This window comes from Gorilla gorilla, chromosome 1 (genome assembly GCF_029281585.2).
Source record: "Gorilla gorilla gorilla isolate KB3781 chromosome 1, NHGRI_mGorGor1-v2.1_pri, whole genome shotgun sequence".
Lineage (NCBI taxonomy): Eukaryota > Metazoa > Chordata > Mammalia > Primates > Hominidae > Gorilla > Gorilla gorilla.
Window position 1 is genome coordinate 155,258,733 of NC_073224.2, and position 144,179 is coordinate 155,402,911.

At 39.7% G+C, this 144,179-nt stretch overlaps 1 protein-coding gene across 9 annotated transcripts; it reads left to right on the top strand.

Annotated features, from left to right (window-relative positions):
• The first annotated feature begins 44,326 nt into the window (after positions 1-44,326).
• SSX2IP (SSX family member 2 interacting protein) lies at positions 44,327-90,660 on the top strand. 9 transcript variants are annotated; one of them, XM_055351501.2, is made up of 15 exons: positions 44,339-44,469; positions 54,481-54,530; positions 63,564-63,695; positions 64,064-64,233; positions 64,987-65,199; positions 68,647-68,757; positions 70,324-70,459; positions 72,343-72,418; positions 72,498-72,675; positions 76,422-76,572; positions 78,406-78,542; positions 78,888-79,058; positions 82,905-83,019; positions 84,378-84,543; positions 87,521-90,660. In XM_055351501.2, exons 3-15 carry the CDS (start codon positions 63,653-63,655, stop codon positions 87,693-87,695), a joined length of 1,842 nt encoding a protein of 613 aa, XP_055207476.1. In that variant the 5' UTR covers positions 44,339-44,469; positions 54,481-54,530; positions 63,564-63,652; the 3' UTR covers positions 87,696-90,660. The 9 variants fall into 9 exon arrangements, with proteins under 9 accessions (XP_030856937.1, XP_055207463.1, XP_055207476.1 ...); XM_055351472.2 differs by having other exon boundaries at positions 44,340-44,469; positions 78,885-79,058; XM_031001072.3 differs by having other exon boundaries at positions 44,341-44,686; positions 78,885-79,058.
• The last annotated feature ends 53,519 nt before the right edge of the window (positions 90,661-144,179 follow it).

Sequence of the window (144,179 nt, forward strand, 5' to 3'; positions counted from 1 at the left end):
AAAATTCACCCATTTAAAGTGTACGATGCAGTGGTTTTCAGTATACTTACAAAGTTGTGCAGCCATCACCATTATCTAATTCCAAAATACTTTATCACCCCAAAAAGAAACCCTATACCCCCTACCCTCTATACCTCATTCTCTCCTTCCTCCAGCCCCTGACCACACTAAGCTATTTTCTGTCTTCATGAATTTGCCTATTCTGGACATTTCATATAAATGAAATCATTCTATACGTGACCTTTTATGTCTGGCTTCTTTCACTTAGTTTAATGTTTTCAAGGTTCACTCATGTTATTGTATGAATCAGTACTTTGTTATTTCCTATGGCTGATAATATTCCATTTTATCATAGGACAATTTTTATGTGTCAATGTGACTAGATTAGAGGATGGCCAGATATTTCTGGGTATGTCTGTGGGGATATTTCCAGATGAGTTTAGCATTTGGGTCTGTGGACTCAGTAAAGGAGATGGCCCTCCCTAATGTGAGTGGGCATCATGTAATCCATTGAGGCCTGAATAGAACAAAAAGGTGGAGGAAGGAGGAATTTCCTCCTTTTTTCTGCCTTATTGCTTGAGCTGGAACATCTCATCTCATCTTCTCCTGCCCTTGGACTAAAATATACATTATTGGCTCCCCTAGTTTTCAGGCCTTTGGACTTGGACTGAATTGTATGCCCAGCTTTCCTGGGCTCCAGCTTGTAGATGGCAGATCATGGGATCGCTCAGCCTCCTTAATTGCATGAGTCAATTATTCTTCATAATAAGTCTGCATATGCATATACATTTTATGTCTATTGATTCTGTTTCTCTGGAAAACCCTGACTAATACATATGGGTAGAACACATTTTGTTTATCCATTCCTCAGTTGACAGACATTTGGATTGTTTCCACCTTTTGGCTATTATGAATAACACTACTATGAACACTCATGTACAAGTTTTTGTGTGAACACGTGCTTTTTATTCTTGTGGGTAAGTTAAATTTTAATTTCAGATAAACAATGAATAATATTTCATTCATAATATTAATAACAAGATGTACTTATTAGCATAAGTACATCTAAACTACTGCATAGGACAACTATATTTTAAACTATTTGTTGCTTATCTAAAATTCAATTTTAACTGGAAATTCTTTATTTTATCTGGCAACCCTACCCAGGTGAGACTTGGATATAAAGGGGAGAAATATGAGGCATTCTATCAAATATTTAAGGAAGAAATAATAGTCACTTCACAAAATCTTGTCCAGAAAATGCAAGAGGAAGGAACATTTCCCAACTCATTGTATAAAGTCAGCATCATCCAGGCAAAGACATTCCAAGCAAAGACATTTATGGACCAATATCCCTGATAAGGCCAGGTGTGGTGGCTCCCAACTGTAATCCCAGCACTTTGGGAGGCTGAGGTTGGCAGATCACTTGAGTCCACCAGTTTGAGACTAGCCTGGCCAACATGGCAAAACCCTATCTTTACTAAAAATACAAAAATTAGCTGGGTGTAGTGGTACATGCCTGTACTCCCAGCTCCTTGGGGGGCTGAGGTGGGAGAATCCCTTGAACCCAGGAGGTGGAGGTTGCAGTGAGCTGAGATTGTGCCACTGCACTCCAGCCTGGGCAACAGAGTGAGACTCCATTAAAAAAAAAATCCCTGATAAGTATAGATGAAAAAATCCTCAACAAAAAATATTAGCAAATTGAATCTAGAAATGTATTAATGGGATAACAGATGATAACAACAGCCTAGATTCCTCAGGCTCAGCCCTGCTCCCAAAACCAGGGCAGCCCTAGAAGCATCTTCTGAAATTCAAGAGTTTCCAAGATGTACAATTGAAAAAAACCACAATTCTAGGGTCAAATTTTGCCCCTAGATTAAGCTTTAGAGAGTGACATACATTTTGCTCCCTTGTAGAATATTTTTCTACAGAATTGGCCCACTTTAAGATACCCTATCATAAGCAGTGGTGTGAAAATCATAAATGTGCATATTTCAGTAGGAACATTATGAAGTATATTATCCATAACATTTCATATCTTTAGGAAACTCAAAATCAAGTAAAACTGTTCTTCTGTAGAACATTTCTGTTCCCTTTTACTTAATCTTATGGAAAATTCTGAATCCTGTAACTGATTGGGTTTCTCACTTTCCTTTGACCACTAGAAGTATTGGAACCAAAGCCAAAACAAAAAACAAACAGAAATATTGGAGCCAAAATTGTGGTCACCTCTAGCAAATATATAAAAATATGTGAGTTTCATTTTGTTTGCTAATCTTCCCTCTGATTTTATGTTCCCCCTACCCTTAAGAGTGTCCTATTTTTTAGTAGGGAACCCCTGTGAAAAAAGACCATCCCCAAGACACAGTTATCAGATTCTCCAAGGTTCAAATCAAAGAAAAATGTTAAAGGCAGCTAGAGAGGAGGAATAAGTTACCTACAAAGGGAACCCCACTAGGCTATCAGAAGGTCTTTCAGCAGAAACCTTATAAGCCAGAAGAGATTGGGGAAAAACATTCAGCATTCTTAAAAAAAAGAATTTCCAGCTGGGCACAGCAGCTCACACCTGTAATCCCAGCACTTTAGGAGGCCGAGGTGAGCGGATCACAAGGTCAGGAGATCGAGACCATTCTGGCTAACATGGTAAAACCCTGTCTCTACTAAAAATACAAAAAAAAAAAATTAGCCAGGTGTGGTGTTGGGCGCCTGTAGTCCCAGCTACTCGGGAGGCTGAGGCAGGAGAATAGTGTGAACCCGGGAGGTGGAGCTTGCAGTGAGCCAAGATCGTGCCACTGCACTCCAGCCTGGGTGACAGAGTGAGACTCTGTCTCATTAAAAAAAAAAAAAGAAAAAGAAAAAAAAAAATAAATTTCCAGCAAAGATTTCATATCTAGCTAAACTAAGCTTCATAAATAAAAGAGAAATAAGATCATTTTCAGATAAGCAAATGATGGAAGATTGTGTTACCACTAGACCTGCCTTACAAGAGGTCCTGAAGGGAATGCTAAATACCAGCCACTACAAAAACATATTTAAGTACATAGACCAGTGATACTATAAAGCAACCACACAAACATGTCTCCATAATAACCAGCTAACAACATATGACAGGAACAAATCCACACATATCAATACCAACCTTGCATGTAAATGGGCTAAATATCCCCAAATAAAAGGCATAGAGAGGCGAGTTGGATAAAGAAGCAAGACCCAATGTTATGCTGTCTTTAAGAGACCCATCTCACTTGCAGTGAGATAGGCTTGAAGTAAAGGGATGGAGAAAGATTTACCAAGCAAATGAAAAACAGAAAAAAGTAGGGGTTGTTATTCTAATTTTAGACAGAGCATACTTTAAACCAACAAAGATAAAAAAAGACAAAGAAGAGCATTACATAATGCTAAAAGGCTCAATTCAACAGGAAGAACTAACTGTCCTAAATATACATGCACCCAATACAGGAGCACCCAGATTCATAAAGCAAGTTCTTAGAGACCTACAAAGAGACTTAGATATCCACACAGTAATAGTGGGAGACTCCAATACCCCACTGACAGATCATCAAGACAGAAAACTAACAAAGATATTCAGGATCTGAACTTAACACGTGACCAAATGGATCTAATACATATCCACAGAACACTCCACCTAAAGACAACAGAATATACATTGTTCTTATCTGTACACGGCACATGCTCTAAAATTGACCACACAATCAGACATAAAACACTCCTCAGCAAATTAAAAAAACAAACAAAAAAATCACACCAACCACACCCTCAGACCACCGTGCAATAAAAATGGAAATGGATACTAAGAAAATAACTCAAAACCATATTCCATGGAAATTAAACAACCTGCTCCTGAATGGCTTTTGGGTAAATAATGAAATTAAGGCAGGAATCAAGAAATTCTTTGAAACTAATGAGTACAAAGATACAACATACCAGAATCTCTGGGACACAGCTAAGGCAGTGTTAAGAGGGAAGTTTGTAGCACAAATGCCCACATCAAAAAGTTAGAAAGATCTCAAATTAACAGCCTAACATCACTAGATGAACTAGAGAGGACTAGAGGAACTAGAGAAACAAGAACAAACCAACCCCAAAGCTAGAAGAAGAAAAGAAATAACCAAAATCAAAGCTGAACTAAAGGAAATTGAGATGTGAAAAACCATTCAGAACATCAACAAATCTAGGAGGTTTTTTTTGAAAAATTTAATAAAATATATAGACTACCAGCTAGACTAACAAAGAAAAAAAGGAGAGAAGATTCAAATAAAAACAATCAGAAATGACAAAGGGGATGTTACCACTGACCCAACAGAAATACAAAAAACCTTCAGAGACTACTATGAACACTTCTGCACACAAGCTAGAAAACCTAGAAGAAATGAATAAATTCCTGGACACATAAAACCTCCCAAGACTGAACCAGGAAGAAATTGAATCCCTGAAGAGACCAATAATGGGTTCCAAAATGGAATCAGTAATAAAAAGCCTGCCAACCAAAGAAAGCACAGGACCAGACAGATTCACAGCCATACACTACCAGATGTATAAAGAGGAGCTGGTACCAATCCTACTGAAACTATTTCAAAAAATTGAAAAAGAAGGACTCCTCCCTAACTAATTATATGAGGCCAGCATCATCCTGATACCAAAACCTGGCAGAGACACAATAAGACAAAATACTAGAAAACCAAATCCAGGCTGGAAGCAGGTTGCTCATGCCTGTAATGCTAGCACTTCGGGAGGCTGAGGCAGGTGGATCACCTGAGGTCAGGAGTTTGAGACCAGCCTGGCCAACATGGCGAACCCTGTCTCTACTAAAAGTTCAAAAATTAGCTGGACATGGTGGCAGGTGCCTATAATCCCAGCTACTTGGGAGGCTGAGGCAGGAGAATTGCTTGAACCTAGGGGACAGACGTTGCGAAAACTGAATCCAGCAGCACACTAAAAAGCTAATCCACTACAATCAAGTAGGCTTTATCCCTGCAATGCAAGGTTGGTTCAACATATACAAATCAATAAATGTGAAGCATCACATAAACAGAACTAAAAACAAAAATTACATGATTATCTCAATACATGCAGAAAAGACTTTTGAGAAAATTCAACATCCCTTCATGTTAAAAACGCTCAACAAACTAGGCATTGAAAGAACATACCTCAAAATAATAACTACATATGACAAACCCATAGTCAACATAATATTGAATGGGCAAAAGCTGGAAGCATTCCCCTTGAAATCCAGAACAAGACAAGGATGCCCTCTCTCACCAGTCCTATTCAATATAGTACTGGAAGTCCTGGCCAGAGAAATCAGGCAAGAAAAAGAAATAAAAGCCATTTGAATGGGAAGAGAGTAAATCAAACTATTCCTGTTTGCAGATGATACGATTCTATACCTAGAAAACCCCAAAGTCTCTGCCCCAAAGCTCCTTGATCTGATAAACAACTTCAGCAAAATTTCAGGATACAAAATCAACGTACAAAAATCAGTAGCACTCCTATACACCAACATCCAAGCTGAGAGCCAAATAAAAAATGCAATCTCATTCATGATAGCCGCAAAAAGAATAAAATACCTAGGAATACAGCTAACCAGGGAGGTGAAAGACCTCTACAATGAGAATTACAAAATACTGCTCAAAGAAACAAGAGATACAAAACAAATGAAAAAACATTCCATGCTCCTGAATAAGAATAACATTGTTAAAATGGCAATACTGCCCAAAGCAACTTATAGATTCAATGCTATTCCTATCAAACTACCAATGACATTCTTCACATAATTAGAAAGAAACTATTCTAAACTCCGTGTGGAACCAAAAAAAGAGCCTGAATAGACAGGTCAATCCTAAGCAAAAAGAACAGAGCTGGAGGCATCACATTACCTGACTTAAAACTATACTGCAAGGCTAGTAACCAAAACAGTGTGGTACTGGTACAAAAACAGATGCATAGGCCAATTGAACATGAGAGCACAGAAATAACACTGCACACCTCCAACCATCTAATCTTCAGCAAAGCTGATAAAAACAAACAATAAGGAAAGGACTTCCTGTTCAATAAATGGTTCTGGGATAACTGGCTAGCCATATGCAAAAGATTGAAACTGGACCCCTTCCTTACACAATATACAAAAATTAACTCAAGATGGAGTAAAGACTTAAATATAAAACCCCAAACTGTAAAAACCCTGGAAAGCAACCCAGGCAATATCATTCTGGTCATAGGAACAGGCAAAGATTTCATGACAAAGATGCCAAAAGCAAATGCAACAAAAGCAAAAATTGACAAATGGGATCTAATTAAACATAAGAGCTTCTGCACAGTAAAAGAAACTATCAGCGAAGTAAACAGACAACCTACAGAATGGGAGAAAATGTTTACAAACTATCTATCTGACAAAGGTCTAATATCCAGCATCTATAAGGAATTTAAATTTACAAGAAAAACAAGACCCCATTAAAAGTGGGCAAAGGACATGAACAAACACTTTTCAAAAGAAACCATACATGCAGCCAGCAAGCATATGAAAAAAATGCTCACCATCACTAATCATTAGAGAAATGCAAATCAAAACCACAATGAGATGCCATCTCACACCAATCAGAATGGCTACTATTAAAAAGCCAAAAAATAACGGATGCTGGCAAGGCTGTGGAGAAAAGGGGAAGCTTATACACTTCTAGTGGGAATGTAAATTTGTTCAGCCATTGTGAAAAGCAGTTTGGTGATTTCTGACAGAACTTAAAACAGAGTTACCATTTGACCCAGCAATCCCATTATGGAATATATACACAAAGGAATATAAATAATTCTACCATAAAGACACTTGCAAGCATGTGTTCATAGCAGCACTATTCACAATAGCAAAGACATGGAATCAATCTAAATGCCCATCAACAGTAGACTGGATAAAGAAAATGTGGTCCAAATACACCATGGAATACTTCATTGCCAAAAAAAAGAATGAGATCATGTTGTTTGTAGCAACATGGATGAAGCTGGAGGCTATTATCCTAAGCAAACTAACACAGGAACAGAAAACCAAATACCACATGTTCTTACTTGTAAGTGGGAGCTAAACATCAAGTATATACGTACACAAAGAAGGGAACAATAGACATTGGGGCTTACTTACGGATGGAGAGTGGAAGGAGGATGAGGATTGGAAAATTACCTATTGGGTACCATGCTTATTACCTGGTTGACGAAATAGTCTATACACCAAACCCCTGCAACACGCAATTTACCTATATAACAGATCTGCATGTGTACTCCTGAACCAAAACAGAAGTTTAAAAAAAGTGTCCTATTTAAAATTTTTTTTCATATCATAAATATTTTTGTAAGATGTCCCAAATCCTTTGTAGAATAGGTGGGATTTGAAAGATGTTTGAATACATGATTATGCTTCTTTGGGTAGACTAGCCAGATCATATACTAATGACAAAAACCCCCAGGATACTTGAGAGCTCAGAGGCAGAAAACTGTATGGTAATTTAAGGTATTATTTTGAGAAGGAAAATGGAGGTGTGTTACTGAATTCCACAGAATGTCAGGCCTCTGGCACAGAATTAAATCTTGGAGCACCCTGCTGTATTTCATAGTGAATATTCTTACTGTTAGTTTGTAACAATTTAAAACTCTGGTCTTTCTGGAATTTAGGGAAATTTTGGCAAGGTTTGAGGTGAGTGGGGAATTTCAATAAATGCAGTTTTTACTGGCACTTTCAGAAATCTCTGTTAACTTTCTTTAAAGCGAAGAGTGATATAATTATTATTAAGAGGTAGCTATGAGTTTTAGATATTGTTTTCATTCTTAAAGAGAAAAAATAAATAATTCCAGGGATTTGGCAAGGCTGCAAATGTACATTCCATTTATCCCTGAGTCAGTCTGCCCTAAAAAATAAACAAAGATAGTTAATTTTATGTATCAACTCAGAAGGTGTTTTTGGATAAGATTAACATTTAAATCAGTGAACTTTGAATAAGCAGAGCACCCTCCATAACGTGGGTGGGCCTCATCCAGTCAGATGAGGGCCTGAGTAGAATTAAAAGACCAGCCACCTCAACCAAGAGGAAATTCTCTAGGCTCCTGGAACTGCAACATTGGCTTTTCCGGGTCTCCACCCTGCTGGCCCACAGTGTAGAGTTTAGACTTGCCAGCCTCCATAATTGCAAGAGCCAATTCTTTATAATAAATCTCCTATATAAATCCACATTATATTTGTTCTGTTTCTCTGGAGAGTCCTGACTAATCCAAACCCATAAACAAAAACAAAGCAGTATGATCCACTTTAGATATATTAGACTATCAATTCTACTTTATGTCAACAAAACTGTAAGATACAGGAAATATGGATCCGTTTTTCATTTTGATAGAGAAGAAAAATAACAAATTTGCCCCAAATACTTGTAAGTCTCAAAGGAGGGAAAACTCAACATGCTTCAGAATCATCTCACAGAAATATTACTTGAAATACCACTGTGAGGATAACATGCAAGTTTTGCTGAAATAGCTTATTTCAATTGGGGCCAGTACAAAGGATCCATATAGTACCAAGGACTCGGGCTCAGTGCCCTACCACCCTCAGCATGTGGCTTTCAGGCTCACAGCCACACCGTGGTAAGTGACAGCAGTTCCACTGCTACTATAGTGTATTAGGCAGTTTTTGCATTGCCATAAAGAACTACCTGAGACTGGGCAATTTATAAAGAAAAGAAGTTTAATTGGCTCACAGTTATGCAGACTGTACAGGAAGCATGGCTGAGGAGGCCTCAGGAAACTTACAATCATGGCAGAAGGTGAAGGGGAAGCAGGCACATCCTACATGGCTGGAGAAGGAGGAAGAGAGACAGAAGGGAAAGGTGAAGGTGCTACACACTTTTAAACAACCAGATCTCATGAGAACTCTCTCACAGTAACAAGAACAGCAAGGGGGAAGTCCATCCCCATGATCCAATCACCTGCCACCAGGCCCCTCCTCCAACACTGGGGATTACAATTCAATGAGATTTGGGCGGGACACAAATCCAAACCATATCATATGGCCTCCACATGCCAAAGAAGGAGTAGGGTGAAGGGCAAAAACTTCCTAAACCTAAGCCCTTTAAAGAGCTTTCCAGAAGCCCTGATCAGCAGCACTGCTTGTAACCCTAGACTAAGGCTAAAACCCTGTACCATAGTCAGCCTTAGCTACAAGGGAAATGTAGTTGAGTACATTGTTACCTTGAACAAAATGGAGAATCTCTTAGTAATGAATAATAGATACTACTAGGTATCTATAGAGCCTACTAGGTAGGCTGCTAGCAGTGTCTGCCACTCATAAGCTGGAGAACGATGAGACAGTTTCTCGGACTTGATTTGTCTGGTGTCCTTGTGCCCTCTGAGGATGGGGGAAGAGAATTAGCAAAAAAGAAAAGCTCCACTTTTGCCAATTCTCTGGTTACCTACCTTTGCACACATCAGTCCTGAGAGGACTCTTTTGGGGCATGAAAGTTCACTCTAAACCAGAGGTGTCCGGTTTCTCGGCTTCCCTGTTCTACATTTGTAGAACACATAAAATAACACTAACAATAGCCGATTAGCTTTAAAAAAGTCACAAAAAAGTCTCATAATGTTTTAAGAAAGTTTACGAATTTGTGTTGGGCCACATTCAAAGCCATCCTGGGCCTCCTGTGGCTCACGGGCAATGAGTTGGACAAGCTTGCTCTAAGCCATCGTTGCATGAGTTCTCCACCTTTTGCTTCAGGAGTGCCCAGCAGGAGATTGCTAGGAGTGAAATGCTGTAGAGTGGAGTGAGTTTCACCTCCTCGAATATAGGGTCAATATAGGGTCATTCTGGGTGACCCTTGAACTCTCCACATTTTTTTCTATCTTCATTTTAATAGTAATGTAAAAGGAAATTATTTTATGTACTGTATATAAATAAAACTTCTCTTTTCCCATAATAGCCACTTGATGCATACTTTAATCGATTTAGGGGTTACTTAAAGTATCTCTCGCTTGGATTTTGCAGGCACGCTCCTGGGGGTTGCAGGGGATGTAAAAGCGTCTGCACAGTACTGAAGTTGAGCAACCGGTTCCAGTGTCTTTAAGCAAGGACGTTTGGAAAGGATCTGATGTGCATTGCTGTTGCCTTTTGGCAGCACATACTGTGAGCAGTGTCCTAGGAGGTGATGCGGAAACGCCCAGCCCTGACGCTAAAGAGGAATTGATTTCTCAAAGTGCAGAGTCAACAGGTGCCTTAAGAGAACTGCTGACAGGAACAGGCCCTGGGACCGGGAATTTGGGAACCTGCTGCCATTAACAGAGCTCTGCTGGGAGCGTCATCTGCTCCCAACGTCCGCTGTTGCAAAAGGGAACAGCCAGGGGGCGCAATTCTGCGATTCTGAGCTAAACACCCCAAGCGCAGTAGGTGCAGCCAGGGTGGGTGGCAGGGAACCCACAGGGAGGTTAATGAGGGCTTGGACTGTGCTTTCAATTTATTCCTGAATTCTCAATACCTAGGCCACTGCCTTGGAACACGACAGCATCTTAATTTTTTTTTTCAAGAAAGCAAAAAGAATGAACAAATGAATGAATTGAGACCAGACAAAAATGCTTACTATTTGAATTTTCGCACCATCTACCAGCCCATACCCCAGGTTTTTGCATGCTTAACTTCTTTTCTTCCTGCTACAGTGAATTTGATTTCTGCCTTTTCTTTCTCCACTCCTCCACCCACTGAGGGGATTTCTGTTGTTGATGAAATTGTTCTTTGGACTTTTTTGGTGGAAAATAGTAAGAGAGGGATGAAATTGAGAGATTAGCTAGTAGGTGAGAAGGGGAGGCAGCTTGATTTATTGGTGCTTCGCTCGTACTTGTCTTAAGTTCAATTCCCTCCACTCTTCATGGACTGTTCCCACCTCCCTATCGGAATCTTCTGGGAACTCAATGCTGATTCCTTGGCCAAGCCTAGATCTCTCTGGGAGTTGCCCCACCTCTTGTCATATATTTGCATAGTAATAAATGATGAGTGCTGGAGTAAGAGCTTAAAAGCATAGAGATAATGTTGTGCTACAGGATAGAAGCCTTTTGAGGGTCAGTTTGAGGAGAGAGCCACTGGAGCCATGGTGGGGTGGGAGTAGTGGGAAGTGGCTCGAAGAAGTGTTAATGTATGTTAGGGTCCATTTAAGGTTCTTTGAGAAATTCTAAAAACAGTAGAATTCCCCCTGGCTGTGCTTCTCGAACACGCGGCTGTTAGGATACTGAGCCGTACTAACCTCTGGGTTTACAAGCCTTACACTTCTTACATTTCTTCTTTACATTTCTTGCACAGTAAGAAATGAAGGAACAAAAGGAATAAATGAATGATAATGTATCTGGTCGTCTCTTACATTCTAGTGAGTCATCCTCGACATAAGGAGAAAAGTGGAGACTGTTAGATTTATTTCCTTAGAGACAGAATAATTTTCTAGTAGGTCACTGAACCCCGAGGAAGCCTAGAGCCCAAGAAACTTTGGGAGAGATTCAAGCCAGTGGCTACAATCTTGAATTACAACCCAGCCCTTCTTTCCAACAAAGGGTATGCATGGGGAAAGAGATATATCAAACTTTTTAGCCAAACTTTTAAAGAAAAGCTGAACAATAGAATGGCTACAGTGAAAAAATACAAAAGGACACTTAAAAATATATATTTTTAAATTATGTCTTGAAACTTCCCTGCCAGGAACTTATTAATATCTCCTTCAACCTCCCTTCTCCCTTGTATTAGCGTTCTCCAGAGAAACAGAATCAATGAGCTGAAAAGAGAGAGACATTTATTTTAAGGAATTGCCTCACACAATCATGGATGTTGGCCAGATTTCATCCTGTAGGCCAGCAGGATGAAGACCCAGGGAAGAGTTGATGTTGCAATCTTGAGTCTGAAGGCAATCTGGAAGCAGAATTTCTTTTTCCTCGAGGGACTTCTGTCATTTCTCTTCAAAGACTTCAAGTGATTAGATGAGGCTCACCACATTATGGAGCAAGCTGCTTTACTCAAAATCTACTGGTTTAAATGTTAACCACATCTAAAAAAAATACTTTCATAACAACATCTAGATTGGTATTTGACCAGAAAATTAGCCACCATATCCTATCCAAGCTGACAAAATTAACCGTCACACCCCATCCCTGCCAAAGCTTAATATAGTAACAATCAAAACAATAAATAACCACTGTTTCAATGAGGAATTATCAACCCCACAAAAACAGAAAGCCATGTGGTTATTTAATGGTGGCAAGAGAAGAGGGAATAATGGAGTATGAATTGGGGGAAGTAGTTGTGATCAAATCCTGACTCTTGCTAGGAAAAGGGTATGACATGAAGAAGAGGAGCACGTTCTTGGCTCTTAAAATGAAGAGTTGGGAAATGCTGGTATAGAAGGAGAGCTGAACATTACCTTTGAACAGTCAAGGGGTAGACTAAAGTCAGCATTATTCAGGTTTGTGATCACCTAGCATCCTTTCACTCACTGTTTGTAGAATTTCCACACTGATTTCCTCTTCCTCAAATTATTCTTCCTTGCAGCTAGCATACAGGCATGTGACCCTGATTCAGCCCTATCTGCTATGAAAGGAAAATAAATCTTGGGACCCCAAAATCACTAAGCCAAAGGGAAGAGTCAAGCTGGAACTGCTTAGGGCAAACCTGCCTCCCATTCTATCCCTAATAAAGATAGCTACTAAGATAAAAAAGCTACAGACCTCCCTCACAATTAGTTCACAAGGAACTTCCTTGTTGACAAAAGACAGACAGAACTCAAAAGTCATACCTTCTGCTCACTGAGATAAATACATATCTGATTGCTTCCTTTGAAGAGGCTAATCAGAAACTCAAAAGAATGCAACCATTTGTCTCTTATCTACCTATGACCTGGAAGCCCCCTCCCCACTTCGATTTTCCCACCTTTCTGGTCTGAACCAATGTATATCTTACATATATTGATTGATGTCTCATGTCTCCCTAAAATGTGTAAAACCAAGCTGTGCCCCGACCTTGGGCACATGTCAGGATCTTCTGAGGCTGTGTAATGGGCGCATTCTGAACCTTGGTAAATAAACTTCCTAAGATTGACTGAGACCTACCTCAGATATTTGGGGTTCACACTGTGCACACCTCTTATTTAGAAGTGAGTAAAATGAAATGTAGGTACAGTGAAGAAAGGATCTATTGGTGAAGGTGGGGTTGGAAACATCCCATGTCTAAAGAGCAGTCATGGCAGAGTTCTTGGCATCTAGTCCTATCCCTATCAGTATGAGTTATGGGGTCTTCTCCAGAGTAGCCCCTATCATGTGGTTTGAGCTTTGCTTCTGACTCTACAAAGATAGCCTCCACTACTGACCCTCTGCGCTACCTACTATCCTTCAATATCCTTTGTCAAATAACGTGCATTGGATTTGAGGCTATAATTAGCTCACCCTTTATTACTAAGCCTTTGTACAGTGTTACCTCAGAATTACCAGTTTGATCTGTAGATGAAGCCCTGGGACTTTGAGGCAGAGGGCCTAATTTGAGGGAGACAAGAAGACTCTGAGTCAGCAAACCTCTCTTCTATCAGAAAGTCTGGTTTCTATTGGTGCAGACTGAGTCATGGTTCCTGATAACTTACAAATACCATAGTGAGGTATTTTATGGCTCTTAGTTGAAGACACTGTTTCTGTCTTCATTTTTACCACTTCCCATGTAGATTTGCACAGACATGCCTTTTATCACAAAATGTGATTTAAACAGAAGTGTTCATCCTTATACTGTAACTGCTGGTTAAGTATTTGAGAAAGGATATTTCTTCTTATTCCTCTTTTATATATTGCGTTTTCAAAGTCACTAATCTCCAGACGGGATCTCATCTGAACACTTTATTTAGATTTCATATGGAAATAGCTTTGACCCCTTAACTATTCTATAAATAATAAAACAACCCAGCAACTTCTATAAGGGAACCTTTCTTTTTAGCCAATGATCTGATTCAGCTGGCAGTAGGCCCCATAATTATTACTAATTAATAGAAATTTAACAAAGAGTTTCAGCTTTTGATTTTGGAGGAAAAAATACAGGATATGTAAGGAAAAAAATGTAACATCGAATAGTTAACTTTCAGTGAACTATGCATGACACTGTGAACTAAGGCGAACACCTGGCCTTTTGGTCCCTGAACTGTTAGATTACAATTAGTGCTTTTTTTCTTAGTCTTTAACTTGGGTTAAGAACTGCAAGTTCAAAGAGATGTTTGTTTTGAGGAGGGAGTTTCCAATGGGTGCAAAGTGTAATCCATTCTGAGCATATGCTGGTTTAGAAAGTGCCTTGGTGGTGGCAATGTTTTCAGCTGTGGCAGCAGAATTTCCTTATCTTTGTTGCTCACTAGATTTGCTTTAGAATGATACTTTTAAAATTCATTAGACCAGTAATAATGCAGTGGCATTTAACCTGATACTCAGATGGCACAAAGCACTCTCACCACCGTGCTTCATTCGCACAGTTACACATTAATAAAAGGCCTTTTCATTCCACTCTCTGCCTGTTCGGCTGAAAGCCACTATTAATGCTTTTTTTTCTTAATCACATGTTTTCTGATGACACATTTCTTAGCCCGTAATAATTAATGTTTCTGGCCAGAGCATTTAATAGTTTAATGGTTTTTCAAATTCGTTTCCATAGACTGGTCAAGTTGGATTGGGAAACAAGCCCAAAATATATTTAAGAAGAAGCAAACTGCCACATGCTTAGTTGTGACTGTGAGTTCTCAGCACAGCCCTAACACATACTCACTAAATATTTAGTGAATGCATGAATGGAAAAATGAATGCAACTCCTAGCATGACATGAGATCCAAATGTGCGGCAGGATGGGACAATCCAGAACTAAACGCATTAAAATTTACTTTCACTAGCTTCTATTTCGTCTTTTAAAAAGGCACGAATGGAGGGAGGGGGGACTTTACTGAAAACTTGAACGCTTCAACTAAAACTCAAAGCGCAGCAGCTGGTGAATGTTATCTGGCCACATTTTTCTTGGTCTAAGCTTGCTAGCTTTTATGAGTTCTACTGGAATCGAATTTATGTGTTTTTGGAAAATTTTGAAGTGGAAATCTTTGTAGCTGTAAACCTACAATGGAGATTTTATCTGTTCTTTCAGGGGCTGAGTGAGGGGAGACATTCAATATGATCTTCATTCCGGACGTTCTGAAACATAGCCAGGCTGTCTAAACTAATTATGGGAATTTGAATAAGGTTAAGTAACTCAGCTGTGTACTTTTTTCCACTCATGCATTGTTGGAATGGAAGAAGGAATAATTGAAATATTTTAAGGACATATTCCCCCATCAGTTCCTTTCCCCTGGTAGTCGGCTACTCTTTTTCTAATCATTGCCTTGAAGACGGGATATAATAAGAGAAAGCAGAGAAAAAGGCACCTTTTTCCTGGTGTTTGGGTTTTTAAAGGGCTCAGAAAAATAGGTGAGGGAAAACAGCTGAATAAGAACAAGGGCTTCCCAGGTTGGAAGAGAACGTAGTGTTGAAGAGAAATGGAAGGTACGTGAGAAATCATTGTTGTTGGGTCTGAAAGAAAGGGGGCCCTGCTCCAGTTCTCTGGGCTCAGCCTGGACTGGAAGCAGTGGAGGGAAACGAAAGGGCAAAATCTAGCCTATGTTTGTGAGGTTCAAAAGAAGTAGAAATCAGTGTCTTGTTTCCCAGATGGAGCCTCAGAGAGTGGGGAAAATGCAGAGAAGAAATGACCCTGGAGTATCTCATGGAAGCATCACTGTGACAGGAGCAGAAGACTCCCCAGGGCCCGAGATTGGCCTAGAAGTAGATTAGAGACCCATCCAACCCAAAGATGGGGGAAAGGGAGAACACGCAGGTGAGTGGGTCATATGGGACAATGGATGTCTCAGCAGACGGCAAATGCGAACAGAAGACTTTGAGGATCAGACAGACTTCCCCGCATACCTCCAAGTCCAACACTTGGAGCTTTAGGAGCCTCTTGCAATTTAGATACAATTACAGGTAAAAGTTCAGGAGAATCCTGGAATTGACTGAGGTTTTTTTCTACCACACTAGGAGAAAGTGGGATTGAAAAAGGGATTATGTCCAATTGCAGAAAAATAAAGCTCTGTTTCTTATATACTTGTGTTTGTAGATGAAGATTTAGATGCATTACATTAAAGAAAATAATAACAATGGTTAACCTTCCTGAGCACTCAGCATGTAGTGGACCCAGCATCTTAAGTGCTCTATGTGTATTAACTTATTTAGAAAAGAGCTTCTCTGTTCATAAACTTTGATTTGACATTCGTAGTATCCTTATACAAAAATACTTAAAAATACTATAAAGTATTTCTAATTTCTGTTTTATTATTCAAAGCCTGATCATTTAAAAAATTTTTATTATGTAAAATTTTAACCATATACAGAAGTAAGGAGGGTAGCATAAAGAATCCCCACATATCCATCTCCCAGCCTTAATAATGATCAACTATGGACAATCATGTTTCATATTTTAAACCAAATCCTGAACATTATATCATTGTATCTATAAATGTTCAATATATGTCTCTAAGAAATATGGCTTAATTTTGTCAAATATCCAGTGTTCAAATCTTCCCAAAGTTCTCATGAATTTATTTCCCCAGCTTTACTGAGGTATAATTTACAAACATTGTATATATTTAAGGTGTATAATGTGATGATTTGATATATGTATGTATCATGAAGTGATTAATACAGTTGATTTAATTAACACATCCATCATCTCACATAGTTACCATTTTGGGGGGAATAGTAAGAACACTGCAGATCTATTTTCTTAGCAAATTTCTAGTATAAAATACACTATTATTAACTATATTCACCATGCTGTACATTATATTCTCAGAACTTACTCATCTTATAACTGAAAGTTTTTACCCTTTAACCAACATCTTCCTATTTTCCCCAACTTCCAGTCCCTGGCAACCACCATTCAACTCTCTGCTTCTGTGGGCTTGACTATAGATTCCACATATAAGCAAGATCATACAGTATTAGTCTTTTTGTGTCCAACATATTTTACTTAGTATAATGTCCTCCAAGTTTATCCGTGTTGTCACAGATGGCAAAATTTTCTTTTCCTTCTGGCTGAATAATATTCCACTGATCATGTGTACTGTATTTTCTTTATTGCTTCATCTGTAGATGGACACTTAGGATTTTCCATATTTTGGCTATTGTGAATTATGCTGCAATGAACTTGTGGGTGCAGATGTCTCTTCGAGATACTGATTTCATATCCTTTGGATATACACCTGGTAGTGGAATTGCTGGATCATACGGTAGTTCTATTTTTAATTTTTCGTGGAACTTTCATACTGTTTTCCATAACTACCATAGCCTTACATTCCCACAAATGATGTAAATGGGTTTTATTTTCTGTACACCATTGTCAAAGCGTGTTATCTTTTGTCTTTTTTTTATAATAACCATCCTAACAGATGTGAGGTGATATGTCATTGCGGTTATGATTTGCATTTCCCTGATGATTAGTAATGTTGGGAACCTTTTCATACACATGCTGGTCATTAGTATGTCTTCTTTAGAAAAATGTCTATTACGATCTTTTGCCTTTTTTTTTTTTTTTTTTTTGAGACGGAGTCTCTCTCTGTCGCCCAGGCTGGAGTGCAGTGGCGCAATCTCGGCTCACTGCAAGCTCTGCCTCTCAGGTTCATGCCATTCTCCTGCCTCAACCTCCCGAGTAGCTGGGACTACAGGCACCCGCCACCAAGTCTGGCGAATTTTTTGTATTTCTTAGTAGAGACGGGGTTTCACCGTGTTAGCCAGGATGGTCTTGATCTCCTGACATCGTGATCTGCCCATCTTGGCCTCCCAAAGTGCTGGGATTACAGGCGTGAGCTACCGCACCTAGCCATCTTTTGCCCATTTTTTTATTGGTCTATTTGTTTTTTTGCTATTGAGTTGTATACATTCCTTATGTTTTCAATATTTACCACTTGTCAGAAATAGAGTTTACAAATATTTTATCCCATTCTGTAGGTTGCTTTTTCATTTTGTTTATTGTTTCTTTTGCTGTGCAGAAGCTTTTTAGTTTGATGTAGTTACCCTTGTTTATTTGTTTTTATTGCCTGTACTTTTGGTATCATATCCAAAAAATCATTGCTCAGACTAATATCAAGTAGTTTTTCCCTATTTTTTTTTTTTGGAGTTTTATAGTTTCAGGCCTTACATTTCTAAATCTTTAATCCATTTTGAGTTGTCTCATGGATTTTTTAACACTTATTTTTTCAAGTCAAGATCCAGACTTGGTCCACATATTGCATTCGATTGATATGTCTCTTGTGTCTCTTTTATTCTATAGGTTTCCTTTCCCCTTTTAATTTTTTTCTTGCATTTTATTTATTGAAAAATCTAGGTCATCTGTCCTGCAAAATTTTCTACATTCTGAGTTTTGTTGATCTTCATATATCATTTAGCATCCTCCCCTGGCCACTGTTGATTCCTGTAGTTACTGCTAATCTTTAGTCTCATTTTTTTTTTGTCTGTTTTCTTCATCCTTTCAGCTATACATATGCCTGCAATATAATGGAGCCCTGCCTAAAATCAAGACCAGTTGTATAACACAGGTTTGGTGGTAGGAGGAAGTCTGTTTTATTTTTAATGATTCTAGAGCTTTCACCTACGAAATCTAAATCTCACAGGTTCTGTTGAACAAGCATTCTCCCTTTCCATCCCACACTGTAGTCTAACCAGACATTTATTCCCAGGGACTCACCACTTGTCTCAAAAACCTTTATTTAAACAAAGATAAACATTAGCATACATAAAGCATTTATCTGTCTTGGCTTTTGTGTCCTACCCCTGTGTTTCTAATTTCTTTTTGTTTACCAGACAATGCCTGGTGCCCTGGGATCCATGATATGCTGATCCCTTCTTCATTCACTGTGGGATTGAGGTCATCCCTCAGGGAATAGACTTTCATCTGATTAGATGTATTGAATGGCTGACTTAGCTCCATTCAGGCCTCCATAGAGAAGACAGACCAGTGGGCCCTCCCCTGGGAGAAACAAGGTGGGCCTAATGCTAGACAGCATTTGATATACTCACAGCTGTGAACTCTTGAAAACAAACAGGTGGAGGAGGGGGAGTGCCATGTTGTATTCAGAGCAGGTAGTTGTGGTTTACTAATCAGATCAGCCATCCACAAGCTGGCAGCACTGTAGCTCACGTGTGTGAACAGTGAAAGGCAATATTACTATTTTAGCTTTGGCCTTTTGGGTGACAGCAGCACTGGCTTATATCCATTTATTTGGCCTGAAAACTCTGTCATCTCTAATGCTCTCTAAGACCTCTCCAAACTCTATTGTGTAAGACATAGATATGCTAGTTAGCTAAATACATCCTTAAACTGACTTTGCTATAAATAATTCCCAGTTGCATATAGCTTCAAATCTATTCTTTTTGAAGAGTACAGTTATTTTTATTGCCTCTGAGTTCCATTATAATAAATGAATTTGCAAGCAAAAAAAAAAAAAACTTGGAGAAATGAAAACCCAGAACCATATTACTGGAGAAAGCATATTTTGCATTTGGATGTCAACTTTTGAAGGGAAATAATGATGTACTCAGAAGCAGAAACTGGTGAACACAGCTGGAACCATTATCTAGACAGGAGCATCAGAAGGCTGTCACTCAGGAAAAAATCCTGTGAAAAGAGGAGATTTGCTACACAACTGAAAAAAGAAGCATGTCCCCATGGCTTTAAAGGTTTGAGGGAATGGAAAGTAGGCTACTGGGAGGAGAGGCATAATAATAATTAACTTCATAGCCTTGGCAGTTTACAAAATGCTCTATCTTATATTTTCTCATTTTAACTTCATGACAACCTGGGAAGTGTGCTGTAGTGCCCATTTTTAAGAGAAATTAATGAGGTAAAGGGCGATTAAATGACTTGCTCCAAATCACATATCCAATAAGTAATAGGATTTAAAACTAGGTCTTTGGGTGCCATCTGTACATCCCTTCCTACCACAAGTCTTTTGCTTAATGGCTACATGGTATCAGCCTCCCTGAGTCCCTTCCCGCTGAGCTCTGAATTTCCTTTCCTGGTTACTGTAAGGACAGAAAGTGGCCCTTTCTCCTTACTCGTCTGTGATGCTCTGTTTGATCGCTGTCTGCTAACTACGAGGTATCCTTAGGCAAGTTGCTTTTCCTATCTGGGTTTCATTTTCTTATTTCTGAAGATTTCTTCTACTTCTTAAATGCTCAAATTCTTTATTAGAACTTAACTTTTAAAGCATAATAAAAATAATAGCTACATTTCTTAAGGACTATTTGGAATTAAGTACTACACTGAATCTTTTACATGGATTGTTGCTAACTCAATACTGCCCTGCAATATTAACTTTATTTTATGATAAGTCTTCTGAGCCACAGAGAAGCCAAGCAGCTCTCCCAAAGGGTAGGCCCCCATCATCTCTCCCTTGAACCCGCAGCAAAAGCCTCCTAATTGGTCTCCTTGCTCCCTCATTGGCATCACTACTTCCATTATCCACACTACGTTCAGAGTGGTTGTGTTAAAAATGTATAGCAGATCAAGTCTCTACCCTGATGGCTTCCCCTCTCACTTAGCTGACTAAAGCTCAAACTCCCCACCACTTTTCTCCTTCATACTCTGTGGTAGTTAGAATAATAGCCTCCCCAAAATGTCCACATTCTAATCCCTGGAACCTGTTACTTTACATGGCAAAAGGGGCAGATTTGTTTAAATTAAGGAACTTGCGGTGGGGAGATTATCCTGGATTATCTGGATGGGCCCAGTGTAGCCACAGGGGTCTTTCTGAGGAAAAGAAGAGGGCAGAGAGGGGGCAGTCACAGAAATTTGAAGCTGCAACACTGCTGGTTTTGATGATGGAGGAATGGGCCAAAGCCAAGGAATGCAGGTGGCTTGTAGATGCTAGGAAAGGCAAGAAAGAGGATTCTCCCTAGAGCCTCTGGAGGGAGCATGGCCCTGCTGACACCTTGAATTCAGCCCAGGGAAACCCATTTTGGACTTCTGATTTCCAGAACTGTAAGATAATAAATGTGTGTTATTTTTAAATTTTTATTTATTTATTTATTTTGAGATACAGTCTTGCTCTGTCACCCAGGCGGGAGTGCAGTGTCACGATCTCAGCTCATTGCAACCTCTACCTACCGGGTTCAAGCAATTCTCTGCCTCAGTCTCCCGAGTAGCTGGAATTACAGGCACACTCCACCACGCCCAGCTAATTTTTTTTTTTTTTTTTTTTTTGAGACGGAGTCTTGCTCTGTCGCCCAGGCTGGAGTGCAGTGGCGCAATCTCGGCTCACTGCAAGCTCCACCTCCCAGGTTCACGCCATTCGCCTGCCTCAGCCTCCCGAGTAGCTGGGACTACGGGCGCCCACCACCACACCTGGCTACTTTTTTGTATTTTTTAGTAGAGACAGGGTTTCACTGTGTTAGCCAGGATGGTCTTGATCTCCTGACCTCGTGATCCACCCGCCTCAGCCTCCCAAAGTGCTGGGATTACAGGCGTGAACCACCGAGCCTGGCCACGCCCAGCTAATTTTTGTATTTGTAGTAGAAACAGGGTTTCACCATATTGGCGAGGCTGGTCTTGAACTCCTGACCTCATGATCCACCCGCCTCGGCCTCCCAAAGGAGGAATAGATGCTGGGATTACAGGCGTGAGCCACCACGCCCTGCCCAAATGTGTGTTATCTTAAGCTACTAAGTTTCTGATGATTTGAGCAGCAATGGGAAACCACTACGTACTCCCTCACTGATCTTCTCCCATGCCCTGAACACGCCAAGTTTGTTCTGGCTTCTGGGCCTTTGCCCTTGCTGTACCCTCTACCTGGAGTGCTCTGCCCTGAAATTTTATAATGACCACCCTACCTGAAGTATCCCACATGGTCGTCATTCTTTATTCACACACCTTATTTTACTTTCTTCATACTATGATCACCACCTGAAGTTGCCTTGTTGGTTGATTTGTTTGTTTTCTCCCTGTAGCATTCAACAGAAAGTATAAGTTCCACCAGATAAGAATTTTATCTGTCTTTTTTGTTGCTGTATCCATGAGGCCTAGGGCACTATCTGTCACACAGTATCCTCTGTCTCAATGGAGGTGTACAGTAAGCGATTTGGGGAAAGGTAGGAACGGAAGTAGCAAAACATATGCACAAACTTGTGTCATTCTACTCCTAAACATTTATAAGATGGGCCCACTGTTAAGCCACCTCCCCTCGCACTGTAGATGGTTTCTTCTAGAACCTTGCCAGATTTGGAAATGAGGGAGAAGAGACATAAACTCAGAGAAATAATCTTACCATGCCTTTCTTCCCACTGTTGGCTTTGTGAGTCACTATGGAAGACTTCCAAGATGGAACAAAATGGATTTGTTTCAAAGGTCCTTGTTGATTACAATACTCTGAGACCTTTCCAATATACAGAACTTCTTTACTGTATATACAGTAAATTCAGTATTTATATTCTACTTTTGTAATGGAAAATATGAATGTCCATTTAGCTTCTTTCCAAGAGGACTGATACAAATAAGGAAATTCCAGTGATTCCTTACAAATGGATATCTCTTTTTCCCTCTTGTGTGAGGATTAGCAGCAATATTAATACCACACATTTACATAGGGTAACACGGTTCTCCTGAAACATGTATTTTAGGATTTGTTTGGAAAACATGGAAGTTAGTGCTTTACAGATGTCAATGAATCATCCTTAGTTATCTAAGAGGGCTAGAAAATGTCATTGGGGTGCCATGTTGGTTGACTCTAAGGCCTAGGCAGAAGCCTGCAAAGGCGTTCCCCAATCCCATCACCACAGTGGTTCGTCTAAGTGAGTGGGTGGGGAGAAGGGGGAACAGCTCTGGCAAACCAAGCTTATATCACTCTTGCTGCTAGCTTTCCCAGGGAAGGAGTACTGTCTCTTTCTCAGTCCCTCCATCCATAATCCCACAACAGGAGCTCATCAGGTTATATGTCTGTCCATTAACCATTTGCTGAGGCCGGAAAGATGCAGTTCTCTGATTGGTCAAGACTACCTCTCATGATGCCCACTTCCAAATTTAGCATCAGAATTAACTACACTTAATTGCTTCAAGAAAAGCTAGAAAGGCCAAATGCAGTGACTTAGGCCTGTAATCCCAGCACTTCAGGAGGCCAAAGTGAGAGAATGGTTTGAGGCCAGGAGGTCAAGACCAGCCTCGGCAACATAGTTTCTTTAAAAAAAAAAAAAGAGAGAGAGAAAAGAAAAAAGAAAAGAGAAGAAGAGCTGGAGAAAGGAGCTTTCCTAAGGAAAAACAAAACTGGATTTGTTACCAGTAGGAGGAATAGATGCTGGGCAGGCAAAAAGCAACATATGTCCTTTGCCTTCCCCATTTGCTAAAGGTGGAGTTTCAGGCACCAAAACTCTTGAATAAGAGAGATATTTTTGAAGTGTGTGGTTTTTTTTTTCCCCAATCCTTAGATAACACTTCATTACCACCAGCCTACTTCACTTGCATTAAAGAGCCATCTGGTCGGCGTTTGACTATTCTATCCATGTTGCTTGCAGTTCTAGCTTAAATCCCTTGGCTTGTAAAGTCAGTTAGCAGCATTTAAATATGCTGAATTCTGGAAATGTTGGGATTATAAATAGTTCATCATATTTTAGAAATGCAAACAGCAGTTCTGAAAACTTAGCCTCTCAAAACCTTCAGCAGGGTTTACAGAGTTTCCTGTGTTATTTATTTTGTTTGTTTTGTTTTCTGCATAGTTTTTTTAAAAAGACATTTTATTATCAACAATTAGTCTTACACTAAATAAATGATATAGCAAAACTTTCTGTATAGATAAAAACTTCAAATGCTTATTTTTGCTTCTTAAGGCCATGCTTGTTTGAATAACTTTGAACGCATTTGTGTGTTTGATTTTCTAAACTAGGTTTTCAGGAAAGTGTGAAGGTGAATTTAAAGGTTTATTTCTTATAAAAATGAAAAGCAAAGATTATTAATCATATTGTTCTGATTTGGGTAGGTGTCTCATGTGTTGCCAATTTGGAACATAAAACTTAGACTCCTTTTATCATTTCCTGAGTTTTACTTTATAGAGCCTTTGCTTAATATTATTTTATGAACATTATAGATGATTGGACAGGGCATTTTAGTTTATTTCACCAACTCCACTTTAGTTATGAAATACATTGTAATCTAAATATACTACAATCATGTCTTCCGGGATTCGTCTGCCACCCACTTTTCCAGGTTCCTATTCCATGTTAGGAACTTTAGTAGGTGCATCTGTTGTTTTCCTTTGTCCTGCCTCCCTTTTACTTTGGAAACAGCACTAGTCCCTCAACTGCTCCTCCTTTACTCCATGTGGTTCTGGTGGGACTATCAAGTATGTTAATGCTGCCTCTGGCAGAGGATTTTAGTAGGTGATCCAAGCTAGGTTAGTTGTTGATTACATTCCTCCGGACACAATAATTGATTCAAGGAGTGGGCACACCCCCCTGCCACTGAAACAATCAATGTCTTCCAGAATTTTCTGGAATAGATATCATTCTCATCTCTCATTAAGATATAACCCAAGAGCCACACTTGCATCCACACTCCCTGCCTTATGGAGAAATCTTGTCTGCAGGACAGAATGAGGCCAAATGTACCGAAGGAGGCACATGTAAGAGATAGAGACAGAGAGTTCAGGCAAAGAATTTTTGCAGGACCCGTTTATATAAATAACTGGATCCAAACACGTTTTACAAAATTCTTGGGCCCATGTAATGTATAGAGGTTTATTGCTGAAGATTTAGAATACTGGGTAGAGAAGAGGTACTTTTGTATTTGTTTATGGTCCAATCTGTTTACATAAAGAGTCTTTGTAGTGTCCAGATACCATCTTTTCTGCTTAGGTTCAGGAATCATGGCTTCATCTTTGTTATTTCTGAATGCACTGTTCCTCACTAACAGTACATCTTCTACCATGAGAAAAAGGTGACCGTGCTCTCATTACTCACGCTGTCATGGCTCTTTAGAACCTCATTCGTACTGGAAGGATATAGATGTTCTGGCCACTGCGAATTTCCCAATACAATTTACTTAATGCTAATTGCATTATTGCTCATTAAGCTGCATCATCCATGGTGCCACACATGAAGAGTGACTTCCAATGACTCTCTCAGAGGTGGTTACTGTGCTTCATGCATGATGGCCACGAACACAAGTCTTATCCAGTGTATGCAGGAAAATATGAATGATCACTTGTTTTTCTTCTCATGTTATACTTACCATTTGTAACTTTAAAGCATAAACATAACAGCACATATTTCAACTACATTTTCTCTTGAGTTCTTTTGGACATAATCACTCCATTTGTAGAATGTGACCTCTTTCTATCTTGACCACATCCATGTCCTCCATATACTTCTGACAACAGGGGATAGGCAATGAACTCGTGGAGTAGAAGATAAGTGTGGTCTCATTTTCACAAGGAATGCGTGTCCTTAGTCTAGCACAGCTTAAGACTGACTTAGAAGAGCACAGCCCTTATCAAGTTGGGGCAAGTGTGGACGTTGATCCGAATGATCCAATGGCTTTGCACAGTAATTATCTCAAAAGTACACAGAGAAGAGGCATGGCCACCCTGGAGGATTGCCTGACCCAAAGTATGGAGTCAGCAGAGAGGGTGGGATGACTGCCCTGGGTGCCAGTGGTGGGGGCACAAGGTAAAGGATGTCTGCCATCACCAAGCCACCCTCAAGTACTATAACCTGAAAGCAGCACTGTGGCTGAAACTTGGATGGACAACAGGTCACCCAAGGGCCCACATGTGCAGCTCAAACTAAGGGTTAACTTGAGTTGTTAGTACCCCAAAGACCTGAATTCATCTTGTCTGAAGTGACTGAGCGTCATCCAAAATCAGTGTGTCAGCATCATTCTGGCATCCCAATCTCACACAATCCCACAAAAGAATTAACACTCTGGCCAATGGGAATGATTCTCATCAGGCTGCCTTCCCAGAACTGGGGCCCAGCCTCAGAACCTGAGGATGACCCTAGGAGTATGAGTCCTGGAGCTAGTTGGGGCATCTGTTTGACTCCACACACAGGATAGCAGGTTTGAGACCACCCCAAAAGCACAAAACAGGGGAAGGGGCCCACTTGGGTCCTGATCCAGGTTCAGGTAACTCTACTGGCCCTGGTCAATCCCAGTCACAGACAGGACTTAAAACATTTTGATGAAGATATTTCAGCAGCTGGGATGCATATGGTATCTGGTCTTAGCCCAGGGTACTCTGCCCCATTGGCACTGCTAATTCAAAGGAAGACTTGAAAATGTGTCCAAGGATGTCCAAGTGACAGGACTCCCTGAGGCTCAGGGCTCAGCAGAGGGGCCTTGCTTGCCAGAGTGTAAGGGCAGTCCTACTGCAGGGGGTCCCAGTGACACTGTTTGAAATGCTAGATCCAATCATGCCTAAGACCAGATCCATCTCTACTATTCCCAGTTTTGAAATCCAATTTCAGTTTTTGCTTAAGTTGGTTTAAGTTGAATTCCTGACACCTACAACAGAAGGAATTCTGACTAATGCAAGCAGAGCCATCGCTACCAGCCTTTATTCATGCTCCTCTCACTGCTCCGAGTTCCTTTTTCCTCTGCCTTCAATATCGAAGCCTTGTTTGCCTTCAAGTCCAAGCTTGAAGGATAGGTAATTTGGATACCATCAGGGCTGGAAGGATCACAGTGAAAAATACACTGCAATAGAAAGGTTTATGTTATAAAAATAAATTGTATATAAGGGTTTAGTTTATTTGCCAAGTTAAAGGACATAACCTACAACCTTTAAAATGGTTCAAGATGAGGAATTTGATAACATGTATTTAATTAAGCCACCATTTATTACTTTCTTTACTGTATATCCTTTATTCAGTAAAAGCCTAGGAATTTTAACTACTTAGAGGATGCCAGATATTCCATGTAGACCACTGCTATAAGCACTTGGCATTCTTGTGAAACTCATTCTTTACAACAGCTATTCTAAACTCTTATCACTTCTCCAAACTCTCTATCCCAGCTTACCCTCACCCATCTCCCATCCCACCATAAAAATAACCCCTGAGCTTATGCCTAAAAAGAATTTAGGCTACCATTCTTAGAAAAGAATTACGGTCAGGCCCCACTCAGGATAATCTCCTTTTAGTCAACTCCAATTCAACTGATTTGGGACCTTAATTATATCTGCAAAGTCCCTCCCCTGTTGCCATATTTTATTGGCTAGAAGCAAGACCCAAGTTCTACTTACACTTAAGGGGTGTGTATTATACAAGGCATGATTCATTGAGCCTCACCTTAGAGTGTGTCTACTGTATACTCCAAACTTTAGTGGTCAAAGAATAAGAATGAGCAAGAGAAACAGAAGAATGGCCAATGAGAAAAGAGGAAAACAGGAGATTTCTGGGGTATGTAAATCAAGTGAAAAAAATTGTTTCAACTGTGTCACTCACTGAGTAAGATGAGAAGATGAGGACCTATGACTGACCATTTGATTTGGTAACATGAACTTGACAAAAGAGGTTTCCATGGTGGAATGTAAGCCTAGTTAGTAAAGAAGTGGAGTCACTGAGCATTGACAATCTTTTAAGGAGTTTTTCTATAAAGAGAAGCAGAAAAATGATGTGGTAGTTGGAGGAGCTATGGAGTTAAGGTAGTCTTTTTTTAAATGATGTTCATTTGCTAGTGGGAATGATTCAACTGAGAGATAAAAATTTGAACATATAATATAGGAAAGCAATGGGTAACAATGGGAGTGGGATAAAGAGGTGGCATCCTGTGCACAAGTGAAGCTGATGGTTTTAGGCAGAAAGGTGAGCAGCTCATCCATTGCAACAGAAGGAAAAGCAGAGTGTGGATAGAGGAAGAGAGGAAAGAAGGGGGTAAATGTGATGCTAAGAGCCTCTTCTGTTGCTTATATATTTCTGAGAGAAATAAGATTCATAATTGATGAGGAGGGTGATGGAGTTTGGAGAAGGAATGAAATAGTCTGGGAGAGTCAAAGAATAAATTGACTAGGAAAATGCTGAAGGATCACCAAGCAGCATTGAGGGCCGACTTAATGTTTGAGGTCAGGGTAACCATGTTTCTCCTGAGACACATTTAGATTCTCAGGAGAAGGAGCACAGAAGGTAGAGATGGAACTATTACCAGAGTTGGGACTTTGTTCAGAATAACATAATGGGATATTACAGGGCCAAGAAAGCTAAGAGCATATTTAAAGGAGTGATTGTATAAAGGACCACGGAATCTAAGCCAGGCAAGGAGAGAATGGGTTTTGAGGGAGGGAGATAAACAGTGAAAATCATTTTTGGATCAACTGGATTCCAATGAATTTAATTCCTGTCCTCTCCTTACCTTAGAATTGCCTAAGAATCAAGTGCCAAGAATAATCAGATTAATTGCCCCCTTCCCTTTAAGCAGCCACCAGGGCACCCGGTCTTGTCTTAAATATTTATCTCAGTGACCTTATTTCATTACTTAAACCCCTATCCCCTTCAGGGTCAGGAGTCACATGAACAAGGTACCTAGTGGAGTAAAAGAATTTTTTGAGCTGGGGTACAAGCATGAGCTGAAAATATACAAATGAGATGCTTGAAACTAATATAAGTGAGAGAATGCAATTGTTGTAAATGACAAGGTCTGCAGCTAACCATGGAGGATGGTGGCTGAAGGGGAATGGTGGAAGACCAGATGCACTGGAATAAAGAGATAGAGGAATGGAGAAGCCATGGGCTTGGATGGGCCATCTGTGTAGATACTGAAATCACCAGGAATAATGACAAAAGAATGCAAGAGAGAAAGACAATAAACTTGGTGTTGACATTTCCAAGAAATGTGTGGTAGTGATCAGGAGGACAGGGGAGGGCTACAGCCAGGAGGTCTGTAGGGAGGAGCAGGTTGATGGCATGAGTGGCAAAGGACCCGATGGGGGAGGGCAAGGAAGGGACAGCAGTTTGGAAGTGACAGTGAGGAGTAGGGAAGACATCTGCATCACCTCTGGAACAGTGGGAAGTGACAGGTGAGAGAAAATTGGCCACCACTGCAGGGAATTCTGAGTGCTCAGGGGAAAGTTTCCTTTCGAGCTGCAAGGTGAAGGGACTGTTTAGAGAGGAGTGTGGTTGGAGGGGTTTTTCTGATGACAGAGGGGAATAGAGATTTGAGTGATGAAATTTGACCTGGGAGGCTTAGATATCTTAAGGTCACTGAGATAGATATTTAAGACAAGACTGGGTGCCTTGGTGACTGCTTAAAGGGAGAGGGCAATTAATTCTGATTATTCTTGGCATGTGACTCTTAGGCAATTCTTAGATAAGGAGAGAACAGGAATTAAATTCATTGGAATCCAATTGATCCAAAAATGCTGTTCATCCTTCTTCCTTAACAACCAGAGTTGGCCCCCCTTCCAATCCACACCGATTCTGTCTTGATTTAAGTCCTCATTAGTTCTTCCTTGGACAATTACAATTGCCTCCTAACTGGTCGCTGTCACTGATCTCGCCTCTCTCCAATCCATTCTTCACATTTCTGCCAGGGTGTTCCTTGTAAATCATTAATTTCATCAGGCAGATCCTCTGCTCTAAATCTACTAATGGCTTTCCTAATGCTTCAGGATCAGATCCAAATTCCTTAGCGTGGTAAGGCCCCTCCTGGAGAGGACCCTCTCACTGCCTTCAGCCTCATGGGTCCTACTCCCCAACAGTCTCATGCTGTTCTCTTTGTCTGCAACGCTCAGCTTCCTCTTTTTCACTTGAGTACCTTGCATACATCTTTTAAGAAATAATTCAAGTCCCTGAAAGAATAAACAAGAAACAGACACTCCTGGTTGTTCCTGAGAAGAGAAACTGGGTCGCTTGGTGAGGAGTAGAAGAGAAGCTTCTCACAGCATGTCCTTTTGTACATTTTGAATTTTATACTCTATGAATATATTACTTCATTTTTTTAAGCAATGGAATTGAAAAAAAATTTAAGCATTAAATAGACCCCTAGAAAGAAAGAGTCAAGTGTTTCCTCCTCTGTAAGTCTTCTCTACCTTGATGCTCATCTCCACTGAGCTACCATCATGCCCTCCACACAGTTCGGTGGCAGCGTTTATCACTTTATATTGTTAAGTATCTGCAAACAAGCAAGCAGTCCTACCATCCTCACAGCCCAGAGGCTCCTTGAGGGAAGAGACTTTGTCTAACTCAATTTGGAATCTCCAGCCCCTTGCACGGTGCCAGTACAGAGGAAGGGCTCATAGAGATTTGTTGAATTCGTGAACAAATAGAGTTTCTGTGCAGAAGGGAAGCAAAATAAATGTAAGTATTCACATTTATTTCACAGAAAAAGAAAATGAAGCCCAGAGTTATTTACTAATGATTTCACAACTAGTTAGCAGCATTAAATGAGAACCCAAACTTTCCAGAGTCCAATTTTTGTACTAGGGTAAGTTATAAAATGGTCACTCTAAGATAGCAGACATGATGCCTATTATATCTACTTATTTTGTTCCAGGGCTCTGGATTGTCAGGAAATTTCCAATTCCAGTAAACTGCCAGTTTAACCTCCAAGGAACAATTTCATGTATCAGGTCTTGGGTCCTAAACTGGAGTTAGGAAAACATACATCTCCGATAGCTTACAGGCCAGGCTTATACTGACAGGGAATTCACATGGAAATCTTGTGGCACTTTTCTTTATCTTAAAGGCTATGTTTGTGTTATTGTGTTCCTGAAACTCACAATGTGGCAGACATAGCTATACACAGTGACTGAAGAGATAAAAGGATAGCACAGGAAAAAGTGATTGCCACAGCTCAAAGCCCAGTTCTCATTTGTAAGCATTTGGCTGAATTCCTTGGGCATTCAAAGCAGAAACCAATAGCATTTTATTTCACATAGGATCTATGTTTTTCTATGTAAAATGTTTGTGTTAATAATTATCTGGACTAGATTTTAAGCACCCTGTGGAGATCTTCTGTGGTCTTCAAGATCAGTGGTCTTCAAACATTTTTGCCCACATGCTGCTCTGAGAAACCTTGGAAAACCTTGCATCCCTTCCACATTTTTTATTGCCACCTACAGTATAATTTTTCATCACAAGTTTGCAAAGGGTGTTATTTCCAGCATATTGCAATTCATGATATTTTAAAATAAAGCTGTTAGCTCACTCTTTTAAATTTATCCTGAAGAATCTAAATCCCACGGTGATTTGTTACTCAACATTATTCATTTTAAATATACATGAACCAGTTCTTCTTTCACAGTCAGAAAATTTGCATTGTTCCCTTTTCTTCTTGAACTCATATTTTCACTGCATTTTCCCCACAGAATGTTATCATGTTGATATTTTCATGCTTGAAAAATTTTTATTGATCAGTATGTCATTCTTTACAACAGACATTATAACTACATATTTATATAATTTTACTTTCTTGTGACTCTAAAGATTGAGGTTTTAAAAGTATCTCTGGGTGGAGTTATAATTATTAGTAATATACAATTGATCAAACAGTAACTACATTATAAATTAACAAGTATATTTAACAAAAAATAAAAGTGTATGCATTGATTATATGGAAGGAACTTTTTCTTTTCCAAGGTAGTGATGGATGAATATTATTTATAGCTAGAAGGAAACAAAGCTCCTCCCTAATTGTATTCATGTGTTTGACTCTGTCTTTGTAGATATAACTGCTAAGGTACTTTGTTCACAGAAATTGAGTAGATGAGAATGGGAGAAACTTGTTGTAGCAGTGTTACTCAATTCTGTGAATTCCTTTCAATTATATGCCAAATGTCATGCAATGATAGATTATTTACATTATTTCTAATGCTCTATCAGGTGGCAATTTTGCTCCCCAGTCATCACAGGCGTTCTCTTTCTCAATGCCCGCACAGGCTTCTACTTTGCCATATTGTGTGCACCTGGGACAATACACTATAGTAAGATGTGGGATCTGTGAGAAGAATGACTTTTTGCCAAGTGGGAAATGGCCATTGTGAAAGGGGAATGGAATGGAGACCACATGCACATTCTCAGGCAGATCGGTTTTAGGAAAGCGTAGAAAAAGATCAAGGACATGGAACTGATTCTCTTGAAACTATCCTGCTCTGCACCACTGGAGGAGAGTCTTCATGTATCTTGTGGGAGGGGCTAGGGGTTGGGAGCTGCGGGGAAGTGCAGGTTTATCCCAGTTTGAAGATGTCCGTTTCTTAATCATCATCTTTTGAATAAAAATGACAGAGAGCAAAAGAGATTAAGCAGTCCTAAACAGATTGGTAATGACATGGTGGCTAAAAGGAGAACTCGGTAAATCCTAGCTCTGAAATTAACTAACTATATATATAATCTTGTGCAAATTATTTAACCTCTCCCTGTTAAATTCCTCATCTGGAAATCAAAGCAATAATGATACCTAAGAAGGTTGTTGAGAGGACTAAATGAGCTAATATGTAAAGTACTTAGAGCAGTGCTTGACAATTAGTAATCATGCAATAAATCATCACATTAGTACAAGGAAATGATTATATATGACATAAAAATTAGGACAATAACCCCCATATAAGTTTGATATGTACTTTGCTATTACCTAAGCTAACTGCTTTAATTTGTAAACTAAACAAAAAGGTGTAAGTTTCCACCATAAGTATGTGGCAGAGCCAATATTCTTACCCAGAGTTTCCACTGTTAAGGACTATGTTATCCTGCCTCTTGAAAAATAAATGAAACAAAAATAAATTGATATACGAGGTGTATAAGTTGTAAAATTATTCTTTCTAGATCAAAGTAGCATATGTTAAGCAAAATTTATAGTATGCTTATTTCCAAAGTAGCAAAAGTGTTCACTGTGTTCTTTCCTTACCTTTTATAACCACAGAAATTTCCATTATTTCATTTCAGATACTTCTCCCCAACCCCCACTCCCCCCCACACACACTTACTACTAAATATATCATCCAACTTTTGGTGCTTAGAGGTTCAGGGGTTTTGCCTTGCAGCTTTTACTGGGGCTCCAAGCAGATCATGTTCAACAGTTTTATTAAATGAAAATTAGAGGTCCTTTTCCCAATATTATTTTATTTTTTCCAGCATTTCTAGCTGTCCCCCTCCCCACCTCATTCTAAATCTGGGTTTTATGTTTGATAGCATATACAGTAAGCTGAAAAACACAACAAAGAGCTTAAAAACCCGCATCTGAATAACATCGACTTCAGGAACAGCTGCTAAGATAAAATAAATCCAAGAGAGCCCAGCAAGCAGGACGTGATTTCGTTTCTTAAAGGGACAGGCAGACTTATATAAGATTTAAGTCTTAAACTTTTATTTAAAAACATAGTATATTTTAATTGACATCAAAGATTTTCAAATCTAAAATTTTATGTGGGTGTTTTACTCAGTACATAGAGGATTCTATTCCACTATATTTCAATTTGAGCAATTACTTGATGACATTATTGATAAAGGTTTACAAAGCAGAAAGTGTAATCCATCAGGAATCAAGCCTTCAGATTTCTTCTTCACTGAGAATGAAGAAAAAGAAACTTTGCCTAGTGAAATACAAATAATGAAAGCAAATGGAAATTTATAAACAAGATAAAAATTAAATTGAGAATTACAGATTAAAAACATATGAACTGTTTGCAACATCTTAGCCTTCTGTAGTGTGATTCGCATAACAGAAAACTCTATATTAAAATAATTGCACAAAAGTCTGATTTTAAATAATAGGTAAGGAAAGAAAGGAAATCCAGCATATTAAAATATGATCTTATAGAATAGATAAATGATAAAGAGACTATGTGTTCTACAAAGGTGTTATTCATCATGCAAAAAGACTTACCATAGTTTTCTTTTAAACATCTAGCTTCGCTAGTACATTTAGAATATGATTTGATTTATAAGTGCATTATTTACACATGACTTTTCCTGGAAAATATGTATTACATAAAGCAAGTACTATCAAGAAAACATAGTGCTGTGGCCTGAAAAGTTCAGAAAGGAAAAAATCATTTTGTGAAAAGTTGTATTTATCAATATATTTTAATTTGTCTGGCCTAATTAGCAAAGAAAGAAGATATGATTCAGAAAAATGTTCGTATCTTAGATATATGCTGATAATATAAAGCATAAAGAGCCCCACATATTTCCTGTTTCTTATTTAATTTTTCCATTCATGCAGTGCTCTGTAACAACTTGTATACTTCATTTCTCACCGACTTTTTTTGCTCACTTGACTGTTTCCATCTGTGACACTTAAGCATATTTGTACCAATGAAATGAAATATCACAGCCTCAGGTCCCTTCATGAATGTCCTTTTTTCAGTGTACTATCAGGGATGCTTTTGGCTGCAAGTAACAGACAACCTAGTAGCGTTTTAGAACTCAAAGCATTTATTGTTTACTAAACAGAATGCCCAGAGGAAGGTGGCCCCATGTTGGTTCGGGAGCTCAGTGCTATCAACATGGACCCAGGTGGCTGAGCTGATTTGTCTAGGCAGTCTGACTTACGTGCACATGGCACACTCTACTTCTTCTCTGCAATACTTACAGTTTCACTACTCTGTCTTAGGAGACTGAGTTCCTGTTTTGGGCAGAGATCTTTTCTTTCCTTATATTTCCCAGTGCTTGACACATAGTTAATCAATAAATATTTATTAAACCAGTGAGATCAATTTTAAACAGGAAGAGGGAAACTAGAACTATGTGAAATAAAAAGGTGCTTAGGTACAGAAGTAAATCAATTAAGATTATTCAAATTAATGCTGGATCTTTGTGTTCTGTAGTTTTTAAAGAGACTTTAGTATAACTGGAAGACATTTTGGGTCAATTATAGTCCCCCATTTTTTTTTAGAGCAAACTTTGTTGGCTGAATAAGACTCTGGGTTTAAATTTGCAACTTTAGAAGAGTAGACTGAGCTAAATTGCTCTGTGTGAGAAAGGTTTAGAGGCTGACTCTGGAGTCAGCAAGGTTAGCTCTCTCTGTGTGTGTGTGTGTGTGTGTGTGTGTGTATGCTGGAAAGGAAGAGGAATTGATCAAACACAAAATAGTTGGAGGAGAGACCCGAGAAGTGGTATGTTTGCTGGTGATTTTTTAAAAAGTGAAATGTTATAGGCTGTGTGATGAGACCCACAAGTTTTCAGTAAATCTATGAAAGTTATATGATACTTGGTATTGTTGGATACTGATGAAGATGAGTTTATGTCAAGAACTTGGGTTAACATGGTTGAAATGTTATATCAGAATTTTGGACAGTCCACCTAAATCGTTAAAACAATTACCTATCATGTGTGCGTGCATATGTGTCTGTGTGTGCACCCATGCTTTGCATATGTGCACACTGCATTTACTAAAGGTGATATATTTCTCTCTTGGAAATACAGTTTGAAAACTACTCTCTTTGGTACCTGACCACCTTTCTATGATAATACCTTACCAACTGTTTAATTTATGCGTCATCAAATTTCACATGTCATATTTAAAACTAATAAATCACTTTTGGGACATTTGGAGAGTTGGGAACTAATGTGTTAGCTCTTGATAAAATTCATCAGGTGTTCTTACTCAAAAAGAGTCCTTTTAGAAGAAATCATGGGGCAAAACACTCAGCAGATCAGTCAAAAATCTCAAGTACTAAGAATGTAACACCCAGGAGAATGGAACACCCAGGCATTTGTCTGCTGATCTGTGTGTTTGTGTATGACAGAGTTGGGTGGTAGTATGGTGGGGAAATGGCAGGATGGAGGAGGGACAGTTTCCTTTTCTGGAGATTTTCACCTGGCTGGAGGTGGGAGGAAGAGTGAACAGCAGTGGTCTGTTTTTCCTGCAAACTCAGTCAGCACTTTGTAAGTGGCACATACTGTCATTTCAACTACTACTACTACTGGCCCAAATCCAAAGGGATTAGCTAGAAATGAATCATCTTTAGAAATGCAGCATGATGCAGAAATTCACTAAGATAGTCAGAGGAGTCAATCCCAGCTAAGTTTAAGGCCATGATTTAGAAGTCAGAAAGCAGAGCTGGCAGTCTGGTCTCGAAGCTTTTTTAACTCACAGAACTATTGTGAAGCTTGCAGAGTCAAGATTGCCCCAAGGCCCTTGTCTAGATTTTTCTCTTCCATGGAGTACTCCCTGATAATTCTAGCCCACTGAGAAGACTCTGAAGTCTATTGGCCCTTGGACTCTGCCCCATACTGTTTTGCAGTAAATTATAAACAGCCTAAAGTTGGTCTTGCTAATAAAATGAAGCCATGGATATGAAAGTGCCTAGCACAGTATTCAGAAAGACTTTGTTTATCCATTCTGTTATTTCTGGAAAAGTAGTCCTGGCCAGAACACAGAATTAATAAAAGTGGGGCCGTTAAGCAGAGGTGACTCAGCCCATATTCTCATCTGTTACAGCATAAGTCCCTAACAGGAAATGTTCTCTACCAGATCCAGAAATTGTTGCTCCTATTGAAATAACCCAGATGGTATGCATTACAGAAGAAAGCCTTTATAAGTTGGCCCATTATTATCTGCATATGCAGATAACATGCAAATCTGAATATGCATGTTAGTAGAAGCACTGTGGCCTGAATGCTGGCTGGGGTACTTGAAACACTTGTTCCTGAGGAAAACATATGAGTAGAATAAAGGGTGGGTCATTAGCTTAATGCATATTAAAATCAGAGCCTATTTATTACAGCAAAATTAAAATATTTTAAGATCACTATAATACATGCTTATAAAAATTCATATAAAAAGTTAATAAAATGTAAGACAAATGTTCCTTTGCTCCTTTCTGCCTTCCTCCCAATCTCATTATTATTATTACTGTTGTTATTATTTTGATACAGGGCCTTGCTCTGTTGCCCAGGCTGAATGCAGTGCACAATCATAGCTCACTATAGCCTCAAACTCCTGGGCTCAAGCAATCCTCCTGCCTCAGCCTTTCAAAGTGCTTGGATTACAGGCATCAGCTGTCATGCCCAGCCTTTTTAATATTTACCTGTGTAGTTATCTTTACCTGTGTTCTTTAGTTCTTTGCATGGGTTCAAGTTACTGCTTAGAGTCCTTTCATTTCAGCCTGATTGACTCCCATTAGAAGCTCTTGTAGGGCAGGTCTGTTACCAACAAATTCTGTTTTTGTTTATCTGGGGATGTGTTAATATCTCCTTTGTTCTTGAGGTATGGTTTTGCTAGAAGGTCTTGGTTAACTTTTCTTTTTTTTCAGCATTTTGAATATGTCATTCCACAGGCTCTGGCCTCCGTGGTTTCTGATGAGGTGTCAGCTCTTCATCTTTTTGGCCCTCAATCTCATCATTATCTCAGGCACTGAAGAGCTGGGGCTACAGAGGCAAACATGACCAACAAGGACCCTCCCTTCAGAGGGCTTATGTTTTAGTTGAAGGGGAAAGATCACAGCAAGGAAACAAATAAAACATAAATAAAACCAAGCCTCAGAAGGTTTCTTCTGAGAAAGTGGGATCTGAATGATTAAAAAAAAGAATCAGTCTTGAATCTTTATGGGAAGAGCCTTCTAGGCAGACTGAATGGCAAGTACAAAGAGCCAAGGGAACTGAAAAGGCTGCCTCTATGGTTGGCACTTTGTGGCCAAAGTGAGAGTTCTGAAAGGAGGATGGGGAACAGGGGCCAGATCATGCCAGGGAGGGCTAGGTGGGAAGTTACTAAATACAATGAGAGGCCATTGAAGGTTCTTAAATGGGGAAGGGGAATCAGAATTTGATTTTCACTTTTGAAAGATGCCTCTAATGTAATGGGGGCAAAAATGGAAGTCTTCAGACAGGTTGGAAGAAATTCATTCACACATACACACAGACATATAGAAATAAATATTTCTATTTTAAAAACAAAAATGGTAACATATAGTACTTATTCTGCAACTAGTTATTGGTGTACATTTTTAGAACTCCTCTTTGAAATTATGCTCAGAGTTGGTTTACTGCCTCTTAGAAAAATCAAACACATTATGTTTTTTTTACCTTTCCTTACCCACTCAAATGCAGTAACTTAGCAGGAAAACAGGTTTGGGATTTTAACATTTTGCTCCAGAATGTGTTCATCAGATTTGGCTCTTGCATGACTTTTGGATTGTCCCAGAAATCAGGTTTATTTTTAAAAAATAATTATTTTCTTTCTTTTTTTTTTAACCTTGCAACTCCAGCTCAAAGGAAAGCATTATTTTCAACAAATTCAGTAAATAATGATGTGATACCTTTTGAATATGTATACATTGGAATATGTATACAGCCTAATAAAGTGCTTACTTTGAAATGAAAAACATTTATTTGAATTTATAAATTTAGTCACCAAATAATTATTGAGTACCAACCACAAAGCATCAGGCACTGTTTCAGGCACTGGGGATACATTAATGAACCAAGTAGAGGAAATTTATTTTCCTGCTGAGTTTATATTCTAGTGGAGGGAGACAGACCAAATGAACAATCAAAATAAGTAAAGGATCTATCATGGTTTAAGATTGTATAGGAGCAAAGTACGAGAAATTTGGAAAGTTGGAAGGGAGTTCCGATTTTAAACAATGTTGTCAGGTTGGCCCTTACCAAGATGGCGACATTTGAGCAGACTCTAAAGGGAGGACATAAGTAATAAAGATGCTAAGGGGATGAACATTCAAACAGAGGTCCTGAGGCAGGAATGTGCTTGGCAAAGTTGAGGAACAGTGAGGTGGCTAGAGGTTGGTTGAGTGCTTAGTTGAATGGTTGACAGATTGTAGGACATGGAGTCAGAGAGGTAAGGTGGTGAAGGTGAGGTTGTAAGAGCCTTGCAGCCATGGTTAGCACTTTAGCTTTAACATTGAGTTAGGGGAGCCAAAGAAGAGAAGTGACAGGATCTCACATTTTAGGGGAATTACTCTGCCCACTGTGATATAAATAGACTACAGAGGAGCAAGGGTGGAAGTTTTGATAAGTTTTGGAAAACAACAACAGCAGCATTTCATAGTCACATCCCTTTAATTTTGCTAAAAAAAAGTGGAAAGCAAACTAAGCAGTTTTAAAATATAATTTTCATATCTTATCTTTCCTTTCTGATATAGTTCAGATATGTGTCCCTGCCCAAATATTGTGTTGAATTGTAATTCCCAGTATTGGAGGTGGGGCCTGGTGGGAGGTGATTGGATCATGGGGGTGGTTTCTCATGAATGGTTTAACATCATCCCCTTGGGGCTGTCCTCCATGAGAATAGTGACTCCTCATGAGATCTGGCTGCTTAAAAGTGTGTGGCACCTTGCTGTCTTTCTTTCTTGCTTCTACTTTTGCCATATGAGGTGCCTGCTCCCACTTCACCTACTGCCATGACTGGAGATTTCTGAGGCCTCCCTAGAAGCAGATGCCAGTGTCATCCTTCCTGCACAGCCTGCAGAACCGGGAGTCAATTCAACCGCTTTTCTTCATAAACTACCCAGTCTTTACAGCAATGCAAGAATGGCCTAATACACTTACCATAGTAAAGTTCTATCAAGCCCAATTTCTTTTAGCCCTGGGCTAAAAATGTTCTGATGCTTAAGCCTACAATGGCTTAAGCAATAGGCCATTTACTGTCTCACATGATATGCAGTGTAGAGATATACAGAGCCAAGGTAGGCTAATGTAGCCACTCAGTAACATCTGGGCTTGGGGTTGCCTTTTCTGTACAGGCACACCTTAGAGGTAGTGCAGGTTCGGTTCCAGACCACAGCAATGAAGCAAATATCACAATAAAGGATGTCACATAGTATTTTGGCTGCCCAGTCCATATAAAAGTTATTTTATACTATACTATTGTCTATTAGTATGCAATAGCATTACGTCTTTAAAAACAAGGTACATATTTTAATTGAAAAATACTTCATTGCTAAAAAATGCTAACAATCTAAAAAAATCTTGAAGCCTTCAGCAAGTTATAATCTTTTTGCTAGTGGAGGGTCTTGCCTTGATGTTGATGGCTGCTGACTGATCAGGATGGTAGCTGCGGAGGGTTGGGGTGGCTGTGGCAACTTCTTAAAATAATGCAATGAAGTTTGCCACATCGAGTGACTCTTCCTTTCACAAAATATTTTTGTATCATGCAACGTTGTCTGACAGCATTTTGCCCACAGTAGAGCTTCTTTAAAAATTGGAGTTAATCCTCTGAAACCCTGCTGCTTATCAGTTTAAGTTTATGGAGTATTCTAAATCCTTTGTTGTCATTTGAACAACGTTCACAGCATCTTCACCAGGAGTAGATTCCCCCTCAAGATACCACTTTCTTTGTTCATCCATAAGAAGTAGCTCTTCATCTGTTCAAGTTTTATCATGAGATTGAAGCAATTCAGTCACATCTTCAGGCTCCACTTCTAGTTCTAGTTTTCTTGCTATGTCTACCACATCTCCAGTTACTTCTTCCACTGAAGTCTTGAACGCTTCAAAGTCAAATATGAGGGTTTTAATCAACTTCTTCCAAACTCCTCTTAATGTTAATGTATTTTGACCTCCTTCCATGCCCATGAATGTTCTCAATGGCATCTAGAATGGTGAATCCTTTCCAGGTTTTCAATTTACTTTGCCAAGTTCCATCAGAGGAATCACTATCTATGGAAGATACAGCCTTATGAAATGTATTTCTCAAATAAGACTTGAAAGCCAAAATTACTCCTTTATCCATGGGCTGCAGAATAGATCTTGTGTTAGCAGGCAAAGCTCTTGGGTAACCAGGTGCATTATCAATGAGCAGTGAGATTTTGAAAGTAACCTTTTTTTCTGAGTCATAGGTCTCAACAGTGGACTTAAAATATTCACTAACCATGCTGTGAACAGATGTGCTGTCAGCCAGGCCTTGTTGTTCCATTGATAGAACACAGGCAAAGTCAATTTAGATATTTCTTAAGGGCCCTAGGATCTTTGGAATGGCAAATGAGCATTACCTCCAACTTAAAGTCAGTAGCTGGAGCCGGGCATAGTGGCTCACAGCACTTTGGGAGGCTGAGGGAGGTGGAGCATTTGAGCTCAGGAGTTTGAGACCAGCCTGGGCAACATGGTAAAACCCTGTCTCTACAAAAAATACAAAAATTAGCTGGGCATGGTGGTGTGTGCCTGTAGCCCCAGCTACTTGGGAGGCTAAGGTGGGAGGATTGCTTGAGGATCACTTGAGGCTGCAGTGAGCCATGATCGCACCACTGCACTTCAGTCTGAGCAACACACTGAGACCCTGTGTCAAAAAATAAAAAATAAAAATAAAAAGTCAGCAGTTGCATTAGCCCCTAACAAGAGTCAGCCTGTCCTTTGAAGCCAGGCAGGAACTTCTCCTCTTTAGCCAGAAAAGTTCTGTGTGGCATATTCTTCTAATAGAAGGCTTTCTTTTGGTCTACACTGAAAATCTGTTTAGTGTAGCCACCTTCATCAATCAGATCTTCTAGATAAATTGCTGCAGCTTCTACGTTGTCACTTGCTGCTTCGCTTGGCACTTTCATGTGACGGAGATGGCTTCTTTCCTTAAACCTCATGAACCAAATTCTGCTAGCCTCAAACTTTTTAAATGAAGCTTCCTCATTTCTCTCAGCCTTCATAGAAATGAAGAATTAGGGCCTTGCTCTGGATAGGCTTTTGCTTAAAGGAATGCTGTGGCTGGTTTGATCTCTTATCCAGACCACTCAAACTTTCTACTTATCAGCAATAAGGCAGTTTCACTTTCTTTTCATGCCTGTGTTCAAGGGAGGAGGACTTTTAATTTCCTTCAAGAACTTTTTCTGTGCATTTATAACTTGGCTAACTGGAACAATAGGTCTAGCTTTCTGCCTATCTCACCTTTCAAGATGCCTTCCTCACTAAGCTTAATCATTTCTAGCCTTTGATTTAAAGTGAAAGATATGTGACTCTTCCCTTCATTTGAACACTTAGAGGCCATTGTAGGGTTATTTATTGGCCTAATTTTAATATTGCTGTGTCTTAGGGAGTAGGGAGGCCCAAGGAGAGGGAGAGAGATGATCAGCCAGTCAGTGGAGCAGTCAACATATACATTGAATTGGCTGTCTTATAAGGGTGCAGTTTGTGGCACCCCAAAATAATACAATAGTGACATCATAGATCACCATAACATATTTAACGGAAAAGTCTGAAATATTTCAAAAATTACCGAAATGTGACAGAGACACCAAGTGAACACATGCTCTTAGAAAAAATGGTGCCACTAGACTTGCTCAATGCAGGGTTGAGCAACAAACCTTTATTAAAAAAAAATACAGTGCCTGTAAAGTGCAATAAATTGAAGTATAAAACGAGGTACGCATGTATTTTTCTTGCTTTTCTCTCGTGGTTGCAGAATATGCTGCCACAGCTCCAAACATGTCTGGCTTACTGGAGGATGTCCAAGGCAAGAAGGAAAAAACTTGTCCTTAGGCTGTCAGGATAAAATCCTTCCCCTGAAGCTCCTCATCCCCCACTCCCCATTATGGACTGAGCAGAATTAGGTCATATTTTTAGCCCCTTAACCAGTTATTGGTTAACAAAGAGGGACAGAGTACCAAGAGGTTTAGACCAGTGGTTCTCAAAGATCTGCTGAACCTTGGGGAGGCAAGTTTCCAAGACCCTTCCAGGGAGTCTGCAAAGTCAAAACTATTTTTGTTATAATACTAAGATATTATTTGCCTTTTTCCCTCTCATTATGAGTGCACAGTAGAGTTTTCCAGATGCTACCTGAAATAGCACAACAGATTGAATGCACAAACAGATATGAAAATCCAAATGCCTTCTATTAAGCAAGACGTTAAAGATATGGGCAAAATTTTAAAGTAACACCATTCTTTTTATTAATTTTTTTGAAAATAGTTATTTTTAATTAAAATGCGCTATTTGACATTTTTATTTTATTCATTATTTTAAAAATAGCAATTTTTAAATTTCTGTTTTAATATTAATAGCTGTAACCCACATAAACAAAAGTTCTTGGGGCTCTCAATAATTTTACAAGTGGAAAGCGGTCTTGAGACCAAAAGATTGAGACCGCTGGTTTATTCAGGCAGATCTTATTCCTTCCCGGGGTTGCTGAGGTCGGAGCTAAACTTCCCAGAGCTCAACTAAGCTTGGTTCAAACCTTTTAAAAATGTAACTGTTAATGGTAACGCCACCTGGGCTCAACAGCAGCTAGACGGGCCTCTGATTGCTTAGGCCAAAGGAAAAGAGGAGGATTTCGTTGGGCCCTGAAGTTGTCACCGTGGCGTCTTCTTCTGGCCTTGATCTTTCATCCAGGACTGGGGATACGTGCATGCAAACTGGGAGGTGGACATTCCTCCCGCTCTTGTTTTTCAGTGTTAGCATCTTCACTCATACTGTTTTGGTTTCAAAGTGCTCTCAGGAGTCTCCTTAAAACACCAAACCTGTTTTTCGCCTTTTGAATAAATCCCTTGGCTTCACCAAAACTAAACAAAACAAAAATCAAAGAACATCTTTGTGTAACCTATATGCCTGTGATTTCTCCATCTGATCTCCTTTCTTTCTCTGGCCTCTTTTCTTTTCTTCCCCAGTGAATTTTAGGCTGCCATGAAACCAGGGAGGAGACACCCTGACCCTGGCCACGGGTGCAGCAGGCATACATTTTCATCGCACATACTTTGCCGAGTGGGTGTAAGACATTTTTGCACAAACTAAGTTCACGAATGCCATTTCTTAGTCTTTCCTTTGCCCGCGGTCTTCTGCCCAGATCCATTTCTTCGCCCTAATTTTACATGTAACTTTCTCCCGGCTGGATTGTTTGCATCCACGACTCCCGACGCTTGAACCTCCCGTCCCTTGGACCTGACCTAATTCTAGGTGCCGGCAGTTTATTTCTCCACTTTGGCAAACGCACGTGGCTCTCCTGGAAGCTTCACTTTTGCAGCTAGGCTGGGTGTTGGGGTTCAGTGGGGCTCGGAAAACGTGCTCTAAAGTAGCCACGACCCCTGTCCCTGCAGAGTCCCGGCCCCCGCAGAGCCCCGGCCCCGGACGCTGCAGGCGTCAGAAGGGGGCGGGGAGCAGGGAACGGCCGGGTGAATCACTGGGCGTAACAGGTGCCGCAGCCGCAGCTGCGCCCGCAGCGCGCGCGGACCCCAGGGATAAGGTCTTCTTTTTCTCCGGGTTTTTTTGGAGTTAAGGAGGAGACTACCGAGGCCCCCACCCGACCAATGCAGGCCACGGTTGTTCATCGCCTAGCAACTGGCGGAGCCAATGGGAGGCGGCGGGGCCTGCGGCGTCGGCGCGCGGGGGCGGGGTGGGAACCTCGGAAACCTGCGGAGGCCGGGAGGCGGCTGCAAGGGGCGGGGAAGGCGGGAGCCTGCGGCGGAGGAGGGGCCGAGGGCGGGAGGCGCTGCAAGGCGCTGCTGGCCCTCGGGCTCCGGGAGCCGGGCTAGGACGCCGAGCGGTGACTCCCCGCCGCTCCCGGGGGCCGTGACGGTGAGCAGCAGCGCCTCGCGTCGGGGATTGTGACGCGCCCCGCCAGGGAGGGGCGGGCGGGGGTGGGCGCCGGCAAGGGGCGGGCGCGCGCGGAGGTGAGAGCCGGCACCTGGCTCAGCGCCCCGCTGTTCGGCGGGAGGCTCAGCGCGGCTGTTGGGGCCGTTGCAGGGTGCGGGCGAGCGTCGACCCGGGCCGCTCCTGGAGGAGGAGGTGGGAGGTAGGTGCTGGCTCCGGGACCGCTCTCGCTGGCGTTCGCGGAGCTGCGCCCGCGGAGCGCTCTGACTCGGGGAGCCCCCTGACCCGGGGAGCCCCAAACCCTCTCTGGGATGGAGCAAGGTTGGCGCCCGGCGTGGGGGGACGAGCAGCGCGGGGACGTGGGTGGGGGAGGAGGGGATGGCCGATTTGGGGCTGCAGAGTCTCAGCAGCGGCCGTGGGGCATGCGGGGTTTGGCGATTTGCTAGTGCAGCCGCAAGAGGCAGTCTTTAAAACGAGTTATTGGGTGGCCGCTGCAGTGGAAGAGAACCCCGATAGTGGTCTAGTAAAAAGTCTAGGGGAAGAATTTACATCATCCAAGAGGCAGGCATGTGTGAAAATACTTTGGTTTAGAATTTTATCATGAAAATGCTTTGGTTTAGAATTTTATAGTCAACGACAGTAAACTGAATTGTGAGCTCCCTGCACATTTTTTGAGCCTATGCTAATTGCCCAGTTAGGCATATCGCTTGGGCCCAGGACATAGAATATACTAATTTGCTGTCTGCACGTATAATGCAGGAATCTTTAGATTATTACCCAGTTTCAGGACCCATAGTTGTAAATGCCAAACTGCCATTACTAGCAACGCTGATAAAGTTCTTGAATCTGAGAGAATTGAGATTTCTCTTTTCTGGACGCTGTAATAGGTTGAGGATTAGAAAAGAAGGTGATTTAGAAGTGTAAGGGTGGAGGCTTCTTGAACTTCCTGGGCTTTCTAACAATTCAGATTAGAGTCAAGGTGTAGAGTTAGCTGTGGGTGATGGATGTCATGGACCTTTTCATGGTTCATGGGGGTTTGGCTTACTGTGGGGTAGAAGAAAATTCTGGTGGTCCTACAGTTTGATCCTGAACTAGAAAGGTTGGTATGAGTTGACTCATTTAGGAGAGTGAATAAAATTTGTAAAGAATTAGAAATTTGGAGAGGAAAGAAATGCCTTTAAAGTTTACGTCAAGCTATTTTGAAATTTAGAAGTTAGAGGTAGATTTATGAATTTGGATCTAGTCGGCAAAACTTGATCCATCAGATCTCTTATCCTAAAACTATCAACCTACAGGCTTAGGAAGCTTAGGTTATTCATTCACACTAAACAAGTAAGGAAAGCTAATAGCTAATTTAACAGTCTGTTCTGCCTGCTGTCAATGAAGGTTTCTCAAAACGGTTCTTTGAGAAGAGGGTTAGGAACTGATAATTAAAACGAAGGCTCTTTTAGTGACTGGCTGAACCTCTTAGGCCAAGTCATTTTGTACTCTTCCTTCCTTTCTCTTTCCCCAACTGTACAGGAAAGATAAAAAGCTCATGGATTACGTAACATGGGTGAGGCAGCTTGAAGATAACTGTGAAGACTTAGTTATTCTAGGATGAAATGTGGAGATCTCATAACACATTGTGCCTTGTGACAAGACTTGTTAAAGCACATTATGTTCTAAACATAATGAGGCAGATATATGAGAAAACTAAAATGTTATGCTGAAATTGTTTGCTAAAGACCTCAAGTCCAGCACAGTGTCCAATTATGTACTTGGGATCTCCTAGTACTTGACAGTCTGCTTTTTGGCCAAAGCAGGCCGTGACACCGATTTTATAAAGTAGGCGTTTGAGTGCCTTCTATGTAGTATACCCCTAGAGAAATTAGGTGCATGAAAAGACACCGCCCCCAAATTGTGTGATTTTAATTCATTTAACATGCTTAAATTGGATCGATTTCAAAGATTTTTAAGTTATTTTTTCCATATCTTTTACAATAGCTGTGAATATGCCTTACTGGTTTCACCATTTGCTCATGACGCAAAGAGGTTTTGATATGATGTGGGTTTGTTTTGTGGCTTTGGTAATGGTGATATGGTTAGCTAGTAGTGAAGGTACAAGTTATCTTGAATTCACGAGTTTATGGGATGAGATAGAATAGAGAAATGCACCGTTCATTATTACTAATGAAAAACATCCTAGAATCGTGCCTTTTGATTGTGGGCCAATGTTTTATGTAGTACCAGCACATTTACTGAATTATTCTTTAGTAGTTCTTTCAATAAACATTCATTAAACGCTTAGTAAGCTGCTACTTGCCTGACCTGAGGATAAAAAGATGAGTGTTGCCTTGAGGAATTTGTATTTTGGAAATTATCAGCATAGTGAGGCAGGAAGCAAAAAAACCTCACAAAAAACAAATATAGGAAGGCTTTCAAAAAGAAGGAGAATTTCAGCTGTGTCTGGTAGAGGCAGTGGAGTTCATCAAGCAGCTGGTGCATTCTGCAGCAGTGTACAGTTGAGTTACAGGTGGCTTGGTAGAGTTGGACCAGGGTGGGGTTGCCATATTAATAAGGCTGTAGAACAGTGCTGTGAACATTGACCAGTAGGTTACAGGGAACCTTCAGAAGGTTTTATGAAGGGGAATTATATTTGATTTTTACTTTAGAAGGATATTTCCACCAAAATCAGTAATTTGAGTGATCCAAAATGTATTGAGTATAGTGCAAATAATATCTGAAAGACAGGAGTCCCACACAGCAATTAGACTTGAAGTATATTTTGCTGAAGCCCTCAGAAACTCTAGAAAAGCAGAAATAATTATACAACAAACCTTTCTTAAGTATCTTCTACTTTGAAGACTGGAAGAATAGGGATACAAATTAAATAAGATACTTCCCCATTTTCAAGCAACCTGCAGTTCAGTAGGAGAAATAACACAGTTATAATGCAGTACAGAATCTGGGTGTCAGACATAAAAATGTCAGACTCTAGCAATGTAGGATTCTGAGATGAGAGAAGAAATAGTCTTTCAAATGAGCAAAAATAAGTTTTTAAATAGAAATTAAACTACAAGCAGTTAAACATTCAGAACAATCTTAACTACAGTTGTTCTCATCTTTTAACTCTTGCTTCACACATATCCTTTTCTCATATTCTCTTGAGTCACATTTTCGGTTTGATCTACCATACTACTAGCTATGTGATCTTGTGCCCTGGTTGTCGCATTTGAGAAGGATAATAACAGTACCTGCTTCGTAGGGGTGTGATTAGAAAAATAGGTTAGTATCCAGAACAATGCCTGGAAAAATAGCTCATACTTACTGAGCACTTAATATTTCTACTTGATATAAAAATGCTGTAATTGAGTAAGAACCGACTTTAAAGACAGGATTTTTTTTTTTTTGTCATGCTAGATCTATCCATGAGCATCTAATAAAGCCTCTACATTCAGAGAAACTAACATTCTTTTAAACTAAGATTCTTGAACAAGTGATTTTCCTTTTCTTATTTTTGGTGATCATCTTTCTGAAGTCTGATTTTCATTTTTACCCCTCAGCTTTGTCATTAAGTCACTAATCACCAAATTCAACACTTTCTAAAATTCAAAACCTGCCCATTCTATGGCATTTGCTGCTGTGTATCACCCTTTCTCTTTAAAAGTCTTCTCCCTTGGCTTTCCTGAAGTCCGTTCCCCTGTCTCTTTGTATCTCTTGTGTCTGGGTCTCCTTCACTCGCTTATGTTGATATTCTTTGGGGTTTGTTCTCCTGCCCCTTTTTTCTTTATGAATTCATCTATCTAAATGTGCTCGGATGTCTTGTGAGTTCTAGGCCTAGAGTTTATCCCCATGTGAATGTCTCATAAGGGCATCTCCAAACCCAGTAAGCTACACAAAGCTCGTTATCTCCACACATTTGCCCAAACCCAGTTTTACTAACTTTACTCCTCTGTTCCCTTTATCTAAATGACACTATTATCTGTCAAGTGCCAAAGACAGGTTTTTATGTGAGAGAGTAGATGCCTCCCTTTTGTGTACTTGTCACCATGTCCTGAATTATTTCTTACCTGTTCTTCACTATCCTCAGTCACTGACTAAGTCAGCCAGCTGGTCCCTGACCATTAATTGCCCAGTTTACTATAATATCTGTCTCAAAGATTTTTTTTTCAGATTATAAAAGTATTGTATGCTTTTTGTAAAAAAAATTTAAAAATTAAGATAAAAAGCAAAAAAGTATTTAAGTTACTTCATGTGTAGTTCTTGGCATACAGTCAGCACTGAGAATATATTTTTGTGCCACGGTGCTACAAATAGAACTTATTTTGCAAGCATTAAGTTTGGAGGAGATTTGTAGAGAAATATTGTTCTAAAAGAATTGTAGGACTAAATAATTTTGAAATCGTATATAGAGCCTAAATAGTGTAAAGTAGATACTTAAAATTCAAGATGGGTTCCAGCCACTGCCTATACTTTTCATTTGCCTGTTAATTGTAATCTGGTTGTGTTTTCCTATCTATTTTATTCTCTATTCTATAGCCTTCGATTTTATTTTCTATTCTATAGCCAAATTTTAGGAATATCCCCCTGCATAGGATCTAGACTATAAAAGCAAGCCAACATCATGGAAATAATCTGTAAGTACAACCCATCATTAGCCATGTTGTTTTATAATGAGGCGATAGGCTCAGAGAATTGATATCATTTGCTCAGCATATTTGTTGAATGTCAGGAGGAAACCAGGCCTGTGAGGCTTTGGAATCATAAATAGCTAGTTTTTAGTCTTTCCAGGTTAAATAGCTGGATTTTATTTCTGTCTTCCAGGTTTGTAACTGTAAGTTACCTAATCTGTTGCCTCAGTTTCTTCCATCAATAAACCAGTGCTATCTTTACTCCTTCCTAGGGCTAGTGTGAGGATTAAGTGATAACAGCTAATGGAGCCCCATCTGGCATGCATTAGGTGCTCTTGAGTTCATCATCAGCTTCTCTCCTACCAGTTTCACATAATTAGCTAGTACAGGAGTTATTAACTTGCCATCCATGGATCCTTTGCAAATGGATGGCTTCATAGATCCTCTGAAACTCTAGCCCAAATTGCCTGTTCTTGTACTTTTAAAGGAAGAGGGTCATTGGCTTTGGGTTTTGGGACCCAAAACATTTTAACCCCTGAGTTGGCAGTAAGGCCAAGGACCCAGGGCTCTTGGTGCCTGCACAGCCATACTGACTGGGTAGAATTTAGAATTGTTTGAAATATTTGAGGAACATTTTATATATATGTATTTAAAGCATTTTAAAGGACTTCAGGTGTAAAGAATTAGTTTATATTCCTTGGCTCATGACACGTTTGTTTAATTGGTCCATTTATAGTTTTAATAATACAGTAAGTACCACCTAACCCTGTGCATTACCCTGTGGGCCCCTCCATTCCTTTTTCCTCTGTCCCTCACCTGAGGCAGCTATTTACTGAATCCTATATTCATCATTCTCTCGGTGTCTTTTAAATTATAGTTTTATTGCATCACATAATTTAAAACTGTATATATTACATGCCCTATCTTCTGAAAATTTTTTCATTTTATAATACTGAAATTTATATTATGTGTCACTGAAGTTTTCTGATTACTGCATAATATTCCATTTTGTGCATATGGCATAATTTATCCATTCTCCTGTTGGTGGTATATGGGTTGTTTCCATGGTGATACTCTTGTGCTACTCGCTATTGTGAAGAATGCTGCTATATAGGTGCACACCTCCTGGCATACGTAGGCAAGAGTTTCGATTGGGTTTCACTAGGAGTGGACTTGCTGGGCTGTAGAGTATGTGAATAGGATAAATGAATATTCAGCTGATGAACTGTTTATTTTTCAGAGTTTCCCCCCATCCTCTAAGATTTAATAAGCTGCTTAGCCAGGCATTCCCTAGGACTGTTATTTTCAGCCTCCATTTAGTGCTTTGGAACACTTTTACATCATTCTTGGAATCCATTTTGTAGGACCCTTAGATAAGAATTCCTTTTTGGTGTTCTCTAATTGAAAGTGCATATAAATAGAATACTAATTTATACTGAACCACATTCTATAGAACACAGCAGTGATTCTCAAACTTTGTCAGAATTACATGGAGGTTCTCCCACCACTAAAGTTTCTGAATCTGTAGGTCTGGAGTGGCACTTGATAATTTGCATTTTTATTGAGTTCCCAGGTAATGTTGATGCTGCTGGTCCCAGGACCACACACGTTGACAACTATAACCAATGATTGAATTTGGGCTAAATCATTGAAAAAACGATGAGTAGATTTATTAATTATGTTTGGTTTTTTTGTTATTTCCAATGCCTTTAGTAGATGCTATTACCATTTCATTATTTGAGGAGTGAAATACCAATAAATAGTAATTTTAAAATTTGATTTGGACTTCTTAGCTGACTTTTAACCTTAAAAGTTGATAGACTTCTAAAAGTGCCTCTTTTTTTTCTTGTTTCTTAATAATCTTGTAAGAATATGATTGCTGCTATTCCTGTGTATACATTGGAAGAATTTGAAACTGATACACTGTTTCTAAATTGCCGTGCTCTTGATTCATACCCTGAATCACCTTTCTCCTTCTCTGAGCTGTTACCAGTCAAGATTACGTTGAAAGCCCTTCTAAATTGCAGCATGGCCAAAGTGTTGACTTGTCTATCATACTAAAACAGCAGCAAACCTTACACTAATACATCCTTGAACTTGGACATTCATTCAGCAATCTTGACTGGGCTCCAACCTTGGGTGAGTGATGATGCCTGTTACCGAAGTGGGGTACAAAGAATATGCTGACAAGCCTGCCAAATGAGAACTCAGTTGTGGTGGGAGAGAAATTTTATTCCTGTTAGATCTGTGCTGTAATACAGTTCATGTTAAGTGTTCTAGAAGCAGAGAGAGAAGGGATGGCAGTGCAGGGAAAGCCTGGCAATATATTTGCTAAGTTTTTCAAAATTTTTTTGAATTGCTACATCCAGAATTTAATATTTTGTCTGCTTTTGTGTAGTTCCCATTCCAGTTATTCAAGTGGCATAATTATTTGATTATAATTTAGTTTCAGGTGAGGTGGTAAAGAAGAGAATACTTGTTCAGTTTGAAAAAGCAGCTTGAGGGGAGGAAGAGCATTAGGACAAATACCTAATGCATGCGGGGCTTAAAACCTAGATGATGGATTGATAGGTGCAGCAAACCTGCACGTTCTGCACATGTATCCCAAAACTTAAAAAAAAAAAAGCAGCTTGAATATTGTATCCTTTCCCCTCTCCCGTACTAAAGATAGTAGGGTGTAATGTTAAATGTGCTAGACTACCAGGGTTTGAATTTTGGCTTTGTCATGTTCCAGCTCTGTATCCTAGGTCAAGAAAACTCCAGGCTTCAGTTTCCTTATCTGTAATGGGGGAAAGTATTTGGATCATTGTAAGATTGAATAAGTTCGTACACATAAAATGCTTAGAATTGTTCCAAGTAATTGCTACATGCTTAATAAATTATTTTATTGTTATTAAAATTAGGTAGAATCTCATTTGCTAAACATTGGGTTGTAAAGACAATGTGTGCACATTGTTATAAAAATGTGAAGAAAAGGCAGTGCGTGATGGCTCACACCTGTAATCCCAGCATTTTGGAGGCCAAGGTGGGAGGATCACGAGGTCAGGAATTCGAGACCAGTCTGGCCAACATGGTGAAACCCCATCTCTACTAAAAATACAAAAATTAGCAGGTGCGGTGTCATGCACCTATAGTCCCAGCTACTCAGGAGGTCAAGGCAGGAGATTTGCTTGAACCCAGGAAGCAGAGGTTGCAGTGAGCCGAGATCACACCCCACTGCACTCCAGCCTGGGCAACAGAGCAAGACTCCGTCTCAAAAAACAAAAGTGAAGAAAAAATAATTTTGATATAAATAGCTGTACTCAGTTCCACATTGGGTCCTATGAGAAATGTAAAAATCAAAAGATAATAGAACTGGAAATTCTTTAAAGGTCATCTGGTTCGACTTCATAATTGAAACCCAAAGAAATTATGACCGGTTCAAGGTTTCTCAGTACATAACAGAAGTGTTGCTGAGAACCGTGGCCTCTGATGCTACTCAGTCCAGCGCTCTCTCAGTACCCTGTGCAGCTTCCCTGAAGTGACAGCGCCCTGGAAAACTAACAGTTTAACTGGCAGCCAAGTCCAAAACAGGTGAAAACATTAGCAATAAAAAGTCAGTGTATAATGGAATATCAGATGGTGTACATAAATTAAGTCCCTACCGTATTTAACTTTGTGAGCTGCTCTCTTGAAGCGGAAATGCACCTTCTTAGTAATTTCATTCATTGAAGGTTGAAAGATGAAGAGCATTTGTTTTTGAAGAGGGTGTTAATAAAGTCAATTTCCCTCTTTCCTCCTACCAAGGTTGGATTGTTCATTAAGCCAGGGGGAGAGTCCACTTTTGCCAGGTCTGCCAGTACTCCATGGCTTTGCCCTTGATGATAGTTGGGGAAAAGTCTGGCCTCTGCATTTCTGTTCCCTGTCTTCCTGATGGGCCAGATTCCCACAGACATTCCCTCAGGTATGAAGACTGCATTACCCTTGCTCATGGGTATGTGTACATATGTGGAACAGGTGCTAGAAGTGTACCTGATTGGTGGGATTTGTCTAAGTCGAGATTTCCACTCAAGGACAGGGCTGCTACTTTCTGGGATTGAGCTAAGAGTACTTTCACACATTATCTCATTTAATTGTGCTTGAATACTCTGCTGCTAAAAATTTTACAGAATAATACATGCTCCTATAACATTCAAGCTATATAAAGATATGCTATGGAAGAGGTGAAAGCCCTGCTCTTCTACCCCTCCCTGTACCCAAACATTCCATCCCAAGAAGTGTCATTTGTGACATTTTGTAACTTTTCCAGAACTTTCCCCTAAATATATATAGGTAGTTTGAGTTAACAAAAAATGGTGATCATACTGTTCTAATTAACCTGTAACTTCTTTTTTTGTGCTATACATGCAGATGTGCTTTAATCTTTAATAATCCCAGAATAGCCTGGCTGTACCATATGTGTTGGTTTTTAACGGTTTGTCCATGATGGATATTAAGATTGTCTCTAGTTTTTTGCCATTTCAAATAATACTGCAGTTCAATAATGTCCTCAATATATATTATGCTTGCTCTCTTATATGCCTAGAAGTATAATTGTTTAGTGGAAAGATTTACACATTTCAAATATTTGTATACTGTTGGAATTGCCCTTTAAAACAACAAACTACTGATCTCTGGTAAAGTGCTATTTCCCTTACATAATTGACTATCTTAAAAAACTCTAGGACATTTGTATAATTTTCTAACCAGTTTTTGCCCAACAAGACTGCTTGCTGTTTTATTTTATGCATTTTTTATCACTCATGCCATTCTACCATTGGTTTTGGTGGTTCAGAATGGTGCTGTTTATCCCCATTTCCTCTGCTTATCATCACCATAATTGCCTTTTAAAAACATGAATTTTTTTTCTTAATATGAAAAACACTTTCATTTATAGAAAATTTGGAAGACACAATAAAATAAAAATTATATTTTTGTGCATGAAAGTATATAAAGAAAGGAATGAAAGTCCTGTCCTTGCCTTTTCCCTATTTTTTAAGTTGGTTTTTCCTTGCAATTTTTTCTGTCCTTATACCAACTTTTGTGTTTATAGAGCAGAATTTATACCTGTACATATTTACTGACATTTGTTTTTTTTTCCTGAGGACTAAATAAGCTCGTGTTAGATATGGTTTTGTAACTTTTTTACATTACTTAACAAAATATCATGGAAGTCTTTCCAAGAGTAAAATAGCTAATAATAGCTAGCATTTATTGAGCACTTACCATGTACCCATGACCTTTTTTTTAAGCCCTCTACATGCATAAGTTTATTTAATAAAATTATTAAAGAAATTTGGTAACTAAATTTACTATTTAACCACATAATTTTTTGAGGTAAACTGCTTTTACTCTCCTTTTGCAGATGAGGAAAGTGAGGCCCAAAGAAGATTTATGTTCAGGACCATTTAGTCTGTAAGTGGAGAAGCCGGGGTTTGGAACCAGATGGTCTGGCTTTGGATTTTAACTCTTTTACTGTACTGTTTCTCATACTGCAGCAATGATCAGTTCAAAGATATATAAGGAATTTAAAGAACAGCATGTAGCTCCCTGCTTTCTAAGCTGAGGATAGCTTTCTAATGGCAGATTTTGGCCAGGAGCTTCATTGAGATTATATCCCTCAACCCAGAGATACACATGAATTATTGTACCATAATTTGTGTGGTCACACTATTTTATGCAGTCTGAGCCCAATTGGGAGATAGATTGAGTTCTGTTTTTTCTGGTTCTTAAAGGAGTAGTCGTAGGAGATGCTGCTTCCTGAGCCCCTCACCCACTGAAGCAACAATATGTGATGGTTAAGAGAGTGGGCTCTGCAGTCCAATGTGGGGTTGGGGGTTGGAATCCTGCCTCTGCCACTTGCTAGCTCTGTGACCTTGGGCAAATTACCTAACCTCTCTGCCTCAATTTCCTTATCTGTAAAAAGGAAAAAATAACAGTGTTGTTGTGAAGATTGACTTAATTATATACGTAAAGCATTTAGAATAGCTCCTGGCACATGTGTTATTAAACCAGTACCCTATGTCCTAGTTATAGTGTACTTAGTTTTCCACCTCTTACTCTGTTAAATACCCACAACCTTAAGAAGTAGATTATCATCACCCCATTTTAAGGTGAGGAAACCATCTTGAAGAGAGCATCTTGGAAATAAGTGTCTTCATCAAGATATGACTCAGTCTGTTGACCCGGGCCTCTGAGGCTGGCATTGTTTGCACTGTACTTTCCAACTATAAATCCTCTATTGGCCACAAAACATCAGGAAGGCACATTATTAATATCAGTTTTTGAGTTTGCACCATTCATGTGTATTTAAATTTATGAGGAAGAGTTTATTTCTGTGGAAAATATCTGGAAAATGGCACCACTCAGAAGAAATAATTTAGATTTTAAATTCATAAAGAGTAGATTTTCTAAGAGGTTGGACTTAATGTGTTTCTGTACTGATGTGCGCATCTGAACAATTTTAAGGTGCAGAGATATTTCTAATGGAATTCAAAGCTACGGTCTCCTTTATAACAAAATCATAGTTGAAGGTGGTATTACAGTTTTAAATAATTGTAATATATCTAGTTTTTAAGAGTCAATACTGATGACTAAATTGTTAAGTTTTAGGACTGAATTTGTAAAATAGGACTAATGTTAAGTGACTTAGTTTTATCTTCTTAACCCAACACTTAGTTTTGTCTTCTTAACCCAACTGTGTGGTAACTCTAACTTTGTGAGATTTTAGCAAAGACTTCAGTTAGCTCTATTTGTGAAAAATTCTGTGCAATATTTAGAAGCCCAGATGGTGTAAAGTTACCATGTCCCTCTATAATGGAAAGCTATTATTTTCTGTCGACTGAAATTGTTTTAGAATTCTGAGTAGGTAGGCAATTGTACCTTCTCAAGTTTGAATTTCAAGTGAGCTTGAAAAGAACACTTAAAGTACTGTACTTTGTGAGGGAAATCTTGTAATCAGTATACTGTGTTTCTGCAGAGCTCTCTTTCAGTTTGTAGTTGCAGAGATTTGGGGGTGAAGAGGACAAGACAAATGGGAATTGAGAGTAATTCTTTTCTGTAAAGGATTGACTCTTCTTTTGCTACTTTTCCATTGCTCTTTTCCTTTCTCCACCTCTACCTGCCAGAATGAACATGTTAATTTGTTACCAGTTATTTGAGTATTCATTGATTATGCCATCCTTTAAGCTTAGTGGGAGGGAGGGGATACAGAAATGTAAAATGTGTGGTACTTGAGAGTGTGGTTGGGAAAGATGAAACAAACCAATAAGTATATTGAGGGCTTAGAGATTGAGCTTTGTGGGCTGGAGTAGTTGGAGAAGGTTATGTGATGGGGACGGCGGTTGTGCACTGTTTTGTAAAAGCATTAGTTTTGAAATACGTGCAAGAAGAAAGCACAGGTGGAGGCACAGAGGCTGAAGTGAGTGTGCCACAAGTGGGACTCGGTTCATATTGTAAACATTTACTGAGCACCTGCTATGTTTCAGGTACTGTTGGCTACAAAGATGCAGACATTCCCTGCCCTCTAGAAGTTCATAAACTAGTCGGGAAGGCATCTAACCATAATACTATAGAATGATTAATTGTAATACTGGATGATATCATTGTTAAAAACCTGATCAGTGGCATTTGTAGTGTATGACATCATTTTTAGTTATGTTTCAGTAAATTATGGTTTAAGTTTTAGAAGGGACTCTGAAATTTCTCAAGAAATTTATGTATATTTAATATACATACTTAAAAACTTGTATGAGTTATCTGTTGCTTCATAACAAATTACTCCGAAATTTAGCAGCTTTAACAGCCAGCTTAGAACAGATGAGTCAGGAATCTGAGCACAGCTTAGCTGGGTGCTCTGGCTCAGGGTGTCTGACTAGGCTGTCAAGGTGTTGGACAGGGCTGTAGTCATCTCGGGGTTCGAATGAGGTAAAATCTAGTTCTAAACTCACTTGTATGGCTTTTGGCAGGCCTCAGATCCTGTTGACCTCAGACGTCAGTTCCTTGCCACACGGACCTCTCATAGAGTTGCTTACAACGTGATGGCTTGTTTTCCCCAGGAGGAGGGATTTAAGAGGGCAACAAGTAAAAAAACAACCTTAAATGGAAGCCACAGCCTTTTTATAACCTAATTTTGGAAGTGAAATCCCTTCACTTCTGCTATATTCTGTTTGTTGGAAGCTAGTCAATAAATCTAGCCCATACTCAAGGAACAGAATAACCCAAGGGCGTGTCCACCAGAAGGCAGAAATAACTGAGAGCCATCCTAGAGACTGCTTACCTAAAGTTCTACAAGGTATTGCTGTGTATTGAGAACCTCTTCGTCTTTGGGGTAGAAGGAAAAAGATGAGCTAGCCAACGAACTTTACTGATGGAAAAAACAGATGTGATTAACCAGAAAAAACAAGATGTTTTTGCTAAAGGTCTATAAAGTTAGTTTCAATATTGTGTTGATATTTACGATAGAGAAGTATAAACAAGAACAAAGCTATTGTTTGTGGCCAAGCAGAGACCAATTTTACAAGTATGCCTCAACTTAATTAGTATATAAGTTCCAGTGAGAATTGTATGCTCTGAATGGACTCATTTTAAGTGGATTATAAGAACACAATCTTCTAAATAAACAGTGGAAATCATTTTGATTATATTCTATTTTCAGTTGGATGTGCATGCACGATAGAGATTTATGTGTACAAAGTTGAAAGGTTGAATAGTGATAGAATGAAAAGAGCACAGAGTTGACTGGGCGTGGTGGCTCACGCCTATAATCCCAGCACTTTGGAAGTCCGAGGCGGGCAGATGACTTGAAGTCAGGAGTTCAAGACCAGCCTGGCCAACATGGTGAAACACCATCTCTACTAAAAATACAAAAATTAGCTAGGCATCCGCCTGTAATCCCAGCTACTCAGAAGGCTGAGGCAGGAGAATCACTTGAACCCGGGAGGCTGAGGTAGCAGTGAGCTGAGATTGCGCCACTGTACTCCAGCCTGGGTGACAGAGCGAGACTCCGTTTCAAAAAAAAAAAAAAAAAAAAAAAAGGAAAAGAGCACAGAGTCTTGAAATCAGATTTGTTTCCTGGCTTCACAACCAATTAGAAATGTGACCTTGGGCAAACCTGTTGATGTCTCTGAGCACTAGTTCCTATCTATAATACAGAAAGCAAAAGAGAAAACACTTGGACATGAGGAATGATAGATTTAAGCTCTGCATGATTTTACCCGGAAAAGACCAGAGTTCCCTTTCTTATTTTATACCTGAAGTGTACGGCATTGGTACTTTGCAACCCATAGTGACATATAGGGAAGACAGTGTACTAATACTTAAAAAGTACTTACTACTTCAAAAGTAGTAAGGTAATGCTTTTACTAAAAGTATTATAAGATTTTCTATTACAGTATAAAGACATTGATTGGAATCTATGTTGAGAAGTACTTTGAACAAGGAAGTTTATTAGATGGCTATATACATGTTACCTACCGCTAATGAACAAAACTATGTCTCTTATTTATGGATTACTTTATACTTTTGCTTTGATGTATTTCAAGATTGTTCCCTGACAATCTTAAATGAATGAAATGCCTTTTACAAGATATTTTAATTATTTAATCTTCAAGGTTTGCTCATAAAATTCACTCATGAATTTGATCCATCTTGGAATTTGGGTAGCTGTATCTTGGAATTTAGAAAGCTTATTTTGCCAAGGTTAAAGACACATCTGTGACACAGCCTCAGGAGGACCTGACGACATGTGTCCAAGGTGGTTGGGGCACAGCTTGGTTTTATACATTTTAGGGAGACATGAGACATCAGTCAGTATGTGTAAGATGTACATTAATTGGTTCAGTCTGGAAAGGTGGGACAACTTGAAGTGGAAGGGAAAGGGGGGCGGGGGCTTCCAGGACCCAGGTAGATGAGTTTGAAAGGTTGCATTCTTTTGGGTCTTTGATCAGCCTTTCACTGAATACGCAATTTACATGTGAGAGGGAAGTAGAGGAATAGCCACTTAGACCTTAGTCTGGTTCATTGAATCTGCATTTTTACGTAAATAATAGGGCATAGGAAGCAATCAGATGTGCATTTGTCTCAGGTAAGCAGAGGGATAACTTTGAGTTCTGTCCTTTGTCCCGCACGTTGGAAAATAAGCTATCAGTTTACACTGCAAGAGTGAAATCCAACAGAACTGTTTTAGGGTAAAAATCTTGAGGCCCACAAGGAATTTTGGACAAATGTAGCTTTTTAATCTTTGTAGCTATTTTATTTAGGAATAAAATGGGAGGCTGGTTTGCCTGATGCAGTTCCCAGCTTGACTTTTCCCTTTGGCTTAGTGATTTCAGGGTCCCAAGACTTACTTGCCTTTCACATACTCTAACCAATCATATTAATAGATAGAATTTTAGGTTACACATTACTTGAACTAAAACATGAATCACTGCTTACTTTTTTCTCCTAAGGTAACTATGGTAACAGTGCTAGAAAACTAAGTTTGTTCTTACTCCAGTTGTGAGGAATAATCATGTCCACTATATAATGGCTTACTATTATTTGATTAATCTATAATATGAACGTGTGTTCCTGCACTGACTTTGTAATGGAGTCCTTCTTGGTTGCATTTGACGCTTTCAAATTGAAATGGGCTTGTGATGGTATTATATTTATGCAAAAGAGATATGGTTCTGTTACCTTTTTCTTTTGCTTTTGAAATTAACGTTGACTTAGCTTAACATCTTCATAAAAAATGCTTTGCAACCTTCAGCAAGGCAGTTTTAGCTATATTTGAGCTGAAATACAATAATATGCTTAAATTCACTGCTTAGTTTAGGGTATGTATTGATAAAGAGTCGTAAGTCCCCTTTCTTGGAAAAACTGGTCGGGTAACTTTTCTTATATCGCAAGTCTCCTAGCATGTAATTGGTACATCATTGAACAGAAGAGCATTCATGGAAACTTTTAGATTGTGTGAAATCATATACTGTTAGTTAAGTTTTTTGTTTCATAGGACTTCAAGGGGTTTTGGTTTTCATTGTAAACATTTTACAAAGTTTGTTGGTATTAATAGGGCAGGGAACAATTCGCTGTCTAATCTATAGACAGGAGAGCTAAATTCGCAGAGAGAATAACTGACTTACAGTTTTAAAGAATGGATATATAATAGACAAATTTTGGTGTTCTTTCTGTATGAGGAGAAAAGACACTTAAGGCACTATTGTCTTACTTACAAATACCTTAACAAGAACACAAATTGGAAAGGTGCCTATTACTGTTTTCTTCTGACCTTGTTTTTTCCCCCCAACCAGTTGATTATGAAATTAGCTCACTGCTTACTGTGTTTTTATAAAGATATCTGTCTCTAGATCATTTAAGAATATGTGTTCAACCTTTATTAAGAGCAGCGGTGCATTTTGTTATAGGTTTTAGAAGCCTGTCATTTATACCAGATAGCCCTGTGTCTAGATAATAATGATGATGATGATTAATATTAGCTTATGTGTGTCTTCTATGCCAAGCAGTGTGCTAAATACTTTATGACTTATCTCTTGGGATAAGTACATTATACCTTATCTCTTGGGAAACTTAGGAGGTATGCTTCATTGTTACGGTAATTTATCAGAGAGGTATGGCTCAGAGAGGTTAAGGAATTTACCCAAAGCAGAGTTCTATTAGAATAGGTTTATTGTCCCTTGGATTCTGTTTTACTTATAGTGATTATCTCAGAAAGCTAGAAGTAAAATCAGTGTCTTTCTTAGTTGGTACAGTCTTTATTCTTCTCATCCTGTTGCTAGTACCCATTTAAGGACAGTGGGAAGAACAAAATAGTTCAAGGTGCCCTTCCTTACCAAGCACATGAGTAGAAAAGTGGCAAAAGACCATTGCCAGACTGAATTACCTCTTGTGTCTGTGTGTGTGTGTAACATCATAACATGTAATATGACATGTAACATCATCTGTCTTAGTATATATTATATGCTTCTCTACAACTTAGAAATCATCCTTGATTTCTTTTTTGCCCACATTTCAATCCATCTTTGAGTTCTGAAGGTTCTGTCTCCAGAACACATCCCTAATTCATCTGCCTGTTTCTGCTTCCACTGTTAGAACTGTAGTTTAACACTGGTCATCTTGCCTGAACTATTGTAGTAGCCTCCTGATTTCTTCCAGCTTCTACAATTGCCTACCTATAGTCTACTCACAGAGTAGCCACAGTAATCTTTCTTAAAGCATAAAAGAGAACATGCTACTTTCCTACCTACAAGAAACACATCAATAGATTTTCATTGCAGTTTAGAGGAAATCCGACTTCCTAAGCTGTAGCCTTGCTTACTGTGCTTCAAATATACTGGCCTTCTCTCTGTGTTTCATCGTTAACACATTAATATCCATCATAAGTCTTTGTATCTGCTGTTTCCTTTGCCTGGGCTGCTCTGGTCATTGATTTTCTTGCGGCTGACTCCGTATCATTTAGGTTTCACTTCAGATGTCACCGTTTCAGTGGAGGTTTTCTCACTGATTTAGATGCTCCCTACCTTAATACTCTCTCATATTACCATGTTGTATTTTCTTTTTAGTTATCAGTCTGTTAAGTTGTTGCTCATTTGTTTAGTATTTATTTCTACCTCCATCAGAATATGAACTTCACTTCTTGAGAACATGGCCTCCCCTGTGCCTAGGAAAATGTAGTAGCACATAGTAGAAGCTCAATTAGTGTTTATTGGATGAATATAAATTTCTTTTTTCTTTTTGAGATGGGGTCTCACTCTGTCGCCCAGGCTGGAGTGCAGTGGCACGATCTCAGCTCAGTGTAACCTCTGCCTCCCGGGTTCAAGGGATTCTTCTGCCTCAGCCTCTTGAGTAGCTGGGATTACAGGCGCATGCCACCACACCGGCTAAGTTTTGTATTTTCAGTAGAGATGGGGGTTTCACCATGTTGGCCAGACTGGTCTCAAACTCCTGACCTCAAGTGATCCACCCACCTCAGCCACTCAAAGTGCTGTGATTACAGGCATGAGCCACTGCAGCCAGACTAAATTTTCATTTAACACTATATTCTGAATATTTTACCACAGTCTTAAATATTCAGAACAGTGGTTGTGAACTCTTGATCCACAGTCCAGATCTGGCCTAAAGACACATTTTATTTGGCTTATTACATAGTGCTGTTGTTTGAGGTATAACTTACAGTCAAGTGCACAGATCTTAAGTGTACAACTTGATGAACTGAACTTGTGTGTACCAGTATAACCACATCTCAGATCAAGATGTAAAAAGTTTTGGCACCCCAGACTCACTCATTTCCCTCTCTAGCCACTCCCCTTTCCCACGGGATAACTTAAAACATAGAGTTTTTTTTTTTTAATTAGCTACTAGCATTTTAAAATTGGGAGACTTCACATAAAAATTCAGAGTTCCAGTATCTCATAAAAACATCAAAGATCAACACAACCGCTTTCCCCTTGACCACAATTTCTTGTAGCCGAGAAGCAGCTGTCCACAGTATTGACATGTGTTCCCCAGGCTGCCTGCAGTCTTCACCCTTCCTCCTCTTCCCCCTGACCTTGAAATCAATTGCCAGTTGCCACTTACAATTTCATTTGAATTGTTTTTCTTATGATGGAGAAATATTTATCTCTTCCATTGTCTCTATAAAAAAGTGAAAACATAAATGAAAACAGAAAAGGTGTCTTATACTTAGTCCATACCATTCATTTGTAGTTTTGGCTGTTTGTTTGCCATCCTAATTCCACACAGTTACGTTTAAATGCTGTATAAATATATTGTTTATTTACTCATTCTTCTATGGAAACATAAACACATTATTTTTGTTTTTTTGATATTGTAAATAACATTTTAGATTATCTTTGTACACAGCATTTTATTAGGATAATATTTTCGAAGTAGATTTTCTGGATCAAAATATATTTTAAGACTTGAAACATATTGTCAACTTTCTTGGTAGTAGTGTAAATTGCTATAATCTGCAGGGAGTATATGGAAGTTTCATTTCTCTACATCTTTGCCAACACTGGGAATTGTAATTTACAAGTTTTGCCAATATAGTTGGTAAAAACAAACAAAAATGAAAATGCTGGCCAAGAAGAAGTTTTTCATCATCTTATCTATATAATTGTATTTTATTTTAGAGGATATAATATAGAAATATTACTTAGTACAATGCTATACCTTAGATGTATGTTGAGTCAAATCGTGCACCATGTATCTTGTATATAGAGTAATGTGAATACCTCAGTAGAACTTGGGAAGCCTTTAACCTTGATCCTTACATATTATTTATATTTCTATGTATATACACACACCATGTTCTATATCTGTGCATGGGAATAGGTATTGCAAAATCCTTCTGTTTTGAAGCACATACAACTAATTCTTAAGCATTGGGTTTATATTGGCTTTCATATTTTAAATTAGATGCTATTATTCTATAATCTGCTTTTTAAGGAGATGCCTACATAGAAGAGTGACAGCAGCTGGACTAAATGTTTAACTGCTGAACTAGTTCCTCAGGTATCCTGGCTCTAGAGATTGCTATGGGAGATTGGATGACTGTTACAGATCCAGGTCTGTCTTCAGGTAATTAAGTCTAAATAATTGTAAACAAAAGCAGAAACTGTAAAGGTGAATTTTTCAATGAAAATATAAAATAATTACTGCAGATGTTGAAGATGTGACTAAAGAGAGACAAATCGTTGTAAAATACTTATTTTCATGTCTACTGAGAACACCACTGTATTTGTATCTTTTTGGAAAAAAAAAGTGTATCATTTTCATAAAGAGGCTTTGCCCTAATTTGAAAATACCTTAAAATATGTATGTATATATTGTAATTATATCTATGTTTATATGTATATATGTAATTCAAAGTCTTTAGTAATGGCGATTATGTTAGCTTTACATACGTTTTTCTAAATTATTTATATAGATGCCTTTTATTCTTTCAGAAAGCAAAACTATCTCTCAATATACCTCAGAAACAAAGATGTCTCCATCAAGTTTATACTCACAGCAAGTGCTATGTTCTTCAATACCTTTATCGAAAAATGTGCACAGTTTTTTCAGTGCCTTCTGCACAGAAGATAATATTGAACAGAGTATCTCATATCTTGATCAGGTAACATGTTTTTGTAAAAAACAGTAGCATAAATCATGTTATATAATAGAATGTATCAAAATTATGAGAAAAACATTTGTCAAACACAAATTTGTTGTTTATGTAGTGCCCCTGAGACTTAGATTTTCAGAGAACCTTGGTGATTATCTCATCTAGAGATAGCAAGTCTAACTTTTTTGTGTGGAGCACCTTGGCCTCCTCATTGTCCCAGGGGCTCCTCCACTGAGAGTCCAGCCATCACTTTATGGATGCAGAAACCCAAGTGCCTTGCTCCATGTCACAGATTTATAGCAGAGGCTAAAAGAGCCCCGTCCTCTTAACTCTTTGTCCTTTGGGATATTGACCATTTTCTTAACTATTTCAAGATAGTTTTCTATTTTTCTAAGAAAAGATTTCTATCTTTTGATTTTTTTTTTACTAAGTTGCCCAGTAACCAACCTTTTAAAATAATTCACATTTATTTTTAATTTTTGACAAAAATTATATATATTTGTCATGTTCAACATGATGTTTCATAATACACATTGTGAAATGGCTCAGTGTGCATACCTCCCATACTTATATCATTTTTTTGTGGTGAGAATTTACTTGCTCAGCAATTTCAGGAATATAGTACGTAGTTATTAGCTGAGGTCACCGTGTTGTACAATAGATCTATTAAACTTATTCTTCCTATCTAACTGAAAGTTTGTATCCTCTGACCAGTATCTCCTCAACTGTAACCAACTTTAAGAAAACATTTTCTCCTACCAGGAATTGACTACTTTTGGTTTTCCTTCATTATATGAAGAATCCAAAGGTAAAGAGACAAAGAGAGAGTTAAATATAGTAGCTGTACTAAATTGTATGAATGAGCTGCTTGTGCTTCAGCGGAAGAACCTTCTAGCTCAGGAAAATGTGGAGACACAGAATTTGAAGCTGGGAAGTGATATGGACCATCTACAGAGCTGCTACTCAAAACTTAAGGTAGAAATTGCAGATCCGTATTTTAATGCCATAATTATATAATTGAGTACTATAAATTTTTACTGACTTTATTAAATATTTCAGGGTTTTCTTAAGCTTTAGGGTTTTCTTTTTAAACAGGTAAGTAAAAGTGAACTTATAATTTACACACATCTGCTTCCTAGTACCTACAGTATATTGAAGGCATTAATTTTTTGAGCTGTTTAATGACTTGCCGAATCTGTAAAAAGTTAGATTAGGAAATATTTATGCTCTGGGAAAATAAAATAACAATTCTGTCACCCCATCCAATCTTGGTTAAGAAAGTATATGCTTCATTTAAAAGTCTTATTGTAAGAGGCTGCACAGGTTAATTCCAAGAAAAATATTATTGAGGCATCTGTGATGCCAAATGAGCTAAGGCTCAATAATTAAATCAGACTAGATAACTTCCCTTAGAAGCCCTGGGTCTCTGGAAAAGACTATAGAAAAATGCTTTAGTAAACTTGCTTTTCTCTTAAAAAAAAAAGGAAGTATTTTTCACAGGACCATTGAACCTACTAACTTTAAAATGTAGAATATTTGATGCTGGTTTCTGTTTTGATTTCTTTCTTTTTCTTCCTTTTATGTTTTCATTTTTATTTTTAAAATGTTTATCCAAGGAGAAGGGAGCAAGGTGTTCAAAATCGTGGGGTGGTTGGGACTTATAGTTGTATATTATTAAGGGTGTAATATAAATCAATCCAAGTCAAATTTTTTCCTAAATATACAATTCTATATTGGGTTTTGTTATTTGTGAAAATCAAAGCCTTTGCATTTGCATACTGTCAGATGATCAGCTTTCTTTTAGTTTTTCATCTGTTGGTCCATGCCCATTTACTTTTCCTTATTTTTCTTTGTGTACATCCTCCCCCACCCCACACCATCTAAGAAAACAATAAAAAAAACCCACTCAGAATCTTGAATCTTTGAGCTCTGTGAGGGAATAATAGGACCTGTCTATAGAATATTTAAAAATCCCCTAGCAGGAAATGTGCTGTAATGATGTGGCATAGAGTTGGCCTACATGGGAACACTAGAAACACTTGGGGATTGGTTTAGAGACATCTTTGCTCTTTACGAGCACCTGTGCCTACCAGCCTGTCATTGATAATGCTGTCTTATGTTGTCTTCTTGGTTGATACACAATGATAAAAGTGTGTTTTCTCTTAATAATGTTTTTAGGCTTTTGTGCATCTTATATTCCTAAGGGATAGAGATGATCCAGCTATGTGTCTTGGCTGACTGGGGAACTGTGGTAGATTGGAGAGGGTATTTGGTGCCCCCTAGGCTTGTGAAAAGGTTGTGAGTTATGGATGCTACTTTAATCCAGATCAGAGAGACCTATGGAAGCTCTTATTAAGGACTGGGCTGATGCAGAGTTGTAACCCTTGGCCACGTGTCTTATAAGTAGCTAGTAAATCATTATGATATGTTGGTGATCTGAGGCTATTGAGCCTTTACTTCAAGGAGTGGTCCCATTTATTAGGACTACCCAGAGCAGAGACTGTTTCTTCAGGATGTCTTCTAATATGGGATTTGACCTGGGCCAGAATCTTGTTATTTTGGGTCAACTATGGACAGAAATGTGTATTCAATGGGGAAAGTTGCCAATCTATCTGGAAAAGTTTCTAGATCTAGCATATGATTAATCCAACTTGTTGAACAAAATTTATTGAGTATATGCTAGGCACTGAGTTTCAAAGATGAGTGAAACCCCAGTCCTAGGTCACGAGGAGATTGCAGTCCAGGGAAAGGAGACATATTGAAACATAACTGTTTGCTTCATTAATTGTTCTTGGGGTAGGACGCAAGGGAAGGCTTCACGGAGAGGTAACACCTGATCTGAGATTGGAAGAATGAGTAGAAATTTGCTAGTGTTTGGAAATGTCATTCGAGGCAGAGTATATGACTTGTGTAAATGTGTAGCAGCATAAGAGATCACTGCACTTTAGAGGAACCACAAATATCTCTGTTGGGGCTGCGATGGGTATGTGATGGTATGAAGAGTGGTATGAGGTAAGGCTGGAGCCTCATCTCCTGATGGTGTAAAAGGAATTGTACAAAAACAGGGAAGCACTGAGGAGTTGTAAACAGGAGGAAGACAATGTGTAAATATTCTGGCAGTGGGGTGGAGAAATTATAGGGGAATTGCAGACTTGTATTTGGGATGGAGTTAGGGGGCTCAGAAAGCCCTGGTGATAAGGATGCCTGTTAGCGACCCTTTGCTGAGGTTTTGGACTTGAACTAAGGTAGTGCTAATGGGAATAGTAAGTAAGATTGAGATCTGACGAACACTTAAGAAGTAGAATGGGTAGGATTTTATGAAAAATTGAATTTGGAGACTAGGGGTCATGGATTCAAGACCCCATTCAGGTTTCTGCCTTGAGTTACTGAGGATGGCGATGTGATTCACTAAGAAAGGAAGGAGGGGTGTGTGCAGATGTTCAGGGGTGGTGCTGAGTTCAGGTAAAGTGTTGATAATCATGCTGAGTGAATTTCTGATTTGACATATATGCTACATATCACCTGGCCTAGTGCCTGTAAGTTATGTCATGCCAACTGATCTACCCTAGTAGTAAGTTTTACACATTCAAAAAAAAAGGGTGCCAAAAATTGACAACCTTAGAGTTATCCAGGTTATACTCCTACATTTTCTGTATCTTCTTGAGAGCTGTTCTTACAGAAATTGTGCAAGTTATTATTTATGGTCGGTTAAGACATAATTTGATTGGCTTTTGAATTTTATAAAAATATTAGTACAATTTTAAAAATATTCCATATGGGTGGCCTCATGCAGAACTTGGCACAGTTCCTCAGATGCGATAAGTTGGAAAGGAGCATCTTGTTTCATACTAATTCTGGCTTTGCTGCTGTTCCTCTCTGGGAAGTACCTTCAGAGACTTTACCACTTGCAGGGAGAAGTGGTGTCACACAGAAGTCCCATTTCTGTGACTTGACATGTTGCCACTTTGCTTGGTCACCCATCTTTTTCTTCAGACTTAGCTCCAAATCACTTTTGCTTCTTTTTCAAAGCCAAGTATACTCTTGAAGGATGATGACATTGCTGTACTTGAGATCTTCAAAAGTGTGGTATAGAAGTGTTAAAAAGTATTAAAAATAAACTTTAAAAATATTCAGGGGCAGCATCATGGAGTGACGCTCTTTCCAGGGATCCATTTTGAAGCACTTTTGTATATATGTACAAAATTTGATATGTAAATTGAAATTTGATGTGTAAGTTTAAATGTTATAATTTTATAGTGTGCTTTGTAATAATTCCTTTAAATAAACATTTCATGTGCCACTAACATTTGATTTTGACTAATAAACACTGGGATGTATAACTTCTTGTTACTGATCTTTTAAGGATTCAGTTATTCTAAATCCTTTATTAATTTTAAGCAAAATTGCTTATAATTGTTTTAGGAACAACTGGAAACCTCCAGGAGGGAAATGATTGGACTTCAGGAAAGAGATAGACAGTTACAATGTAAGAACAGGAATTTGCATCAGCTACTAAAGAATGAGAAAGATGAGGTGAGTTGTCAGTTATTGCAGATGAAGTTTAAGTGAATTTTTGTTTTCTTTGTAATATGAGATGACCATAAGAGCCACTTGACTTGAAAAAAGAAAGAACCATTTATTCATCTTTCCCCAAATTGATATGGTGGAACTTTGTGTAATAGTATTTAACTGGAAGGTCAGGAACCCTCTCCACTACAGACCCCGCCCCCCGTGGATCCATTTGGCTTAGATATTAGTTCATAGCTGGTAACAGCCAGTGTCCTGGACTGCCCTTCCTGGACTCATGTTCACTGTCACTTTTTCTTAGGCACAAGAGTGCTTTAAATGCAGATCTTTTATTCTCTGCTGTACCTGTACGTGATAGCTGAGGTGCCCCTTCTTGCATGCACTGTCTTAAATATTGACATTGTTCGTCTAGTCAAGCAGTTTCTTCATTAAATGGGCACAGAAGCAGTTCACATTAAAAATCTAATTTCTGACACAAAAGATACAATTCTGATTTCTGCTTTAGTGGTTACTTAGCAGAATTCTAATTTCTACTTTAGTGGTTACTTGGACCTATAGCACTAATGCATTTCAAAATATATTCTTTAATTTGTGTAGAAAGAAACCATTATGTTTTTATTGCTCTAAAGTATGACCCCTGACCATGTAATAACTATAAAAATATAATACTTAGTTTCAGTGTTTTATATGTTGTTTTAACTACAATTAAAGACTTCTGAGGAGTGTATTTCTTTAAAGAGCCCTGGAGTGGTTTAGATAGATTTGTTTTACCATATTTGTTTATTTAGTAGTATATTTAGTAAGTAGGTAATTAGTATTTAAACTGTAAGTTTGCTTATACGTGTTTCCTTGAGTTCACAGACAATTTTGACTAGATCTGTTGATTATATTTAAACGGTTTGAATACAGTTCATCTTCGGTAGGGATTAAGTTAATCATGTTAATCCCTAGCAGGGATTGGGAATGGCTTTATAAAAGAATAGGACATACTCTATCAGGAGCTGCCTGAGAAACTATAATAGATCTAAATTTTGAACAGCAGTGTCTGGCACCTAGTAGATACTCAGCAAATATTTGGACTGGATTATTCTGCTGTTTGGACTTACTCTTATTCGAGAATTGTTTTTAATTAGAAAAACGAGCCTGCTTACCTGCTGCCATGTGTCACAGGCTTAATTCACTTTGTCACAGATTAATAAAAAGTATAAGTGATTGTAAGTCAGTAATACAAGGAGTTCACTAAAAATGATCAGATGAATTCTGTTTATCTCAGATGAAGTTTTAATTGTTTTAATACTTCCATAAGAATATCTGGTTTTTAAATGATCAGAGTCTATATGTAAGGTAAAAGGTATAGGAGATAATTTAGAAAATTAGCGCTTCTGGAAATTTCAGAATTAAAAAAACTTTATGTGATTCATATAATATTTTAAAAAGTGGTTTCTACTGGTTACAAATAAGGAAGAATCATCCTAGGATTTTAAAACCTATATGGGGAGATGAATTTTAGGATTTTTCTCTTTCAAATTTGTGAATCGTTACTGGGCTTATAATAGCAAATGCCTTTTTCAGGTGCAAAAATTACAAAATATCATTGCAAGTCGAGCTACTCAGTATAATCATGATATGAAGAGAAAAGAGCGTGAATATAATAAACTGAAGGAACGTCTACATCAACTTGTTATGAACAAGAAAGATAAGAAAATAGGTAAACAGCTGGCAAAGATCAGCTAAGAGAATAAATAAGCTAATACTATGCTTAGAAATAATTGTAAAAGGATTGAACACAGTAACTCACGAAATGTTATTTTCATGCTTTATACAATTGATTTTCGGTGGTGTTTGTTTATATGAAAAAATGTAGACAACTGGTTAGTGGAAAATAAGTCATTTTGCCTTGCTTTATTTAATTGCATGTATTTTTTAACATGACCAGTGTAGAATTAATCCGTAGAGGAAAACTAAGCCAGAGGACATTCTAATTTTCCATAGCAAAGAACTGATAATAATAAAAATCAGTGTCAGTTTCTGAGTATCAAAAGAAGTATTTTAGAGTAAACCTCATAAAATTTTTCATCAGACCAAATCGTTCATGTCAGTTTGAGTTCCTTTAAATAAGTTTAGCTGTACATTTTTGGAGCAGCTAGTCAAAAGGATGGACTATAAAAGTTAGGTGTGTGTGTGTCTAAGGTATACTTTTTTCCTAATAGTAGTCTTTTTCAAAACTTTAAGCCATTTCATCCAAATATGTGGATAATTTCAAGTAGATAGTGTAAATTAAAAAGCAAAGAAACACGAAAGTAGAGCTTTACAATACAGTTTTGCTGGCCTGGTATAAATACGAGGCACAAGAAGTGTGTGTATTTATTTATTGAAGAGTGGTTTCCAAGTGACTATAGGTAGTCCTCTAACATACATTATACCATGACACCCCTAAACTGTCTTACCTTAGATTTGAAACCCGGCGATGAGCGTACGTTTCAGGCTGTCATGTGGTAGGCTCTGCCTGCTGTCAGCAAGCAGTTTAGTGTTGACTACATCACTGTCATTCTGCAGCAGAGCTGTTGGAGGTATCCGAATACTTTATTTTTTAAATTGTTGAAAAATAGAAATGAAGATTAAGTAATGCGCCGTTAAGATTGGAAATCTTTAGGTATCCTGAGTTAATCTTACTCATTTGGGGAATCGTTGGTTTTTAAGTTTAGTTAGCCTCATGGTCATTCATGAAGGAAAAAAATTAAAAAGCAGGGTGAAATGCTGAAAGTATAAAATGTAACACAGAGAAGTTTATTAAGGATTTAGTTCTGGAAACAGAGCTCTTCCATTATAGGGGTCTGGCTGTTTCCTGGTCCAATCGGAAGTGACAGTTTCATAATGATTTTATTAACTCTAAGATTATAATAATTTACTCTTTTTCCTTCTTACGCCAAATGTTTCCATGTCCACCTGCAGCAGAAGATATTACTACTATCAGGGGGTTTGACTCCTTTGATGAAAATGATGTTGTTAATGTTAACAGGGCATGGCAAACTTTTTCTGTATAGATCCATATAGTAAACATTTTCAGCTTTATGGGATCTACAACTTATTTGTTGCACCTACTTATCTCTGCCATTGTAACAAGAAAAGTAGCCATAGGCAGTATATAAACAAGTAGATGTGGCTGTGTTCCCATAAAGCTTTATTTACAAAATCAGGCAGCCAGCCTGTGGGCCATTATCAGCCAACCCTGATAATGAAATTAATAATGATAAGGTAACATTTATTAAGTACTTACTGTGCGCCAGATACTGTGTTCACTCTACTGTGTTGGGTGCTTTAATAGTTATTTCTTTGTCTTCTCAACTCTTTGGTAGATACTTTCGTTATTCCCAGTGTCCAAGAAGAAACAGGCTTAGCAGTTAAATAACGTGCCGAGATCTCATTGCTTACAAGTGGTGGAACTAGAAACTCGAAAATTAGGCTGTTTAAGCCCAAATCCTAACCTATATACCAGGTTCACTTTCACCACTTATGTGTATAGAGTGCATTAGAGTTTTAGACGCTTAAGCATGTATGGTAAGAATTAATTTTATGTGTTCATGTTTGTAGCTATGGACATTTTGAATTATGTCGGGAGAGCTGATGGAAAAAGAGGCTCCTGGAGGACTGGTAAAACTGAAGCCAGGTAAAGTACAGTTTAAATTGATAAATGTAATCAGACTTCGTTCTATCCTGCATTTTCATACTGATAGTTTCTTTCTCAGGAATGAAGATGAAATGTATAAAATTCTCTTGAATGATTATGAATATCGTCAGAAACAAATCCTAATGGAAAATGCAGAACTTAAGAAGGTTCTTCAACAAATGAAAAAGGAAATGATTTCTCTTCTTTCTCCCCAAAAGAAGAAACCTAGAGAAAGAGTAGATGATAGTACAGGAACTGTAAGTGGCTCTTTCCTCTCTAATATAGTCTTCAGATTGCTAATAAGAATAATTAAAATACGTGGTAGGCATTCTCAATGGGGGGGACACTATTGGTATTTTGAATAGGACACTCACTGCTATGCTACTTTCAATTACTGTGACAACTGAAAAGACTGTTCCTATGTGTTTTCAGACATTCCCTGAAAAATGCTGGAGATGATTTTCCGGGGAATTAATACATGTCAAGCACTGTTAAGAAGTGCTTTATAAGCATTGTCTCATTTTATAATATTCCTCATAACATATGAGATTATTTCATATATTATAATTTGATGATTTAGATACTATAAATATCCCCATTTTATAGATAAGGAAACTAAGGCATAATATTTAGTAGCCCAGTATCACACATGACAGTGCTAGGATTTGAATCCAAGTTTCATACTCCAGAGCTCACGATCATAACCACTATGTCAAATATCCTTTCAGTTGTTTTAGTATTATGTACTCTACTTTTCACAGAGTGAAACTTTTGTTAACTTTGGGAACCAAATAGTCAGTTTATAAATGTATTGGGTGTTCTTTATGTTCTAGTCTCTGGAAAGGAAAGGCTAAAAAGATTTTGACTTTTTCCCTCAAGAAGCTCTTTTTGGGAAAGACAGACGTGGGGAAGTGATTATTACATGTGTTAGGTGCTGTAATAAGGTGGTACAATGTGCAGAACAGAATAGTTATGGCAATCAAGGCATCACAGAGAAAGTGACATTTTCACTGCTTCTTAGAAAATAAGTATTTTTGAGGTTAAAAAAAAAAAACATGGAGAAAGCATTCCAGAGAATGGGAGTAATATATGCAGAGATCTGAAAAAAAAAAATCACATAATGGTGAAAAGTTCATTTTACTTAATTGCTTTATATACAAGTTAAAATCGTAGGTTTCAGCAAGTTCACATTAGTGATAAAAATTGAAAATAATGTTGGTGGAAAATGCTAGTTAACAGCAAGATACCAGAACTTGTTTTTTAAACCTGTATTTGAGGATTATTTATTTTGTGGTATCACAAATCAGTCCAGCTGATAAGCCCATCCCAGCACTTACCTTTTTTTCTCCTTAACATTTTTTTAAAAAAATATTACCTAATTTTTTTTTTTTTTTTTTTTTTTTTAAGAGACGGAGTCTTGCTCTGTTGCCAGGCTGGAGTGCAGTGGCACAATCTCGGCTCGCTGCAACCTCTGCCTCCCGAGTTCAAGTGATTCCTCTGCCTCAACCTCCTGAGTAGCTGGGACTATAGGCAGCCACCACCATGCCCGGCTAAATGTTTTTGTTTTTTTTTTTTGTATTTTAGTAGAGACGGGGTTTTACCATGTTAGCCAGGATGGTCTCAATCTCCTGACCTCGTGATCCGCCCGCCTCAGCCCCCCAAAGTGCTAGGATTACAGGCGTGAGCCATTGCGTCTGGCCTTTTTGAGACAGAGTTTTGCTCTTGTTGCCCAGGCTGGAGTCCAGTGGCACCATCTCACCTCACTGCAATCTCTGCCTCTCGGGTTCAAGCAGTTCTCCTGCCTCAGCCTCCAGAGTAGCTGGGATTACAGGCATGCACCACCACGCACGGCCAGTTTTGTGTTTTTAGTAGAGACGGGGTTTCTCCATGTTGGTCAGGCTGGTCTCGAATTCCCGAATATCTTTTACATTCTCCATTTTGAGGTCTGCTTGACCTCTTATATGTAGTTAACCTCTTATCTCAAACTCTGTCACTTCTAGTCAGTTCTTAACATTCACTAATACTTCTTCAAGGTTAGCATAGTGTCCATTACTACTGCAGCATCTTCAGTTTTTGGTCCAACCTTAACGTCTCATCACCAGATTTCAGTTAGCAAAAGTATGTGGTAAGTCAGGGAGATCTTTCTTCAGTGATTAAACCCTCCTCACCCCCATTACTCAGCCAGTGGGTAGTATCCTGTATAATTCTTCATAATTCACATGTTTAAGTGGATGAACAATGATCTCTTAAATATATATTCTAGTTTTAAAAGATCAATTTTTCTAGCTCCCTTTTCTCTTTAATTTTTGTAGGGAAAGATTTTTGAAGCATTATAGCAAGAGAAATAAGATGTAATGTTGGAATGCCTAGGTAGCATCCACATTTCATTTATTATTTGACCTACTTACTTGTAAAACATATACTGAAAATTCAGGTAAAATGAGTTTGTTGTTTTGTTTTTTGGTTTTTTAGAGGCAGGGTCTTGTTGCCCAGGCTGGTCTCGAACTCCTGGGGTTAAACAGTCATCCTACCTTGGCCTCACAAAGTGTTGGGATTACAGGCGTGAGCCACTGTGCCCAGCTGAATTTTTTATTTTCATTTCGTGGTTAGAGAGTTCTGTTCAGTCTGAGAAATGTGCAATAATTATTCATTTTTCTTTTTTTTTTTTTTTTTGAGATGGAGTCTCGCTCTGTCGCCAGGCTGGAGTGCTGTGGTGACATCTCAGCTCACTGCAACCTCTGCCTCCCGGGTTCAAGTGATTCTCCTGCCTCAGCCTCCTGAGTAGCTGGAAGTACAGGCATGCACCACCACGCCCAGCTAATTTTTGTATTTTTAGTAGAGACAGGGTTTCACCATGTTGGACAGGATGGTCTCGATCTCTTGACCTCATGATCCACCCACCTCTGCCTCCCAAAGTGCTGGGATTACATACAGGCATGAGCCACCGCGCCCAGCCAATATTTTTTCTAACAGATTGGTAGTATTCTAATAGGCTTTAAAATGTTCAGAAGAGAAGTTGTGCTTCCTTGGAAGAGTTACTGGCAAGTAGCTTTTGAGTATTGGCAGGGGCTAGAATCACCATGAGCCGGATCCTGGGCCATTCCTCTTGTCTGCTCCGCCTCAGAGACCCTGACCTCTGCTAGCCCATTGCTGACCTCAACTACTGATAGAGTTCTTCAGACGCAGTTGCTCCCTCATCCTGCTGATCTCCATGTGCGAGCAGTCGAATCAGCCCTTCTTTCTTTTCATCTTTTATCTTCCTTTTTTCCCCAGCAAGATTTTTATTGTTCAAATTAATGAAGTGTATCTCTCTGCCTTCCTGAATATTAATGACAAATTAGAACTACTTTATGTAGATGTGGGTTATTATGACATATATCCATTTTAGTATTGTTTCCCCATGTTCTTTATCCTGCTTTGATTCTGTGTGATCATATATTAGTAAAGTTTGCTACTTCTTTATGATTTCATGTTTTGGCAGAATACACAGAAAAGTATCTCCAGTTGTATAAAAAAGTATATGAGGAAAATAGAATTAACAGTTGCTTTTATTAAATACTTCAGAGATTATTTCACAAGTGCATTTCTTTAAGCAGCCTAGGATTAGAAACAAGTTGATCTAATGTCAAATATCAGTTCTGCCTCTTAGTTGTAATGCTGCTTCTCTAAGCCTCGGTTTTCCCACATTGTAATGAGCTGAGGGTTAAATAACGTGAAAACATCCAACACATTAGACAGGTAGTGATATCTCCTTCTCAGACAGCTTCATGACTCTTGTCATTAACTGTATTTGGATTCAAATTCAGGTTTAGAGAGAGCTGAATTTAGGAGTCTCATCTTTTTTTTCAAGACATTTAAATACTGGGTCATATATGCATAAGACACAGCACAGAAATGATTTTGATGTGGCTTCCTCTGGTAATCAAACTGAAGACTACTTGCCTGAACATCTAAAGCCATTGTAAGGTACTAGCCTTTCCTCTTCATCTCTCTCCGCTTGTAGGTTATTTCTGATGTTGAAGAAGATGCCGGGGAACTAAGCAGAGAGAGTATGTGGGACCTTTCCTGTGAAACTGTGAGAGAGCAGCTTACAAACAGCATCAGAAAACAGTGGAGAATTTTGAAAAGTCATGTAGAAAAACTTGATAACCAAGGTAACCACTGCTTCTATGCATGTAAAGTGAGTTGTGACATTTGGTAAGGTGTTGATTTTTAGTCACTTAGAAAGCCACATTATAGGCTCAGAGCTAAAGTACTATACTTCAGTTTGGTGGTTTGAAAGCAAGATTTTGCATACATTTATTTTTTCATTTTATTTTCTTTTATTTTACTTTTCGAGACGGAACCTTACTCGGTCACCCAGGCTAGAGTGTAGTGGTGCCATCTCGGCTCACTGTAACCTCTGCCTCCCAGGTTCAAGTTATTTCTCCTGCCTCAGCCTCCTGAGCAGCTAGGACTATAGGCGCACATCACAGCCAGCTAATTTTTTGGTGTGTTTTTAGTAGAGATGGGGTTTTGCTGTGTTGGCCAGGCTGATCTCAAACTCCTAGCCTCAAGTGATTCACCTGCCTTGGCCTCCCCAGAGTGTCTGGATTACACGTGTGAGCCACTGTGCACAGCCGAGATTTTACATACATTTAGATGTGAGGCTTGAACCTCACTGAGAAAAATACACTTTGGTCTCAGAGTGAATGTTTGAAAAGAGGACATCATGGATCCATCTGCTCTGGATGCAGTATACAATCAAATAAAGATAACTGAGTCGGGATAAAAGACTACACATTGGGTGTAGTGTACACTGCTTGGGTGATGGGTGCACCAAAATCTCAGAAATCACCACTAAAGATCTTATTCATGTAACCAAACACCACCTGTTCCCCGCCAAAAAGAGAAAACTGAGTCTCTATTACTGACTCTCAAAAATCAAGAAATATTTATCGTAGTATAGATAGGAACCTTTTGCTTATTTCTAGATGCTTGCAGATTACTATGTTCCTAGTAATTCACTTAAAATTATTTTTAAAATAGTAGATGTTTAATGCAAAATATTAATTTGGAAGTATATAAAGTAGAATATCCTGGTCTCCATTCCTTACATATAACACTTAACAGTTTGGTGCATATTTTTCTATACTTTCCTCTATGGATTTGAAAGATACTTATTGTTTTTTTAATTTTAAAAATTGAATATTACCTATATTTTTCTTTAGTGTGCTTTTTTCACTTAACTACTATTCTTATACATAGCTCTACATTGATGAATATATTCTTAATATTTTCTGCTTGGTAAAGTTTGAATGCTTTTAAACTAGGAAAATGAAGATTTCTGCTCAGTAAATGAAGCCTATTTAAAGAAAAATTTAAATTGTCAAAATATGAACTCAGTGCCATTGTGTTAAGTATTAGTAAAGAGCAATCAGCAAAATTATTATTACAGCACCAAAATGAATACACACGAGATTTTGTTCATTTGAGTCAATGCTGTTTATTAGCAAATAGCAAGTATGTTTGGACTTCGTATTTGTTGAATTTAATATTTGAGAGCAAGATTTGTGACACTTCATTGATCTTTGAAGCGGTGTCAACAAAAACATGATTTTATTTTTCTCTTCTTTGAATATGGCCATTTTGTCTGTTTTTAATTAGGACATAATCTTGAATAAATATGGATTACAAATTGTTGGCAATAGAGCTCTGTTTGTAAGCATATCATTTAGTCTTAAAATTGCACAAATGTGTAATTGTTATGAACTCCTGTAGTTGCTTTGCTTCTTAAACATTTTTTATAATGTTAAAATAATATAAATTTAATTTTGTTATAGCTTATGAAATTTTAAAAAGTCAAAGGACATAACTACTTTTTAGAAAACCTATAAAATTCTAGAAAGATAAAAGTTCTGAGAGCCCTTGTTTTAAAGATATGTGCAAAACACTGTAAACTAAGTGGTGGCTATAAGACCTGTGTCAACTTACTGATTTTGTCTTAGTTTCAAAGGTACACCTGGAAGGTTTTAATGATGAAGATGTAATCTCACGACAAGACCATGAACAAGAAACTGAAAAACTCGAGTTAGAAATTCAGCAGTGTAAAGAAATGATTAAAACTCAGCAACAGCTTTTACAGGTGAATATGAATTACCTTTTAAAGCTGTTCTCCATGAAAAGCCAGAATTGTGCTGAACCTTACCAGATTTGTATTCCTTTATTTCATAAGTCCCTGGTATTTGACAGTTTTCTAGTCTGTGTTCCCTGCTAACAGATTCATTGTGTACCACTCCTTAAATAGTCCATACTTTGCTAGTTGGGGTAGTAGGTTTTGGGAAATGAGAATTCTCATTTGACTTTTTGATTCTTAATAATTTCTATTCCTGCCCTGAAGTTTGACCGGCCTTCACTTGCTTTCATTTCAACTCGTTGGAGTGTCGCAAGGTCCCTCAGGAACTTACTATGTTTTAAATTTTAATAGCAGCAGCTCGCTACTGCATGTGATGATGATACCACTTCACTATTACGAGACTGTTATTTGTTGGAAGAAAAGGAACGTCTCAAAGAAGAATGGTCCCTTTTTAAAGAGCAGAAAAAGAATTTTGAGAGGGAGAGACGAAGCTTTACGGAAGCCGCTATTCGCCTGGGATTGGAGGTATTTTAAACAATTGTAGTGCTTTTGAAAATACTGGGGGTGGGTGGGCCTCAGTAGAATGCTTCTAAGGTCTCCTTTTTTTCTTGATATTTACTTATTTTCTAAAATATTTACTGGTGATCTCACAAATAATTTGAAATGAAAGGGAGGCTGAGCATATAGAATGGGATCATTTCCCCTTACCAGATTTGAGAATTGAACTTAAGAAAAAAAAACACTATAAGCATTTATTACTGCTTTCAGATTGGCTTTCTCCTGCTAAGTGTTTTACACAAGAAATCTCTTTTGGGTATCCATCATTCATCCATGGTCAGTAGGTGTGGTGTCAGAAGACAGTGCAACCAAGACTATATTTGCTGTTTAAAAAGGAAGTATAATAAAAAAATTAAGTTCTCTTCTCCCCAGTCCATCATTGTTATATATACGCTCTACAGCTTGCTTTTTTTACTTAGCAATGTGTCATCTACATATTCCCCCTTCAAAAATTGTAGCAGTAATGTCTGAATAAGGTTAAAAAAAAAAATCAACAAAACTCATAAAAAAAGCTACAAAGTAAGAAAGTATCCTCCTTTCTCATCCTCAGTTTCATTCCTTAGAGGTAACTGCTGTTAAAAAGTATCTGTTGGAAATTCTTCTAGGAAGTACTATTTTAACTTTTAATGTATTTCAAGTTTTCTTGTTTATCAGTTCATTGATTCCCCGCTATGAAAGATAAGGAATTCTGTGTCCTTATTGTACCTCCTACCTACACCCTTCCTCATTCACATCTCATGTCTTCATAATATTGTTCCTCTTGTTCGTCTGCTTGCCTTTTTTTTTGCTTTAAGGAAATAATAAAAAGCTTCCATTTCATGTTTGTTCAACTTCAGTCAGTATCAGTTCATCCCTGCAGTGAAAGCTGAGGACTTCCTTGTTGTTACTCTTGTTCTACCTCTCTTGCTGTACTACTTTGCAATTTTTGTGATATTATTTTTCATTGTTATCACATTCATAGTTTGTCCTCTAATACAATCCAGGTATAAGTACTTTGTCTAAACTTGAGACTTAAAAGTTGGAAAACCAGGAAAGAAAATTGATAATATTACAATTATGTAAATATTATTCTATAACCAAATATGTTTGGACACAGAAAATATTCTGTATTATTAAGACTTTGCCACCCAGAGAGATATATCACTATCTAGTGAATTCTTTTTTCTCTGTAGCTTCCTTTGTGATTTCCTGAATCAGATTTCAGCTGCCATGTTTCTCATATCTCATATTACTGTCTTTCTTGGGTTTCTATTCAATTTGCTATATTAGTAATTGAGTAATTACTAATTCTTGAGTAATTTTTTTTATAAATAGTGCATGAGCTGTAAACATTCTGAATTCTGGAATAGTCAAAAATATGTTCATACTTGATTGGTTTGGCTGTGAATAGAATTTAGATTCCAGTTTTTTTTCCTTCAAAACTTTGAATTATTCCATTTCTCCTAGTGTTTAGTTTTACTGATGAGAAGCCTGATTGTAATATACCTGTGTTACTTTGTAGATAACTGTGTTTTGTTTTCTATCTCCCTCTGTGGAAGCTTTGGTATTTTCTTTTCTTAAAGTTTGGAAATTTTACCAGGATACTTCTAGAGAGTTCCTTTCATCCTAAAGATTCTGTATTTCTTTAATTTAGGGAAATTTTCTTCTTTATTTTTTCCTTCTTTGACTTCTCTGTGTTCTGGAACTTTTGTTAGACACACATTTGGCCTTCTGAATACATATCTACAGGTTGACTTTTGTTCTCAATTCTGGGATATTCTCTTACCTTTATCTTAGAGATCACGAAACTGGCCTTTCAGGGTCAGTTTTATTATTTGCTTTAGCCACTGAGTTTTTGCTTCAGAATTTATCTTTAAATTTTTCTAATGTCCTTAATTTTTGCTTTTCTTTATATAGCATGATGGTATTTTACAGATGTTTATTAATCTGTCTGATAATATTTGTTACATTTTTTAAAAAGATTTCTTTCATCTCTTGAATTATCTCTTATCCATGGTCAGTTTTCTATTTATCTTGACCTTTTTTCTATATTAGTTTTCTCAGTGTTTGGTGATGCATGATTCTGTATCAATATTTATGAATGAAAGACTGTGTGTTGCTTGTTTTCAGTAGCTGACGTGGATTTCCTCAGTTCACAGTGTGAACATCTGTTTCATCAGTAGCTATCTTCAGGGAACAACACTTGACCAGCATTGTCTCCTACCTGTTTCCAAGCCCTTATTCCCCACATTACTCCAAGAGAGTAATTACTCTTGCTACTTTGCATATTGCTCCCAGTTGCCAGGTGCCTTTCCCTGCAAGAGAATTTTTCTCCGTCTGGTCACTGGGACAGTGGGCATAGTGAGGGATGGGAGGGAGGCATGCAAGACCTGAGGGCTGATGGAGAATTTAGTTTAGGATTCATCAGCTATTCAGAAGGGGGAGGTTTGACATAATTTGCCTATGCCCTCTTGTGGTTTAGTGGTGGTGGCTACCAGTACTGGTAGATGGCTAGAGGATGAGAGAAATGCTTGATGAAGTCATAGGTCCTGTTTTTCAAGTGAATAATTTACAATATAGATTATTTTTCTTTTGTTTGTAACTTTATAATGTTTTGTATGTTCAGAAGTTATGCTAATATTCTGTTCCATTTTTTGCATTGTTTATTTGAACTTAAAATTGATATGAAGACAGTGATGTTTGGTTTATTAGGTGAAACATGAATTTCTATTTTTTAAACGTAATTTTTTCGTAAGTGAAATTTTTCTTAGTTTTTTTGGTTTTTTTTTTTTTTTTTTTTTTTTTGAGATGGAGTCTCACTCTGTTGCCCAGGCTAGAGTGCAGTGGCGTGATCTCGGCTCACTGCAGGCTCTGCCTCCTGGGTTCATGCCATTCTCCTGCCTCAGCCTCCTGAGTAGCTGGGACTACAGGCACCCGCCACCACATCCAGCTAATTTTTTTTTTTTTTTTGTATTTTTAGTAGAGATGGGGTTTCACCGTGTTAGCCAGGATGGTCTCGATCTTCTGACCTCGTGATCCACCCGCCTTGGCCTCCCAAAGTGCTGGGATTACAGGCGTGAGCCACCGCGCCCAGCCTTGTTTTGCTTTTTGAGGTGGAGCCTCGCTTTGTTGCCCAGGCAGGAATGCAGGGGTGCGATCTCAGCTCACTGCAACCCCTGCCTCCTGGGTTCATGTGATTCTCCTGCCTCGGCCTCCTGAGTAGCTGGGACTACAGGTGCACGCCACCATGCCCGGCTAAATTTTGTATTTTTAGTAGAGATGGGGTTTCACCATGTTGGCCAAACTGGTCTCAAACTCCTGACCTTGTGATCCGCCCACCTTGTCCTCCCAAAGTGCTGGGATTACAGGCATGAGCCACTGCGCCCAGCCTTTTTTTTTTTTTTTTTTGGAGCTACGGTCTTGCCGTGTCACCTAGGCTAGAGTGCAGTGGTGCTATCTCGGCTCACTTCAGCTTCAACTTCCCAGGCTCTAGCCATCCTCCCTCCTCAGCCTCCAAAGTAGCTGAGACTGTAGTCCTGTGCCACCATGCCCAGCTGATGTTTGTATTTTGTGTAGAGACTGGGTTTTGCCGTGTTGCCTAGGCTGGTTTGGAACTCCTCAGCTCAAGTGCTCCACCAACCCTCAGCCTCCCAAAATACTGGGATTACAGACGAGTGCTGAAATTATTCTTAGTTTTTTAGGTTAACGCATTTGACATAAGAAGTACGAATAGATAGCCAGAGAGCAAACGAAGATAACTAGAGCAATCATGTGAAATGGCAACTGTGTGGATGTTGAAATATTGATCATTATTTGTTTGACTGTTTATGGTAGAGAAAGGCATTTGAAGAAGAAAGAGCCAGTTGGTTAAAGCAGCAGTTTTTAAATATGACTACGTTTGACCACCAGAACTCAGAAAATGTGAAACTTTTCAGTGCCTTCTCAGGAAGTGAGTACTTTATAAACTCTTTAATTTGAACATGCATATAAATAAAATTATTTACATATTACAAAATACTACATATTATTAATACAAAACTTTGGAAATCACCAATTAGAGCTCTCTAATTATAACTAAAAGTCAACTTTTTTTTGTTTGTTTTTGAGACGGAGTCTTGCTCTGTCGCCCAGGTTGGAGTGCAGTGACGTGACCTTGGCTGACTGCAACCTCTGCCTCCCGGCTTCACGCGATTATCTTGTCTCAGCCTCCTGAGTAGCTGGGATTACAGGCATGTGCCACCACGCCTGGCTAATTTTTGTATTTTTAGTAGAGACGGGTTTTTACCATTATTGGCCAGGCTGTTCTTGAACTCCTGACCTCAGGTGATCCACCCATCTCAGCCTCCCAAAGTGCTGGGATTAGGCATGAGCCACTGTGCCTGGCCTAAAAATCAACTTTAATATTTTATTTACTGTAGTGAAAGTGAGGATGAGAGGGGGACTGTGCATACCCAAAGTAACTTTTGTTGTGAGTTTGTAATAATGTGAAGGTTTTGAAAATTTACATCGAGAATTTTTTTTTTCAAGATGTAGTCTTGCACTGTCACCCAGGCTGGAGTGCATCTCGGCTCTCTGCAGCCTTAGCGTCCTGGGCTCAGGCAATCCTCCTTGCCTCAGCCTCCTGAGTAGCTGAGACTGTAGGCACACACCACCATACCCAGATAATTTTAAAAACTTTTTTGTAGAGACAAGCCCTCGCTATACTACCCAGGCTGGTCTCAAACTCCTGGCTTAAGCAGTCATTCCGCCTCACCTTCCCAAAGTGCTAGGATTACAGGTGTGAGCCACCCCACCCAGCCTAGAAATATTTTTAAAACTAGATCCTTTTGGCTGGGCACGGTGGCTCACGCCTGTAATCCCAGCACTTTGGGAGGCCGAGGCAGGTGGATCACGAAGTCAGGAGATCGAGACCATCCTGGCTAACACAGTGAAACCCCGTCTGTACTAAAAATACAAAAAAATTAGCCAGGCGTGGTGGCGGGCCCCTGTAGTCCCAGCTACTCGGGAGGCTGAGGAAGGACAATGGCGTGAACCCAGGAGGTGGAGCTTGCAGTGAGGCAAGATCGCGCCACTGCAGTCCAGCCTGGGTGACAGAGCAAGACTCCATCTCAAAAAAAAAAAAAACAGATCGTTTTAAACATGTGTGGACTATGCAACAAAGATAGCAAGATTAATGATATTAATTTGAATTTGTTCCATCTCTTTCCTCACTCAGAACCACAGATGAATCATCCTGATGATTTACCTTCACTATATTTAATGCCTCACCATATGTACTGCCTTTTTCTCTTCCTTGTTTTACAACAGGTTCTGATTGGGACAATCTTATAGTGCACTCGAGGCAACCGCAAAAGAAGCCTCACGGTGTGTCTAATGGGTCTCCAGTTTGCATGTCTAAACTTACTAAATCTCTTCCTGCTTCACCTTCCACTTCAGACTTTTGCCAGACACGTTCCTGCATATCTGAACATAGGTATTTGTCTATAGGTGATCTTTTCACGTGTTTCTAAAAATTGCTGAAGTTGCACTGCTAAGGGAAAGGTGGCATGTCTGTAGTATTAGCAACAATAGAGATTTTGGAGAGGAATTTAGTAGATGATTTATTCATTCTACAAATACTGAGTGTCCAGTATATATAGACACTGTGCTAGATGCTGGAAATACAATAGTGAACAGGTAGATCTGTTCCTTGTCTTCTTGGAGGTAAATCATATGATGTGTGTCTTTTTATTTCACATTTAAGATACAATTTAGAATGTAGTCTTAATTATAGGAGTTAATATTTTAAGCACTTTAATTGTATTAAATAGAAGGATATTGTTTTGACAGTTTTTGTAGAGTACATATCTTAACACTTTTTTCCGGCATGCCCATTTTATTGTTGTTGAAGGGCAAAGAACTGAGAAAAGCCTGTTCCTGTTGAGTGAAAAAGATTTGTGCCCAAGGATGACAGTGTAAAAAAACATGGCTCTCCACCCTGGGAAACCCATATGTTGCTCTTAATTGCTACATTTTGGTGTTTTCCTGTATCTCAAGTTATTATATCATTTTCTAAGATAAGATCAATACTCTGCTTCAGTGCCAATTCCAAGATTAGTTTTAAACGAAGCAGAGGAAGCAGGTAGAGCATTCCTAGTAAGACAGAGAGGAATAGAAAAGATCAGAGGGGTAAGTTGGAAAGTATGGTGGTAATCTCTTTGCTTTTAATTAAAAGTAGGAGATAACGGCCTTGGAAAACAGTCAGAGCTGAAGCAAACTCGGCCTGTGTTAGAGACTGGAGTGGAACTAAGTGTCGAAGAAGCCAGCTGGCCCTTGGGCCAAGAATTATGAAATAGATGGAGTTTAAAACAAGAAAGGAAGCTTTTAAAAGAAGGAGGAGAACACACTATAAGTTGTAGTTGACTTTTAAGAGGTGGGGGGATTAGGACTCCAAGTAAATGTTAGAGGGGATGAAAAAGAGCTAGGTAAGAGCACTCTAGCCAAGTGTAGGAACCCTGAGGTGGGACACACCTCATACATTTGCAATGGTGACCAAGACCTAGAGGTGTGAGATGAGGATGGAGAGATGTAAAAGTTCAAATATACAGAAAGGATAAGATCATGAACCCATGTGTACCTATGACTCAGATTCAGCAATTATTAACTCATGATCAATATTGTTCATTATAATCCCACTCTGCTTGCTCTCTCCACCCCAGCCCCAACACATCTGGGATTTCATTTACAGAATATTTTAGTGTGCATTTGCAGGTCAAATATTGTTCTAAGGGGAATAGAAAAAACATCCTCTAATTCCCTCCACCCTCCTCTCCTTAGGAGGTCTACCTCCACTGACCGGCTTCCTACCCAAATGACTTATCATCGAAGAATTTACAAAAAATAACGACCTCATTACCCCCACTATCATGGCCATCATCACCCTCCTCAACCTCTACTTCTACCTACGCCTAATTTACTCCACCTCTATCATAGTTTTAAGCAAGAGAGTGAAAAAAAGTCTTAAGTTTTAAAAAGATTACTGTTTTATAATATTGAAAACAGACTGTAGGAGTCTGTAATATAAACCAGGAAATCCAGTTAGGAGGCACTATTGGAGTGGAAACGAAAGACAATGGTAATTGGACTAGGGTCATAATATGAAGGAAGAAATGCTTGGATTTGGGATCTATTTTGAAGTTAGACCAGTAGATGAGTTGAATATGGGAAGTGAAAGTTTATTTATTTTACAATCAAAAGATGTGTAAGCTTATAGTATTTTCTTACATAGAATGTTATTCAGACTTCCAAATTTGACCAATCAGAACTATCTGTATAGATATAGACACAAATTCTAGCCACCATTCACAAATAATGCATTTTATATCTAAGAGATAGCATAACATAGTTGTCTCAATTGTTTTTATATGTTTTAAATATTTAGCTTTTTACATCATTTTTAGTTGTGGAATATTTGACATAAATATTTGTTGAAGACATTGTTTTATGTTTAATAAAGTTCAGCATTTAGTACCTAAATCATAGGGTGTTGCAAGTTAAATGTTAATATATGTAAAGCACTTAAAACATTTAGTGACAGACTATAAAAATAAAAATATATGTAAACAAATATAGACATGCTTTTTTTGTTTCTGAGTGCTCCACTAAACAACATCCGTGGCATAGAAACAATTTTGGAGCTTAAAGAAATTCAAGGTATTCATTGTTAACTAGCCTCTAAGAATAAAACAAACAGAAAAAAGTTTTATAACTAATAGAGAAGCTATGCAGCCTGACTTGGTTCTTCACATTTTAAATTATTTGATAAACTTGGTTCTCTTGCTCCTGAAGCATTTTGGATCTCGGTTTATATTAATATTGCAACAAAATAATTAGGAGTATTTGTAGCTAATTCCTACAACATCCTCATTGTTCCTTCACTGTAGAATGGAATTTTACATAAAGGCTGTGCCTTCACTGTAGAATGGAATTTTATATAAAGGCTGTGCCTTAGATTCCAGGCAAGGAGACTTGTGCATAAGTTACCTAAAAAACTTAGTTTGATGATTTGTACAAGGGATTCTGATGACCGAATTACTATAAGTATTGGTAAATAAATTTATAGTAATTTGGTCATCAGAATCCCTTGTACAAATGATTAAACTAGGCATGCACTACTACTCCCAGCTAATTTTTTGTAGAGACAGGGTTTCACCGTGTTACTCAGGCTAGTCCTGAATTCCTGGGCTCAAGCAGTTCGGCTGCCTCAGCCTCCCAAAGTGCTAGGATTACAAGTGTGAGCTACTGCTCCCAGACTTTTTTTTTTTTTTTTCCAAGTAAAATTTTAAATTATATTTTTGGCCTAGATTTTTAGAATTAAAAGGAACTTAATTTTTTTTAAGAGTGCCACATTATGAGGTTAAAGTACAAAAGGAGAGGATAGTCATTAAGATCTGCCTTTCTTTTCCCAACAGTTCAATCAATGTACTGAATATAACTGCTGAAGAAATTAAACCAAATCAGGTTGGAGGAGAATGTACAAATCAAAAATGGAGTGTGGCGTCAAGACCTGCATCACAGGAAGGTTGCTATAGTGGATGCTCCTTGAGCTACACAAATTCTCATGTAGAAAAAGATGACTTACCTTAGACATGTGGACTGGAATTTTTTTCATTAATGTGTTCATCAAGTTTCACATCTAAGTTGAAACAGGGTGTGTCATAAAGTCAGTTATCTCTAATAACTTAAGATGGTCTAAGTTGTTTGTTTGGACTTCCCTGTCTTCCCCCAAAGAGTTGAAATCTTAAATCTATTTAAAAGGATATAAAAGCTTTGGATATGTATTTTTAGTAACAGAAGCATCTGGTTCTGTGAATAAAGGAATGTATAGATGTTTGGATGGAAACAAAAGCACTAGAATGAGTTTCCTCTTATAGGTATTAAAAATAGCACTTTTAGGAAACTGATTATTGTAAATGTTTAATTTTGTCTCAAATATAGTTGGCATTGGAAGTTTAGCCTTTACTTGAATGTATACTGTAGATTTTTAACAAAGCGAGTTCTATATTTATTATGTTTAGTGTGGTTTGAAATTACCTCTTTCATATGTTTTAAATAAAGTGAAATTTATGTATGTTTTGTACATAGATACACATGATTATGTTAAGAGGCTTTAAGATTGAAAAGTTTCACACAACCATAAGTATAGTATTTCATGCCAGTAAAATTTTTTTAGTGGTATTCTGTTTACAGATGTATTAGGACCATTGATGCATTACATTTAAGAATTCTCTTTAATACATCTGGGCAATAAATATCGAAAGGTATTCCGTGAAGCTGAGTTCTTTAGATAATCAACACTAAAAAATTACATTTTTGAGATTTTTATGACATTAGATTTTTATTTTGTATATGTAGAATATTATAATTTTTAAAAGGACTATTGATAGAAGAATAGGGGCAAGACAACAAAAGTACCTTTGAATAAAACAATTTAAGAAATTGGTTTAAGATATTGGATGATAGAAGATATTTAAGATATCTAGATGGTGATATTTTCCTTACGAGATGGGTACCAGTATAGTAATATCTGTATACTAACTAGGGCTTTGTATTGTCAATAATTTTTTAATAATTTTTTAATGAGGTATTTACCACTGAAGAAATATGATAATGTAAAACCATCAAATTTTATAATTGAGGTGATACTCTGGAAAAACATGTCATTTCATTTTCGGAAAACTCTTAGGCTCTCTTCAGTCTCTGTAATGTTTCTGATTGCATGTTTCTTCATGAAAAGTATGTTGTTGTTTTGATAGTAATAATAATAAGTGTAGGCTCAGCTCTTTCCCAGGATTTTCATCAAAAAGCTTTAAGTGCCTAACCCTGCTTGTCTCTGTACATAGAAGCCTGCACAGATCCAATCCTTGCTAGGTATCGTAGTTTAGGCCCATTTAACTTCCCCTGTACTGGCAGTTCAGCCGCTTACATGCACTCACCCTGTTTGTGGCTATTTTAAATTCATATTATTAAAAAACAAAAAAAAAACCCACCTATTTGTGTTGTCCATTCACTATACGTAACTATGTAACTCTTTGGAGTTGCATAGCAGCAGCCATTTTTTCAGGGCTGATAGGATATCATTAAGAGTATCTTATGAGACATTAGTGGATATACTCATAGTAACCATATTTATAGTTTTAAAGAGCTAGCTCTTGAGCATTAGTCACTCACTACCTTCAGCTTGATGCATGGTCACTTCTTTACTATTTAAAATACTACACATTGTACAAAATATCGAAGACACTACCATATGCTAAAGGAAGAAATCTAGCTGGGATATAGGATTTTTGTTGTTTTTGTTTTTGTTTGTTTTGCTATTTAGCAATAACATGGTCAAAAAGGCAATCAGAAATTTTAAATACAGTTAATGGATACATTTGGCAACAATTTTCCCCCGAGGGTTTTCCATGGTGTACTTTGCAAGAAATAAGCACTCTAATTTTTAAAGTAAATCTCTTATTTTAGCAAATATTATATTTCATGACAATGGAGTTCTAGAAAGCAGCATCTGTTTTTTGTTGCGTGTTTCCATTTTAAAGTGAGTTGAGTTCTCAAACTGGAAAGAAAAATTCCTTGAGACTTACTTTTAAAATCTAGTGTGAAAGAAACAGCAGAGTAAAAGCCAGACTCATTGCACCTTCAATGTCTGCATAGATCCAGAAGTTGTACATTTTACCTAACAACATCACTTTTGTTGAACATTCCAACTCCAGAATGATCCCCAATCACCCTAATCTCAGAATGCTGGAATGATGTCTGTTGGAAAACCCAGGACTCCACACACAAAACTCCTGGGATTTTGTTTCCCATCTCTTCCTAGGTGTTTGCAATGTACAAATAATACAGCTGTGCTAATCTCACATTTAGCCATGATAGATGATGGTTCTAGAGTGTACTTCCATTTGTAAGTCCTCCTGATAATCTTAAGTGCTTTCTTGTTTATCACTATGTAAATCTGCAATATTTTGTACTTCATTTGTTTTTATCCATTCTGAATTTTCAAAGCATAAAAATGTCAAACAAAAATTGAGATAAATATTTTGTTCACTATTAAATGTTCGCATCTGCAGTCTATGATGAGAAACTGATATTAAATTATGACTAAAATTTAACAAATAGTATTTTCTTATAGAAGCAATGTATTAAATGATTAGATACACAGGACAGTTCACAGCAAATTGTTTACTTACATGGCATAATTGAAATACTGTTATTTGTAAAGAGTTCTATACTGCCTACCTTAGCTAACCAGAATTGTTCATAGACTTGTGATAATATGGTGTTATGGGAAAACACATTTTGTGCACATGATGAAGAGAGCACCGTGAATCTAGTCTTGACTGCCCCTGGTGGAACATTTGAAAGCCCTTGGGACTCCAGGAGAGATGTTTTTGCAGCATGTATGCTAAATTTGTGAGTTAGCAAGACCCTGCTGTGATTACTATGTTGTACAAATCTTCAAAGTATATTGCTTAATATGAGTCATGTTATTTCTAGATTGGATTTAAAGTAAGTATGGATTATGGAAGTCTAGTAAATATACTTTTACCTATTTCTGTCCCTTTTCAGTCTTTTGGTAAGCATTTATGAAGTTCCTGCTGTATGTCAAGGCTTACTACTGCTTTTCAATCCTTGGTGATATGAAGACAGATAAGCACGCTGCCTGCTATTAAGAATCTGAGCTGAGTGGAAGGCCAACTATTAAACCTACATTGTAATAAACAATGGTGGATGCTACTGACACATTCAGTCTGTTCATAAAACATGGACTGATGGGTCTGCTCCAGGCCACATTTGTTTCTTAACAGTAACGTGGCTAGGCTTCCATTTATAAGTCTTAGCATTATTTCTTTTGTGAAGTACTATGTAACAGATGATTGTTTGCTAGATTTTGTTTTCTACAATCAAAATGTTGACCTGCAAAGCAGTGTAGGATTTTCTCTCCTCAAGAACGTGTATTATTATCTAGTAGAAAAAGCATTCCCAAAGACTTGGTCCATGCAGATAAGGATAATGAAATTGCTCACTCTAATCCTTTTTCTAAATACAATGTTTTTCAAGCTAGATGTAAATTAGAGTGGGTGGATATTGATTAAATTATTTGATTTATATAAAATCAAATGACTGGTTGAGGTTTTTTTGAACATTTACAAATAATGGATTCCTGAGAGCTCAGGAAGTACTGTAATGTCAGTGACATGTGAAGCTCCTGATAAAGATCCACCTCATTCATATATTTGAGCTTCAGAAATACATGTACCTAGTATAATGCTTAACAGCACATAATATTTGTTGATGAGAAATACACTGATGAAACTTAACACATTTTTTTACTGGAATGAATGGACTATAAGTTTGGGGTTAGAATCCTAAAACTCCTCTTTCTCAAGAGGGTAAGAACCTTGTCATGAATCTATGCATGTGTATATCCAACCCTATCTCAATTCCTTGCATATACAGTATCATGATAGAGTAGGTTATGCTGCAATTAAACATTAAGTCGGTGTGGCTTAATAAAATTTATGCTCATGAAATGTCCAGTGTGAACTGGGCAATCCTCCATTTTTAGCTATGCCATCTGGACGCATGGTCTCCAACATCGCCAAAGCAGAGAGCGAGCAGACTAGCAGATGGTGTAGGATATTTTTAAGGGCCAGACCTGAAGACATGCCTTCCACCTACAGCCTCACTGCAAACAAGACTGGGAGGTATAGAACATGTAGCTATTTGGTGAGCACTTACAGTCTGCTATCGAATGTAGTTGACGCTAGATATTTCGTCCATGCATACTATTCTGCAAGGGGTTTATTGCTGATTATTAAAGCAAATAGTCTTAATTTTTGGAAGGAATGTATTTTAAAGCTCCTCACACTCTCTAACCTTTTTATAATACAAGTTTCTGAATGTTCAAATGGTAGTTTTACTCAGTTATTAAAGTATCTTACAGTGCGCAGAACACTTATTTTTCAACTGTCAGGGAGTCTTAACCTTCCTATTTTTAGAGTTGATAACAGACTCGAGTGTTAAATAATGAACCCAAGGTCACATAACTGCTGTTAAGTGATAAGACCAGACTTTAACCCATATCTTAGGTTTGCTAAATTTCCACCTTTTCCCACACTGCTGCAGTGCCTGCTTGTAGGGCTTTCTAAGTGAAATTCTTCACCCATTAGCTGCCACCTATAATCTGCATCAAAAGTAGTGATCATTTGGTCCATGTTCAAGACTTGGCCTCATTTTTTTTGTGATTGGTTACCATGGCAGATCTATTCAGGGTTGGAACACTACCTTTTTGCAATTAAGATACTAAGGATTTCATTGAAATAGCTAATTTAGTAGTTTATGATACTCTAAAGGCCATTGAGTAATCTGAAGATATGTCTAGATCACCTGCAATTTGTGTGTGTGTGTGTGTGTGTGTGTGTGTGTGTGTGTGACAGTGTCACCCAGGCTGGAGTGCAGTGGTGCCATCTTGCCTCACTGCAGCCTTGCTCTCCCGGGCTCAAGCAGTCCTACCACAGGCTTCCAAGTAGCTGGGACTACAGATGTGCGCCACCACACCTGGCTAGTTTTTTGTATTTTTTATAGAGATGGGGTCTCACCATGTTGGACAGGCTGGTCTCGAACTCCCAGGCTCAAGTGATCCGCCCCCCTTGGCCTCCCAACGGGTTGGGATTACAGACGTGAGCCACCGCCTCTGGCCAGCCTGTATTTTTCTGCCCTGCCGTTTTGTTCACTCTTGGCAGTTTGTGTGCCGTGTCCCAACTGTAGCTACAGTCACAGTGACCAGAAATACTTCATTTTGTCCAAAAGGTTCAGTCACCTTTTGCAGACATTTTATCATGAAAAATAAAGTAGTAGAATTAACGTGAATATTTTTACTCAGTTTTAGAAGGAAGACGGCTGATGTAGGGCAGCTGGATATTTTCTAGTTTCTCTGTTGCATCTGCATTTAGATAGATTTTCTTGTTTCTGGTCTGTCATGACAGTTTCATTCCTTTTTACAGTGTTCTATTAAACCAAACCATACCCCAGCCATTAGAAAAAAGTAAACATTTGCATGTTCCCTAGAACCCTAAAACTGATAACAAGAACCTACCCTCCATTCTGGCTTTTGGATCCAATTTTCTATTATATATGATGTCTAAACCGAGGTGGTCAATTGTTCATCCCAGCCAGGCATAGGATCAGACAGCTGAGTTCCCTAGGATTAGACTCTGCTAGTGCTTAGCCATGACTACTATGGCTGGTTTTGTTAACCTCTAAGTATAGTTTTGACTTGACTAAAACATGCTGTAATTTATTTACTCTACCTTGAGATTTTTTTCTTCTGTAATTCTCAGCCCAGAACTATTATTTCAAACTAAACTTGTATTTCACATTTTTAATTAGTGAAGAGGCTCAACGAAATGCAATTTTCAAATAGTCACCCAAGAGTATAAAGCTTTTGTGGAGTATCAATTTAATTTCTAGCCACTTTTAGTTTCTTTTATCTTGAAAATCTTTTACCTTAATAACTAGTTGATTTGGTTTTGTAATGTTATTCCTTTTAAGCAAAGAGGTATTAAATAATAAGGAAGGCTGGGTGTGGTGGCTCACGGCTGTAATCCCAACACTTTGAGAGACCAAGGCAGGCGGATCACCTGAGGTCAGGAGTTTGAAACCAGCCTGGCCAACATGGTGAAACCCCATCTCTACTAAAAATACAAAAATTAGCTGGGCGTGGTGGCAGGCGCCTGTAATCCCAGCAACTCGGGAGGCTGAGGCAGGAGAATTGCTTGAACCCGGGAGGGGTAGGTTGCAGTGAGCCTAGATCACGCCATTGTACTCCAGCCTGGGGGACAAGAGCAAGACTTCGTCACAAAAATAAATACATAAAAAATAAATAAATAAGGAAAATCTCTATAAATTAGATCTCAGTGAAATTAAACTTTTCCAAACAAATAGTTTTTCAGATTCTGTGTTAATGCCCCAAAGAAAACTAGAAATCCAACAACTAGCCACACAAAGCCTTGGTACATATGTTCTAAAGAAGCTATTTTGATCTTAAACCATGAAAAATTTTAACTGGAATTTTAAAAATCGCATTGCCTTTTTATTTCCAAAGCACTTGTCTTCATTTTTATCAAGGGCAAATATCTGAGGAAACAACTCATAAATGCTTTTTGTTGTTGTTGAGACAGAGTCTTACTCTGTTGCCCAGGCTGGAGTGCAGCGGCGTGATCTCAGCTCACTGCAACCTCTGCCTCCGGTGTTCAAGCAATTCTTCTGCCTCAACCTCCCAAGTAACTGGGATTTCATGCATGCACCACCATGCCCAGCTAATTTTTGTATTTTTAGTAGATACAGGGTTTCTCCATGTTGGCAAGGCTGGTCTCAAACTCCTGACCTCAAGTGATCTGCCTGCCTCAGCCTCCCAAAGTGCTGGGATTACAGGCATGAGCTGCCGCGCCTGGCCTCATAAATGCTTTTAATTGAAATTCTTTGATAAGGTACGAAAAGACTATGGTAAATCTCAGAGGCAGGTTCTGGCCATGGCAGTGAGGGCCAGAAAGGGGTGTACATCAGAGACACAGTTGCTTGTGGTGTGGTTTCCCAAAATCTGGAGGTGCACATTCCTGTTGACTCAACGATCTGTTTCTCTGGACTTGGTAGCCTTCTGTTTTGCAGACCCCCAAGCACTGTATAACTGGGATTCACTAATTATAGCTTGAGTAACTATAAATTGTTATCCAAATGAGAAACTTTTGATAGTGAAATGGGGAGCTATTCATGATTAGGCCTGTACCACAATGGAAATTGGGACAAATGATCACCCTGTGTATAATGGAAGCCCTGTCCAAGTAAGCATAAGTCTGACTTGAGTTTTGATTGTTGAACCTGTAAACCCAAAATAAAATCCTAAGGCCCCCCAACTATTTGGGCCCCTTCTCTCAGCCAAGGGCATTCCAAAGTTAACCTGAAAAACTAGTTCAGGCCACGATGGGAAGGAAGGGTGAGACATGCCTGATTATACCCTCCTTCCTCTTGGAATTCAGGAAAAGTTAACCAGCATTAATATCAACACAGACCTTAAGTCTTATAAGAGACATTTACAACCTATGCTCCCTGAAGGGTGTTACCTGGAGGCTCTATGATAAAACTTTGGTTTCCACAGCCGCTTATCATCATAACCCATACATTTCTTTGTATTGATTCCAAGTCTTTAGATAATAACTCATTCAGGCTAGGTGTGGTGGCTCACGCCTGTAATCCCAGCACTTTGGGAGGCTGAGGTGGGTGGATCACGATGTCAGGAGTTTGAGACCAGCCTGACCAACATGGTGAAACTCCATCTCTACTAAAAAAAAATACAAAAATTAGCTGGGCATGGTGTTGCGTGCCTGTAATCTCAGCTATTCAGGAGGCTGAGGCAGGAGAATCGCTTGAACCCAGGAGGCAGACATTGCAGTGAGCCGAGATCGCGCCATTGCACTCCAGCCTGGGTGACAGAGAGAGACTCTGTCTCAAAAATAAAATAGAATAAAATAAACAAACTCATTCAACAAATTGCCAATCAGAAAATTTTTAAATCTACCTCTAACCTGGAAGCCACTGCTTCAAGTTGTCCCACCTTTCCAGATTGAACCAATGTACATCTTACAGGTATTGATTGAATATATTATGTCTTCTTAAAAAGTGTAAAAGCAAGTCACACCCAGACCACTTTGGGCACATGTCATCAGGACCTCCTGAAGCTATGTCATGGGCCTGTCCTTAACTTTGGCAAAATAAACTTTCTAAATTGATACGTATCTCAGATATTTTTGGGTTCACAAACCCTAATCCCTACAAAGCTTCTTCCTTTAATTCATGCCTCAGGTATAGTTTCTAAAAGATGGAATCAAGTTGTGGTCTAACCTAATATAGTCAGCTTTCCTATAACACTCATAAACACCATGTAAAAAAGGACAAGTTTGTCTCAATGCAGTTGACATATTAGGGAACAATTTGAGCATAATGCAAAATTTGTGTTTGCTTATGTGTGATTCTGTTAGTGAGAAACACTAAGTGAATGCAGAAAACTGTGCCCAGCTGATCCAAACTAAACAGTAACACACAAAACAAATATACATCTCAAATGTCTACTGTTACAGTAGATAGGTAGGCATGAGCAGGGCAGGAGAGGGCTCCCCCACCACCCACCAGGATGGTCAGGCGACCATCAGATAATGGTATGGCAGTTATCACACTGCCTCTCTAAAAATGATCATTGGCAGCCAGGCCTAGGAGAGGCAATTTCCTGATGGTTCACAGTTGTCATACTAACATGATAATTGATTGCAGGCACCAGGGAGAGGCAATTTCCCAAAGAGATTAAAAACACTTGAAATTGGTAATCAGCTTCCAAAAAAATCTCAGGAATTGGGTGAGTGAGCTTGAACATATATGCATGAAGAGACAAAATGGTGGAGTATGGCCTCCCAGGGGCATTTCACTAGAAGAGGGAAGAAAGCCTCAGGTGAGCATGCTACAACTTCCTAAACACACTGTGCATGCTCACCTCCCAAGCACAAGGAGAGCACTGTGCATGCAAGCAGCCCACCCTCAGGGAAGAATTATGGGAAAAGGGACGCAAGACCCCGGAAGTATGCCAGCATATTCAACCCCAAGTCAAAAGGTCAAATGTCGCACTTATGCTTCAAGTCGCCTGCTTGTGTCTCTTCCATGTGTACTTTCCTTTCTTTCCTGCTCTAAAGCTTTTTAATACACTTCCACTCCTGCTCTGAAACTTGCCTCAGTCTCTTTTTCTGCCTTAAGCCCCTCCGTCGAGTTCTTTCTTCTGAAGAAGCAAGAATTTAGGTTGCTGCAGACCCATCGGTAATTTGGATATTCACCACCACTAACACTACCATCTATCTCAGTTTCCCACATATGTTATAAACAATACTCATCCCTATCTGACATTACAATTTTCCCCTGGGATTTCAGACAACTCTTTTTCTACCACTTCACAGCATACAAGCTGCAACCCTTCCAACCCCTACTTCCACAAACTAACTTCCAGTTTTTTTCAAGGTAAAGTATCACGTTTATGGTATTGTTTATGCATTTCTTAACCACTTAACATGTATAAAACTCTGCTACCATTTTTTATTAGGATATTTTTTAATGAGTCAGGGATGAGTTTTTTTTTTTTTTGAGATGGAGTCTCGCTCTGTCACCCAGGCCGGAGTGCAGTGGCGTGATCTTGGCTTACTGAAAGCTCCGCCTCCTGGGTTCATGCCATTCTCCTGCCTTAGCCTCCCTAGTACTGGGACTACAGGTGCCCACCACCACACCTGGCTATTTTTTTGTATTTTTAGTAGAGACAGGGTTTCACCGTGTTAGCCAGGATGGTCTTGATCTCCTGACCTCGTGATTCACCCGCCTCGGCCTCCCAAAGTGCTGGGATTACAGGCGTGAGCCACCATGCCCAGCCCTGATGAAATTTTTTAATGCTGTGCACCTAACTCCATTTTCCCCATAGGTCCTGTGATTTTTACTGTAATTCTGCAAAACATGGTTTTTAGGGATATATGTATTTGTGTTAAAGCAGAGCTGATGAAAAAGATCGCCTTTTGTCCCTCCACTTACCATATGCTGACTGCTGATAGCCTCTCAAAATTCCATGCCAGCTTTCCTGATTCTATACATCTGTAACAGATTATTATTTGAGGGACAGAAACTTTAAAAATTAAGAACAACCATCAAAAATACATCAAGCCCTTGCTGTGGCAGGCACCATACTAAGCCTTAATAAGCCATTTCTTTGACTTTTCCCAACAACTCTCTGTGCAGAAGCTATTGTTATACTCACTTTATAGATGAGAAAACTGATGCAAAGAAAGGTAAACTTGCCCAGCGCCACATAGCTAATACATGGTGAAGAGGACATGTGAACACCAGGAATCATTTTGTAGCACATTTTCTACTGAATCTGATGAACTTGCAAGTGCCTGATTGCATGCTGCTGACTAGGGGTGTTGCCCGACAGGTCTGGATGGACTGAGCTTGAGAAATGATCAACATGCCTTTGGCTAGAGATTTACTGCATCCATCCTTGGAAAAGGAAAAGAAAAGAAATGGCCAGTGAAAAGTTCAAATTCTTACTTTGTGGATACAACATGTCCTAGTTGCCACAAGATTACCATGTTTTTCAGCCATGCCCATGAAACCATCTTTGCAAAAATCATAACAATTAAAAAACAACGAGAGTGAAAGGGATCTATCTGATCTAACCAACTCCCATCTTGCCTTGAACCTCCGGACTGCCTTAGTCATTCCTGGGCTTGGGCCAAGCTAACTTTGGGAGAAATTTATAGTTTAAATGATAACAGCCCTTCCCCAAAACTAAACCACCTTTGTAAAGCAAATGAAAGACCACCAGGTTAGGTGGATGAGAGGAGCACGAACTCTGCTAAGGGGTAGACCTAAACAATTACAAGCCATTATTCTGGAGGTCACAAGATTTGCAACTTCCCCCAATTACTCTTGCAGATAACATCACTATTGTAGAACCTAAGATTGGTCTTTTGAGATGTCTTTGCAGGGTTTTGTATTTCTGACTACCATGGCTCCACTTGGACCTGCCAACCAGTCCTGTGGCCCCACCAAGAAGCAAATTCTGCACACCCCTCTGATTGCACCCCCAACCAATCAGCAGCACCCATTCCCTTGCCTGCCAAACCATCCTTGAAAAACCCTAGCCTCCAAATTTTCAGGGATGCTGATTTGAGTAAAAATAAGACTCCAGTATCCTGTTCAGCTGCCTCTGTGTGAATTAAACTCTTTCCGTGTTGCAGTGCCTCTGTCTTGATAAATTGGTTCTATATAGGCAGTGGGCAAAATGAACCCATTTGGCAGTTACACTCAGACAGTGGATCTTTGTGTAAGTTCTTCAACAGTGTTGTGCCAGCCTACAGGATGAAACACCAAGCTCACAGAAGAGTGTTCATTTAGAAGAAAGCAACACTAATGATCCACACAACATCCTGAATTTGTTATGTCCCAGAAAGGCTTATCATAAGTTCAGTAATTCTGGTTCACCTACCAAGATAAGTAAGTGTGTTTGATTTTGTAAGGTATGCAGCAGTGATCTCCTATTTTGGTGTTTTTCAATAAAATTTTGGTTATGTGCAAATAAAAAATTGATGAAATTTTATTTTCCTTCAATATCAACTTAAATGGTTCTTACATCTATAAAGCTTTTTCTGACTCTGTAGGGAGGCAGTCACAACTCTGCTCTCAGAATTGAACTTTCTCCCTTTTATTCATTCAGCAAATGTTTATTGAGTACTTATTAGGACTGCTATGCTAGGTGCTGGGATTGTAACATGGAAGGTGACTTGGCCATTGTCCTCAGAAACTAACAAACTACTGGGGCAAACAAGCCAATGGGCCACTTAAGGCACCTGAGTAAGTGCTCCAATAAAGGTTTTGGAGGGCTCTGAGGCAGGGAAGAGGGGGAGAAGCATGTTTAGCCTGTGGAATAGGAGGTCAGAGAGGATGCTTGAGCTAAGTATTGAAGAGTGAACAGTACAGATAGAGGGAACAGAACATACAAGATCAGAGGTATGAAACCAAATGACCTTCAGGGAAATTACAAATGGCTTCATAAGAACAAAGTGAAGGGTGTGGGAGAACAGTGGGAGGAGTAGAGAGGAGCCAGGTTAAAAGGGCCTCAGATTCAAGAAGTTTTGAATTTACCCTGAAGGCTTAGTGATGTGCTTGGTCAAGCACAACTGTGACCCAGAATGTTCCCTCTCTCTCCTTGTCATAGCATTGTGAGTATCCCTCTATTAAAGCATTTATTACAAATGCTTTAACTGCATATCCTTCTGTCATAGCATTTATCACAATTCTAATTCCGTATGGAGAACTGCTGAAAAGAAAGCAAAATGGAGATGATACCAGGTTGCAGTAATTCAAGCAAGAAGTGATTGAGAGGAATGCATGGTCCTACAGGTAGACTGATTGGATGTCGGTGTTAAGTAAAACAATCTCTGGCTCAGATAGCAGTGGATGAAAGGGCTTACAGAGCAGCTTTAGGGGATTGAGCAGGAAATAGTCTAGTCAGCAGACCTGGGTTGCCTGTGTGTTAACCCAGCAAAGGTCTGTCTTCAGGACTGGAAAATGACCTCTGAGTCTTACACATTCTGCCTGCTAAGAGTGCTTTTGCATGCCTGAGGCCTCGGGCCATGCTGTACCGGTGTGACTAGATAAGTTTATCCTAACAATGTGATTTATGGTGAATGCCTTTTTCGCCTGTGGGCTGGAGTCTGAGTAGCTGAGATCAGTCACCTGGGTAGGCACTGCATACCTACGTGATGACCCCCAATAAAAACAATAAAAATCCTGAGCACCAAGTCTTGGGTGAACTTCTGTGGCAACACTTCACATGTATTGTCACATATTGCTGTGACTCCACTGGGAGAGGATACCTGGAAGTTTGTGCTTGCTTTTTCCAAGACTTTGCTCAGGTGCCTGCCCCTTTGCTGATTTTAATCTGTAACCTTTTGCGGTAATAAATCATGACCATAAGTATAACAGCTTTTCTGAGTCCTGTGAGTCCTTCTAGTTCATGTGAGTTCATCAAGCTTAAGGGTGATCTTAGGGACCCCTGACACAGGGATAATGAATTGTTCTGGACATATTGAATTTAAGGGTCTCTGAGCCATTCAAGTTCGTGTGGATGAACTTGGGTTTTTATTAGGGGTCCTCAGGTAGGTATGCAGTGCCTACCCATGTGAATGCCTACTGTTGGCAATTGGATATATAAGTTTGGAGCTCAACAGAGAGGTCTGGGATAGATATTGAGATCTGAGAGCCAATACATAAGTGGCTGTTGAAGTTAGGGGCATACATGAGGTCACAAAAAAGAGACAGATGGTAGAATGAGAAGCAGAAGGTAGAGACTTGGATATCACTGGCATTCAAAAATCAAATGCGCAGGCATGGTGGCACATGCATATAGTCCCAGCTACTTGGGAAACTGAGGCAGAAAGTTTGCTCGAGCCCAGGAGTTCAAGGCAGCAGTGAGCTATGATCACACCACTGCACTCCAGCCTGGCCGACAGAGTGAGACCCTGTCTCTACTTCAGAAAGAAAGAAGAGAAAAGAAAAAGAAAAAAGAAAAGGCAAATATGGAAGCAAAGGCTCTTTTATGGAGTGAAGAGACAGAGAGTTGAGAGTCAATATCAAGAAGATATCAAGGCCAGGCATGGTGGTTCTTGTCTGTAATCCCAGCACCTTGGGAGGCGGAGGCAGGTGGATTGCTTGAGCCCAGGAGTTTGAGACAAGCCTGGGCAACATAGTGAAACCCTCCCTCTATAAAAAATACAAAAATTAGCTAGGCATGGTGGTGTGCTTGTAGTCCCAGTTACTCAGAAGGCTGAAGCGGGGATCACTTGAGCCCAGGAGGTCAGGTTGACGCTGCAGTGCAGTGGTGATAGCACCACTGCACTCCAACCTGGGTGACAGAGCAAGACCCTATCTCAAAAAAAAAAAAAAAAAAAAAGCCACCCTTAGGAAGGAGAGAATTCCAAGGAAGTTCAAACGTTATAAAGAAAACAATATATAGAAAAACGCTGGCAGTATTGTGGTCATTAGTAACTTTAAGGAGGGTTTCTCTGCATTTCCTAAGTTAATTTAACCATTATTTATTGAGTACCTGCTGTGTCCCGAGCCCTCATGAACTCAGTATAAAAGGAGACACCCAGGTAATTGATTGTATCTTGGGTGGATATCTCCCTGGAGAGAGTGCAGCAGAGGGGAACTCCTCAGTACCTCATGAGAGTGGGAGGATGGTTGTGTGTCCTGAGCTGTATCTTAAAGGATAAGTAGGAGTGAACCAGGAGGGATATGTCCAGGGCACCACTCACAGTGGGGTTTTGGGTAGCATAAAGGGCAAAGCAGGGGACCAGACACCAGACCAGCAAGATAGTCTGGAATCTGATCCCTAAAGGGGAGCTTGGGCATTATCCTGAAGGCATTTCCTGGAAACACTGAAGGATGTAATACAGAGGAGTAAAAAGATGACTCACACTTTAAATAATAATCCACTTGGCAGTTCTGAGAATGACCTAAGGGAAACAGATCTGGGGGCAAGAAGGGCTCTTAGGAGACTAATGCACCAATCCTGGTGTTTGGGTGTGTGGGTACGAAGTTCTTTCATTTGCAGTTGCTGTATGAGTTTATTTTTCTGCCTTAACTAAGGTCCCTGAGAAAAACAGAACCATGTTTTATGCTTTTGTAAATTTCCTCTTTCTCTCCAAGCTGAGCATGTGGTCCATCATGAGCCATCTGGGAAAATACACTTTTATACTGGGAACCTTTCTGACATATGCATGCTTTTCAGGAAATTGGGAAGTATATCCTAATTGAAAATTAGTTTCAGAGTTGAGATACATTGTAGGACTCAATATATTGCCCTTATTAGAAGGCAAATCTTTTACTGTCATACACATGACTAAGCTGGGCCTCAGGAAGAATTCATTTCTGTTTTCTACATTTAATTGACATGAAGGTTTATTCATCCCTACCATTATTAATATCAAGAAAATGGACAGAGGCACTAGCATTATTTTAATCAGGTTAGTTCCAGATAATGGGTGAATTATCCTAGGAAGAAGAACTAAAACTGGCCCCTGGCAAACTCCTAATGATGAGTCTGTACTGCCATCATTGGTGATGTCTCTCGGCAGCTCACGGCCATGTCGGGTGAATGTGGGCCTGTGGGGAAGTCCTGTAGTGCTCCCTGGAGAGCCTGGGGAGAGACCACCAGCACTACCCAGCTGTTTAGTAACCACGCTCTGATTGGTATGTCTCATAATCGGTAGTGCTGGGCAGCTGTTATATCTAGAACAAGTTTCTGCTGGCAGCCGAAGTCCACTGTTTTTGACATTATGGTCCTTAGAGGACGGTGATAATGGTCATGTGTAACCTGCCATAAAGTTAATTGTTCACAGCAGCTTGAGTGTAATATCTCCTGGTCATACTAGTATAAAAAGGCTTTCCGCAAGAAATGCAATATGAATTGGGCCTCCAAAATCTAGGTTTCTCTGTGCCTTTTTAAAATTAAAACTTTAAAAAAATGCCTGGAGCTAAAAAGAGAGAAAAAATAGAATTAACTCATTTATAGATTATTAAAAACCCAACATGCTCTATGACATAGAAAAGTAAGCATATATGTTCTTATTCAAAAATTTCATCAGACGTGTATTTCATCAGAATGATAGGCCAAAATTGATATTTAAGATCAGAAGTACACCTGAAAGATCAGGACTCTGGTATCCACCTAAACCATGGTAGAACATATGTAAGGTTGAGAGAGAAAAATGTAGGTTGGGATGTTGAATGGACAGCTGTTGCTGGATTTGTATTGAATTGAAGCTTCTTCGCTTCAGAAACAGCTCTTCTGGCATGATGGTGACCTGCCATGGAAAATGCTGGGTCCCAATACCCAAGTGACTGTAGTTGTGGCTCAGCCAGGACCCGACCATTTAGATCACCTGTTGTTAGACACGCAACACTGTCAACATAGGTAAGTTTCCATTTTTTATGAGCCATGTTAAAAAAGGTAAAATTAAACAGGTGGAATTCATTTTAATAATAGGTTTTATCTAACCCAATATATCTAAACAATTATCATTTCAAACTATAATCAACGTAAAATTACCAACTGATTTTACATTTTTTTCATACTCAATCTTTGAAATCCAGTGTATATTTTATACTTACAGCACATCTCAGTTCAGACCAGCCACGTTTCAAGGCCTCAATAGCCACAGGTACTTAGGCTTTCGTAATGGACTTCACAGCTCTACGAGTGGACCCAGAAAGAATATTTAAAGGGAAAACACTTTAGTTCCATTAAGCAAAAGCAACTTATTTTCTAGCAGTACTTATAGGAATACTTTTTTTGTTGTCATTAAATTCCATCCTCTTTTCCATGATAAGGTTGCTATTATTAAGAAACTTAGTTTGGTGAAACAGACACTAAGATAGTTACCATGTGAGATGTAGCATGTTAAAAAATGCTATGTGAACACAGAGAAGAAAGTCAAAGACCCCAAGATAAAATTAAAACTGCGTTTCCCTATAGCACAGTGATGTTGACTTAATTAACCATCTGTTTATCTCAATGCACCTATACCTTTTCTGGAGCTTTCATTTCCCCATAGCTCACTATATTCCTTTTCTATTGCAACATTAACAAGTTACCACAAACTTGGAGGCTTATAGTAACACATTATTATTTCACAGTTCCTGTGGGTCAGCAGCCTGTACACAGCTTACCTGGGTCCCCTGCTTGGGGGGATCTCACAAGGCTTCAATCAAGATGTCAGCCCAGGCTGTGGTCTCCACTGAGGCTCCGTGGGAAAGACCCTGCTTCCAAGCTCACCTAGGTTGTTTGCAAAATTCGGTTCTTTGCAGCTGTAGAATGGAGGGCTTCAGTTTATTTCTAGCTATGCGGTGGGGTGGGGTGGGGGAGCTGCCCTCAGATCCTAGAGGTCACCTGCAATTCCTTGCCACTTGACTATGTCCACAGAGGTGGTCCATGCATTTCTGCTTGCTTTGCCAAAGCCAGCAACAAGAGACTCCAACAAGACACATCCTACCATCTCATGTATGCAATCCCGTGCAGGCAATCATGGACATGTCCATCATATACATAACCACGTCCATTCCATCACTTTTGCTGTATTCTATTGGCCCACTCAAAGGGTGTGGACTAATTAGGGAGCGAGAATCAGCCCTCTTAAGTCAGCCCTCCCTATTTCATGTGCCAACTCTCTAGAATATTGATCCTTTTGGTATTTTAAGTCATATCTATTGTCACTGGAAATCCTTTTTGAAGTAGAAAGGACAGAGCTCACAAAATACAAACCGCGCCACTATTCCTGCCTGTCATTTAGAGGTTTGCCAGGGGAGCAGGTTGATTTCAGTCTTTTCACGGAGTTTACTGTTTGATATGATGATATCTTTACCCCCATAATTAATTTTATTTTTAGTTTTGAGACATGGTCTCATTCTGTCACTCAAGCTGTAGTGCAGTGGTGCCTTCTCGGCTCACTGCAACCTCAACCAGCCCAGGTTCAAGAGATCCTCCCACCTCAGCTTCCTGGGACCACCCCAGTGGGATCACTGGCGCAAACCACTATGCCCAGCTAATTTTTTAAAATTCTTTGTAGAGAGGGGGTTTCACTATGTTGCTCAAGCTGGTCTCAAGCTCCTGGGCTCAAGCAATCTGCTTGCCTTGGGCTCCTTTGGGATCCCACAAAGTGCTGGGATTACAGGTGTGAGCCACCACGCCTGCCCCCGCCCCATAATTAATTTTAAGTTAATCTCCACATTTCATTATCTTGGGCTAGATTTCGGGGGAGGGGCCTAATTAGGTGGCATGTGCCCCATTGGGTGAATCGAATAAAAGCATAGCTGCCCTGGCATGGATCTGTGAACAAAAGTTCTCTGAAAAGAAATTTGGAAGAAAGACTTCATTCAGGAACAGTTCACAAACTTTCTGTGTAAACCAGTTACTTTCCAGAGAACAAAGGGAGGATCCTGGTTTTATAGTAAAAGTTCATGCTCAGGTTGCCAATCAGGTCCATTTTATGAAAATGAAGGCTTTAAATTTGCTTAGTTCTGTTTGGTTGATGCAGCTGCATTCTGATTAGTGGTTAGAACTGAGCCCTAATTGGTTCTTTCAGATGAGCTCTGATTGGCTGCTTTAGGTGAGCTCTGAAAGCCCCACTGTTAAACTGAGGTTGGGGGTTTCCAGGGAAACTCCGAGTATATGAGTTCTAGTCAGCAAATGGCCTGGCCACTTGGCTCTCTTTAAAATTTTGGCCCAGTTAGGTACTTGGGATCCATCTTGAAGGATTGGCTCTTGAAGGATTTGTTCTGAGAACACTTGTGAACTTGAGAGGCCCAGTAAGGCAGAGTGAAAACCAGAACGCTTGGCACCTATCAGTTAGCACAGGATCTTTCCCTGGAACATCAGCATCCCTTTTAAGTGTGTCTAACGGCCAACTTGTAGACAGAGCTATTGTTAATACACTGTTCTGAGTATCCCTCTGTGAACACCTTCATCTGGTTGATACAGGAAAATTAAGGAAGACAAACTTTTGGGAAAGTGATTGAAATCGTGGAATAATCAAAGCAAATCAATGGCAGCTTGTGTTTAAAATTAAAAACCAACTGTCAAGCATGGCATTTACCTAAAGTAATTTCAAAAGTAATCAACAGAGTGAACAACACCCAGTGGGCCAGGACCATGTCAACGTTGGCTCATTTTCAGAAACTACATGGTGTCAGGGCTCCATGTTCATGGACACCATGAGGGGAGTCTCCTAGCAATGACCCTCTTCTCTCCTGCAGGAAGTCCAAGGTCCTTTGCATGGCAGTCTTATCCCCAAATGGCATTTGCTTTCGACCCATGGTATTTCCATATTCCATGAAGAAAACTTTAAAAATATAGGCAAATCACCCTGCAAGTATCCAGAGAGTTTCCAGGGGGTTTCTCTCTCTCTCTCTCACACACACACACACACACACACACGTTTAGTGGGGATCTTTTAGGTCAATACATATAGATCTACATCATTATTAGTTGTTGCTTGGTGGGCCACTGCATGAATGGTTAATAATTGTTTAATTTTTCCTAGTTAGACAATAAAGATTTTTAAAGAATATATCTTTGCATACTTGCTTATTTATTTGATTAGGATAAATTCCTGAAATTGGAATTGTTAAACCAAGAAATACGCATATTTTTAAGGCTTTTGTTATGTTTTGTCAAATGATCCTCAGAAAGAATGTTATTAATTCACATTTCCACTAGTACTACACGATAGAACTATTGGGTATTTTTTATGCTGTTACCTTTGCTGGTTTTATAAATAAAATATTCTGTTGTTCTTCTTTTTTTTTTTTTCTTTTACTACTGAACTTGAAGATTTTTTTTCACATTTTCACTAGCCATTTATATTTTTTCTACTTCAAGTCTTTACTACTTTTCAATGAGGCCTATCCTGACCACCCTACTTCAAATTGCAAACCAACCCCCCGACCCCTGACATTCCTGATATCCCTTTACCTTTCTCTGCTTTATCTTTTTTCCTACTGTAATGATCATTTCTAACATAATATATAATATACTTATTTATTAATAAGTACGTCCTCCCCAGCCAAGTTCTGGGAAGTGGAGGGGACTCAGATCACATCGAATATACAGCCTCTTCCTTGGCTTAGATAAGAGACAAGACAAACTCTTATTCTCCCGACACTGCAGCTCCTGTCCTTAGATGACTCGGGGATAGTTATTTTACCTGGACTTAAAGGTTATTCCCAAACTGCAGGGAACATGTGAAATATCATCTGACTTCCTAATTTTTTGTTCATGTATATACATACATACATATACACACACTAATATATATATATATGTGTGTGTGTGTGAATATTTTAACATTTTAAAGTTTATGAAACTGGAATATGTTTTATGCTCAATGTATACATTAAATATACTTGGCTTGTTTTTCTGAAAAGCTGTTATTTATGATTTATGTCCAACTGATTATGTCTTAAAATAATAAAATATATAAAGTGAACCCTAGTGCCACTGACAGTGTTTAGATTACAACTCTAGACCTCTTGAAAAATTGTTACAAGAAGAATATCATTTACTTAAAATTGTTAAAGAAGCATTCTGATTCCTAATGTTTAGTCTCTTTTATTATTTATTTCAGAACAGAGTCATACAATAAATGTTGACAGAGTGTCTACTATATGTTAGACACAGTTCCAGGTACATAGGATACATTAGACTACAGCTGGGTTAGCAAGCTTTTTCTCTCAAGAGCCAGATAATAAATATTTTAAGCTTTGCTAACCGAGAGGTAAAATCAAGAATATTAATGTAGTTACTTACATAACAAGAGAGAAAACAAATTTCCACAATTTTCTTATTGATGAAATACATAACAAAATAGCAGTAATCAGTTTTAAAGTTACTTTTCTCTACCATCAAAATTAATTGCAAATCTTAATTGGTTAATGTCAACTTGCAGTGAGATTTTACATATTTTGCCCTTAAAAATGTCCTTTCACACAGATAGGTTCTACCTAATACCAACATCTTTCCATGAACGTATCATTTTAATTGAACATATTTATTGTTTGGAAGGTGTTTATAGAATTAGATTATTGGCTTAATATTTATCATTTAGGATGCCACTACATTCCAAATTAATCACTTTCAATTGGAGGTTAGGTGAAGCTCTTTAATTATAAGTTAAATGGACTTTGAAATATGAAATTTTCATTGCATTTGCTTTGAGGTCTGTAACAAATGGCTGAAAGTGCATTGGCAATGTGGCCCACCCAATCTGCAGTGTAGGATGCCAACCTGCATTTGGAAATACAAGGCAAAGGGTTCATTCCACCAGGAGATGGAGTTGGCAATGGAAGTGGTCAGGACTTCAGGCGATGTTCAGTTTCTAGTCCTCACAGCATCTGAGCAGAAACCCAATCCCATGGACCAGGCCAGTGGTTCTCACCCACAGCTATGTGGCAGGAAATTAACTACGATACAGTATTAATGCTTGTGAATGCATTGTTTTTCTAACGTAATTTAGGCCCAATTCAATCGCATCCTTACTGTTATTCCCACACGATTGCAGTTTATTCGTTGTTGTTGTTGTGTTTTTTTGAGAGAGATAGGTATGGTTTAACTATTAGCATGAAGTATGTGTGCTGTGCATATAAACATCACCATGTGAGGGCTGGAGGAAAAACACACTCACCTGAGATGCAAGACTGCTATCAAGAAATGACCCACTAAATAAAAACAAAAAACAAGAAACAGAAATGACCCACTGCAGCAGTCCTGTAGGAGCTCAGAGCTCACCACCTCGGAGACCATGGTAATGGCAATGAAGTAACTCTACATCCCGCATATCCCTGGATCACAGGCTACTGATGGATTGCTGGTGTTGGCTTTCTCCAGAACTGGATGGCTCTTGCTTTAGTCCGTTTTCTGTTGCTATAACAGAATACCACAGACTGGGTAATTTATGAAGGAAAGAAAGTATATTTAGCTCACAGTTCCGGAAACTGGGAAGTCCAAGAGTATGGCACTGGCATCCGTGAGGACCTTCCTGCTGCATCATAACACAGCAGAGGGCATGACATGGCAAGAGAGCAAGAAAGCCACAGCTTGCTTTCACAAAAAAAGCCACTCCCACGATGGTGACATCCATTCATTCACGAGAGCGGAGCCACCATTAATCAATTTATGAGAACAGAGGGATTAGGTTTCCAACACAAAACTTTTAGGGGACACATTCAAACCATAGCAGCTTTTTACCTGCAGGTTGAAATTGATCACTTCCGCATTGAAGTCACAGGATATTCTTCTCATTGAGGTTTGGAAGGAGTTGTCTAAAGCGTTTCTCCTGGAATTCCTGCAGAAAATAGTTAGCTTAACCCATTGCTGCCTGACCCTGGCTGGGGGAGGGTGGTCAGAAATGAGGTACCCCAAATCAGAATATTAGGGTTGCATTGAGTACTTTCTGGAAGCTGCCTGTGCATGTACGTCCACCTTCTGAGAAACCCCTTTTTTCCCTAATAAACTACAAATGAAAGTGAGGGGAATGGGGGCAGTAGTGCTGATGGCAGGAGAGATAGTAGAAGCTCTGAAAATGCTGCCTCCAGGCCCTACCTATCTTTTGCTCTGCTCATATGTACTGGAGAGAAGAAGGCTCTCTCCTTAAACAACAACCTTTGCAGAAATCCTATTCACAGCTCCCCAAAGGCTGAGAGTGAATTTTCAAAAGATGAATTATTGTACTATATAATTGGCTTAACTTAATATCTGGGTAAACGGAGCTAGCACTGGCTCAGTTTGGCGGGGCTTGCTCTAGGAGCCTCGTTTTCTTCTCTCCCTGAGGACAGGATCATGTGCATGATGTCCTTGTGCCCCACAAAGTTCTCTTCCCCCACTGTCACCAACTGCAGTGAGAAAGGTAGCTCGGAAAAGGGGTTCTCAAAGAAGCCTACAGCAAAAGGGTTATCCCTCAGGGACAGCATGGTGTGTGCCTGTGTGCACATGAACATCATCTTAGATAGTTCATTTTGTCTGGACACATTGGTTCAGCTACAGCGATTAACTGCATGGTGGCTTGAGCTCTATTCCCGGTGGCTGGGTGTCCAAACTGGTCCTTGAGCGGTGCTTACAGTCACAGGAGCCACAGCCTGCAAGACTCACCCCTGAACACAATAAGCACTTAGCACGGGCAGTGAGAAAGCTGTTTATCATCCTCTGCACCTGGGCAAAAGAGATGAATAAATCCTAATGTGAAAGTTCTGACTTTAGGTGAGGTATTTCACCTTATCCTGTCCTCAAAAGTCATCTCTAAATGTTCCTGCTTCTTATTTTCAAGCTTGGAGGGCCTATCTTTCTTTACTCATTGTGTATCCCAAGAGAAATTTGGGTGGGGGGGGGGGTGGGGGCAGAGGATAGGTGTCTTTGCAGTCCAGTTTGATCCTAGAAGGGGTGACTCTGCCCTTGCCCTTTAGGATAACATGGCCAAATTAGGGTAACAAGAGGGTTGCAATTCTCTTATGTTTGAGTGTATACTTTTTAAACAGCCAAAAAATGCACAAATAAGAATAAGGCAAGATGTGGCCGGGCACGGTGGCTCATGCCTGTAATCCCAACTCTTTGGGAGGCCAAGGCAGGCAGATCACCTGAGGTCGGGAGTTTGAGATCAGCCTGACCAACATGGAGAAACCCTGTCTCTGCTAAAAATAAAAACTTAGCCAGGTGTAGTGGTGGGTGCCTGTAATCCCAGCTACTCAGGAGGCTGAGGCAGGAGAATTGCTTGAACCTGGGAGGCGGAGGTTGTGGTGAGCCGAGATTGTGCCATTGCCCTCCAGCCTGGGCAACAAGAGGGAAACCACCGCCCCCGCACCACCCCCTCCCCCCCAAAAAAAGAACAAGGCAAGATGTAAACTATGTGACTTAATGGAAAAATTCATACTGGTTGCTTAGCCAGGTCAGAATTAAATAACCATCTTCTATGGGGTCAAGTATAAGTACCCAGCTGCTTCTGTGTCCCCACTCAGCTCAGAGCTTAGTCTTTGAAACTGGTAAATAAAGCTGCACCAGAAAGTGTTGCACATCAAACTGGTCAATTAATAGTTACAGCGGTTCAGGTCAGAGTATCTCTCTCTAAACAGTCCCTGATAGAGATAATCATCCCACCAGTTCTGAGAAATGTAGAGAAAACTTGTATCTTAAGTGACTCATTTAACATTAAAGCAGCCTATTAAGTTGTCTATTTTGAAATTTCACTCTATAAAATTTTCAGAAGACTTCTAAGTGCATATTCAGCTTTGTTATGGCATGTGAAGAACATTATTAAAGAGAAAAAGATTCTAAGTGCATAGAGAATAATGGGCTCACCCTTCCACTAGTGAACACTTAAGAATCTGACATCTTCCACCCATTTCTCTGTGTCCCTTGCAAGGGGACAGTCATGCCCTGGGCAATCCCAAGGAACACTCCTTTCCCATCTTCTATTGGAGATGGTGGAAGTACCATCTAAAAGTCTTAGGTGCTACATTCTGGTACTGGCCCTTTCATGGCCAAGATATGTTCCTTTGGGCAAGTTGTTCAAACTCTCTAAGCCTAGTTTTTCAACTGCAATAAAGATGATTCCAGTTCAAAATCTGGGCAAGTGTGAGTTACTGCCACTACGTGCAGTCAGGTTCTGTCATGTTTCCTCCATCAAGCTACCCAGGAGGCTTGGGAGAATCAAATGTAAGGAGGTGTAATGCTATCAAGTTTAGAAAATTTACTAATGCAGCTTCAAGACAACAACTTCCCTCCTTCTAGCTCATTTGAATCCCACAGCAATCAGTAAACATAACTGTCAGGTAATATTTTTATTTCCTTTTGGGATGAGCAAACTAAGCTTAAGCGAGGTTAGGTAATTTACTCAGAAGCACATAGCTAATAAGTAGCCTAAGAAGAACTTGGGCCTTTAACTGAATACTGCAGACTTTCTACCCCACTCGCTGACTCTATTAAAAACGCAAACTGGCCAGACCAGGCATGGTCCACCAGTCTTACCAGTGTCACCCAGGTGCTGGCTTGTATTAGGTTGGTGTAAAATTAATTGCAGTTTTGGTCACTACTTTTAATGGCAAAAACTGCAATTACGTTTACACCAACCCAATACTTCCTGATGCCTTTATTTTTACCAAGCAGAAGGGGAATGCACCCCTTCCTCATGCTTCCACACAGGAAAATATACTCTACTAAGCATTGCTGAGCAATGTTGATCTCACTAGAGACTTCATTTCATGGGGATAGAAAGATTGGAGAATTTGACTTTGTATCTCCACACACCACATCATCATCACCACCGAAGATGGGTTTTTTCCTACAGGCTCTTCTCTCTGCCTCAGCCTCTATCAGGCTGCAGATGACCAGACAGAGGGAGAAAAGAAGGGGAGAGAGAGAGAGAGAGAAAGAGAAAGAGAGAGAGAGAGAGAAAGAGAAAGAGAGAGAGAGAGAGAGAAAGAGAGAGAGAGAGCGAGAGAGAGACAGAAGCAGAGCCTAGGATGCTACATGTAAACAGTGAAGTAGATACACCACTCCCAAATCAATGACTGTAATCCAAACTCTAACCACATCCTGCAGAGAGGGGCAGGTTCAGAATTTCCATAAGGAAGAGTGTCACTTAGGGGGCCCAATCTAGCTGGAAGGAATGGGGGTGCATTGTTTTGACACTGCATGTGCAAAGCAAACACATTGTTTTCATTTAGCTTGTGTGCTTATCTGGGGTGACATTGGCAAATCAGAAACATGACTATATGAAAGAGTGTTTGTGTGGAGGAAAAAAAAGACAAAGACAGTGACCAAAGAGACTTCAGCACTCTGCCAGGTGAAGGAAAAAGGTGCAAAGGCCCAGACTGTTCCCCCAGTCGGGAACTCACAGCCTAGGCGGGAGGCACGTAGTCAGTGAAACTCAGCAGGAAGAAGCATGGGTCCAGGGGTTGGGATGGGGGCTGAAGTTCCATCATACGATGAAATACTCTCTGAGCATTCTAGTTTTTTATTTTCTTATTTTGAGACGTTGTTTCACTCTTGTTGCCCAGGCTGGAGTGTGATGGCACGATCTCAGCTCACTGCAACCTCCGCCTCCCAGGTTCAAGCGATTCTCCTGCCTCAGCCTCCCGAGTAGCTGGGATTACAGGCGCCCACCATCATGCCCAGATAATTTTTCGTATTTTTAGTAAAGACGGGGTTTCACCATGTTGGCCAGGCTGGTCTTGAACTACTGACCTCAAGTGATCTGCCCCCCTCGGCTTCCCAAAGTGCTGAGATTACAGGCGTGAGCCACCGCGTCCGGCCCGAGCCTTCTAGTTATGAAAGTGAACTTTGAGACCAAGTTTTCTTCCTCCCAGGACCCACTGACCACCGCCACCTACTTACCCCCAGCCAACAGCTGAGGAGGAAAGGACAAGCTTTCTTGGGAACCAGAGCAGTTTATCAAACCAAGAAGCAGCAAGGCCCCGTTTTTAAGGCCAGGGAGCCCCTATTCCCTGCCATTTGGCCGTTCTGTGTTCTCTTCAACGGAGTCAGTTCGACACGGGGCCTGACTCCTCGACAGCATTGCCTGGTTGGTTTAAATATATACTTACCATGATATATAATTGTGTATAGAAAAAGACACTAGGAGAAAATACCCTAAACATGTGTTTATCTCTGAATGATGAGATTAAAGGTATTTCATTTTCTTTTTTATGCTGTGTTTTCTACCCCCCCCAAAAAAATTTTTTTATAATGAATATGCATTACTTTGGAGAATAGAAAAAAAAATTGTTTTTGCTTTAGAAACACACACACACACACACACACACACACACACACACACACACACACACACACACACAGGTGGAGGGAAATAAGGAGGGAGAGGCAAGGAGGTGGGAAATAGCCATAACCCAGTCTCAGGAAGCCACGCGTGGCTGACCCAGGCTGGCAGCCCCTCCCGCGGGGATAGGGGGATCTGAGGCCCTCCCTGCCCGCCCGCTCGGCCGCCCGCGTGCCCCGCCCCTCGGCCCCGGCAGAGGGCGCTATGGAGCCGGGCGCTGGTGAGCTCTAGCCCTTCGCCAGGAACGGCGATTCTCAGCGTCCTCTCCAGTGGAGGACAGAAGCCCTCCCAGGGTCGCGGGAGAGCCAGCGCAAAGTGGAAGGCACCTTGTACGCTGTGAAGCAGAGATGCAGATGTTACCCTAACCAGAAGCCCACCCCGCCACAAATACTGGAGCGCCCAGCATGCGTGCGCCACCCGCTTCCCTGCAGAGGGCGCCGCGGGCCCGCCTCGCCGAGCGCGGGGTGAGATCCCAGTAGCCCAGAGCAGCCCGCGGGGCGGGCCCGGGCTGCCGCGGACTCCTCTTGGTAAGCCTCCTGCGCCCAGAGCCTCCCCGCTGGAGCTCCACCCTCGCCCGGAGGCGGCTTGTTCACCCAGCGCGCGCCCAGGGGAGCGCCTGAGCCTGACGTGATCCCATTGCCCCCAAGACCCCAAGAGTGATTGCATTGGTTTTGCAAAAAAGGAAGGACGGAAGGGAGGGAGGGAGATAATACATAATAATATGTAGTTGTGAAAAATTCAAATAACGTGTATATTTAAAAAATCAGTTCTTTTGGCCGGGAGCTGTGGTTCACGCCTGTAATCCCAGCACTTTGGGAGGCCGAGGCGGACGGATCATGAGGTCAAGAGATTGAGACCATCCTGGCCAACATGGTGAAACCCCGTCTGTACTAAAAATACAAAAATTAGCTGGGCATGGTGGCAAGCGCCTGTAGTCCCAGCTGTCTGGGAGGCCGAGGCAGGAGAATTACTTGAACCCGGGAGGCGGAGGTTGGAGTGAGCCGAGATTGCGCTACTGCACTCCAGCTGGGCAACAGAGCAAGACTCTGTCTCAAATAAATAAATAAATAAATAAATAAATAAATAAATAAATAAATAAATAAAAATTAAAAATCAGTCCTTTCTGCTGACTCCAAGTTTTAGAGCCTTACTCCTCTAATGCAAATTTTAAAAATCTCTGAATCTGCCTATAATCTATAAAACCCCTGCTTACCTCTGTAAGCCCCCTGCTTCAAGATAGCCTGCCTTTTCTGCTGAACTAATGTATATGTGCCCTGTATTGATTTCTGTCTTCGCCTGTAACTCCTGCCCTCCTGAAATGTATAAAACCAAACACATGCGGCTGCCTCGGGACCACTTACTCAAGGCTTCTTGGGTTGTGTTTTCCGGGGGCGGAGGTTACTCATACTGGCTTGACTAAGCCTCTCTTTCAGATATTTTAGAGACTTTGATTTTTCTGTTTACAGTATTAATCAAAATGTTAACATTGGTAACTTCTGGGGGTAGAATTATGAATGATTCTTGTTTCCTGAATGTTCTACAACATTCAGAAATGGTGTATTTGGGGTTGGGGGAGAATTGTTACTATTTTTAAATCCCATCTACTCTTGGGGCTGTCCTCATTCTACATAAACAGACTAATTCCGGGTGGCAGCTCTGAGTCTTTTTATCGTGCACAGAGAGATTAATCATCTCCCACCTACACCAAGCAGCACTTTAGGTTCCCTGGGTAACAGAACTGAAGGTTTGTATCTCAGTGACTAATGATTATAATGCACTTGGCTACTTCCTGTATTTTTACCAGCCCCAGGAGCAGAGAACGTTCCCTGCTGGCTTCTGGGAAATAACAAACACAATGGTGATGCTATCAAGTCTCTGTGAATTTAAAAAAACCTTTACAAAGGGGCATTCTTTCTGTCTTGTTTTTTTCTGTTTTGTTTTGTTTTTTGTTTTTGTTTTTTCGAGATGGAGTCTTGCTTTGTTGCTCAGGCTGGAGTCCAGGAGCATGATCTCCGATCTCGGCTAGGTGCAAACTCCTCCTCCCGGGTTCAAGCGATTCTCCTGCCTCAGCCTCCGAAGTAGCTGGGACTACAGGCGCCCACCACAACGCCCAGCTAATGTTTGTATTTTTAGTAGAGACAGGGTTTCGCCATGTTAGCCAGGCTGGTCTCAAACTCCTGACCTCAAGCGATCTGCCCGCCCCGGCTTCCCAAAATGCCGGAATTACAGGCATGAGCCACTGTGCCCGGCCGCATTGTTTCTTTTTGAATCTTCAAAAGCAATTTTTAAAATTTTCTTTGATTTTTGAAGGCAGAAAACCCAAGTTCTGATTTGAAGCTTGTTCTAATCAACCTAGAGTCTTTTTGTCTTTGGGAGCTATATAGACATTACAAGTCTCTTCCTTTCCTTCCCAGCAGAAAAGCCTTTGATGCTGTATTCTTAGCACATGGAACCCTAAACCAAAGCCTGCGCTGGGGCATTTGTGAGAAGCGTGTGTGCAAAGCCTGAGAGACTCCCCTGTTGGGCATGCTGCTGGGCAGGGGTGTTCTGGTTTGACTTTGTACATGTAAGTGACTTATTTCAAATACATGTATTTTTTAATCACAATTTTAAAGGTAAATTAAAATGCTTAACATTTTGGTAACAGAGGGAGGAAACAAACAAGAGCCCTGTGTAAGCTTTTCATTCCCTGCGGATCAACCATTTCTAGTAAGTTCCTGTAGAGTATCTACTTCATCAGCCAGTATGATCAGCAGCAGGGAGCCGTTACTCCAGGGACATTCTCAGACTTTAACATTTCACCAACAAGTAAAATTCCAAAACAACTTTAGGAATTGGCAATGGTATGCCAGCTTTTTGGTTTGTCAAATGAAATTATTAGGAACCTGCCATTTACTGGCACTACTCTTTTTACAAAAGAAAGAAATGTAGACCACAAGAAATGGACATGATCTCAGAATAAAGGCTCTTAAAAAAGAAATTCACCTTATAGAATATTTTGTCATATTTTCCTTAATTTTTCATTTTTCCAAAATGAAAATATTGTTACCAACTTGCATTTTGCCCATTTGCCTGGCTTAGTCACTACAGCCCAGTGATTATAATTGAATCTTTATTTGATGGGACCTAGTCTTAACATTTTAGGGCCATGATGCTGAGTATCAGTGAACAGTATCAAGAACATTGAGGTGAGAAATGTTAGATATTTGGCTGAATTCATACTAATTCTGGGATCTTATACTAATCCTGCAACCACACTTTCTAATTTAGACAGGTATACTACCATTTACTTTAATTTTAGATGAGATTGTTTTTGTTTCCGTTGAATTTTACAGTACTTTCTAGGTATTATAATTGAAGGTCTTTTTACTTGGATTTTTGTCTGTTGAAGGCACTCTGCTAGTGACCACCCAAAGAACTGACAATTTTGATATCATACTCTTTGGCCTAAAGTCTCTTCCAAATTATAATCATTGAATTTCAAAAAAGCAGTGCTTTGAAAGTGGGTTGTACTAGCCAACAACTTAAATGAGTTGAGGGGAAGCACAATAAGAATCAATTGAAATGAAAGGGTACTATATACAAACAACTTTTTTAAACCTTTTCTAGAACTGAAGCAGATACTAGGACAACATTCATCTTCCCATGCTTAAAAGCAGTTAAGAAGGGCATGCAGTTTGTAGGAGAGCTCTCCTGATCTGTCAATGCCTGCAACGCATAGCTCGTATCTCAACCTGCTGACATTGTCCCTCCCACAGGCCTGGTAGAATAAACACAAGGAAGCTCCCTGGATGATGAGACAGGCAGGAGGTTTTCTGGGCACAGGCTCTACTGTATTACAGAGTAGAAATAACAACTTCAATCTTAAACATGACTTTCTTTCCAAACTTGAAATTAGTTGGTGTTAAAGTATTTCAACCAGGGAAAGAAAAACCCTTTAGCAGTTTTATCTTGTCTTGAAATGGAAAACTGATCCAGGTCCTGGATGTCTGGGGAAACGGCATGCATTTGCAGCCTCAGATTTCTTGAACTGCGCTTCTTAAAGGACCTTCCATCAGAAAGGACTCTGCAGAAGACTCACACAACATTGGTGCTTCCGTAGGCTTCATCCTTGACTCTGTTCCCTCATTCTTTTCTAGGTCAGGCCATCTCAAACTTGTGGCTGCAGCTGTCACTTAGAGTCGCACACCTCCTGAATTGGTACCTCCAGCCCTGACGTCTCTTCAGTGCTCCAGACACATGTATTTCTCTGCTCGCCAAACATCTTCCACACAACAAGCACTTTAAACTCAAAATATTCCAAATCAAACTAATCACATTCTGCTTGCTATCGGCAGCCTTCTTCACTCTCTGATTCCTTTATTTTGGTTAGTAGCAGTGTCATTTACCAAACTGCTCCAGCCAAAAACCCTGGTGTCAGCCTAAACTCCACACTCTTCTTTCACCTCCATTGTCTAATAGTCACCAAAGTCTGTCCCCTCCTACCCTAGCATATCTCACCCTTCCATTCTCTTGTTTCCATCCCATTGTCACTGCCCTATTTCAGGCTCTCATCACTTCTCACCTGGACTAGGGCAACTGCTTTCTTGTTTCCATTAAAAATTTTTATTTATAATTGATAATAAGTATACATGTCTGTGGGTACAGTGTAATGTTTCAATACATGTATATATTATGTAATGATCAAGTCAGAATAGTTGTCCATCACTTCAAGCCTTTATCATTTTTTTTGTGATAACTTTAAAGGTGTTTCCTAGGTATCTTGCAATGTACAAAGCAGTTATTATTGTTATTAGCTATAGTCACCCTACTATGTATAGAACACGAGAAATTAGTTTTCCTATCTAACTGTAACATCCCCTCCAGAGCCTTTGGTCGCCATTGTTCTACCCTCTGCTTCTATGAGATCAGCTTTTATAGATTCCACATGTGAGCGAGATCATTTGTCTTTCTGTGCTTGGCTTATTTCACTTAACATGGTGTCCTCCAGGTTCATCCTCGCTGTTGCAAATGACAGGATTTTGTCCCTATTTATGACTGAATAGTATTGCATATATATGGAGATATATATATATATATATATAATCTCACATTTTCTTTATCCATTCATGCACTGATGGATACTTAGCTTGATTTCATCTCCTGGCTATTGTGCTAAGCCCTTACTATAGTGTTGCAGTGAACATGGGAGTGCCAATATCTCTTTTGACTTATTGATTTCAATTCCTTTGGATATATATCCAGTAGTGGAATTGCTGAATCATACGGCAGTCCTATTTTTAATTTTTTGAGGAACTTCCGTATTGTTTTCCATAGTGTCTATGCTAATTTACATTCCCACCAACAGCATATGAGTTCCCCTTTCTTCACATCCTCAACAGTAATTGTTATTTTTTGTCTTTTTTTTTTTTTTTGCCATTCTAACTGGGGTGCAGTGATATCTCATTGTGGTTTTCATTTGCATTTCCCTAATGATTACTGATGTTGAGCATTTTTTCATATACATATATATATATATATGTATGTCTTCTTTTGAGAAATGTCTACTCAGGTCTTATTCCCATTTTCGATTGGATTATATGGGCTTTTTTTTTCTTTTGCTATTGAGTTGTTTGAATTTCTTACATATTCTGTTTCTTTTTTCTTTCTTTTTTTTTTTTTTGAGATGGAGTCTCACTCTTTTCACCTCACCCAGGCTGGAGTGCAGTGGTGTGATCTTGGCTCACTGCAACCTCTGTCTCCTGGGTTCAAGCAATTCTCCTACCTCAGCCTCCCAAGTAGCTGGGATTCCAGGTGCCCACCACCATACCCACCTAGTTTTTGCATTTTTAGTAGAGACGGGTTTTCACCACATTGGGCAGGCTGGTCTCGATCTCCTAACCTCAGGTGATCCACCCACCTCGGCCTCCCAAAGTGCTAGAACTGAATTTCTTACATATTCTGAATATTAACCCATTACACCAGTGCATAGTTTGCAGACATTTTTTTCCAATTTTGTAGGTTGCCCCTTTGTTGATGGTTTCCTTTGCTGTGCATAAGCTTTACAGTTTAATGTAATCCCATTTGTCTATTTTTGCTTTTGTTGCCTGTGCTTTAGAGGTTTTATCCAAAAAATTCTTGCCCAGACCAATGTCATGAAGCATTTCTCCTATGTTTTACTCTAGTAGTTTTATAGTTTTAGGTCTTCCGTTTACATCTTCAATCCATTTTGAGTTGATTTTTGTATATGGTGAGAAATAGGTGTCTAGTTTCATTCTTCTGCATGTGGATATCCAGCTTCCCCAGCACCATTTATTGAAGAAACTGTCATTTTGGGGTAACTGCTTTCTAACAGGTCTCTGGGGTTTGGTATTACTCCGCCAGAACCCTTTCATATAGCTGTCAGAGAGATGGCAGTAAAACAGCTCAGTTTATATCTCTCTGCTGTTTAAACCTATCTGATGATTCTTCATTGCCAGTAGGATAAAGTCCAAACACCTTGGCTTGTCATATCAAGTCCTTTCCCATCTGGTGCCCATCATCCCAGCTACCTCCTCTGATACTCTCTACCATGCATCCTATGATTGCCTCCCAATTTTACATTCTCTTCATCTTCCTGATTAAAATAGTGATTGTTGATTACATGTCCTCTCTTTTGCAGTTAGATGTGGCCAGGTGACAAAGTTCTGTACAGTGGAATGTAAACAGAAGTATCATGTGAGAGTTTCCAAGAACTTTTTCAGGAGGGAGGAAACACATGTCCTTTGCCCTCCCTTTTTGTTTGCTGCCTTCTCCATCCTATAGCCTGGAATACAGACATGATGGCTACCATCTTGGACTATGAACATGAGGGTCACACCCAAGGGAAGGAGAAGCAGCAAGCTGGAAGGTACTATGGAGCAGAACTGCCACAGCCTGACTACCTACCTCTGGAACTTTCTGTGAGAAATGAAATGGGCCCAACAGTTCCATAAACAGTTGTTTTGGGATAAACATAGAAATGGCCCCTAGCTTGAAATTTGCATTTGTTTTATCTGAGTTCCCTCCTCAGGAAAGGACCTTCAGGCCTCTCAAAAAAGTATCAAGAGAACTGACACCAGATGCCTCCTTGCCCCTCCCTAGTTCCTGTTTTCTTAAACATTGTTACATATCTTCCCTGCTATGTAAGCCCCTAGATTTAGTCAGTCAGGGAGATGGATTTGAGACTGAGCTCTCATAACTTGGCTGCAGCACCCGATTAAAGCCTTCTTCCTTGGCAATACTTATTGTCTCTGTGATTGGCTTTCTGTGCAGCAGGACCTAGACTGAACCCCTGGTGTTTCCATAACAGAAATAGACCTCTAACTTGGTCAAGCCACTGTTATTCTGAGTATCTGTCCCTTGCTGCTGTGCCTAATCCTAATTGACACAGAATTTGGTACCAGATCTGGGATGCTACAGGTCACTCCATGCTTATGTTTTTCTTTCTTTATGTTCATAAGAATTCAAGAAGCTAGCCAACCCCACTATCTTTGAATTATTCAGTCTTGCCATGAAGATTTATTACCATAGCCACTTGGCCTTCCAGCGTTTTGATTTCCATGGATACTTTTTCTCCCAGGTGACTATGAGTGATAATTTATTTACTTTGAGATGGATTTTCACTCTTCTTGCCCAGGCTGGAGTGCAATGGTGTGATCTTGGCTCACTGCAACTTCTGGCTCCTGGGTTCGAGAGATTCTCCTGCCTCAGCCTCCTGAGTAGCTGGGATTACAGGCATCTGCAACCACTCCTGGCTAATTTTTGTATTTTTAGTAGAGACGGGGTTTCAGCATGTTGGCCAGGCTGGTCTCAAATTCCTGACCTCAGGTGATCCACCCTCCTCGGCCTCCCAAAGTGCTGGGATTACAGGCATGAACCACCATGCCTGGCCTACAAGTGATAATTTGAATAACTGTTCTGCCACTGCATACCACAGACTGGTAGGCCTTCCAAAGTAGATCTGTTTGGCAGAATCACATCCAGAACCATAGCTTCAAGGAATTCTGGAAACGTGGCTTTATTTCTAGATCTGTAGAACAGGCAGAACACTGGGAACAGATGTTGAGTGAGTCGATCCAGAGTGTCTGGTAAACATGTCTCAATCCAGCCTCATGAGACAAGTCATTCTTTGCCAGACTTGCCAAGATGGTAAGGCTTCCTTTAAGTCATTTCTGCATTTCCTTCTGCCCTGAATCTTATCTTCCTCCCTCCCTCCTTTCTCTGCTTTGTGAGCTTATGCTACTCTTTCAATATCCAAATCCAACATCGTCCTTAGCAAAGCAAATCCATGCTGGTTGCTGCTGGCTCTGAGTAGCACTTTGAACAATCTTTGGTTAACATTCTTAGAGGAATCATATTTATTGATTACAGATCTCTCTTTCCTGATAAAATGTGCCCTCCTTGAGAACAGGAATATAAGCAGCTGTCATTGCATCTGACCCTTTCTGCATTTCTATTTGTATTCTCAGTCTGGCAAGGTGGAGTTGCTGAGGCAATGTTTGTCGAACTCGTGAATATTGATAATGGCTCCAAAGCTGCCTCCTCTCTTAGACCAGAGGGTTAAGAGTATGTAGACTCCAGCTACGTGGTAGTTCATGCCTCTAATCTCACTGAAGGAGCCTCATTGTCTGGGGTAAATACCAGGGTTCTTGGTCTCACAGTCAAGGAAATTGAGGTCACAGACACACACACACAGAGTGAGATTGGAGCAGGAGTTTAATAGGCAAAAGGAAAGAACAGCTCTCTGTCACAGAGAGGGGTCCAGAGCAGGTTGTCAAGTTTTAGTAAAAATGTCAGGGTTGGCCAGGCACGGTGGCTCACACCTGTAATCTTAGCACTTTGGGAGGCTGAGGCGGGCAGATCACGAGGTCAAGAGATCGAGACCATCCTGGCCAACATGGTGAAACCCTGTCTCTACTAAAAATACAAAAATTAGCTGGGTGTGGTGGCGCGTACCTGTAGTCCCAGCTTCTCAGAAGGCTGAGGCAGGAGAATTGCTTGAACCTGGGAGGCGGAGGTTGCAGTGAGCCAAGATCATGCCACTGCACTCCAGCCTGGCGACAGAGCAACTCTGTCTCAAAAAAAAAAAAGAAAAAAAAGAGGGGGTGTCTTATCTTCCTAAGGCCTGAAGATTTAGTTGGGACCAGGTGTCCTATGTGCATAGAGCAGAGTTTTCTATCAGTTCTTACCTCATTTCCTTGATCACATAGGCAGACTCAGATCTTGCTGCTTTGTGCTGCTTTGTTTTGCTTATCTGGGAGGGAGAGTTTCTGTGTCTGTTCCCAGACATCTTCCTGCAGCTGCAGGCATCTCCCCACAATCTGCTTTTAGTTTCCCTATCTTAGTGTGCCTAAAGGGAAAGAAATGTGCTTATTAAGGCCCACGGTTTTTACTGGGGTCCATTGTAGGAGTGTGAAGTTTGGTGATTACCCAAGGGACTCCCCCTGTCCTTCTGTGCCCGAGTTGTTTGTTTTTACAGCCTGATCTTTCAGGCTCTTCTTTGTTAGAAGAGAAGTGATTTCTTTGAACTGCATGAGGTTAGAAAGAGAGCTATTTCTGAGCTGCTTTTTGTTAGAAGAAAAGTTTCTGCTGGGGACTCGCTTTACCCTAACTGTCTACCTAAATAAATTCTGTCTGTCTTGTATAACATATTTCCCCCTCAGGAATGGAATCCCTAACTGCTGTTAGGGGGAATTGGGCAACAACTTCTTCTGGCTACTTCCCGCTGGAGAGGGCGTGGTATGGGAACAGCATCTAGAGCTCCTCCTGGGGTCGATCTAAGGGTCCCTGGTAGAAAGGTGGTTTCCTTTTTGGCTCCATTTGCAGCACCATCTGAAGCTTGATGGTTTCTAGGTGAGAAGAGAAACTTTACAAGGAGGTTTAGAATATAGGGTCCAAATATATATAAGACTACCATTATTAGTGAGGCACTATAGGCCATAACCATGACAACAGAGTTTGTTTGATATCTGTGAGCCATTTAGATGGGTTGTGCTGTTGTAAGTGGGTGTATGGGGCTTGGCTTTGTTTAGCTTCCTTGGTCTTACTTTCCCCCCCCAGAAAAGGAAACCTTTGGGTTATAGGTTACCTGGCAGGATTTGCAGGATAAGTGCCCAGAACTAGCACATTGTTCCAGATTTTTATATTACCCATTCCTTTCTGTCTCCTTTGAGCCACAGCTGGAGATTGATGATTGGTTTACAGGAATAAGCATGATTAGTTTAAAATGTTGGCAAGAACTTACAAACAACTAATGAGACTAGAAGTCAATGACAGATTGTATTTGTCCATTTTCACGCTGCTGATAAAGACATACCTGAGACTGGGCAATTTACAAAAGAAGGAGGTTTAATGGACTTACAGTTCCACTTGGATAGGAAGGCCTCACGATCATGGTGGAAGGCAAAAGGCACATCTTACATGGTGGTGGCAAGAGAGAAATGAGAGCTAAGCAAAACAGGTTTCCCTTTATCAAACCATCAGATCTCATGACACTTATCTACCATGAGAACAGTATGGGTGAAACTGCCCCCATGATTCAATTATCTCCCACTGGGTCCTTCCCACAATTCTGGGAGTACAATTCAAGATGAGATTTGGGTGGGGACATAGAGCCAAACTATATCACAGATGTACAGTAAGTTTGAAACATAATTTCTCTCTCTCCAGTTCTCATTTTTATGAAAAACAAGTTATGACAGGACTGAGCTGGTTGCAAAATAAACTTTAGTCCTACACTTGGCCTGATTATCTGCAAAAAGTACAGCAAGAATAATTACTTCTGTGTATTTTGATTGGTTTTGATAGAACTCTGTTCCACAAGGAATCTTGGATAGGACTTTTTGAAGCCAAGCCCAGCCATGAGTTTGTACCCTCAAATACCTGTGAGTTGGATAAACGTCTTTCTTCTTGAGGTTCCAGGAGCATGGGGTTTCCGGGCCTGTTAGAAAGTGACATTCTTTATGCACCACAGGTCAGGAACACTGTACAGAGACTGTGTAGACAAGGTATGCAGCCAGTTTTCCCAAAGGGCTTTCATTGGCTCTGCAGGTCAAAGCCTTGAAGTCAAAGCCTTGAAGTCAAAGCCTTGGTAAAACAACCAGTTTTTCCAATTGTGTTTTGTTGCAAAAGAAAATGGATTCTTGTTGCACTGATGCAAATAACTATATAGTTGTAATTCAAGAATACTTATAACTAGTTTCCAAATTGTAGAGGAACTAGGCAGAGAGAAACAAACATGCTCCAAACCTTGTTTACAGGAGTATAGTTTACTTAGTTCTTAAAGGCTTTTAAGAAAATTTCCTTGACTCTGAAAAACAAAATAAGGATCACCAGTGTTACAAGCATAAATCAAGAATATTGCTTTAGTTTTCTATTAGTTCAGTCCATTCCATTAACTCTTGATCTGCTTGTTATTCATAAACATTTCAGCTTTGTATGAGTCCTATACATTTTTTTAATCAAAAACCTGCATTTAAGAGCACCTATGTAAGTTCCACAGCTGATTAGAAACTATTTTTTTTAAGAAAAAGATTCAAACAAGACAACAATTGTTTGTAAATGACAAAATGTCCAGGGTGGTTACAGTCAAGAACATGATTGACAAATTTGGTTATTTCTGTGGCTTACAATAACCTAACATAACAACCTTAATTGTGATTAATAGCGCGTATTATTCAGACACTAGTACCTTAGACATTCCATACAGTTTTGGAACATATGTTAATATTATTCCCTAAAATATAACCTGAAGAGTATTAGACATCATTTTGGCAATTCCATGTACCTAAACAAGTTAAATAATCCTATTTACCTCTCTTCTGGATGTTCTAGGAGCCCTGTGCAGAACAAAAAGCTAGGGGCTAGGAAAGACAACCTTGAAACTAAAGTTTGATTTTGGGAAGCCTGTTAAATATGTACAAAATTTAAAACACTTGATATTAGATTACTGTAAGTTTTTTGTTTTGCCAAAATTATGAGTCAAAAATTTGAAAAAGCAAAAACCATTCATCAGCCCTTTCTATTACATGAAAATCCTATTCAAGAGAGAATGTTAAATTTCACCCTTGCATTTGTTTGCTATTAATGTTAACCCTGATTTTTAATGAAACTTTATAGACAATCCTATTCAATCTTAACCAGTTTGACCATGAGGTGAGATTTACACAAACCTTTTATGACCCTCTACAAATGTTGCTAAAGAGTAGATCAGCATTTTAAGAAAACCCTGTGCTTGCATTTTAATCCTTAATTTATAAAACTATATAATACCCCTTTGAAATTAGTTAATATGTTCATACACAGAGTTTCCTTTGCAAGATTAGTTTTTACAATCTTTTTACAATTTGCTTAAACCTTCTGCTTTATTTTATTTAAGACAATCCTTTATTGCTAGGCAAAATGTACATTTTCATGCCTTCTTATCTTTAATTAAAAACAGCTTTTACTGTTTTTTTACACACCTTGCATGCAAATCCATGTTCAGTAGTCTCATTACATGTCATAACACTTAGCAATTTTTAACTTTGATGTAAAACCTGGTAGGTTGTTTTAATTATGTGCTAGATGCAGATAAAGTTTGACTGCTTTCAGCATCATTAGGGGCATGGTTACTTCCATATGTTCCCAGGCCTTACCAATTGTGAAGCAGGCAAGTAGACAATATTTAAAGGCTAAAAAAGCAGTTACAACCTTAAAACATTTATCAAACATAGTATCTGACCTGCATAATTTAGATCACATTTTTACATCCTGAAGACATTTGTATTTTACCAATAGTTTCTAAGACTGTTTTTATTTTTGAAGATTAAAGTTGTGTGAACTGAAAGGTACCACAGCTTTTACTTTTTCTTTAAAAATACTTTATTTAAGTGCTTGTTTTTCTTAGTCCAATTAATTGGAGCTCTTTTCAAATAGACATTACACACATAACACATATATAACCACACAGACAAACAGAAAAAGATCCAGTGGTTCTAAAATTTTTCATTTGCTAATTTCCCAATTGGATTATTAGCCTCCTGGTGATACCCTTTAAGAACAGAGCTAGGAATACAGTTTCCAGGGCCTAATAAACAAGCAAAGCTGAAAGACAAAGATAGATTTTGAGAACTACTTATTCACCTTTAATTCCAGGGGTTCCATGAGGAAAACAGATTTTTCCCAAAATGGGATTTGTGGCACCTTTTCTGTTTTCCCAAGGAGTCCCAGGCTACCAGAAGTCATTCTATGGTCTTTCATGCATGCACCAAGAGTGGTCACAGTTTTCTCAGTTGACTGAGAAAAAAAGACCTTTTCCAGGAAAACAAGATCTATAAAGAGAAAAACATAAAGGCCTTTTAAACTATACCCATAGGTTTGATATCCACTTTGAATTAAGCTGAGTGCTCTTTAGGAAAATCCTTTTTCACAAATAAAACTTTACAGTAAAGATAAACAGTGATTCTTACCATTTTTCCCCCAGTTTGCACCACTACTTGTTCACAATCATGTTTAGGTTCTCCAGTTTTCTCTGGGAGAAAGTGGCTGGGCTCAGGAAGCGGCAGGTTTTCAACTGGACTGCAGATCCCTTTAGCAGCAAAGCTTGATATTTGAGGAGGCAATTGTCTGTTAGCCAGAGACTTTCCTTAGAGGACAGTAGTCTTGTTATATTGCGTGGAGTTAAACAGTTAAGTTATTCCCCATTGTTAACCCATTGGCTGTAGAGCTGGACCTCCAGTCTTAGTCAAAACTCCCAGGGCTATTTTCTTCCTTTCCGATATACATAAAGATTAAATACCTTCCCTATGGGAAGGCTGAGAACTGGTGCTTTAAGCAAGGCTTGCTTTAGCTGGTTTAAGGCTTTTGTGTTTTAGGTTCCCAAGTTAGGGAGCTGCTTGAGTTTCTTTTAAGAGTTGGTATAAAGGATGAGCTATTTCACCATACCCTGGTGCCCACATTTTGCAAAATTCAGTAATGCCCACATTTTGCAAAATTCAGTAATGCCCAATAATTTTCTTAACTCTTAAAGGAAACGGGGTTAATCCTTTCCTCACCTGGTACTCTGGTTCCTTCTGTGCTGTGTCTGTCCCACAGACCCTGGCCGACGGGTGAAATGAGTACTCAGACACAGGTATGCAGTGTAAGAGCAGCTAGGTGACTGCCTGGCTCCAGTGGCCAGACAGCAGTCCCGAGAAGCTGGGGCTGCTTGCTTTTATTCAGTGCAGGCACAATGCCGAAAACCTGGCGCCAACACAACCTGCAGGTAATTAACATTTATTGTTCCCCTTTCAGGGAATGTTGCATGGGGATGATCCAAGGTCAGTTCCTGGTCAACATAAGTAAACAAACCGGTTTAAGATAAATTCCCCCACACTCCCTTGTACCTACTCCTTGCCCTCTGCCTTAGGGTTATAGAACAGCTGTCTTCAGCCATTCTCCCCTGGGGCTCTGCAGAAACTTCCAACCTTTCAGAAGGTTTGTGTCCTTTCCCTGTAGTTTTTTCACCACTCTGACTGATCCCTCACACTTCTGATAAGATTAGGCCTAGGTACTTTACTGAAGTTTGACAGAGCTGAGCTTTAGATTTTGAGACCCTATACTCCCTTTTAGCTAAGAAATTGAGAAGAGTCTTAGTGCCTTCCTGAGACATCCTTGATTGGGGCACAGAGGAGAGTGTCATTTACATACTGCAAAGTTTCAGCTTGAGAGTGAGAAAAACTAGAAAGATTTTTAGACATGGCCTGTTTCAGCAACTTCCTTTTGATACCAGGGGCTGCCTGAGTGATGAACCTGTTTTTTGTTGAATTGGAAGACAGGGAGGTGTGTTTTATTAAAGCTTCTCTCAGCCTTTCCAAAAAAGTAGGGAGATTTTTATCTGGTTTCTGATTCAATAAGGACAGTTTAGAGTAATTAAGAGGTTTGGTCCTAGTCCTTCTTAGGCCCTCTGATATGCACATTAAAAAGTATTTCCTTTTCCATTCATCTGTGGGGTCACAGGGATTCCAGTCAGGATTGTCAAGAGGTATAGCCTCTCTCCCTATTGAGAATGGTTTTTCTGTTATTTCCTCACCTTCCTTATCTCCCCTTTTCCTTTTTGGTCACTATAGGGAACATGTTGTTCATCTCCGAACTTTTCTGCTGCTTGCAGAGCCGTCTGCTTTTCAGCTGCAGTGAGGGTTTGGGTGAGAAACAACAGCACAACATCCCTCCATGTGAGGTAAAACACTTCAGTTAAATTTTGGAAGGCCTCTATATATCTATTAGGGTTATCAAGAAATCAGCCCATTTATCTGCCTAAGGTCCTGCAATGAGAAGGGAATAAGTACCTTAATGGTGCCCCTTCCATCTGGCATTTCTTGTAGGGGTAGGAGTGAAGCCTGGGCAGTGGGGAGCTTTGGAGATGGTGGAGCTGGAGGAGCTGATGGTGCAGCTGGAGGGGGCCCTGGATAAAGGGGACTGGAAGGACTGGGGCACTTAGAAGCTGCCTCTAATGGTTCCTCCAAAACTTGCTCTTTTGACTTAGGGGAACTACTCTCCACAGACCTGTCTGATATGATTGCTAAGAGGGCTGAGTTGGTTTTGCATTGCTTGCAAAGGTCTGGGTTGTCTCGCAGGGCAAAGGAAGCCTGCACATAGAGAACCTTGGACCATTTGCTCTTCCATCTACAGAAGAGATCTAATTGCTGGATAAGATTAAAGTTAAGGTTCCCTTTAGCTGGCCAGGTCTGTTCATTCCTGAGAGGGTAAGAAGGCCACACCCTTGTGCAACAGAAAATGAGCCACTTTTTCTTCAGAGTTTGGGTGTCAAAGGAGTTCAAAATATACTCCAGCAGAGTGCAAGCCAAAATGACTTGCTACCCATCCTGGAAAAGAGACAAGAGGAGAGGCATCCCTCAGTCTCCTTGTTCTTTTTGGTGTGACCCAGGGTGGAGGGGATGACAGTGGGAGTGTCCCCCTGACTGTTTTCTCTCCTTGCTCCCTGGGTCCCAGCACAGTGTGTGCCTCCCCATGGTTGCAGGTGTGACCCTCAAACCATGGTCCCAGAGGAGCTAAGTAATGGGGATAGTCACGCTTACCCATGTGACCTTAGTCCTTTGCCTGATAATTGCCCTTTGACCTCTCAGACTTGTGTGATCTGTGTGGCTCCTTGATGAATGGGTATCGGGAGAGATTATGTAACAGTTGCATTTAAGCAAGGCCCCTTAATGGAGGGAGTGTACTGGGCTGAGCTTTATACTCTGCTATTATAGACCAGACTAGAGAATTTATGTTTAGATGGTGGTTCCAGTTAACTTCCAAACATAAAATCCCCTTTCTATTTAGATGAAATACTAGTTGCAAGCAGAATAGGTGTCTCAAGAGAATGTAAGGGTCAAACGGCAGCCTTTCTGCTAATGGAGAGAGTATTGAGACAAAAATTTGGTTTTGGAGGACATTTTTTTCCTCACTGCTGAAAGCAGAGTTCTCCCACTCTCAGAGGTACATAAGGTTTGATCTCTTTTAGAGGGATGTAAAAGGGAGAAAAAGTGGAAAGCTAGAGGCTTTTGGCAAAGGGCAGACGAGGTGGAAAGGATTCCTATTCCACTAGGTGGCGCTGCAAGCTTTGAAATACCAGGCAGTAACTTGGCCTCCGTATGGACAGAGAGGGAAGTCTGACATGTGGCAGGCCATTCCTACAGCATGCCTCCTAGCAGGAGAAAGTTAATTCGCCTCATAGAGGGACTATGCAGTCCGGCTGGGTAGTGCTGGTTCTTCACATGGGAAAAGAAACAGCCTAGGTGGAGAGAGGGATGTTCGTTGGTGGGGAGATAACCTTCTACCCAACCCCAGGAAGTGCTATCATTAGGAGTTAAATAGTCTTTCAGATCTGGATCACGAAATCCCCCTGTCGGTAGAAAGTCACAAAAACAGCAATCCCCTTGACCTGCATTCCTGGTTGCCAAGGTGGTTGCTAAGCCTGCCTAACTGAATTATTTCTCTGGGCTGTAAAAATTCCCGCAGCATTGTGTACAGAGAGGGGATGGGAGACATGGTGACCTCGGCAAGGAAAGGAGGAAAATAAGATTTGCAATAGGAAAGCTTGGCAATCTTGTGGCCGACACCCAGTCAGGCAGTCGGAGGCTGGTGTCAGTCCAGGAGCCTTTGGACAACACCAGGGTGTAGCCCTGGCCAGAAATCCTCAGTTGCCCCAGGACCTATTCCAGCCCCATGTGATGGCAAAGTTCTCCGTGAAAGGAAACTGGTTTGGACAGAGCCAACGTTCCCAGCACCCTGAGGGCACTGGAGGATTGACTAAGTCCTCCCCAGCAAGCTTCACATCTGAGTCTTTAAGATTAGCAGCTAGCCCTTGTGACTCGTTAATTAGCTGACAGATGCCCGATTTTTTTATAGTTCTTTGAGAGAATAAAAACTGGGGACGAGAAGCCTCGGAAATGAAAGTAGAGAGTCCACTCCTTTACTCACTCTTCCAATGATTTCACCTTCAAATCCTGGACGGGCCCCCCAATGAGGCTACTTCATTGTCTGGGGTAAATACCAAGGTTGTTGGTCTCATGGCCAAGGAAATTGAAGTCGCAGACACACATACACAGAGTGAGACTGGAGCAGGAGTTTAATAGGCAAAAGGAAAGAACAGCTCTCTGTCACAGAGAGGGATCCCGAGTGGGTTGCCAAGTTGTAGTAAAAATGTCAGGGTTTTTATAAATGGGCTAGTGGGGAGGGGGTGTCTTATCTTACTGAGGCCCAAAGATTTAGTTGGAACCAGGTGTGCTATGTGCATAGAGTAGAGTTTTCTATCAGCTCTCACCTCACTCCTTGATCATGTAGGCAGACTCTTAGTCTGCGCTGCTTTGTGCTGCTTTGTTTTGCTTATCTGGGAGGGAGAATTTCTGTGTCTGTTCCCAGACATCTTCCTGCAGCTGCTGGCATCTCCCCCCAGTCCACTTTTAGCTTCCCTATCTTAGTGTGCCTAAAAGGAAAGGAATGTGCTTATTAAGGCCCACTGTTTTTACTGGGGTCCATTGTATAAGTGTGAAGTTTGGTGATTACCTAGGAGACTCCCCATCTCCTTCTGAGCCTGAGTTGTTTATCTGTGTTTTTACAGCCTGATCTTTCAGGCTGTTCTTTGTTAGAAGTGATTTCTTTGAACTGCATGAGGTTAGAAAGGGAGCTATTTCTGAGCTACTTTTTGTTAGAAGGAAAGTCTTCTGCTGGGACTCACTTTACCCTAACTGTCTACCTAAATAATTTCTTTCTATCTCATATAACACCACCACTTTGGGAGACAGAGGCAGGAGGATCACTTGAGGCCAGGAGTTTGAGATCAGCCTGGGCAGCAAAGTGAGACCCCTTCTCTGCAAATAATTTAAAGATTAGCCAGGTGTGGTGGCACCTGTGGTCCTACCTGCTTGGGAAACTGAGACAAGAGGATTACTTGAGCTCAGGAGGTCGAGGCTGCAGTGAACCATGATCATGCCAATGCACTCTAGCCTGGGCTACAGAGTGAGACCCTGCCTCAAAAAGCAAAAAAACAGAAAAACAAAAAAAAAAGCATAGACCCTGGAGGAAAACTGTGTGTGTGAATCTTGGCTCTACTATGTACACCAAGGGGCAACTTGGGTACATTCTATAACTTCTTTATGCCTTAATTTCCATCTCTTGTTAATTGAGGATAATCAAACCTACAGAATTGTTGGGAAGATTAAATGACACAGTCCCTGCGAAGCATTAGCACAGAACCTAGCACACAGATAGAACTCAATCAGTGCCAGCTTTTCTAATTGTGGTAGTTGTTGATCGTTTGTACACTCTTCACTTTCCCTTTTCTTCCCTCCCCTCTCTGCACTTTGCTTTTCAGTAACATGTCAACACAACAAACATTTTCTGAGCCCCAGCACTGTGCCAGGACAAATATGGTCACTACCTTGGGGAGCTTGCTGTCTTTTGAGGAAGCAGACACATAAACCATGAGGACAACAAAGCATGGCCTATGAATGATAGACATTTTCACTCGTTTCCGTGGATGCAAGGGTGACAGTAGCAGTCACCATAATCAGGAAAGAAAGAGCTGAACAGGAAAGGAATTGTAGAGGGAATAATCCTTGATTTAACTTTTTAAAAAAAGGAATGGAAGGGAGAAAAGACTTTTGGTCAGAGAGAACTGCATGCGCAAAGGCATGGAGATGTCATACAGTGGAGCGTAGGGAAGAGCCAGTAGTTCAGCAGAACCTGCCCAGTGGTTCTCAAACTTGAGCCTGCACCTGAAGGCCCTGGAAGCCTTGTTAAGAAGCAGATTGCTGGATCCCTCCTCCAGAGTGTCTGATTCATTAAATCTAAAGTAGGGCCTGAAACTTTGCATTTTAAACAAGTTCTCAGGTGATACTCATGTTGCTAGTCCAGGGACCATACTCTGAAACCACTGGGAGGCCAGAGCATAGTGGGTAGGATTGGTTAGAGGAAAATGGTGAGAAACAGAACTGGGCTTCACATGCTAGCTCGCCGGTGTAGACTTTATAATTTAAAAACAATGGGCTGGGCACGGTGGCTCACACCCCTAATCCCAGCACTTTGGGAGGCCGAAGCGGGCGGATCATGAGGCCAGGAGATTGAGACCATCCTGGCCAACATGGTGAAACCCCGTCTCTACTAAAAATACAAAAATTAGCTGGGCGTGGTGACATGTGTCTGTAGTCCCAATTACTTGGGAGGCTGAGGCAGGAGAATTGCTTGAACCTGGGAGGTGGAGGCTGCAGTGAGCCGAGATTGTGCCACTGCACTCCAGCCTGGCGACAGAGTGAGATTCCGTCTCAAAACAAACAAACAAACAACAGCAATGAAGTACTTAGGGACAAAAGCTTATGATCAGATCTATGTGGCATAAATTGACTTTTTTTTGAGATAGGGTCTTGCTCTTTCACCCAGGCTGAAGTGCAGTGGCATGATCATGGCTCACTGCTGCCTCAACCACCCCAGACTCAGGTGACCCTCCCACCTTAGCCTCCTGAGTAGCTGGGACTACATGCCAGCACACCTGGCTAATTTTTAGTATTTTTTGTAGAGATGGGGTTTTGCCATGTTGCCCAGGCTGGTCTTGAACTCCAGGGCTCAAGCAATCTACCTGCCTCTGCTTCCCAAAGTGCTAGGATTACAGGTGTGAGCTGCCGTACCTGGTCCAAACTGGATTCTAAGGGCACAGAGCTTCAGAAGGGAAGACACTTGAGTTGAATCCAAGTGCGTTTTGGGTGGTCTGTTGGGCAAACAGTGCAGGCCTGTGCTGGGTTCCCAGCCTCTAAGACCAAGCCTTTCCCCACAAGCTGCTCCTTTTTCCTGATCATAGGATTAAAGCTTCCACCCGTGCCCTGCATCTCATGACTTCATTTCCTCGGGAATCACCCTCTTCCAGACATCTTCAGCCTTCAGTGTTTCCCCACAACGCCTCTGCCTCCCACCCCACAAACCTGCCCCAGCCCCAGCCCCATGCTTTTCCTGTTGGGCATAGTTTTAAGTCAAACCTTCAACACACAGAGTTCCCCGAGTCACACTACCCACCTACTCCATTTGTGTGCTATTATTGGCATTTTTTTAACCAAAATGTTCTCAATGAGTGGTCATTGTCTGCCCCATTTCCTCACCCCTGGTCCCTGCCCCTTCAGCCTTGTTCTGTCCCCACCCCTATAATGAAATAGCAACTTGTTTTTCTTTTTTGCCTTAATTTCACCACCTCTACTACCACCAAAATGTCTTAAGAAAACCCCATATGAAGGGTTCCAGTAAAAATAGTAAGTGTTGAAAATCCAAGAACAGAATTGAATGCTTAGGCCTCTAAGCTTTTATTAACCTTCTATTTCAAAACAGCTTACAGAAGATTCACATGTGATGAGAATATATTATTGTTCCTAACTGAACTAACATAGTCTAATTTGTCTAAATTGAGGCTTAAGTAAAGTATAATTCCTAGAGCTGTATGTTTTAACTTTCCTGGTCTGTTTGTCTGCTCCTTAGAACAGGATTTATCTACCTGTGTATCAAGTACTATAATGGAGCATACTATAATGAATTGTCCATTGTTTGTGTCTACATTTAAAATTTGTTTAGAGACCTGAGATGAAAATGGGGCTTGTCAAGCCCTGGGAGCATAAACAAATCTTATTCTTAAAAAATTCCTCACTCAACCAATCATTCTAAACAAATATAGAACATTCATTGACTATAGTTCAAGCTCTTGGATATATAACAGGAATTGGCCTAATTCTTGAACAGGCAGTTTTCTGAGTATTGATAATAGCCAGAGGGCCCACACTTCTGTTTTGTATTTTCACCTTTCTTCTGGACCATTTTTCCCTTTCCTTCCTTCCTTCCTTCCTTCCTTTTTTTTTTGACAGGGTCTTACTCTGTTGCCCAGTGGTACAATCATGGCTCACTGCAGCCTTGATCTCCCAGGCTCAAGTGAATTTCTCACCTCACTCTTGAGCAGCTGAGACTACAGGTGTGTGCTACTATGCCTGGCTAATTTTTCTTTTTTGGGGTGTTTGTTTGTAGAGACGAGGTTTTGCCATGTTGCCCATGCTGGTCTTGAACTCCTGGCCTCAGGTGATCCACCCTGGTCTCCCAAAGTGCTAGTATAACGAGTACACCTAGCCTCGACCATTTCTAATGCTGATATAAGTCTTTACTCATATACAGTTTTTTCACAAGTGCCTTTCAACAGGAAGGGAGCAGCTGTAATATCTCCAAAATAAATTTCTGACTCAGGCAGGGTGCTTTTTATAACATCTATGAGTCAGAAGAACTAAGTTATAGAAACCAGACAGGGGCCCATTTCTTATCAATAATTTTGCTTGTTTAAATGTTTTTCCTCCACTTTCTCCCTGCTGTGACTGCAAAATCCATAGCTTTCTCAATTGTTTAAATTCTTCCCTAGAAGCGAAACTAATGATTTTCCATGTCTAATCAGTGAGAACAGTGCAAATTCTTCTTCCATCATGATCAGAATCTTCTAGGGTTATGGACTTCTTTTTAAAGTGAGTAAATCCTCTTTCAAACACAGATCTGAGTCACACATCAGAAAGCCTATGGTCTTAAAACACTCATGCTCTCCTGAATTTTTCAGAGTTAACACTGGAGGAGACTCGCCCCCAAGTTTGCAGGGAGAGCTAAGTCTATATAGCATTCCTAAAGGGAGCCCAGAGAGGTCCTGTAAGGTGGAACTGGTGGGAGGGCAGGGAAAGGAGAGGAAGAGGCTCTCTCTGCCCACACTCCTCCACACAACTCCATCAATCATCCCAAATCAAAAGAGAAAATTAGCCACATTATTTTACACTTGAGTCAATTCCGTGCAATCCAAGTGTTTCTTTTACCAGTTTAGTTGCTCTCTCAAATGCAAAATACTTTGGAAGTCATTTAAAAACTGCCAGAATAGTTCTTCCTGCACACTGGTTTCTGCCAACTCAATTTGAAATTGGCTCTCTCAGTTCTCTTTTTCTCATATGCAAGCAACTAGCCAGATCTCTACCTGCAGGTGATAAAATCCTACCCCATGCAACTCCAGATTTGCTTCTAAACCAGGTCAGGAGGCTGAGATCAAAACAATGAGGACCACTGGAGCCCCTGGGGAGTCTCCAAAAGGGTAATTAGGCTTCTGCCCAGGTCTGGTGGATTTCCCAAAGGCTTGTATTTTTTCAGAAATGGAGTGGAGGGGAATTGGGGAGAAATTACAGTAAGTGAAGGCCTTAAATGGCCTGGAAAATCTTCAGGGTGGTATGACATCGTGGAAACCTCATCCAGCTCTTTGAGAGTGATCCCAAGGTTTAGCACATTACAGGACTTAACACAAGGCAGATACTTGCTACATATTTATAGGATGAAAGAATAAACAGACTGCTAGAGTAAACTAAAAAACAATTCTCAAACACTAAGGATGTTTTCTCATATTTTCTTTCGAATGCTTTTGTTTGAAAAATGTTAGCATTTCCCATAATCTTGCTTCTAGATTTGATCTCCTCAAATTAAGAAATATAAATGTTTCTGGCCCCCAAACCGCTATGATGGCAGCCCACCTCTCTGACCCTGTGAAATTTAAACATACCACGGAAGGCTGGAAATTTTATGCTTCTGAAAAGATGTTGAAAACCATCATCAACATATTCTGTAGTATCCTCCACATGCTGCATGTGACCATCAAGAAAACATAACTAGTCTGTGAACTGCGGGAGATGCTCCAGGTTCGCTGACACTCCCCTCAGCTGCGGGGTAGGATGGCCAGATGACAGAGGGATTGTTCTCTCTCTTGTTTGCAGTTGGCAATTTTGGAGTTTGCCCACCAGATATGCCATCCAAGAAGACCAAAAGTACAGCAGGATGATTGTGAACAAGACCAGGGACCTCAGCCCTTGCAAAAAAAGGTTGAAGACTATGTACATGAACGACATTCTAGGCTATCCTCAGGTGGGTTCCAAGACTAGGGCTCCCAGTTTCTTCCCTGGATCAACACCCAATGGGCATGGCACTCAATACCTGCTCTTTAATCAGTGCTGTACTGATTTGATCAGTAGTTTTCAAATTATGTCCTACGTTGTCTGAGATGTTCTACTCAGGAGCCCTGGTGAGGGATGATGTGTGAGAAAAATTCAAGTATCTCCTCTTCTAAATTGAGAAGTCCTAGCCTTTGTCTTAAAATTGATTTTGTGTGTTAGGCTTTCACTTTTTTATTAGATGGTAAATGCTCCATTCTTCAAACAACAATGATAGCTCAGGAGGCCAAGAATATGTGTTCTGATTTGTTCCTGAATGTCACTGCGTCTAACATGAGACTCTGCTTCCACAGGCACTTAACACATACTTATGAGACTGCTTTCTCTCAACTTCATTTCCACATGGAAACATTTGGAACCGAGTTTCCATTCCTGTGACTTTCATTGTGGGAAAACAGAAAAGAACCCAGCCCAGATTTTTCATTAAGCATGTTTAACACAATAATAGTGAGATGAAACTGAGGGTGAGAGGTTTTAAACCTGTGATTTTGAGCTCTTTTATGTAGGAGAAACAAAGTTCTGTTTTGCCTGGCATCATGGGAGAACTGTGATTGCCTGTTTGATATTGTGTAGATAAGCTAAGCTTGCACAAACTATTGAGATGATTGCCTGGCATGGGACATAAAGGAGTCATTAATTTCATTCCTAAGTGACAGGAAAGCAATAGCCATGCCTCTGGTTGGTTTGTACTTACACAGAGAGAAGTCTACAAAAGGGAGAGCTTCACTTATACACAAATGAACTCTGAAGAGCCACTGAAGTGCCCTGATCACTGAAGTTGTAACCTAGCAAGTGACCCAGCATTCATTGAGCTGAATGAGGTTGCCATTTCCCAATTAAAGTAGGACCCAGGATGGTAGAACATCAAGGATCAGGAGATTTTCATTTTCAGCTCTACCGCTATTAGCTGTGTGACTATGAAAAAGTCATTTTGCCTGTTTAGGCCTCAGTTGTATCGTTTGTAAAATGGGAGTCATAATAACTCCATCAAAAGGTTATTGCAAGAAATAAATATCCCAAAATGTCTACCTGACATCACAAATGATCAATTTAAGGTTGTCATTTCATTGGAAAAACGTGGTCAAATCGGTTGATTTGTGTCTGTGGCCCAAAGAAATTGTTACTAAAGTATTCATTTTTCCTCATTATTATGATTGGAAAGTGTCCTCTCCAAGATTCATGTTGGAACTTAATCTCCAATGCAATCCTATTAAGAGGTGGGGTCTTTAGGAGGTGATCCGGTCATGAGGACTACTCCCTCATGGATGGGATTAAAGCCCTTAAAGAAGAGCCTTCACACATGGTTTGAACCCTCTTTGCCCTTCAGCCTTCTGCCATGTGAGGATGTGGCACAAAGGTGCCATTTGGGAGCAGAAACTGGACCCTCACCAGACACCAGACCTGCCAGAGTTCAAGAGCATTAGAGGCCACGGTAAGGACTCTGTATTTAATTTGGAATGTGATGGAAAGTGGTAAGATTTTTTTTTCATTTTTCATTTCTGTTTTTGTTATTTGTTTCAATTTTTTGAGATGAGGTCTCTCTATGTTGCCCAGGCTGGACTAGAACTCCAAGGTTCAAATGAGTCTCCTGCCTCAGACTCCTCAGTAGCTGAGACTACAGGGGTGCACAACCACACCCACCTGGAAAGTGGTAAGATTTGATTTATGATTTTGAAAGATACTTCTGGCTGCTTTGAGGGAATAAGAGGTTCAAATAGAAGGCTATTACAGCCAGCCCAAAGAGAGGTGATGGTTATTTGGACTAAAGTAGTACAGGAAGGAGGACCTTGCATGGTTTTTCATCATAAAGTTCAATGCTGTAATCAGGGACTGTTAATATGAAACCATTTTTCTCATGCTCAACCATAACATGGGGCTCTATAATGAAAAAGAAAAATTCAAGTAGAAAAATTGGATTCTAATATTCCCTATCATGTCTCTATTATTTTTAAATATTAAATATAATTTTATATGGAAAATTATGTTTCACATAACACAAGTTCGTGGCCATGGAGGCTGCTGTTGAGGTGGCAGCTGCTGCTGCTGTGTCAGAGCTCGAGGTGTCACTGACCTGCTGCCGCTTTTGCTACTGTCTTTGCTTTTGAAACCTTTCATTTTTTGAATCCTAAAAAACCAAAATATTTTTCAAGAATATAATAGGACACAAAATCTTTTCACAGAATTTACAGAAGTGCCACTAACAGTCTGGAAATGTTTCTCTGACACAGTTTGTGTGTATGAGTGTGGGTGTTTTATTTTTAAAGCTTTGAGAGTATAATCTGTTATTTTGAAGGAAGATGCACTCCTCAAAAATAATTGGGGTTTACTTGATATAAGATCAAATCTTTAGGAGAGGTTTTTTGTTGCCTTTTTTTTAAATTTTAAGTTCAGGGGTACATGTGCAGGATGTGCAGGTTTATTACATAGGTAAACGTGTGCCATGGTGGTTCGCTGCACAGATCATCCCATCACCTAGGTATCAAGCCAAGCATTCATTAACTATTCTTTCTGATATTCTCCCTTTTATCTTCTCCACCCTCCGACAGGCCCCAGTGTGTGTTGTTTCCCACAATGTGTCCATGTGTTCTCATCATTCAGCTCTTACTTATAAGTGAGAACATGTGGTATTTGGCTTTCTGTCCCTGCATTAGTTTGCTGAGGATAATGGTTTCCAGCTCTATCCAAGTCCCTGCAAAGGACATAATCTCATTTTTTATGGCTGCATAGTATTCCATTGTGTATATGTACCATATTTTCTTTATCTAGTCTATCATTGATGGGCATTTAGGTTGATTCCATTTCTTTGCTGTTGTGAATACTGCTGCAGTGAACATATGCATGCATGTGTCTTTATAATAGAATGATTTATATTCCTTTGGGTATATACCCAGTAATGGGATTGCTGGGTCAAATGGTATTTCTGCCTCTAGGTCTCTGAGGAATTGCCACACTGTCTTCCACAATGGTTGAACTAATTTACACTCCCACCAACAGTGTAAAAGCGTTCCTTTTTTTTTCCACAACCTTGCCAGCATCTGTTGTTTTTTGACTTTTTAATAATAGCCATTCTGACTGGTATGAGATGGTATCTCATTGTGGTTTGGATTTGCATTTCCCCAATGATCAGTGATGTTGAGCTTCTTTTCATATGTTTGTTGGGCACATGTATGTCTTCTTTTGAGAAGCATCTGTTCATGTCCTTTGCCCACTTTTTAATTTTTTTGTTGTTGTTGTTAATTTATTTAAGTTCCTTGTATACCTTTGTCAGATGGATAAATTGCAAAAATTTTCTCCCATTCTGTAGGTTGTCTGTTCACTCTGATGATAGTTTCTTTTGCTGTGCAGAAGCTCTTTAGTTTAATTGGATCTCGTTTGTTGATTTTTGCTTTTGTTGCAATTGCTTGTGGAGTCTTCATGATGAAATCTTTGCCCATGCCTGTGTCCTGAACGGTATTGCCTATATTTTGTTCTAGGGTTGTTCTAAGGTTTTTATAGTTTGGAGTTTTACATTTAAGTCTTTAATCCATCTTGAGTTGATTTTTGTGTATGGTGTAAAGAAGAGGTCCAGTTTCAATTTTCTGCATATGGCTACCCAGTTCTTCCAGCACCATTTATTAAATAGGGAATCCTTTCCCCATTGCTTGTTTTTGTCAAGTTTGTTGAAAATTAGATGGCTATAGGTGTGTGACCTTATTTCTGGATTTTTTTTTCTGTTCCACTGGTCTATATGTCTGTTCTTGAACCAGTGCCATGTTGTTTTGGCTACTGTAGCCTTGGTAGTATAGTTTGAAGTTGGGTACTATGATGCCTCCAGCTTTGTTCTTTTTGCTTAGGATTGTCTTGGCTATTCGGGCTCTTTTTTGGTTCCATATAAATTTTTAAATAGTTGTTTCTAATTCTGTGAAGAATGTCAATGGTAGTTTTATTAAAGCATTGAATATATAAATTGCTTTGGGCAGTATATGGCCATTTTCACAATATTGATTTTTCCTATCCATGAGCATGGTATGTTTTTCCATTTGTTTGTATCATCTCTGATTTCTTTGAGCAGTGGTTTGTAGTTCTCCTTGAAGGGGTCCTTTACTTCCCTTGTTAGCTGTATTCCTAGGTATTTTATTTTTTTGTGGCAATTGTGAATGGAGTTCATTCATGATTTGGTTCTCCACTTGCCTGTTGTTTGCATACAGGAATGCTAGCAATTTTTGCACATTGATTTTGCATCCTGAGACTTTGCTGAAGTTGCTTATCAGCTTAAGAAGTTTTGGGGCTGAGAAAATGGGGATTTCTAGATATAGGATCATGTCATTTGTAAACAAAGATAGTTTGGCTTCCTCTCTCCTTATTTGAATAGCCTTTCTTTCCTTCTTTCTCTTGCCTGATTGCCCTGGCCAGAATTTCCAATACTATGTCGAATAAGAGTGGTGAGAGAGGTCATCCTTGTTTTGTGTCAGTTTTCAAGGAGAATACTTCTAGCTTTTGCCCATTCAGTATGATATTGGCTGTGGGTTTCTCATATATAGCTCTTATTATTTTGAGGTATGTTTTTTTAATACTGAGTTCATTGAGAGTTGTTAACATGAAGGGATGTTGAATTTTATCAAAGTCCTTTTCTGCATCTATTGAGATAATCATGTGGGTTTTGTCTTTAGGTCTATTCATGTGATAAATCACATTTATTGATTTACATATGTTGAACCAACCTTGCATCCTGAGGATGAAAGCTCCTTAATTATGGTGGATAAGCTTTTTTTTTTTTTTTTTTTTTTTTTTAAGACTGGGTCTCATTCTATCACCCAGGCTGGAGTGCAGTGGCGCAATCTTGGCTTACTGTAACCTCTGCCTCCTGGGTTCAAATGATTATCCTGTCTCAGCCTCTTGAGTAGCTGGGATTACAGGAGTGTGCCACCACTGAGACAGTGTCTCACTCTGTCCCCCAGGCTGGAGTGCAGTGGCACAATCTAGGCTCACTGCTACCTCTGCCTTTCAGAAGCAAGTGATTCTCATGCCTCAACTTCTGATTAGCTGGGACTACAGGCACATGCGACCACACCCAGCTATTTTTTTTTTTTTTTTTTTTTTGTATTTTTAGTAGAGACAGGGTTTTGCTGTATTGGCCAGACTGGTCTTGAACTCCTGGCCTCAAATGATCCACCCGATTTGGCTTCCCAAAATGCTAGGATTACAGATATAAGCCACCACACCCGGCCTGCTTAAGCTTTTTGATGCGCTGCTGGATTTGATTTGTCAGTATTTTGTTGAAGACTATTGCATTGATGTTCATCAAGGTTATTAGCCTGAAGTTTTCTTTTTTGTTGTATCTCTGCCAGGTTTTGGTATCAGGATGATGCTGGCCTCATAGAATGAGTTAGGGAGGAGTCCCTTGTTTGCTATTTTTTTGGAATAGTTTCAGTAGAAATGGCACCAGCTCTTCTTTGTACCTCTGGTAGAATTCAGGTATAAATCCTTCTGGTCCTGGGCTTTTTTGGGGGCTGATAGGCTATTTATTACTGCCTCAATTTCAGAACTCATTATTGGTCTATCCGGGGATTTGATTTCTTCATGATTCAGTCTCAGGAGGGTGTATGTCTCCAGCAATTTATTCATTTCTTCTAGATTTTCTAGTTTATGTACATAGAAGTGTTTATAAAAACAACTCTGATGGCTGTATTTTTGTAGGGCCAGTGGTGATATCTCCTTTATCATTTCTGATTGTGTTGACTTGAATCTCCTGCCTTTTCTTATTTACTAGTCTAGCTAGTGGTCTATGTATTTCATTTTTTTTTCAAAAATTAATGGATTCATGTATTTTTTGAAGGGTTTTTCATGTCTCTATCTCTTTCAGTTCACCTCTAATCTTTGTTATTTCTTGTCTTCTGCTAGCTTTGGGGTTTGTTTGCTCTTGGTTTTCTTGTTCTTTTAGTTGCGATGTTAGGTTGTTAACTTAAAATATGTCTAGCATTTTTTTGAGACAGTCTTGCTCTGTTGCTTAGGCTGGAGTGCAGTGGCACAATCTCAGCTAACTGCAACCTCCGCCTCCTGGGTTCAAGCTTTTCTCCTGCCTCAGCCTCCCGAGTAGCTGGGACTACAGGCGCCTGCCACCATGCCTGGCTAATTTTTGTATTTTTAGTAGAGACAGGGTTTCACCATAATGGCCAGGCTGGTCTCGAACTCCTGACCTTGTGATCTGCCTGCCTCGGCCTCCCAAAGTGCTGGGATTACAGGCGTGAGCCACCAAGCCTGGCTGAAATCTGTCTAGCTTTTTGATATGGGCATTTAGTGCAATAAATTTCCCTCTTTACCCTGCTTTAGCTGTGTGCCACACATTCTGCTATGTTGTATCTTTGTTCTCATTAGTTTCAAAGAATGTCTTGATTTCTGCCTTAATTTCATTATTTACCCAAGAGTCATTCAGAAGCAGGTTGTTCAGTTTCCATAAGTTCTCATTTGATTGTGAGAACTCAGTCTCTCAGACCAGAGAGACTGTTATGATTTCAGTTGTTTTGCATTTGCTGAGGAGTGTTTTACTTCTGATTATGTGATCAGTTTTAGAGTAAGTGCTGTGTGGCAATGAGAAGAATGTATATTCTGTTGTCTCT

What these genes read in the sequence shown, in the direction of transcription:
- SSX2IP (XM_031001077.3), top strand. Translation starts at nt 63,653, where the DNA reads ATGGGAGATTGGATGACTGTTACAGATCCAGGTCTGTCTTCAG. An exon ending in CTCAGCAACAGCTTTTACAG is followed by an intron (nt 78,543 to 78,884) that starts GTGAATATGAAT and finishes AAATTTTAATAG; the next exon opens with CAGCAGCTCGCTACTGCATG. An exon ending in TCCTGCATATCTGAACATAG is followed by an intron (nt 84,544 to 87,520) that starts GTATTTGTCTAT and finishes TTTTCCCAACAG; the next exon opens with TTCAATCAATGTACTGAATA.